This window comes from Falco punctatus (assembly GCF_963210335.1).
Source record: "Falco punctatus genome assembly, chromosome: 3".
Lineage (NCBI taxonomy): Eukaryota > Metazoa > Chordata > Aves > Falconiformes > Falconidae > Falco > Falco punctatus.
This window is the reverse complement of record NC_137582.1, coordinates 57,297,597-57,441,775: the sequence shown is the minus strand read 5'-3', so window position 1 is coordinate 57,441,775 and position 144,179 is coordinate 57,297,597. Positions and strand designations below refer to the sequence as shown.

Sequence of the window (144,179 nt, the reverse complement as noted above, 5' to 3'; positions counted from 1 at the left end):
TTTTTTTTTTTTTTTTTTTAAACAGATTCTTCTCCAGCTTTAACCAATAAGTGTTTGGGTATGGCTCCAAGAGGAAGCTGAATTTTAGATATTTCAGTGCATAGTTTCTCTAAATGATCATCAGCAAAACAGAAAAACCCAGGCACTTTCTTATGAAAGCTCTTCCCCAGCAGCAGTTTCTCCCTCTTGGCTCTCCTAGGAAAATGTTTCCATCTCCGAATCTCTAACCCAACAAACAAAAATGCAACAGAATCTTTTCTTAAGAGAAAGGGCCTGAGCCTGATGTTTAGGCATTGCTGTTAGCCGCCAGCCGAGGCAACAAACTGCAGCTGAGGGCTGCTATCTATATACTGCCGGATCCATACAGCTAAGCAACTAGGACAAGCATCCCAAGGTCCCAGATATCTGGGGTTAGGTAAGAGCTGTGTAAGCCATCCAGAGTGCAGGGGCACAAGGGAAAAGCCTGTATTTTAGCCTGCATACCTCCAAAATATTAATGATATCACTGAAACTTTTTCTCATGTTAGGAACATAGAAACATTGAATGGACAAATGATCCCCATCTGTGGAGCTATAGGACACTCAGATCTCACCGTTTCAATAAAATAATTTAATAATCTTTGCCACAGTCCTTGGTTGCTATCTCATGGCATCTATACTATACTTTCTCTTTAGCAGTACAATCTTATTGCAATGCTTTCTTACAAGTGTAAATTTCCATGACTTGAGACCTTGAGGAGATCAGATCCATCACGTAATTTATGGGAACATTAATGAGCAAAAAATAGACTGCAATTCCCCATCTGCCTGAAATGTTTATGTTAGAAAGAGCTGCATGTGTAAGGGCACAGTGCATTAGTAAGAGAGATTGCTATCATATAAGTAACAGGGGCCCTCTACTTTCCTTACAGGTCATTGTGTTATCAGAGGACTTTACCACTATTGAAACCACAGCTAACCTCTGTTCTCACTACACGTGACAAGTATTGTAGTGTTTAAGTTAGGCTTCAGTTCCCACATACACAGACAGATTTAGGATTTTTTGGTCACTGAAGAAGTGCACACAGTCACATGTAATTCAGAATGGAACAGCTACTGAAGAAATTATAATAAAAAGTCATTTCATGCTCTGTGGCACATAGCAGCATTAGAAAATAGTAGTAGTTTTAGTTGTCAGATTGTGTCCAAAACCCATTTCCAGTTTTCTTGAAGAACAGAAGTGGGTTCGGAAATGAAAGATATGTACTTCATTTTGCAACTCGTTCAGAGGTATGGACAGTATGAACATGTTCAGATGAAGTGCGCTCTTAGATATTTTCAGTGTTAAGGTGTAAAATTAAAATATTTTAATTTTTAAAAGTTTCATGCTTCTGTACCTACAATTGCTGTTGCTACTGTCTTTATTTACTTGTTCTTTTTATTTTTTATGGGGAAGCTATCCTTCCATTTCTTTCAGCTAAAGGAAGAGCTTCCTTCCTGTTCTAGATTCAGAGCTAATAGATGATATTTCTTTTTTGTTCAGAGAAATTAGTATAGAGTCGTTTTGACAGAAACTTCAACAAAATGCTTTTACTTCTGCCCAAAGACCATGATCAACTGGTATAAGTTTATCTTCTTTACCAGGAGAATCTTCAGGTGTGTAACCCCATCAGAAGGATGCTCTTCTGGCAGTCAAGCAAACATTATTTAGGACTGAAATAGTCATATAAATTGCTCACTTACCCTTCATGCATCTTGACTTATAACTATTGTCAGAGCAGGGAGCAGTTTAGAGAAAAAAGCCTTATAATCTACTTATTTCAACACTGGTCAATATTAAAGATAGATGTGTATCAACAGTCTTCCAAGTGGGAGCAGCCAAACAGTTGTATTCGTTCTATTACGTGCAGTTACAGCACTTGCCTTTTACACAAAACAAACCCCATGCAAACTCTACTCAAACTTACGTTTCTAATAGTTGCTTGCAATTAAGTAGCATTTGCAGCTAAGCCTAAGCCTTGGTGTTTGGACTTACTGCAAAAATAGAAAAGGGTTTTTTCATCTTGGGGATAAAACAGAAAAATTAAATTTTGTCAACAACTCATATCATTTATTGACATCATGTGAAAAGTCCACTTAAATGTGGACATTTGCCATAAATACCAAGTCTATATCCTTAGCACATAATTTTTCTATTTCTTACTTTTCAGCTGGGTCCTCTAAGGCCTTGCGCTTCCATGTCTTATTCATTGTGTTCCAAGTAGCCAAGAAACTGATGATAAAATGAAAGAAATCTACTGACAGACAGCTCCCATTTTGTGATTATATGAAAACTCTATCTGCATATGCAACTGGAGACAATTATATTAGGAATCCAGTTATGTGGCTCTGTATGCCACTGCGGACTTTGCAAGATATCCTCATAGCTTTGCCAGCCAAAAGTTTCCATCAAATGTTCTCTGTAAATCATCTTGCCATTTCACCGGCAGGATGATTCACACCATGAGCTACAGCTAATCTGTCCAAGCCAAAGGAAGCTGTGCTGATCATGTCTGTGTGGCAAAGATAGGACTGTCTGGAGAGGGGAGACTTCCCTGGAGAAATTCTGGGGCTAGGAGAAGTGCTGTTGAGATCTCCTGCCTTTTATAGCCCTTATAAAATGCTTCAGTTCAAGATGGCAGTACAATATTGAATGGTATCGGGCTGCAATAGCCATATTACCCACCAAGTGAGAGGCTGTGCTATGCATAGCTCCACCCATGGAGGAGCAGTCTGTCTTCACAAGGGATGAGGAGTTTCGGCTAAATGCCATTATACAAATAAATAGATCCTCCTTGCCTAGCCCTTCTGGTTTCGTTCATTTAAGAATGTGTTTTCTTCACCATCCTGCCTCTAAATGCTTTCATGGTGATGCTAGCATGTTGCAGTAGCTGCACATTAGCGATATGATTACAATAAGGTAAATGCTTTCTGTTCCTCAAAAGCACTTTGTATGTGGTGTATTATGTTGCATTTGATTTTTATTTAATCCTACACAAGCGAAATATCAATGACAAATCTGAATAAGGACTAGAGTAATTTATTCCACTAGTAAGTGCCTATTAAAAGTAAATGGCTTCTCCTATCTGATAACATACCAGCCTAAACTGGAGAAAAACAGACATTCACTGTATTGTCTAGTCTCTTGTTAGCTTTTCTTCAAGTAACCCAGATATTTGCAGAGAACTGGCCTGCTCTGCTTTGCCTGGAGCATTGGCCATAATACAGCAATAACTGCTTACTATACCCGGCTCGTACTTAATTTTAGCTTCTTGCTGGTTAGTCAGGACAGGAAAACTTATACTGCCTAACATGCCAGAGATGAAGGTATTTCTGCTCATTGTCACATTTTCCGTAACTCCAAGTTTAAGGCCACCTGCCTCACTGCTTTCTTCATCTTATTTTCTAAATGTGCTTTCTTTCTATCTGTTTGGATCATGAAGGTAATACATTTTGGCTGAAAACTTTTGAGCTGCTTTTCCAAAAAGCAAGCTCTGCTTTTCCATTTTTTCAGTGCATCGCTCTCTAACTAGAGCAACCTCTCAGGGTAGTCATAAGGGAGTTTAATCCTAATGCCTCTGTAAATAATTGTACGAAAGTATTTAGAGACGGAAAGTACCTATTCTCCAGGCTCAGGCTTGGATTTCAATATATTTACCAAAGAACATTGTCTGGGGAATCTTCTGCTGGAGACTTCTGTGGAAATCATCTGAAACCACAGGGTTGCACAACAGTAGTCCTGCTAGGAAAGGGCAGATGTTTGCAGAGGGATGGCTCACTTGCTGACAGGTAACTTGGTTTCTTAGGGGAAATAGCCCTCCTGCCCACTAAAGGTTCCTTGACAAATCAGAGGTGGCAAGTTCAGTCCTTGGATGGGTTGGGTGGTATTTCCACCGAGGAAAGCAAAGGCAGTCCCACGGACAAACCTCGGGGAGAAAATTTGGCTTGCAGAGTACATCCCACAGGAGTACCTGATCTCAAGTGGCCTCCCAAAGAAACCAGAGATGCTGCTCTTTGGTTTGGTCACAAAATAAACGGTGTTATTTCAGGATAGCTTTGCTTCTGGGTTTTTTCATTCTCTTCCTGAGAATTTTGTGGGGTTTTGCTAGTTCCTTGTTATCCACCGAATGCACGTCAAACCTGCTTGGTGTCTATTAGCTTTTCGTTCTGTACACGCGGATGGAAGTGAGCAAGATTGCTTTGCTGTTGTCCCACACAGTTCTTGCAAAAACAGCCGCTGTGATGTCAAAAGAAACAGTAGATCTCTGGCATAACAAAAGAGAATCAAAGTGACTTACAAAAAAATATTTAAGCGGTATTATTTTCCCAACACACACACTCCACAGTATTGTAGAAAATTCCTTAAGCAACAGAAATGGAAAGAGAAACAAAGTTTAACATTTCAGTGTCTTACTCAGCAGAGTTTTCTGAGGAAAACAGATCAGGTGAAAGAGTACACTTTGTTAGTTTTTCCATATTCTTTATTCAAATAAAGATATGTGAGCTACATATGTTCCTGTTTAATTTGAAGACTTTATTCTAAATGCTTTTGATGTACATTAACTTGATATTTTTATTTATTAGTTATTGAAAAGAGTGACACACCGGAATAATGTTGAACGTGCCATAAGTCAGCGCAGTATTTACTTTGTAGAGATTTAATCAGAAAAGAAAGTTTTGTAGAGGGAGGAATTCTCTTTTATTAGCCTAGCTGCCATAGTTGAAAAAAAGGACACAAATGTAAAAGCTTTGCCCATTTTTCCAATTAAGTCAGTCAGTCAGTCTAATAAAAAGATAGTACCCTCAAACCACAAAAGCTACAGCAACACTAGTGTGATGATACAAAAGATCAATCATTTGTGCAGACATGGCCGTGAAGATGTGTAACCTCATTGTCCACATCTTCTCCTCTGCCCATAATACAAAGTATGGTTATTGCACTTACAGGTAATGATTTTTTTAGAAAAGGAGGGGCTCTAGTTGATGTATTTCATGAGGGAAATGAGTTTAGGCAGACAAAACTAGCCTGTCTCAGCCTCATGTAGCAGGCAGGAGGATGGTGTGTGCAGGACAGCTGCAGTACAGCACAACACATACGACCGGGAGCAAACTCTCCATTTCAAACCCTGAGCACTCACAACAAAACAAAAATAAAGCCCAGCTCTGTGATCCTTGTTTAAAGTATTGCTCAGGCTCATGAAAAGACACAGGATTGAGTTTGAGTGACAAGCTTAGCCTCCTCTTAGGGCAAAGGTTTGAAATTCCTTTACCAAATGAGTAATTGTATCATACCACCCCTGCTGAGCTGCTAATAGCAAATGAGAGACATTTTGGGACAGAAGGAAACTAGGAGTCCTTTCTAATTAAGTGTGCCCCTCTCTGAGTCTCTGGATAAATTCCACAGTACTTTTTAGCCCATACTTGCATACCACACCTTTTTCTTCCTTCGCTGTTTTTCCTGCATGCTCTATCCACTGCTCTGCAGGCAGAAAATTCCACTTGAATTCCTTTTGTGTCTGGTCATTCCATAGATTAAATCAGAGCCCCTTGCTTTATTATTAGGAATGCAATCATCTCTGCTATTGACATGTCTCTAGACCCTTCCTATTTCTATTTCCACCCTTAAGGCTCCTTCGAGTCTTTTATTTTATAAAGTCAAAAGTCCTGTTTCTTTAATCTTCTTAAACTACGATCTGTGAATTTATGCATCATCTGGTTTATCTCCAGCGTTTCGTCTAGGCCAAGAAATACACAGAGTATCATGAAGTGTGCTTGGTTCTGCTCTCAACACATCGCCACTTCTCTCAGACTTCAGCTAGACGTGCGCGAGGTCACGCTGAGCCCAGGATCCCTGCAATGGCTGAGGTACTCTGTAAGGGATGGATGTGGCTCACCATAGCCTTACACCCCATAGCCTCTGTGCCTCTTGGTGAAGCACCCTGTTTCTTCTTTGTGTCTTCATGAACATGCTGTTCTGCCCCATGCCTTCAGTTCCTCCCACGTCCCCCATGTTCCCACCACCACAGTACAGACAATCCTCTCCAGTGTCCTTCAGTGCCCCTGCATCTTCTGGGCAGCACAAGCTGTGGCTGGCTGGGACATGCCTGCGTGCCAGCCAGCCAGCTAACGTGCACGTGGGGGACGGGTTGGGTGGCCACTTCCAGACTGAACAAAGGCTGAGCTCTGTCTGCATTCCCTTGAGGAACAGATGCTCCTCTGGCTCTTGTTTCTCTACACTGACAAATGGCTGAATCAAACGTTTGGAAACTGAACAACTTTGAGCTCTGTGCCCTTCTGCTGAATCTGATTTAAACAGGTGAATTGCATTACAAACTTTTTAAGGGAAGAGTGATAAAAGACACACAGATTGTCGTACAAAACAGGCTGCAAAAATCATGTATGAATCATTTTCTTAAGCAATAAGGTTAAAAATCGAACAGCCTGGTGGAGAATGACATCAGGGAAGCTGGATTTGGCTTCCTGATTCTGAGACACAGCCTGTGCATTGCCATAAATAATGTTGCTGACAGGCAGTTTTAAATTGCACAACAAATGGGCCAGGGCAGGGCTACTCGACGGAGCAGAGCAAAACACATCCCCTGTTCTTCCCTGCTTTCCTGCTCCTCGCTGCCAGATAGTACCTCCTTCCCCTTCCCTTACACAACTAAGTGCAAAGAAGAGTATCTGCACTAGCAGGCTTCTACTGTCCTGAAGGGAAAATAACTCTTGATGGTTATTTTGCCCCCAGGTCTCCTCATGCAAAATATAGCTGAAAGTATAGTATGAGGATATCTCAGGCAAGTTCCAGCTCATCCGCCCCCTCACCTACAGCCAGCTCTGGTGCTGGTCTGGGTCTGGTTCTTGTGGGTGGTTCAGTTCTGGTGCACCTAAAACTTCATGTGAAGGAGGGAGCATGGTCGTGAAGCAAGGTTCGTAGTGTATGAGCTTTTTGCAACAAGTTTAGCAGAAAGTACCAGAAATTTTCTGAGGTATTTGTTGTATTTCATCTTGCTGGCATCTCCTGCATGATGTGAAGTGGAGCTGTTTTGGCACTGAAATTTTGTCACTCTTCAGATATTCTAATTATCTGTCCTAACAGGAGCCTGGTTTCCTAGTTCACTGTTTCTTTTTCCTCCCTCGAGACTATTTCTGGCATCTGTTTCCACATCATTATGTGAACACTTGAGTGCAAAAATGTCTTTAATGTTTTAGCAGGACTCTACCTAGCTTATCAAGTAAATACAAATCTGTAAATCAGTAAGAAAATCCAGTGTCCTTTTTAGTGACCCTTTTTCCTGTTAGGATGAACTTGAATAACACCTTCTAACATGTATGAAAAACTTCTGATTTCCTTTCCTTTTTTTACCTCCTTAACTGACACACCTAATGTAAAGCATTGCTGGCTGATACTTCATTTATCTGCTGTCATCCATTTGGAGCCCAGCCCTTGCTGATGGTGATGGGTGTAGGAAGGGAGGGAATGTGACACCTCACAGAGCTAATCTCTAAGAGGTAAACCAGAAACACTGAGGAGATCTGGAAGTTAGATTTTAAGTCTCAGGCAAATTTTGGAAAGACCAGGTTAAACTTAATGGGATATTGTAAACAGACTTAAGGGATTTCAAGGATTATTTTTAATTACGCTGAAAAATAGAACCATAGAATCATTTAGGTTGGAAAAAACTTTATGATCAAGTCTACCTGTTAACCCAACACCGCCAAGTCCACCACTAAACCACGTCCCTAAGTGCCACATCTACATATTTTCTCAATACCTCCAGGGACGGTGACTCAACCACTTCCCTGGGCAGCCTGTTCCAATGTTTGACCACCCTTTTGGTGAAGACTCCCAGAATATTGATTATATTTGGAGCCTCTCATACAATGGATACAGACTCCTTATTCTGCAGAGGAAGTTAAAGAATGGGTAGATACACAGCATACTAGTTAAGTCATTTAAAACATTTTCTTTGATGACCTTTCCCTTCAAGCTTTGCATCCCTGTAAGGTTGCATACATCCCACAAAGACCTGTGGAGCCCCCACCTTGCTCATACAGACATTTCTTACCCGCACGTTTAGCTGTTTCATGCAAATATACCATGCCAAGCAGAGGCACTAAGGGCTTTGCAAGGCTGCCACAAAAAAAGAGGCCAGTCTGCTGCCTTGGAGGCTGTACCAGAAGCAGCAGTGAGTCTGTTCGTCCTGAGCTGTGGCCCAGGTGAGGGAGGCACCCAGGTCACTGCTATTTTGCCATGCAGATGCTCTGCCCCAGCAGCTGTTCACTTCGCTGCCTGCTGCATTCCGTGGCACAGGCAAAGAGCTGTTCCGTGTCTTTGCACTTGCTCTGTCAGGTTTCACTAAACCAAAAGCCAGCCCCTGAATGTGTGCATAAAAGATGTCCTAACACCCATTTTTGAACTCCCAAGTGGGGTTTGTAGCTTCTCTGCTGTCCCTGCCCTGCTTGAAAAGTATGTGCTGAACTACACTGTGTCCACAAAGAGAAACATGCCAATTTAGTAAAGAAGTTAATTAAGATTTTATTGAAAACATATACCAGGAAGAATGTCTACTTAAAAACTGCCTCCCTGCATGTTGTACAGGCTCTACCTTTTGCTTTCAGCTCAGGAACAAGCAAACCATGCAGCAAGGATTTACAAGGAATGCTTATTACAGCAGTTTCAAAGAAGAGTCCGAACTGCAGCATGCAGAAATACTAATGGTGTCATGAAGCACATTCGAGCTGCAAACAGACAACTGCTTTTTTGTGTTTGGAAATTTCACTCCTGGCAGATGCTACTAGCTGATTCCCTATTCTGCCCTGCCCAAGAGGTGTGTTTGTGTATATGTACACATATGTCAAAGGGAAAAAAAAAGAATGGAGAATATTTTGTTCTTAATGGGAAAGTGTCTACCTCACAAGGTTTAAAACAGAGACATCACTACTTGCTTTTTCCTCACAAAACAGAAACTCTCTAAAATGTAGGTACATGTAACACAGGCCCCCCAGAATACTTTACAGAAGAAATTAGCTGGTTCTGTGGCATCTCACCAGGCTGCGGAATTTATGAAAACTACATTCCTTGGATTCTAAAACACTGGCCATCCCGCTGCTCTTTCAAATAATGTTGATTTGCTGACTAGTCTCTCTGAGAGCCAGCACAGTTGTCTAATTGTAAGTAAATAATCTCGGAACAAATCCATGTTTGACATACTGTCATACTAACATTTACTGTTTTGCAAAAGGGATTTACTTCAAGGATATTGAAAAATTCCATTGGTGTTTAAGAGGAGTAGCAACTGTGACCCTCTATAAATTAAAATGCTTGACCCTGCTATATGATATTGATGATCTGAAGTACTTCACATGTTCAGATCAGTAAAGGCAGAAAAGAAACCCTCCTTATGAAGGTGCAGTATTATGTTCACACAAACATCCTCAAGGGATATGGAGGTTTACAAGGGTTAGCTATTTAAAGCTGAGACTCTTCAGCTTGCGTGTAGCCCCAATAGCTTCTTTAGGAATGTCTAAGGTTGATTATAAAGGTCTACCCTTGCAGATCATATTGCTAGAAAAGGACATGTGGGCCACATTCAGAGCTGCTATTGTAGCGCTTAAGAAGGACACCGGTGCCACAGTGATGTCAAAGTTCAAGAGCCCTTTGGACCACCTACAACCTGAGGCTGCTGAATCCTAGCATCCTATATATTCGAGGGAAGAAGGAGCCAAAGCTAAAAGCCTGGGGTGGACAGTCTGAACGTGGCCCAACACAGCTCTTCTGAGACCCTTGCAGGGCAGACTGGGATCACACAGGGACTCAAGGCCCACTGCTCTTGAATGTAAAGCCATAGTAGTGTAGCATCTAAGACAAGTGCCTGTAGCAAAGGGTTTGCTTGGCTGAGATGTCCCAGCTCTCACTCTGTCAATATAAAACAGGACCCAGCAATGTGGCATACCAGCAAGCTCTGAAGAGCTTGCTGTGCTCTGGAATGAGGATACCATGGTAGCAACACAGGCACAGCCATCTGCGTGGCCCATGTTGCCTGGGAGCCCTAACCTTGCAAACCTCTGAGCCTTGCAGAGGACCTACTAACATCCAGGGCAAGGCAGATGATGTGGTATAACTGAAGTGCAGGCTTCCGTCCAGGAATTACAAATCCATACACATCTATTGAATACCATGGCCAGTAACAGGAAGGGTGCTGGACTGGGGAATAGTGTACCTGAATTCCAACCTTTCTTTGAATGAATGGAAGAAGCTACTTTGGGTTTTGGTGGGGTTTTTTTCCACTGTTTTTTTCCATCACCGGCATGAAGGTACAGATCAATAATTCCCTTTGTGAAACTCTTTTAAGAGCTGAAATTTATGATGTCATCATCATAGCTGCTGTTTTAATTTACATTTTAATTTCCATTAGCATCTCTTACCATAGCTCTTGTTTAACATAGCCATGGAAAGAATACATCCAGCACAGTCACTATAACATCACAGTCACTGTACAACCTGCTTGAAAAGGCGTGCAGAGCTCATACAAGTTCCAGTGATGCAAAATGCAAACCTGTGAGCAGATCTGCCCCAGCAAGATGCGTCATTAAACCAGGTCACCTTATTCAAGCACAGACCCAATTCTGAGTGTGATGCAGAATTCCCGAAGTTGTGTGCTTTGGCAGGTTAGATGTAGGTTAATGTTTGGGGTTTTATAAGAAGAAAGCTTGTCGGGTTCTCTCAGGCTTAGCCGCAGTGCTGAGTCCAATGTGCTTCGTACCATTAAGTGTAAGAAGGCAAAAAGGTGACAGAAATTCGCTACTGACTCCAGACCAAGAATGGTTTAGGATATAAGTTTTCATATCATATTTTTATGTGGCTGAATACTTTTTTTCTTTTTACTGTGTGTTTATTGTATGCAGAGAGGAGAGTGACATATTTTAGTTCTAACCCCTTTATAATAGGAGTATCTATTATAAAGAAGTGGCAAAAATGTCTTATTGTGAACAAATTTAATAGAAATGTTCATAAGAAACAACAAAAATGTTCTGTGACTAATGAAAGCATTTAAATTAGCTATCCAGATGTCTAATACGTTCTGCTAATAACAAGTTTGCATGTGTCTGAAAACTCAAACGATTGAAGTACAGTCAGTGTGATGCAGGTGTACGAAGTTTTGGTTAAATTCTTGGCTCCTACAGGAAAAACTGTCTCTTTGGATTTGTGTACATCTGTTTCTATCTGAAACTAAAATCCAAAGAAACAGGAGCTGGAACGGTTTTTGGTATGGGTTCAAGTGGTGCATGAAAAATCAGGTCAGTTCTCACTGGATCAGTACCAACTTCGCTATTTCCAGTCAAAAACGTTATGATGCTTATTATTAAAATGTTCTTGAATGGAACTGTGTAAAAACCTCCAGTGTGTCAAGCCAGTTCTTTTGGACTTGTGTGCTACCCATGGAGAGATCACTCATAAATGCTGCTAACAAATTTGGCCTTTGCGACCTCATGCTGTGAAGTTACCACAATAATTAAAAGAGTTCCTATATCAAATAACAAAGCCCTTTTTTGACAGTGGAATGTGTAATGTTTGTAGATTTTCCTCTCCAGTAAGCTGTCAACATTTTCAAAGGAAAACAGGAAGACACCTAGTGAGGAGATCACAAGGTAGGGAGTCAGGAGGTGTAGGTTATTCCTGGCCCTGTCACTGTCACACTCAGTGATGCATGGCCATCCTCTGCTTCATTTTCATTGTCTGTCACCCAAAGTGCTGCTCCTTACAGACTTTGTCTGGGCTGTGCTCTGGGTGCTGCGGGCCATTGGGAAAGCGCCAGTAGCAGAAGATATCTGCAGTCATCCAGAGCTCCTGGGCACCTCCAGCAGTGTGAATTTTCAGAAAACATTGACGGCCTCTGAAAAAAACTATACCGCTTTTTGCCTTTCTGAAAAGTTCAGCTGCTTTGCAGGGGATATTAACCACTTTCCCATGAATGCATGTACTGGCCACGAAGGTGCCATTATAATAGCTGTCATTTAATCCAATGTTTGTCTTAAGCAATAAATTTTCAGCAACAATCCAATAATATTTCCATGGTATCCCAAATGGCTTCTTTTCCTTTTTTTTTCTTTTCTTTTTTGAGGCTGAATTAACAGTTACGTAATATAAGGAGACTTTTTTATTTTGCTTCATAAATGATTTTTTGTTAGGCACAGTGGAAAAAGAACACCATATAACAATTCAAAATGAAGCCATCTGGCTTTGTGTCCATCTAACAACGTTAGCAAATATCCCACATCTAAAAGAAATACAAAGCACTGTTTCTGTGGTGTGTTCATTTACTTTACTTTGAAGGAGCATAGCACATACATACATATTTTAAATGAAGCGCATATTTCTTTGTTTTATTCCATGGCATTTCATTGCTTCTTCGCCTGTGTTTCAGTGAACTTGCCCTCCACTGCAGTGAGCCTCAAAAAATCAGAAACAAACGCTCACATCCATGACCTTCCTGTGCAGTACCTCTGTGTGGGCTCCTACCTTGCAGCCAGCAGAAGGCAGGTTACCCAGTTGTGACTGCAGGTAAGCTACTTCATGTGAAGGAAAATGGAAGGGAACTGCAGCTATCACCAGGACGCAGCTATGCTGTAATTTCATGCCCTTAATTTACTTCAAAGCAACTTGTTGGCATGTCCAGTACCCTGACGGGTTTATGTTTCCAGCATGTGAGCACATTGGGTGATGCAAGATAAATACGCTCCCGTATGCAAGATGTGTCTCTGTCTGTTGGCATTTTGATATTGCTTGTGGGAAGAAAAAGAAAAAAGCAGAAGGGAATTCAAGCTTAAATTCATGGTACTAGGAAAGTCTTACAATTAGTCTACACCCAGTGTTCCTTAATGTGTGGTCTCCAAGACATCAGAAGGGAGACTCTGAAACAATTGCAAAAAAATTTTACAAACGCATGCACGCACACATATTTCCACAGATGCAAACAAGTAAGCAGGCAAAAGGGGAGAAAATAAAACTGATCAATATGATTTTGAAGCCTAACCTTAGTATTTGGTTGTAGTGAAAACTATCTGTGCAAGGATTGTGCAAGGTGATCCTTGGACTTCTTTTTTTCTCCCCCAACCCTTTAGGTGGTACTTCAGTAAGGAGGACTGATAAACACTGGCAAACACTTTTACTGAAGACACAACTCTCACCAATAAATGGAGTTTTGTGGTCACACAGTAAAAGGACTTCACAAAACAACATTGCAAATACACATGGATTTTGTGGTGATAAATCCGTCAGTTCAGAAGTGCTTATTTTTATGCTCCTTTCTGAGAAGACATGGGCCAACAGAACTTCACAGAATGACTCTGGCCTTCCACCAGGAGAAGGTAGACCACCTTTGGCTAGGAAGTGAAGATGGGCATCTCTGTAGCTGCAACTGTATTTCGGTTTAGGGGGGGAAATTACATCCTTCTTGAATTCTTTTCCAGGAGTTAGTACCTGCCTGGTATATTATGCAGTGAAATGCCCCTTGTGTGAGCACAGAAGAGATGGGCAATGTCCAAGGACTCGTGCTGCTGTAGCTCCCTCCATCCTTCTTCTCCCACCTCTGAAAGAAACTGCATGTGCTGGATAGCAGGAAATTCAAAAGAGCTTCTGCAGGGCAGCTGTCTCGCTTTCAGCACCTCTTCAGGCCCAGGACAGACACAGCTGAGCAAGCAGAAGTCTATAGGACAGCCAAGCTTTAAGGCAAATAAATTTATTAATTAATGAAATGTTTATATATCCAACTTCTAATTTATACATAGCGCCCACTTACAGCAACACTTTTGAAAATTATCATTTGAGCTACTTAAGGATGAGAACGGTTTGGCATATACATTAGCAATCGCAATTAGTTGTCCCTGTTCATAAAAAAAGTAGAAAGAGTCCAAGGAGCCTCTTGCCTTCAAAGGTGGGGCCCAGGAGCAGCCACCAGTAGTGGTGTGACTCCAGCAGATGTCAACGGGCTCTGTACTAGGCTACAGGCTCTGGATCTGGGGATCCTGATGTGTACATGCACACGCACACGTGCTTAGCTGATGCAACTCTGCTGTTACTATCCACAGCTTTGCTTCTTCTTTTTCATGACCATCTGCAATTTTGACTCATTTATTCCAGAACTTCACAGCTAACACTGCCCAGCTATCTAAAATTAAAGATCTTAGCTGATCTTAGCTGGCTTTTGCTTTTCCTTTTTTTTTTTTTCTTTTTTCTTTTTTTTCTCCTTACTGTGGTTTTATTAAATTCTGTCCTCCTTTCTGCCCTTGCGACTGAAAGGAGCTCATAGAGTGTCCTAAGACAGGCAAGAAGAGCCCAGAAACCCTGCATGGTGTCATCTCCATGTAGGCTAACATGGTTGACAGAGCATTGAAATCTTCTGTGTCTCTGCCTGAGACTTTCTTTTTTCCTCAACTGTGGTGACACGAGTGTTTTCTTTGCCATTATCTCACCATGTGGGAATCAGTGGCTTAACATGCATAACAGTGCAGCAGAAGTTTAAAGTACGCCACAAAGCTTAATGACAAAAATATGTGTAGAATCAAATAAATCAAAATCTTACTTTTGGACTGTTTTTTTGTGGGTGGAAGGTTGTTCTTGCATTTCATTTTAAAGCCTTCATTCATTCCTGCAATAGAAAGCTATCTGTTTTGTTTCTAATTTGGTCAGCTTCACACAGTTCTTCACATGCAACAGTCTATAAAAGGCAAAAACTACATTAACCATTAGACAACAGATTTAAGGTACATCTTTACTATCTTGTTCCTTTATCTGAGATCTTTTTCAAACGTATGTGATGTTTATGGTTTAAAAGAAGGTAATTTACTCATCTTAGACGGCTTAGCACAAGGGGGCCCCATCAAATGGGCGTCTTTTAATTACAGTCGGGCAGTTAAACTGAAAAAGTTGATTCTTTTTAACATAACCTCACAAAAATATGTCTTGTTGAGGTCTCCCAATATGACGTAATACAAAAAATATATATAAACATAGGAATTATTCAGTGAAGTTTTGCAGTCTTCACAAACTATCCATTACAAGCTGGATCTTTTTCCTGAGTGGGAAAATTAATCTTAGGATCAGAACAGAGTCACTTTCGAAGTAAAATAAGTGAAAAGGGGGCTGTATTTTTTCACAAGTAGCTCAGCTTTGCATAGACCCTGAAAAAGTTGCAAACAAAGAAAGTCTGTTGAGTTTTGCATCGACATGTACAGAACAGCAGTAGGAACATTAGGACTGGTACGAATGGAGCAGGGGTGGGAAGGTTGGGGTGGGCAACCAGGTGAAGAAGTAACAGTGGAATATTTGGAAACAGTGAATGAGGACAACAGCTGCTGACAGCACCTGGATTAGCAGCCCATGAAGACCCCAACTGATCTGTGTGTGGCTTCCCAGGACACCCGGACTGGGAGACACAGAGGTGGGCCAGGCTGGAGTAACTAATGACTCTCAACTTCTAGATGGTACAAAAGAGGCACATACAAAACCAGGTCATTGTCACCAACCTAAGAAGAAACCAGGAGCTGTGAGGAGGACTTCATAGGTGGCACCCCTTGTCCTGCCTACCAAGGGGTCTCAACCAGACCACTGGATACTCCCATCTGGATGCCCGAATGCAGTGATTTGGGTATATACCCCTCCTGGCACCTGTCAGCATCGCTGTATGGGCATGAGAGCGTAAGTATTGAGTGAAATTTGTTCCATTTTCCAAATAAACCCACCTTCTTCTCTATATAGCTTTGCCTCAGTCTTTGCTAGATCTTTGCTAGTGTTGCGACATTATTTCTTACGGATAGATATATGGGAAATTCTGGCTTTCAAACAACTTTATGTGTTATGAATCAGTGATAACTGCCACCTGCTTGCAATGAGCATGGGCAAGTTCCAGCGCAATTTGCCTTTAATATGCATACAAAGAGGAGTTACACATCCAAACATATCATATATTTGTTTAACTGTATTGGATTTGCACTGCTTTCCTTTCTGCCAATAAAATACAAAAAAAGGTAATCCTCTCAATACGCAATGAAATCCTGGCTCCACTGAAACCAGTGGCAGATATTCCATTGACTTCAGAAGGGCCAAGATTTCAGTGACAGCTTCTGGTCTTGCAAGCTGTTGAATATGAAAGTTTAAAGCAAAGGATTTCTGTAAAGATGCTGCCTTACCAGGCTCTCTACAGCTAGCACCATCAGAAAGAGCAAATGTAGTAAAACTGCTCTAAAAAGAGCATCTTCAAAGAGCAGATGAAGTTTAAGCAGATATTTAATAGCTTTTAAAGAACTAAACAATACCCACCCCTACAAGAGATGAAAAGTAAATAGGATCTTTTCCATTGACTAATGGCAACTCATTCAGCCTCTCAGGAAACAAGCAGCAGTATCTACATGCACGTCTGGGTATTTTCTTGGAATGTGTTCATTTCCTTCATACACAGGTTTTAGTAAACTGCCATCCTGCCTTAGAACAGTACCTAAAATACTGGATGACTTTTCCATCAAAATATTTTCCAACGCAATAGTGCTCTTTTCATCAAAATCTAAACATTTTAGAATATGTTGATACAAGTGAACTCCACCCCCAAAGGCTTTCAGCACAAACTTCAACTGTTGAAAATAAAATTCGTCATACATTATGTAAATTTATTTTGGCATTTTGAAATTATTTTCCTATTTTCTTGTATTCATTTTAAAATAATTTCTATAACTTATGGCAAGTTATTCACTACTGCAGTTGGTGTATGACAACATAGCATAATGTAATACAAACTAACATCGTAGCTGAAATATTTTATTCATTTACTGGGTGGTACTATCTTTTGAAATCATTACTGTGTGCTGGTTTCTATCACTGAATGAAACCTCTTTCCTTGATCTCAGTGTCTCCTGGTTTTTGCAAAGAACTGGTATGTCACTCCTGTCCAAGTATTTCCTGTTTGTATTGGAACTGAACAGCCTGATAAATTGTTTCAGCCCAACAGAAACAGGGGACAGTTACATAGAGAAGATAAAATGCTTTAATGAGTAGTAAACAGAAGCCAAACTTAACATTTTTTTAAAATAATAGAATAGAATAAAATATAGCCCCACTGACATCATAAACTGATTTCAAAAAACTAAAATCTGCATAAAGTAATATCAATTTAAACATGTAAAAACATAAACTAAGAAATATGGCAAACGTTTAAAAATTGTAAACCAAAATTTCAAACTCCAAACCAAAATTTACAGTTTTCTAAATAGTCTTTTTGAATTTCTGTACCATGGGCTGTAGGGGAAATAGGTTCAAATGTCATTTCTCTTTTGATTGAGAAGAAAATCAAATTTTCAATGGCAAAATTTTCTTAACACATAAATTCCTTGTTTTGATCAGGACTGGTATTTACACAGATAAGTTAGAAGAAAATCCCTCTTTCCAAAGAGCGCCACATGGCTATAAAACAGCATGAGTCTGAGCAAGCATTTAATCAAAACTGTTTAAATTCAGAATGGTATTAATAAACCATGAAGGAATTCAGTCATTGTTCCAATATCAATTCATATATCATCACCGTATACAGTGTAAGATTATATATAGATTTCTTAGGAGTCAAAAATGCTGTCCATCAGCATAATCGGGAAGCACAAGTCAAAGTAAAGCCGTGTAATTATATACAAACCATTTCAGTTCACTCTTGCCAAGAAAAACATGAACGAAAGTATTGGCTGCATGACCAATTAATTCCCGCAGAAAGCTCAGCGCATCAGACCATGAATGAGGCTCCTCACCTGCAATCCCCGAACTCCCCAGCTCTGCACTGGCTGCACGTCTGTCCAGGCTCGGGCGTAAATGAGATCAGACACCAGTTGCTGACAGTTTATAGGACATTTAAAGATGTTCAGTTACTAGAAAACCCACGATCACAGACCATCAGCAACAGCAGGAGGAGAGAGTAGCTCTGAAGTCGTTCAGCTGATTCGGTAACACCAGGTTATACAACCAAGTGAATACACCTGAATATATCAGTCCTAAAGGTGTTTTGCATGACCAGCATAAAGTTGCCATAAAACTAGCAAGAACAGAGGAGTTTAATGTACAATTTAAAATGTCAAAAAAAAAAAAAAAAAATCCATTCAATAGGGTTCACCTGGACACATATAGGTCATGGACTTTCAGCTTTCACATTCTTTCTTTGCAGTTACTAGCTGCAGTCTTGTTTTCAGAAGACCCTTCAGATTCAGAGTCACCTTTTGGTAAGAGCAACCCATTACAAGAACTACCACCCCTGAAAAAAGCTTCCAGTGGTATAAAATGCTGGAGCCTACTTGGTTAGCAGAGAAGATCATATCCCAGTGCTGCATTCTTCATATTTCAACCCCACCATATAAGAAATCCACTTCAAGATTTCTTGTCTGGTGATCAGATGCCCACATAGCTATAGCAGTGGATGAATTCACCTCCTGCACTATCATGTCCTAGAGCAGTTGTGTTTCTGGGGCAAGTACCAAAGTCAGCAAAGCAGCTCCAACACGCAGAAAACGGAGGGCTTACAGGAGCAGTCTGCTTCTAGCTGGATGAAGGAAGTTTGATCATGGCCATGCCACCTAACAGAGGACTATGTATTTACCTGTGTATCAGTGCAGAAAGGATTTTCATATTTCATGGATTTAAAGTTGCATCGGGACTGGAATCCATTCTGAGCGACATAAACAGGGTTACAGACTCCATATTTTTCCAAATAGCGTGTGAAAGCTCATGTTTGTGATTTAGTTTAGCTCCGATGGTGCCTCACAGGCACCTGGTATGCATAGCAAGTGCGTTGCAATCAGTGGAAATTGGGCTGTTGCTGACTTCAGTAGGACCAAGATTATATTATTGCTCTGCCATGTTTCTAAATGCATAACTCTCCTCACCCAAATTAATACCTCAAACACTACATCAAGATAATTTATTTTGAATAAACAGAAAAATGGGGGTTTATGGTAATTATTTCCTTTTTTTTTTAGGTGTTAAGGAAGTGGGTACATGGGCAAGCCCAGATGAACACGCAAGATGAGCAGGTAAAAGACTGGCATTAGGGTCCCGCTGTTACTTGGGACATTTATCAAGACAGGTAAGTACTGCTCTCCAAATGCTTGTACATGTTTAGAGCTTGGCCATCCATCAATTCATCACAGTTGTCACTTCTTCTGGGAGACATTGAACACTTTTTCCGAAATTGGAGGTTGCATGGAGGAGACATGGAGGATTTCCATGTCCCTTTCCTTCACTCCAAGGCTGTGAAAAGGTTCAAGGCATCACAAAGAGTTACCAGAAAGCATCGTTAGTCAGAAGGAGCTCGGTGCCTGCATGAGGGGGAAATGAGGGGTGGCTGCAGCTACGGCCAAGGCTCTGCTAGCTGACTCTGCTGGCAGCAGCTCCGTTCCTCTCAGGCAAGGTAATGTTTGTTCCTGTAGCCAGCAAATGCAGCCAGTTCTCACCCTCATCCCAGGAGGCACTGAGCTGCTGCTGAATCAGGGTTACACAAAGATGAATGAGCCCAACGGGAAGGGGCAGGGAAACGGAGACAGCTCACACTCATAAAATGAGAAACGCAGAGTTAGAAGAATTACAGAAACAATAAAATCCATCTGCACTTTGGAAGGTCCTTCTATCAGCAGGGCCTGGGAAGTCCTTTCCCCCCAGTAATTCCTCTTCTATATCATCCAAACCTCAAATTCTCTGGAATCGAATGTGGATGGGGCTATATTTCCCTGTGGTTATTGCTAAATGACTCAAAACTTTTCCCTCCCTTTTCCTGTGAGACCAAGGGGCTACATCAACCTCCAGCAAAATTTTGCATTTGTGTTTCAGTTCTGTGGAAGAAGTAGCATCTGGGCCAACAGGACATGAAAATGGCTCACAGGTTTCACCTTTCTGTAACTGCAAACACAAATTCCGCCAATATGTAAAAATAAAATACAATGACATAAAGTTAAGCTCTTTGGCTGGGTTGAGGGATGTTTGCAGGGGTAAACAGAAAGTGTACAGCTCCTTACCAGATTCACGCACACGTCCTGCCTTTACTACAACATATATTATTGCTTCTATGAGCTGGGCCAAGACAAACTGCCCCAAAGTATCCGTGCTGTATTGCCACAAATACCTAACACCTAACGCACACTAACTTGGGCATATCTCCAGCAGGTTCTCCTTAGGACTTGTCTGGTAAGGTCAAGGGAGACAACACCAGTCAGGAGCACCTCGTAATCTCCAAACTGGACCCACTGCTGAATGTAGCTAATGATTCTACAAATTTCACTATCCAAGTGATTTTTGCTCTCTGAGACTTCTGCATGCATTTGGATACCTGTTTCTTAGCAAGTACTTTGACAACATCCATGTAATAAATAGAAAAATGGATCTTTATTACGCAGTCAAGTATCTGAAGGGGGAAAAAAGAACATTACAAGCAGACCAGCTGCCTGTTACCAATTTTAAAGTATACTTTCTAAAGTCTAATGCAATGCAAAACCAGTAACACTCCTAAACTCAGAAAATTAAATGGCAACAGAAGAAACAAACCCTTCCATACTTAAATCTATAAACAGCCCCCAGAAACAGTAGTCAGGTGGTGCCTCTGGTGCCTTGTCTTATTTTCCTTCCCCTGGGGAATGGTTCTTGCTTGCATTGCATATAGCACATGGGCTGAACCTGGTGTCTGCTGCTGCTCTGTGCTTCACACTCCACCCTACTCTTGCAGTTCTCCGTTGCCCAAGAAACCCCAGAGATCTCCAGATCATAAGGGAAAAGTTTGAATGAACAGGTGTTCATATACTTGTTCTGCTAATTTTGACAGGTTTTGACCAAAAATTGTTCTGTCAACAAGCATACCTGGTGTCTTTCTATGAAGAAAACAATATTATAAATGACAGCATGAAAACTCTGCACTTCAAAGTGTTGTTTTATACCTGTGTAGCTGAATTCTTCCCTCTCCATCCCAATTGTCCCTGCAGTAACAACAGAGCCAGTGAGTAATGCAGCACTTTGCTCTTGGTCTCTGCTTTTGCCTCTCTGGGAGGCACAGAGCTGGCGGCCTCTCCGGGCTCTGTTAGCAGCAGCAGATGTGTTATTGCCAGAGCATGAGGGAGTTTTTTTAAAATCCAAACAGTCCACTGTAGCACCTGCATTGAAATGGGCTAGGAACAGTGCTTGTTTGCTGAACTTTATACTGAAATGCCTGGAATACTCCTTACACAAGACTCTGCAAGCCAGCTGCATGCTGAGCAGTCATTTTCCAAGCAGAGGAAAGGGTGGTCTATATTCTGCCTGGGGAGGTCTGAATGGCTGGAGGCACCAGCTGAAGGCTGTAACTCATTGCTCAGGTAGGCTTGTAAGTATTTTTACATGAACCTCAGGAAGATGCAGGTGCACGTATCTCATTTGTCATAAATTTCTCAAATAGAGAAAACTGACTTTTCTACTCATGGAGAAAGCTTTGTAGGGATTTTAGAAGACCTGACATCCTGGAGTAACAAAAGAAAGGTCAAAATCAACTTGTTCCCTTGTGTCCTCTCCATAGATATCTCTAGACACATTTTGGGTTGTATCTTCTCTTTACAGGGTTGCATGATAGATGGAAGATTAAAATCACTGGCCACCATGGTCATTCTTTCTTCATTCCTCAACTGGTTTTGGCCTTTTGCTAAAGTTACCCAATATTTTCCATTATAAGGACCTTTTAGCTTTGCCAAAGTTCAGTCATCCTAGCTGTAATTTCTTCTGCTGGCTGAATGCCTCTGGCTGATTTTGTTTGGACTTCTTTTGATAATTTTTTTGGAAAATTTTCCAAGAAAGAACCTAGGGGAAAATGTATATATTGTTGTCTGTGTCAAAAACTTGCAGGCTTTTCCTTTTAAAATCTCTCATTTCCCAGGCTTTGGAGCACAGTCCTGAAATGTGATGGGTAGATTTGCACCTGGAATGGCCTTTTCCCTTTCCCAGTGGAAATCTGCAGAGCGCAGAAGCAAGATGTCAACCACAGATTTGTATAGTGAAGAAAACCTTAAGTCTTTTAAGAGTTCTGCCTCACTTGTCATAAAGGTCAGAGAAGAGGCAGGGGAGAAAAAGAAATTCTTATTTTCAAAGCTGGTGGTTTCAGTGCTAGAGAAGGCTCTGACTCTGCCAGGCAGTGCCTATGTGATGTGAGCGACCGCACTGGCTCTGGCTGGGGTGGAGATCATCTGCTTCACAGCTGCCTATACAGGGCTGTACTTTAGATTTGTGACCAAAACAGTGTTGGTAACACATCAACATTTTTGCTGTTGCTGAGCAGAGCTTGCACATCATCAAGGCATTCTCTGTTTCTAACTCTGGTGCCCCAGTGAGTAGGCTGGGAATGGGCAAGAGACTGAGAGGGGGCAGCTGACCCAAACTGACCAGAGATATTCTACACTATATACATCATGCTCAGCAATAAAACAGGAACGTTTTTTGGTTTTTTTTTTCCAAAGTAGCTGCTGCTAGAGACTGGCTGGGCATCAGTCTGCTGGTGGGAGGTGATGAATGATCGCCTTTGCATCACTTGGGTTTTTATTTTTCTTCCACACCCCCCGCCGCCCATTCGCTTATTAAACTGCCTTCATCTGGAGCCATGAGTTTTTCTCACTTTTGCCCTCCCAGTTCTCTCCCCCATCCATCTAGGGGAAAGTCAGTGAGCAAGTGGGTGGGGGCTGAGCTGCCACTGGCTAACTTAACCCACCCCAAAACTCGTCAACATCCAGCTCATCCTAGCTTATCTCTACCCATGTGTTTCTCGACAGTCCTGACAGGAACCCTACAGTATCATTTGCAAAAGGGCTGAGTACTCACCCCTGCCATGGAAGTCAATGGGATCTAGACTTCAAAGCCTTCAAGTGTTTAAAATACTGTGCGTCATTGTAGCTGTATTGCTGGGTTTATGCTATCAGCAGCACACCTGATGTCCTGCTATCTCGATCATCCACATGTGGGATTTGGCTCAGAGTATGCCAGCATTGCTCCTTGCAGGCTTCATACGCATGGAAAGCAGGGAGAGGAAGGGCAGAGGCAGCATCATGTGCTGCCGAGTCTTGTGTGGCTGTGACTAGGACTTTTAGCCAGGCTTGCAAAGTGGGAAGTGGAAGGTGTCGTTGGGTGTACAGTGTAAACATTGACTGTAATGCTGGGTACCCTCAGAAATCATAGCACTTCAAGTGATCCACTTCTTATGAGAGGATAACTTTTAATTACTGTGGCTCCAGCCTATAAAATGGAGGTAATAATACTCCTTATTGCTTGCAAAGGTTAATTAACATTTGTGAAATATATAAATGCTACCCTGACAACAGACATAGAAGAAATCAATAATTTTATCTTCAGAGCAGAGCATGCATGTTGCAGTGAATGGGACCTAGAGGAACAAAGAAGAGAAGATAAAATATTGAATGGGTGCTCACTAAATGAGTTCAGTCCCTTCTCTGTACCGAATACTGGAGAAAAATTGATACACTGCTATAAACTAACATCCATATCAATACTTTTCATCAGTAGGAATGAATATGTCTTGTCAGTAATTCCAAACATGCTCAGGTCAGTTAAGGACCCATGGGAAATCGTTCTCCTGGCATTTCCTAGCTTGTGAGTGCTTGATTTCACAACCTTAGTAATGTTCTTTGACAACAATTATTTGTATGTGGTATTTATGAAGTCTGACAAAATGAAAAAGACGTGGGATCTCTCCAAAGCTTTCATTAATATTTTCAGTGAATATCTGATGCCCTGTAATCCGCCTGAAAGAAGATAGAAATACTGCATCAAAACCAACTGTTGACAATGTGATCTCACAAGTGGTATAGGAGGGACTATTTATCACTACCTATTTTTTGGTTCATTTGTTCCTTTTGAGGTCCATTTACTCTAAAAAGCAAGACCAATATAAACCTGGTACATACAACTCAAAATATTTATTAGAGTGGCTATCTTTTATTGCCATTGTGCCCAAACAAGCAAAACTTCAGATGTTCAACTTTCTCCATAAACAGTAATTTACATAAATTACAGATTTGTTATATATAGTGAGCAAAAATACTTTACAATTGCAATCTTGATGTTCCCTCATTTACAAAGTTTTTTTTCTGTACTTTTTGAGCCAAATACAGAGTTGAAGAGTTGTAATTTAATATTCCCCCAGACCTACTTACACCCACTTGTTGAAGCATCAGGGAGTCCTGGTGGGTGTAACTCACAAGCTGAAGAGCCAAAATATATTGCAATAATGTTAACTTAATGTAGGGAGAAATCACCGTCTTTTTTATTTGCTTTTCTTGCTGTGCTCCTCTCCTGTGGCCAAGCACTATACAAGCCATATTCACTTCTCCTCTGTTTGACTCTGAGGTGTGCACTGCAAGGCAAGAGGTCAGGAAGACCAAATATGATGCATTTGGACTTGCCGTGTGGACCTATATTGACACAAATGGCAAATGTGGGGAGGGGATGCAGTTGAACCAAGCTGTGTCGGTGCCTGTAAGTATATTACACCAGCTTCCACTCCCTCTAGTGCCAGATGGCCTTAGAGAGACACTTCTCTGCATCTCCTTACCTCTGTGAGAAGTTACACAGCTGAAGAGCAGCAGAACACATCCAGCCATCCCTGAACCCCAGCTGAAAAGTGTGACATGCAACAACAGCAGAAGGCTGCTCCTCCGGGCTGAAAGAGCCCAATTCTGGGTTCGTGCCTGTTGGCTCCCACTGAAGATAACTCGAAGCTGCATGTCATTGGCATTTGGACAGTCTCAAAACATGGCAAGATCTTTACCTCCTTCCACCAACATAAACCAAGCCCTGTGGCCAGTATTGTTTTGACATACTCCAGCCGAAGACCTGGTCTGGTTAGACCTCAGGCAATAAGAAACTACTTCTGAGGAAATCAGAATTATTTCACTCTGTGTGTTGAAAGAAACACACTATGAACAAACAAAATGTTATTACTAATATATAATAATCTACTTCTGCAAACATCCTAATAAAATCTGGCACTAATTATTTGGTCTTGGTTTTGCTGTCTTCAACATTTAAGCACTCTAACAGTGACAGAATTACTTTGCATTATGTGAAATTTTGGAACACAAAAGTAAAATATTTCATCAGTTTACATACTCAGTTGACACAACAGCTACAATTGTTTTAGGCAATTTTGACAAAATACTGTGCAAGGAAATTGGTCTATAATAAAATTTCCCAAACTTTCTGAACCAGAAATAATCTTAATTCAAATTATGAATAAAACCCATAATGATGTGTTTCATCAAATATAAAAAACATGAAACAGTGGTCCCTAAATATAATCTGTAGATAATCATAATAGCTGTACTTTTAATTGCATTTCACCATTTTGCTTCTCTTTAAGTTTAGGACAATGTGACTGTCCAGCCTATTCTAGAGTCATCTTGTGTCTTCCTTCCAAGAAATGAAGTTTCTAAAAGAAAAGGTCACAGCAATTGAAAGACAAGAGAGCTTGTGCATGGGCCTTTGCATGATCAACACTCAAAACATACTTAGAACAAGCCTGTATCTCTGAGTAATTCTGGCATACTGAAAAGATAGCCAGGTGTTTTGCTGCTTTCAGAATCTCTTCAGTTTCCCAGTTAATCAAAAAATAGGAAAGAAAAAAAATCACCCAACCTCACTTGTCAGAGAGAAGTCTAGATAACTAAATACTTTCAAATTATGATGCTAGTTACCCAGCTTAAGAAAAGGCTCATCTGCAGATTTAACAAAATTATTAGTAAATAACTTCACCATTTGTTCAGGATCATTTACAAACTCATTACCCAGATCCAAGGATAATGTCTTCACTCTGGGCACAGGTCCAAAATGGTCATTAACAATAGTATGAAACTGTTGTGGAGAAAAAGATTTATCATTAAAATATGTTATAATACTCAGCTCTTACTTTTCAAATGCACATTTTGTATTGAACCCAAATGGTACTTACTTCAGACAAATGATCTTCCACATATGGTTCCCGAGTCACATGCAGTTTTCCTCAATGATGCATGCAATTATTTTTCAGATATTTTATTTAATTATTTCCCTTTGTATTGCATTTGGGCTTGGACAATGAGAAGGCTTCCAATCAAAAAAGAATGCCATACGCACCTCCACGTGTATGGACCAAGGCTTCCAGCATCTCCAAGACTTGCCAAATAGCCAGTTTGTGGTTGGAGAAGAGAGGAGCAATGCTGAAAAAAATTTGTAGGTCAGGCTGTGGGAAAGAGCCAGGGGTGTGTAACAGTCTGTTGTGAAGTTGAATCAAAGTGAACAGGAACTGAGCACATTACCTCTGGTTTTAGATCACTTCAGCAACACAGCTCGCAGAGTGAAAGTGAGTGTGAATGGTTATAAATGAGCTTCCTTGATACACAAGTGAAGACTGTAGCAAGGAAAAAACGAGCAGTACACACATGGTTAGGAAGTGCTTAAAGTCACACTGTGCCACAGCAACTGCAAAGCACTCACTTGGGTACCTTATTTCAGCATTTGATGAAATAACTGTAATAGTTCTATATAAACAAGCCGTATTAAGCCTATACGTAAACACTTCTAAACAAGGATGATCTGTTTACATCCCCTAGCCCTTCTGCGAGTTTGGATCTGGCTGCAACGTGGGATCTCTGTGACAGGCAGTCCATTGTGGTAGTAAACTGTTGTTATGTTATCGTTATTATTGGAAGAAAAAACAGGCCTCGTAAATTACGTGCTGAACTAGAGTAACAGAAAAGTCCCTAAAATGAAGTATTTTTGTGAAATTGGATTTCCCTAGAACACAGTCTAAAGTTTCCTGAAAATAAAAGAATACGAAAATATGCTTGAAACTTTTTTTCTGAAATCAGTGGTTTTAACCAGAGAGACGGTGTAATTATGTTTGGCAAATTTCACTGTAGCTTTAAAAGAAACTTGAAGAGTATTAAACGGTGTATAAAAAGTTCAGGCTTGTGAAGGCTCAGGACTGGGCAATGCTAGTTACATACTGTACCCTGTACTGTGTACTGTGTTGCACTCCAAGCATGTACCTGTTCAGTGGTTTATCTAGCTAGGAGGACTAAGATTAGGATTAAGATTTCTTCTTAGAAACATACTCATGGGCTTTGGATCAGTCTAGATAGTTTTTAGTTTGATTCTTCGAAACAAAAATTGTAAGTTAATTTAGGATCCAAAATCAATCACACAACTGAGCAAGCATTAATCGGTGATACAAACACCGCAAGAACTGTTGTCCTAATCCAACACAACGCTAAGGACATCCATAATTTTCTGATGACTGTATTCAGATTTAAATGTTTTACTCGCGACTTGTACCAAAAATAGATATTCCAGACAACTACCAGAGCACAAACTAAAAGCTGAGTCAAGTCTCTTTGATATCTGAGCCCTGCTTTAAAGCAGCAAATGGCTACTGCAGCTGGTATTCAAGCACCTTCGACAACCCCAAGCTGAAGGTACTGCCTCCAAGTCAGCAAAACACGCTCAAGTAAGTGTCAACTCAAGTCATCAGACCCACTGAAGGAATTCAGATTTCTAAATCTGTTATTTAATTTTTGCTCTACAATGATTACTTTTCGAGGACTTAATCCTCCATTCCCTGCTCGGGCAAGATTGTACCTGAGAAGGTTTCCAGCGCTTTTTGACCTGGTGTTAAACTAATGCTGCTGTGATACTGTGCCGTGACCTTTCCGGTATGCTCCAGTCCTTCTTGGAGCCATCGGCCTCCCGAAAAGACCGTGCAGTATAATCACTTCTTGGGGCATCCCCACACTCAACACACCACGACACCCCTAAATGCCAAGGCAAAACCGTGTGCATCCCCCCTCTGCAATGGGCAAGGCTCGCTGGTGCCTCTGTTACGTTGTTCTGCCCCAGACGAAGCGGCGTACATCGCGCTGGCTCTGCTGCCTCAGCACCAGTGGTCACAGCCGAAGCTGGATCATAAATGCTCGTCACCGTCTTCCCGTTGCTAAAAACGGGCAGGTCTGCAGAAAATCAAACGGTGCCGTTCATGAAAACGGGAGCCTGGAGACGATCCATTATTGCTGGCAACATCCAGAACTAGAGAAGTAGAAGAGGCCTGGCCTGTATAACCCCAAACCCACAAATATTTACACGCATTCTTCAGCGCGTGCACCGCGCGCGATCCCAGGGCGCCCACCCGCCCCGCTGGCGGCGCCTCGCCCAGCGCCAGGGCCAACCCCGCGGGTCCCGCAGCCGCTCCCCGCCGGGGACACGCACCCGCCGCGCCGGGAGCCCTCGGGGGGCGCGGTGGGGGGCACACCGGCCTGCCACCCGCCTGGGGAGGGCAGGGACCGGCCGTTCTCCCGCCTGGCAACGCCGCATCCCACGCAAGCCCCCCGGTCACCGGTGGGTGCCCTGCGGGTCCTGTCCTCGGGCCGCTCCCCACGGGCAGACCCCGCTGCCTGCGGCCCCGCACCCCGGGAGCCCCGCGGGACGCGGCGGGGCGGGGTGCGACGCCCCCGGGCCCAGCCGCCGGCGGGGCCCGGAGCCCGCCCCCGCCGCCCGGCCCCGGCCGCGGCCCCTTCCCCGGGGCGGAGGGAGGGAGGCGGGGCCGGGCCGCGGCTCCGCGGGGCCGGGCCGCGCCGCGCGGGGCTGGCGGCGAGAGCGCGGTGCCGCCGGCGGCCGAGGAGCGACGGCGAGCGGCGGCGGCGGCAGCGGCAGCGGCAGGGGCTGCGCACCAGGGCCCGCGGCGGGGGCGCGCCCGGCCCCCGGCATGGCCCGGTAGTAGGCAGGGAGCGCCGCCCGCCCGCCCGCCCGCCCGCCGCGCCCGCCCGCCGCGCCCGGCGGCAGCCCCCGCCGCGCCCCGTCCGTCCTATGTGACCCGCCCAGGCGCCAAGATGAAAGGTAGGGACGGGAGCGGGGCGCCTGCTCAGCCGCCCGCACACGTGTACCGCGCACCGGGCACCGCGCACCGGGCACCGCGCAGCGGCAGGGCAGGGTGCTGGCGGGGCGTGAGCGGGCAGGTTGCGGGAGGAGCGTGCAGGCAGGGAGCAGACGGCGGGCAGGGTGCAGGCAGGAGCTGTAGGATGCGGGCAGGGCAGGGTGCGGGCAGGATGCAGGCAGGGCACGCTGTGGCCGGGCAGCGGCAAGGGCAGCGCTCGGGCAGGGCGCAGGCAGGGCGGTATGCGGGCAGGGCCGGCGGGGCAGGGCGCGGGTCGCGGTGCGGGCAGGGCCGGCGGGGCAGGGCGCGGGTCTCGGCGCGGCCGCGGTGCGGGCGGGGGCAGCCCCGGCCCCGCGCGGGGCTCTGGGCTCGCGGCTGCCGCTGGTCAGCCCCGGCCCGGGAGCGGGCGGCCGTGGGTCCACCCGGCGTGTGTGCTCTCGTCGCAGCGTCTTGTCCCGGCACCCAACTTTTAATCTTTTATCTCCCCCTTCCCCGGCGGCCCGAGGAGAAGACTTTTATGTCTCCCTGATTTCTGTGTTTATTTTTTGCCAGCGTTTTGCGATGTTCTTGGTGTTGGTTCTAAACATCTGGCAGTGATTAGGTGCCAGTAGAGGCTTAACCGGCTTGTGAAATGTATTTGGCATATTTCTCTTCAACATCCACCGACTGGAAAATATTTGGTCTTTGCTTTGCATCTGTTAAAACTGAAACTTTGTTTCTTTTCCTTTTTCTCTCCACCCCCCGCACACACACCCCCCCTACCCCCCCACCTTTTTTTTTTTTTTTTTTTTTTTTTTTAAATGGGTGAAACATGCCACTTCTGCCGGTGGATTCCGTCCTACGAAGTTGTGACTGAGAGGTATTAGATAATACACTTTTAAAATCAAGTACAGAAGCAGATTGCCAAATTGCTACACTCTAACCTAGTAAAGATGTATTGGGGGTGTGTGCAAGAAAGCCTTCTGTTTATGAAAATTGATAGCCTTACAGAAAAAGGCAGAGACTTTACACACTGGGGAATACTTACAATGAAAACATCAAAGGACGTTATGGAAAGTTTAGGAAGTAGTTGAAAGCTTGTGAGAGCTGAATCTAGTTTTTCTTCAGAGGCGAAAATAAACTTGAAGTGTGGAAGGAAAAAAACGTACGGATAAGAAAATTGCTTTTGGGCACCAGTGTTGTGCCTGTGCATGGATTGCAGAGTTTGATTCCAGATGCCAGGAGGCCAGTAAACATCATGATAGTTACACTTAGTTTCCAGAGTCTGGGACACCAAATGATGTGATTATTTATTCACTTGCCAGGGTAGCTGCCTGAAGGGAGGAGAAGCATTTTGGGGGGTTTATTTTTGCAAGCCCACACACGCTATGTTAAGTTACTTCTGGCACTGTGACATGGTGTTTCTACAGGTCCATGCAACATATTAAAAATAATGTATTTACAATGTTCTTTATTTATAGGGTACTTGTGCCAAAAGTTTTGTCATCGGCTTGTCATTATCAGCATAGAAGTAATGGCAGGAGCAAACCGAAACAACGGGGATCCAATAATATAAACCCATGTCTGTTATCACTGAAAGCCTTATGCTCTATTTTTGTCGGGGTTGAGGCTGCCTCAGTTTGGGGGGTGGGGGGGAAAGACTGGATGCAGAGGACTGAGGACAGCAATATTGTATACTGTGACTTGCATCTCATTCTTCTATTCTGCTTCCATCACTCTTCTTTGCAAAGCGCAGAAGTGGCATTTGGAGGGAAGATGTTACTCCTGCTGGGAGCACATGTTGGTGCCCCACACTCCAGCGAGAGGGAGATGCTTTACCCTGGCTGCTAGTCCTTACCATTCAGTTTCCTTAAGAGTGATCACAGCAATCTTATTTCTTTCCCCCACAGAGTTACAGAAATCAGTAATAAAGCATGCGAAGAAGAACACTTAAATGACTGTACTGGTGGAAAGAGAAAAAGAGAAACTTCAAACAAATCATCACATCACGTGCCATTGCCAGTGTTATGGAAGTCAGAGAGCCAAACCAAATTTTGACTCTGTGATTTCCTTTTCTGGATACAGACATGGTTTTTCATATTTTCTCTTTAAACTTGATGGTAATGATAATTATAGGACTGTAGAACTTGGTGTAGTTACACATTTTTCTCAATAACAACAAAATGATCTGTTGATTGCAGCTGTCTGTATATCTACCCTCTCTGGAGAACGGAGGAATATCTAAATAATTACATCACTAAATATCTGTAAGGAACAAATTATATTTTCCATTGCTGGTATTCATAGTGTGTTATGTTTTAAATCAGTAAAACAAATTGAAGTTTATGTTTAATATGCTGGCAGTTTTATTTCCAGCAAACTAGACTGAGCTCACAAACTTTGTGATCCATTTTAGTAATAATTCATGTGATTTATAAGGGGACTTGACTGCTTTAGGGTCAGATGTATCTTCATCAAGTGATACTTCTAAGTTGTAGTTAGTTATTGGGATACGAAGGAGTACTTGTTGCCTGGGAAACAAATGGAAACAGCTTCCTCATAGTCAAACACCACATGTTCAAAAGCCTCGGCTCTAATTTAAGACAGGGACAAGAGCTGTTAAAACTGAGAACTTCTTCCTATATATCTGTGATATATTTTGTAATTATTACTTTAAAGTGTATCTGTAACCACTGCTATCATGGCAGTGTTGATGATAAGTATTTGTGTGTGAAATGTGGGTCTTGTTTGGATAACAACTTGATAATGCTAATACTCAAAATTGGGCAATGACTATGCCAAGGTGGTCATTTTGGAACTGTTGCTCCAGGATGACAGAGAAGATCTTAATTACGATACCCACGGTAGCTCAGCTGCTTCTTTCCCCTCCTCTTCCTTTCTGCTGTCACAGGCACCTTGCTATGTACTGCTTGTGTAGCGATTGTGCTGGAGGACGAAACATCTGGTGTCTTCTTGTGCTTGAGGACTGGAATGTGACTGAATACCCCTGTGCAGTTCCTCTCATGTAATAGAAAAGATGCACAGAGTGAAACGGTGGGACAGGTTGTGCTGTGTTCCACCGAAACCAGTGAAGCCAGCGCTGCCTCAGGAATGCTCTGGTCAAACACCCAGCTTTCTTAGCATCAATCAGTTTGCCTCAAAGAAAGCTCTATGTGCTTTGTGCAGTTTTCAGTACGTACAGTACGTGGAGTTTTTACGGGATATACCAGTTTAGTTTACCTCCAGTTTGCCTTACACGCTGCACACTTAAACAGATCTTTAATGACGTGTCAGCCAGTGTTGCTAAAGTCATCCCTTCTGGGTTTGAACTTGGAGCCTTTGATGTAATCTGCAGGTAAAGCCTCCATTTGCAAAAGCTGAGTGTGCATGCAAATTCAGTTGTTCCTGCTTGGCTTCTTTGAAAGGTCTTAAAATAAATAATCTATTTAGATGATGTTTACCTTCTTTACAGGTTTTGTCTTTCCCTCTAACTGTTTTGATGCCACTACTATTTTTAAAGAATAAAGGAATAAATGTGCCAATTTTCTAATACTGAAGAAAAGTGTATATCTCTCTCTCTAATCTTTGTGTGCACAAAATCAAATGGACACTCATCTGTAAATAGGTCTTTTCTGGACAGAAGCTTCAAACTGCAGATTTCAAAAAAATCCAGTCCAGAGCACTTTGCAGAGGCCAGAAAGCATCTGAAAACCGAGGATTAGAAGTGGAGTGGTCCAGTAACCTTTACTTAGTCCAGTTATAACAGAGCTTATATGAATATAGTGACATAAACATGAAACATATGCAGGAGCTCTGAGTGGTGTGTGTTGGACATGTCACAGGACCCTACCGCAGAAGTTCAAAGGCATGAGCAGTTATAATAAATTCGTGATACAACGCAGAACAAATCCTGAGCGTGCTACTATACAGTCAGTACGTATCCTGAATTGTTTGGTAGCACAGAGGATTTTAAACATATGGATGAGAAAGATGATCATGCGAGCGTGTGTCAAAGGATATTCTTACTAACAATATAGAGGAAAGCAGAGTGTTAGAAGCTGTGAAAATACAAGAGAAATCAGTTATTGCACAGGTGGAAATATTACTGTACAACTGCAGTGGATATTGAGCAGAATTAGCGTATAAGCTATTTAAGCCAGAGGTATTTTTAGTAACAAGTTGTAATTGTTCATCTTCGCTTTCAATATTCTACTTTTCTCAGCCACGCTGGACTAAGAATAGCACCAGAGAACCTGTCCCTGTGAAGAATGCAGTTGTTTAAAATCTCCTGTAGCTCTTTCTCCTGCTACTTTGGATTACATGAATTTATTCTAGACTGATTTCGCGACAGCTGAGAGCAGAACAGAGCTCTTTTTTGTCACAACTGCTGAACGGTTTGCTTAGATCTGCACTCAAAGACCATTGTGCCCAGAGGTTCAAACACCTTTGCCCGCTAGGATAAGGAGGGAAGGCTAATCTTACAGAGAGAGCGAGCCGATCAGGCCTTGCAGAGGAAAACCAGAGTAAAATAAAGAAAGAGAGCTGGAAGAAATGTCAAGAATGAAAGCAGTTCAGTGCTGCGAAGGATGCGTGCCCAGTTATCTTCAGCTTCACAAAACATTCCTTATTCTGAGGTTCTGTGTGTCAGAACAGTGATTCTCTCCTTCCAGCCCTCCCTCTGGGAAAGCAAAATAAAGACACTTTTTACCAAGCACTGGAAGTGAACCTGATCCTCCTCATAATGTGAGTGTGGTCTGTATGACTGAGGGAGCAACCCAAGATGAATTGGCTTCAGAGTTTGACTGCTTCCACCTAAAACCACAGTCCCTTTCGGTGCATAAATTTGAGGTGAAGACTGGGACGTCGCTGGGGAACAAAGTGAATGAGTTATGGGATGTAATAAGAGACGTGTATTGTTAGGAATGTGTATGCCATTTTAATGCTGCTGTTAATTGCCTCCTCTGACATACAGACAGGGAGGCACAATTTTTCAGTGCACTAATGAGAACAGATCTGTTTGCTCTTAAATCATTACAACTGAAATATGTTTGCTCTTAAATCATTACAACTGAAATACGATATGATTTAAACTTTTAACTTCTGAGGTCAACCCTCTGCACCATGCAGCTGATCCTGACCCTAGTACCGTAGCAATGCTCTGTGGCACTTACTGGCTAACAAGTTTTGTTCAGGAAACATCTCTATTTGCTGTCTTCATTTCGTGCCTAAAAAGCAAAGCTAGATCATTGCTCTTACACTGCTGGATTTCTTTATCTTCTTTCTTTTCTTCACATTCTTAATGTGAGCTCTCACATTTTTTGGGCATAGCAGTGGGGGAGTAGATTGAGACCAGAATATTAAAATGCACCCATTTGTCATGATTCTTGGTTTTGTCTTATGCATGTGTTAGGTGATGAGAGTCTTCAGTTATGTGTCAAGAGAGAATCTCTGGTCTGGAACCTTGCCTCTTGCTTTCTTGAGATACTGAAAGTAGATAAATTCCCAGACCAGCAGCCTGAAGGACAGAGGTGGGGAAAAGCTTCAGTCTCATTGCCATAATCCAGGCTCAAACGACATCCCAAAGGATGCTTTGGGATGTGGGCAGGTGGGCTGTCTTCTAGGACTGCCTCAGCTGAACCTCTGCCGTGGCTCCCCTAAAGACCAGGTACTCTACAAATGCAGAATTCGTGTAACCCCTGTCCAAAGGAGATTACTTCATGACAAGTCAGACAAAGGACCGGGTGGAAAACATGAGCACAACACACACAGCCAGCAACAGTGACATTGTGAGTGTGACATGTCAGCTTGGGACCTCCTCAATAGAGAAGAGTTTTATATGAGGGAGGCCTTATCGAAACAGAAGCAGAGAGAAAGACTTGAATATGGAAAGGGGCTATAAGGAAAAAGTAGTGGAGAAAGGCAGAAGAGGAAGATGGGTGAAATGAGGTATTTTTGAAGAGAGAGGGGAAGGAGAGCCCATTAGCACAAGCAGGAGACTGTCCAGAATAAAAGCTGTGGAAACCAATTAGAATGATGAAGTCATCAACATCTGATGTCCGCAGCTGCTTGCTGTGCTTCTGCTGGCTCGGTTTCACCTCTAGGTCAGCAATTTGAATGTAGACCGTTAACAGTGACCAGAAATGCATGTAAATCTGGTGGCTGCTCAAAAAGCTTTTGAAATGCGATATGAGAAAGATACTGGTGTTCACTGTTCTCATCTGTCTGAACAGTCGTTAATATTACAGAAACATCACAAGTGGACAAGTTTTGCCTTTCTGTGAGAGGGCTGAGGGAGAGAGTGGGCAGAAGTAGCTTTTTGATGCTGCAAGCAGTCCCTCATGAAGGAGGTGTGCCTGCTACATGGTTCTGAGTGGGGTTCTGCATCCTTGCAGGTTTATGGGTTAAAGAGAGGAATATCATAATTTTTCAACTAATGGCCACAGCTTCTTTCCAAATGGTACAAGTAAAAATTTGTCCTTGATAATATTAAAACGAATTTTACAGAGTTGCACTGGGATATAAATACGTAGTTCCCATTCAGTCAGTGGGAAAGGCAGGGCCCTAACTATTAGTGCTTTTTGAGAGAGTGATTTGTTTTAAAGGAAACTCTTACACTGTATGTCATTGTTACTACAAATTAATCTTACAGTTCTGAGTTCCCAGTGTGGTACTTAGGGGTAAGTTCTAATGTACTGTAAATTGAGTTTTCAGGAGGATTATAGAGGAACTTCTAAAATCTGAGCTGAAACTCAGCATGACAATTTTCAGCCCGGATGCCTCATTCTCTCCTGAAATAGATTTCCCCAGATTTTGAAATGCAGTGTAGAATATTGGTGTCTTTTCTTAATTCAAGACTTCAAACAAAGTCTTTAAACAAGGACTTTAAACCCATGTTTACTGCACACAAAAGTTCTAGAAATGATTGGATACCACGTGCTTGCAGCCACCGTATGACCCGGCATCTCTAATGATGCTGAGTTCTAGTTTGCTTCATTAGTTAATTATGTTTGAACGGCTGAGCGGGGTGTACTGTTAAAAGGTGACAGCTGGACATGGACATTAGGAGCTTTCTGTAACACCTTCCGTATGCCAACAATGACACCCACAAAAGGAAGGGGATAAAATGGAAACAATTTCCCTAAAATCACCATGCACCGAAGGCTCCTCAAAGCTGGTGCTGTTCCAGAGAAGGTACCGAGTGGTGCAGTGGTTGTAGGCCCTGTGTAGCCCTGAGGCAGATTTGGCATCTCTTTTGGCTCCAGGCCAGCTCTTTCTTGCTTGACCTCAGAGTGACTCATAAGTGGTCCATGATTAATTTATTTAAGATTTAAGAACAAGAACTAGAAATTACACAGTTCTACTCCACAGATTTTTGCTTTGCCTCTAGCAAATTAATCAAATGAGAGTCTAATTTGTTTTAGATTAAATGAATTCCCTCTGTTCACTGTGTTAATACCCAGCTGAACTGCCTTTTTATAATTTCCAATCCCTTGAAGCATTGTACTGTAACTTATTTAACTCTACAACTGTATTTATTAGAGGTGTTGCAGTAATAATTTATAACTGGAGGGCAGGCAGAATTTGGCATTGCTTCTTGGTGAGGTGTGGATATTGCCAAAATATCTCAAAGCTTTGTTTTTGGACTAGAGCTCTGCTTTGTACTGACTCCCTAAAATATTTGATGTATTGCTGCTTTGCTACAGCGAGCCACTAATTTTTACCGTTTTGCCGCAAGCTCCACGTGACAATCTGCTGTAGCCTCCAAGGAGACTCTTGTAAACCTGATGAAACAGTTGATCTCTGGTGGTCCTTCCCCTACACGGTTAAATACAATTTGTTGCTCACATGTGTTTCTGTTCTGCCCAAAGTTCACCTTTTTTATGGTCCTGCCTTCTGCCAGAGCTCAATAGAAGTCAGTGGAATAAGAAATCACATTTTAACCAGCTCTTCGTGTTTCTTCATCTTTCTTATTCTGGATTCCTTATCTTTTGGCTCACAGCTGAGAGCTCGGTAGAACAGTTTGCAAACAGATTATGGCTGGGTTTTCCAGCGCTAAGGAGTTAATTCATCCGTCTGGCACATAACAACAGATTCTGCTTTATTGTCTGCTTCAAGGAGTCTGCCCCTTGTAATTTTTGCCCAGGAAAGTAAGCCTTGCCTATATAATCATGTATGTATGTATGTAATGGAAATATTGCATTCATTCCAGCCCTCTTTGTAAGTGAGAAAGGCTGGATTTAAACTAAATAAAAATATTTCCAACGTATGGCTTTCACGATGTCAACAAAATCTTCTTACACCGGTTGCAGCCCCATTCAAGTGTATGGTCACTGCTGACGTAAAAATGCAAAATTTCCTTTTGTAATATCAGCCACGAGTGCTCAAAACTCATTAATGTCTTCCACTGATTTCTGGTAGATACTGCCTGTAAAAGCATAAGGCATAAAAACATGCTGGAGATTTTCTTACTATTTGCTTTCCTACTTGGTGTGTATTTTCTTAACCTCTGTAATTCATCACAGATCACAATTTAATAGTTTTCTCTAGAAAAGCTGTTCCCTTTTCAATGAAAAATTGCAATCTCTTGTATTTTCCTGATTCAAAGAAACCATGAAGCTTTGAGATTTTTGTAAAACTTGTGACAAAATGTCAATATTTTCAGCACTGGAACAAGGAGCTGAGGGCCAAGTTTCTGCCACCTTCGGTGAGCGCAGTACTGCCTGAAAGAGCAGGCTGGGGCACATTGCCTTACCTTGGGACTTAAGTTTATAGGCCTGTTTGTCAACTTCATTTTTAATATTTCAAACACAGATTCCTTTTACAGTAGGTCTTTCAACCCATCCTAATCTTTTTTTTCCCAAGGACCCAGTGTTATTCACTTCTGAACATTTAGCTTAATCTTGTTTTATTCATTTCTTCCTTCCATATTTATTTTCCTTAAGCATTAAGGATAACTTAATGCTTAAGCATTAAGCATAACTTACATTACAGTTAATATTGTAAAATATTATATTTAGACATGATTTGAGCAAATTTCCTGGTGACAGTTGTAACCAAAAGACTGCTAAGGTTAGTCTGTTAAATAATTTTAATAGACTTCCCCTAAAATATGTTGCTGCTTGTTGCTAGATCAACTCACAGGGATTAAATAAAGTTTTAGCTGATGTTTTAGATTTTAGTGAGCAGGTGAGCCAGGTCACCAGTTGACAAAACTGTCCTTGCCCATCTCCACTTGTTTGTTTCAAATGCCATAAGTATTCTTCAAAATGAGGAGATTAATGAATAATTCTAAAGTATTCAAAGCTTTTTTTAAAAAAAATCATCCCTAGCAAGCACATCGTGCAGTGTTGCAAATATTAAAAGGTGTATATATATATAAAGTATGTAAGTGTGGATATAAATATATATTATGTATAATATATGTATATAAAGCATATATCTATACATATACACACACTGCAAATATAGAAAAGTCCAAAGAAACAAAAATATGATTATAAATGTGTGGCCAGTGGGCCATGTCATTGGGTTAAGCATGGAAAAACAACCAACTAGGGAAGAGGCCGGCAGCCCAGGAAGAAGATCTTGAAGATGTGGTGCAGGGTGAAGGCACAGGTTTTAGACACGGCCTGGCTGCATATGCCAGATAGGGATTGCCTAAGTCAGGTTACGCTCCTGAGAAACAAAAGAGGCAATTGTATTACAGCCCTGATAGCTGCGGAGGGCAGGAAGCTAAGGGCTCTGGAGCTGATACCTTTCTTTTGTGCAGCGTTTTATCTTTTGTGCAAAAGGGGAAGATTTTTCCTGAATAGTTCACTGCTGGGATAAGAAGCTTGGTTGTTGACTGCACGTGGTTTATTAGTATTTATCATGTTTTGTTGGGTGCCCTTGTCTTCAGATAACATTTGGCACAATTGTGAGGGTTTGTTGGGTTTGGGTTTTTTAGAGATTTCTTTCTGCCTTCAAAACCGGGATGTGTTTGTTTTGCCTAAGGAGTGCCTACTGGTTCTTCCATTTCTTAAATGCACATCTGAGTAGGAGATCTAGCTTAAGATATGGACAGAAGTGCCACTGGCAGTGAGCAAAATGTGTTGCCTGGTGAAGAATAAGAGTTTTGAGCTGTTCTATCAAAAGTGCTGTCAGAGTAAAGGGTGACATTCTGCAAAATGATGTGTTTAGTGTATTCCTTTGCTGCTTCAGGCAATGACTCCCTCAGACTTCTGTGCATGGCACATTGTAGGTCAGAAGAGGTGTAGGTCAGATTTCTTGCTGGACATACACTCAAATGATTTAGGCTTTGTTGGGTCTGGATGCAGACTGTATCTTTCCTTCACCTTTGAATTCATTCTCCCAAGGCTCTGTTGTGGCCCAAGTTAGCTGCAGCACCAGTTAGCAGAGCAGCCTGTTCCTGTGCAATAAGTCTGTGGACAACAAGGGTCTAACCAAGCACAGACCTCTCACTCCATCACATCTTTTTATCTGCTTTGAGCTTGCTTTTCCACCACCGCTCATTAAATGCTCCCTTCTGGTGAATCCCTTGACTGGCCTTTAACTTCTGTTTCCTTCTCCCCTCATGTCAGGGAAAGGTCTGGGTGGAGAGGTTGCAAGTGAGTCAGCTTCCTCAGTATCCCGTGCTGGAAGGGTGGCATGAGGTGGCAAGCAGCTGCTGAAGCTCCCTGGGGTGCCAAGCCTGCCGCCCCACCACTGCGATGCAAACCAACGCCCGGGAGTACTTGGGTTCTGGAGAGCAGGGGTTGCCGTCAGTCCTCGCAGTGGTTTTCGCAGCATGGAGCCAGGCTTGCCCGTGCGCCTCTGCTCGGGGGCGCAGCAAAGGCGATGTGGTTCCCCAGCGCAGCGGTGGGCTGCGAACCACTGGTCACCGCTTGGGAAGCTGTGTCCTAGGTCCTGCTTAAAGAGAGCTCTGTGGAGGCTTCCCCCAACATGAAGTCGTGCTTGTGGGAGGGGGAATGGTCTGCTTTGCTCCCCTGGGAAATAGGGAAGTGGGAGATGGGCAGCCTGGGCTGTGCTGCCCTCCCGGGCAGTCAGTCGCCTGGTGCAAAGGTGCTTAGGCAAGGCTCTTGCCTTCCTGACTCAGCAGAAAGAAGGGTTGCGTTGGTAGGAAGCTGAACACGCAAACACAAACATATAATTTTTTTTTAAGAAGCTGTGGGTGTATTTCTTCTGCTGATGCCAGCCTTTTCCTTTGCTGCTGGAAGGAAGTGGACAGAAATTAAGCTTCTGACAAAATAAAATTGTGGTTATTAGCATTTTACTACTTGCTAGCTGGTGAAGATGAGAACAAAAGGCCTTAAATGGTTTTTGTTTTTCTCATCGGTTTATCAGGTCTGTTTCCTATTTTTCATTGGATCGTGCTTCTCCAGGCCAAGCTAGGGCCCATGGGAGGTGCTGGATGGACAGCCAGCTGTCCCCTGTGACCCCTCTCTCATTACTGGGCATAGCTCTGTGTAGCACTTTTGTGCAAGTGGCCCAGCTGGTGCATGTATAACCTGAGCCCGACTGCCTGGATGGCGCCAGCCAGTGGGCTGGAGCGAGTACCGTGAGCTGGGCAAGCCTGCCTCGGTGGCACACCGGTGACAATTGTAGTTGTCATCATGATGAGGGACATGTCTGCTCTTGTATGTGCTTAGGTGGCCAAATAGACCTCAGGATAGCTGCCAGGTGATAAAGCCCTCCTAGTCTGGATTTCTGCTGGGGATACTGGTTGGAGGAAGGGCTCTGAACTGACATTTCTTCTCAGGGACGGAAGTGGGATATGGAGGGGAAGATCAGTAACATGCCTTACAAATCGATTAAACATTCAAGTCCATTAATTTATGATCATGCTTCTGTAAAAACTTCTTCCCATCTTTTTCCAGTGGTAGTAGTAATAATCTGTTGCTGTGTCTTTCTTTCTTTCTCCAGACGATTTTGCAGAGGAGGAAGAGGTGCAGTCCTTTGGCTACAAGAGGTTTGGTAAGTGGTAGCAGGTCTTTTAGCTCACTCTTGCATAGTACATAGGGTAAGTCAAATACTTGCCATGAAAACCTTGCTTGTCAGCAGCATCAAACATCCAGGTACAGTCCTGTTATCCACTTCAGTGGATATCTGCCCAGAGGAAGGTGTGATTTTTAGACTTGGTTGATTTTCTTGGCAAACATAATGCTTCAGAAATAGCCCTGATGAGAAGCAACAGGTGGTTGGTTTCATTATTTGATCATTAGCATTACGAAAACAAAGCCCACACCTGAACAGAAATGCATGTGCTGGCTGTAAAAAAGGTCCGTGCCTCTTACGTGTCCTCTGCCCAGTTGGGCTTTCCTTCAGCCCACAGACTGATGTGCAGCAGGGTTTGTAGGTGTTCTCAAGAGTGGTGGTATGGGTCCTCCTGCAGGCTTGCAGAAGTCGTACTGCCAGCTGAGCCAGGACATATGCTGTGCTGCTCATGAAAAAAAAAGAAGTAAAAGTATATGGTATGAATTCATTCTGATGTCCAAAATTATTAAAATGAGGGCAGTTGCTTTCTTTCCTTTTTCCACTTTCTTTCCTTTTATTTTGATGTTTGTTCACTGCTAATGGCCTTGTGGGAATAAGGCAGTACCATGCATCTCTGCACAGGGGTCGGCAGCCTTCGAGGCTCCTCTTTTCAAGGCTCTTGTGCTCTCTTTCCCTGAGGGAGATGTTTCAGTCTCTGCAGCCGACAGCTTTGCTTAGGCCAGGCTGACTCCTGTCCATGCAGCCACAGGGAGGTGATGCAGTGGCCTCTGAGCTCCCACAGCACCAACTCTGTCTTGGAGCCGCCAAAGTGGCTCATCATCCAAGTTGCTAAGCTGCCTTTTCAACTGTAAGCCATCAGGATGAAAGTTCACCTTATTTTTTCTCTCCTGGGAAAGTGGCTGCAACAGGAGTGACTTTCAACAATCCCACTTGGCAAGTGGATAGGAAAGACAGGCTGAAAATTAAAAATAAAAAATAAGTCAACAATTCCATCCGTCCCAAAAGGAGCAGGGGGAGGCAGCATAAGGAGAAACAGCGTTCGGGAGGTGGGGATCACATTCGCATGACCTCTGCTACCCCCTGAACTACTCCACCGCTCCCTGCTGTTGAGTTTTATTTTGGATAGGTCAGCCAACCACAGAGGCAGCATCTGTGGCTTGGAAAGTCCTGCCATAAGGCTGCACGCAGGGTTTTTTCCGACTTTTTTTTTCTTTGTTCTGGATTACACCCTGGAATAGCAAAAAAGGAAAAAAATCTAGAGAAATGGGAATAAATGTTAACTGTTCATTTCTGTCAACTCCAGCTGAGTAAAAAGTATTGCGATTCATTAACACATATAAAAATAACGTCCCTCTGTGTTGCCTGTTACCTAGCTATCCCTAGTCAGCATGCTCTTGCAGTGAACTGCAAAAGGTTTTAGCGAGCAGCAGGCACCCCACTATCCTTATTATCCCAATAGTAAGTGCATTGCTGTGACATAATGGGAATTTTGCGTCTTAACTTGCTTTCATTTCTTTCTTTCTCCTGAGTAATCTGGTGCTGCCAATGTGAGTTATTTCTCCCGTTAGAAATGCAAGGTTTATCTGAGCATTTCCAGAAATGCTTGTGCTGTTGCACTTGATTGGGCAGCAGAGAGGGGGAGAGAGAGGGTCAGCGGTCTGCCAGTGGCAGGAGGAGAAGGTTTCACCACAAAAGGAGGAGACAGGGCAGTTCCACCCTTGGGAAACAACCATAAGTCCCTTCTCTTTCATGAAAACAACATTGCTGTGGTCAGGGAGGTGTCCCAGATGTCTGCATTTCAGAAGAAGAGCTGAACTAAAGGGGGAATGGGATCGTGAAGCCATAGTATTGGCACTGGTGAGAGCTGTATAATTCAGTAGTGTCCTGATCCAAGAAGCCTTCTTTGTCCATACTATTTTTAAGCCCAAACTTCCTCCCATACCCTCTTCCTCATCTTTCCCAGCAACTAGGCTGACCTGGTTTCCATACGTCCCTGCACCAGCATGCACACTGTTTGCCTGCAAGTACTCATGCTTTTGTGGCCCCTAAAAGGGGTTATTTCCCCTTTGTCAGAAAACCTGACTTGGTGCCTTCCCATTTCTAGTCCCTGCTGCATTTCCAGGCAGCCTCTGAGCAACCTCTGGAGGGAGTGGGAAGGTGGCATGCACATCTTTTAAAACTCCAAATTCACTGGCCACTGTGTCAGCATTTTCAGTGAAGTGCCAGAGGTTGCTCTTGGGGCTGAAACATAGCTGAGTAGCTCAAGCTCCTGCCTGACCAGTAGGAAATGTTATGCCTGCTCTCCCAGCTGGTGTTCCCTCTTGACCCTGCATCCTCTTTTGTAGCAGCAGGCGCTATGGGGGAAGCCCAAGGCAAGAATCAAGTTTTGTATCCAAACCCTTGGTAACAGGTCATTTTGAAAGGAGTCCTGTCCTGTCAGCTGGCTGGCGCTGTAGAAATCCCAGCACTGTTTGTGTACAGCCTGCAGGAGTGGGCAGCGACAAAAGCAGCAGTGGGGTTTTTGTTTCAGGAGCCATGGTGTAAGAGCAGTTGTGTTAATATATTGTGTCTGGAGTAGTCCCTGTACGCCCCATGGGCATGAGACATAGTAGGGGGACTATTCCTCAACTGCCTTTGACTCCATCATTTTGAAGTGTGAGGACTTGTTTGGAGCAAAACGTGCTCTATGGCAGTGATGGCTAAAGCACGACTGGTTTGTAAAAAACGTGGCTTGTGGTGAGTCAGTGCTGGCAGCTGGGAACATGTGTTGGTCAGCACTTGGCACGCAAAGCCTTGACCAAACTGCTTTCCTAGAGTTCAGCTGAAGAGTTTATTATTAGCTTCCTTGTTGCTGGAGCCTGTAGTTTGGTTCAAGGAAGGAAGAGATCTTCGGAGGGAGGGAGAGAGGCATTCTCCAACAATTCTCATTTTGGGGAAGAAGCTTTTGAAAAGAGGACTGAATACGTGCTGTCCTGCACTGCTTCCCCTTTTTCTGAATCCTTCTGTCCCTCCTCCTCAGATAAGCTAATTTCAGAGAATTTATCATGCTACTTTATTTTTTAGCCAGGAGAACAGCAACTGCTCATATTAAGTATAACATACTAACATATTAAATAATAATAGATAGAGATGCAGACAACTCCAAGATACTAGGAAAATACATACTGGCATTTTTTCTCTTTTGAGCTTGAGACAAATTTGCTGCAGGGGGTCAGGGAGGTTGAGGAAAGTGCTTTTTCCAGCTGAATGATGCTGTTTACTTCTTCTCAATGGATGCTACAGATGTGCAGGGTTGCTGCTAGAAGTGTGATGCTCAGCTGCAACGCCTCCAGATCACTTCAGTGAAAAGGCAATGTGAGGAAGCATGTTTCTTATTACTGTTGCTTCATCATCGGTCACTGCTCAGTCTGCTTTGAAGTTATCTGCTCCAGATAACAAGCTATGCCTCTCCACTGGGTTTCCTCTACCAGATTGCCACTGATGTTAACTCTTTCGTCAGCCATTGTCATTGGTTTGCAGCACCACACACAAACACCACTTTGGGAAAGAATGAATGAGGAAAGGCAAAACTTGCTTTTCAATGTTGCACACTTTTGGGATGCTCAATCTCACGCTTGAGAGCTCAGACTCGTTTCTAAGTGGTTGATAGCAGGATGAGATCTCTTTGTGGCAGGGTTTTGACTCTTTTCTCTGAGATTCCAACTCCAGGCATAGCAACAGGCAAGGGAATTGAAGGGAACTAATGGACTCTGAGGTGGCAGATCTGATCTTCCTAACTTGTGGCATTCCCAAGTATTAGATACAGAGATCATTGTGAATTCCTGTCTTTATGTTAACATTCTAGAACTTAAAACCTGCACTTTACTGAATACAGTATTTAATGTAGAAATTTCAATGTGAAATTATCCATTGCACAGTTTGAAGTCACAGTACAATATGGAACAGCTGAAAGCAAAGGAGATGGTCTTTGAAATGTTGTGAAGCACATTTGTAATTTTTTTGAAAACAGGCTTTGAAGAAATGAGCTGAAAGCCCTGCTGATGAAGATAAGCCTCCCAAGGAATGAAAAGATAGGGCCAGTACACTATAGATAAGTAGAAGACTAAACAGCTTGTGTAAGATAATCAAGTACCCTTTGCCCTTGGCAAACACAGCCAGAATTGGAGGCTGTAAGCCTGTCCTCCACAGTAGGACCCATCTTGGTCACCCCCATGCTCTAGGTTGTGAGTCAGGATCCTCCTCACCTTCACCTTCCCTTTTCCCTGCCATGGGGCTGCACTATTGGTAGGGGACAGTCCCTCATGTCCCTGTGTATCTTCAGTGTGCACGGAGGCACTGGTCCTCTGGTTTTCCCCACTCCCTGTAGGTCAACAGCTGACAGCAAAGGAGGGATAAAAAGTACTTAGGGGCCTGCTCAAGTAAGATAGGTACTTTTTGAAGTATCTTCCATAGGGTACGCAAGCGATGACTGGGTCAGGATGTCCCTTCTATGTGGTTATGACAATCTAGCTCCTGAGCATCATTCCAGGTGTAAGAATTAAATCGAGGAATTTCTGGACCACAAATGGATGTATCGTCCTGCTACACAGCAGTGAAATCTACTATACTAAAAAGAGGTGAGAGGAAAAAAAGCCCTGGTTTAAAAACATTTGAAAAATATGATATTTTTTTCGCCCTGATGAGTGGCTTGGGAGCAGCTGAACTAGATCTATTTAATAGCTGTTTTCTCACTATATATTTTTGTTTGTTTCTCACTATATATTTTGTTTGTAGTATTTTATACAGTAAGAATCTATATATTATTTTTCCACCATTGATAGGATACAACTGGGCAGTTTTAGGAGTGTAACAATTGATAAAAATCTTATGGATGGTTTACAGTGAAAAATGAAAACTTTGAGATAGAAAACTTTTTCAGAAAAGGATTTAAAAAATACTTTTTTTTTCTGTCTATAAAAAACAGTTCAAACATGATCATGGTAAGCATAACTTATGGCTTGGAATTTTGTGATAGTTCAGTAACGGCATTTGTTCATTAACGCTGCACAGACAGAATAATTTTAGTCCTTATCTCTGGATAAATCCAGGCCATTGTTCATATCTATAATAACATGCGCACAAAAAATGTCTGGCATCAGTCTGGTGGTGTGCTATACCCACACAAACCTTAAGCCTCTAACAAAAACCAAAAAAATTCTAAGCTTTAGGAATTTGTCAGCTTTTCTTTATGGTTTGTAAACGACCAGTGAGGGAATTCAGGTGCCACAAGCCACATCCCTCCCTGGGCATTATATCACATGTATGCCTGCAGCGTGTAATCATATGGCTTAATAAAAAGTCATGGGGTCGCCGGTACTCACAAAGCCAGAGGAAAGTCAGGCGCATTGCTTCCAGTTCACTGATCTGGCCATATTTATCTGCTGAGGATTTTGCCTGCGTGCGTCCTGGGGTAATTAAATCCCCACTGAATGATGATGCCTGTATGGCTGTTCATTTTAGGCTGAGAAATTTCATTTAGAGTGATCCTTTTAATTGCCATGGCCAGTAAGGTGGGAGGAGGCCGAGCTTGCCCTCTCCTGGGGTGATCCCTGAGCAGCAGAGAGCCCAGTGCCCCCTGGGGGGACTGAGTTTGTGTTGGGACTTCAGTCTGGTGCCTCAGGGACTGCGTGCAGGGGACGACGACGACCACCTGTGTAAGGGTTTCTTTGTCTTTCTTTTCTTTTCTTTTCCAGTATGTACTCAGAGTACTGGAGCATTGGTAGGGAATTGAAGTCTCAATAAATAAATAAAGGCTGATGTGTGTGCAGTATTGCCATTGTAGAGGAATGTCAAGGTGTTCGTGAACTGTTAAGGTGGCTGCGTGCCACCAGCATGTCCCTCCTCAGCCAGCAGTTTCTGTTTCTTGCAACGTAAAAGGCATGGGGGATTAATGGATTATTGCTGATATATCCAAACCACAAATTGAAAACAACCAGTCTTCCTAAAGATGGATAATAGTTGGTGCATTCTGATAAATCCATCAGTGTCAGGCAGTAATAGTGAGATCCAAAAAGTTACCGAATCTGCATGTCCTGTGCTAACATATACAGGAGCTGTAAGAGCCATTCAGGTCTACAGGTTTGGAGCTGCCCCTCTCCAACTCATCCTGCTGTGCTTGGTTAAAGGCGCTTCTCCTTCTAATCCAGACCCATAAAGAGGCCTCTTAGCAGTGACATGGGGGCAAAGTAATTCCTGTGTGTTCTTAAGTAGGCAATCTATTTTCTCTTAGTTACGGGTTTCTTCTATCTAGTACAATTAAAATTCTTGACATGCTTCTTCATATATTGCATTTGCATGCTTGGAGCAATACCTGTTTGATCAATCTGTCTTTTACAGAGGTGCATTGAAAGGCAGCATGGTTACCATTATGTGTGGATTTTGCTCTCTATTTTTCATTAGAACTATAAAGTAGATGTGTGGCCTGAAGAGCAGGTTGTATTTATGAATGGAATGAAAAACATTGGCTACGCTGTAAGCAACACCTGGGGATTTTGTATTTATTTCCCTGTAAACTAGCTGGACAAGTAATGATGTTTGGCAACATCAGCTTGCTGCCAAAACACCTAGGCTGCATTATGGGCTGTTCAACTTCATAACAAAATTACCTGTGAAATTAGTGTTTTGGAAAGAAACTAAGCGTTATATTTTCAGTTCTTGGTACCGTTATGTTTCCATGCAACAGAGTAACACAGGAAAACTGTGAGAGAAATGAAAATTTCAGATAAGAAGCCAGCACAAGGAAGAAAAAATAGTTGGAAATAGCTGTTAGCGGACTCTCCCAGTGTTGCTGTGGGATTGTAGCACACACCAGCATTACTCCTGAGCTCCTCTTAAGTTTTTTTGAAAATACAAGTTTGCACATGTAGCCAGCTGCTACTATACTCTGTTCTTTACTAGTAGAGTGCCATTAACTATAAGGTTGCTAGTGCTCAGGTGTGTTTAATTCATCTATGGCTTTTCCATATCTACTTCAGAGTCATTCCCCATCAGAAAGCTGCTGTGCTGTGCTTACTGCCAGCGACACAGACACACTGGTGTCTCGTGAGAAAAGCTGTCATCCCTGGAGGATGTGTTGTTAGATATTGCTTACACACACAAATAAAATACATACCTATTGGTTGCTGCTTACATCAGTATCCTAGATTCCTTTTATTCCTTGGAAGCTTCTTCAAAATGTCATGGAGCTCTTAACACCCATGTTAAGTGACATGGCAGAGTTGACATACCTGCACCTGATTCTGCAGGGCACTGAGCCCTTTGGAAAGACTTCTCAGCATCCCATTGAGTCAGGCCTGGGGACGTGCAGTCTGCATGAAGCAGTGCTGCTGCCATTACTTTGCCAGCACTTTATGAACAAGTATGCTAACAGTGAAGAGCTGTGTGTTTTAATTAGCGGCTACCAGCAAAAATAGTTGGTACAAGTTATCTTGACAGACTGTTGATAGGCACATGCACTACCTCATATATACAATAACTCCTTAGCTGTCAGACCAGGAAGCCTCTCATGCCTTTGGCTGCCTTGCTGAAAAGCTCTTGTAGTCATTCCTGCTTGCTGTATTTAAAGGAGCAGTTGTGTCTCCTGCTGTCCACTTCATCAGCATCCCACGGAAGGGGAAAGATCAAGTTAAATTCTTAGTATAGCATTTTGTCTCCTGAACTCTCAGAACCATCAGGACAAAAGTGCCGTCATGTTTTGACATAAGATGTCATTTAATATTACATCAAGCTTCCCTGCCTCTGCGTGGCTGGTGCCTGGTTTCCCATGCTCCCGGGGGAGCTGCTGCAAGGAAGGTGTGAAACCTCACCAGCTTGGCCCAGACATGAACCCAGACCTGGACCTAGACATGGACCCAGACCCAGTGGTCTCTGCTGTCCCCCACCATCACACTCAGCAGCCCAGAGCGGGGCCAGTGTCCTGGGACAGGTGACACCACGAATGCAGTACATCATGTTGTTGTACTTGGCAAATTTATGCATGATTTTCAGGGAGAAAATGTTACATCTGAAGATTCACTTCCATGTGAAATCTGAATACAGGGCTTAGCATGGGAGTCATTTCACCTATTTTTAGTGACCCTAGACATCTACCTTAAAGACACCCATCCTTAAAATGGCAGTAGCCAGGAGAGGCTAATGCTGTTTGAAGGGACTTCCATACTGAGAAAGAGCGTTACGTTTCTGGTCATTTTGAGTTACTACATAGAGATCTTCAACTCCAGATCTCTTTATTACGTCCTATATAAATGCTGAGGAAAGCATATAAATGCCTAAAGAAGCCTGTGAGAGAGAACACTGACAGGGACAGTGCAGATAAAGAATCTGTAAGTATTTTAGGCTGGTTTTGCCTGTTGCAGACTCTTAACAAGGAACACTATGTTGCTTTGCTAAATCACAACCAATTCAAACTGCACTGTGTGGTAGTACAACAGAACAGCCAAAGGAAAGCAGGAATAAAATACTATCCAGTCTCTATTAACCTTCTGCAGATGGGTAAATCTAAGTGAAGCAGCCAAGAGCCAAGACATTTCCATTTGTCCTGATTCAGCCTGGGTTAAGTGAGTGGGCTGAGATTCTGGAAGGCAAAGAGGGGTTGGGAGGGATATGTGAGCGGGAAGGAGTCTTGCTCTGTGCCCAGAGCCGGCACGGACAAGTGTTGTGCAATGGGTGCATGAAGAGGTTTGTGTCCTGCAGCTACTCTTCTGCTCAGTCAGGAATGCATCTGGAAAATCCGCCCAGCCAGAGAGAGAGATACTGATGCCTTAAATAAATAAAACATGAATATGTATTTTTGTGGTTCAGCTTGTGACTCTTGATGGAGGTGTCTGAAAGTTTTGTAGGAGTTGGAGTGCAAGACACAGGGATCCATTTCTCTTGAGCCCAGGTAAGGCTCGTAAGGAGATTAAGTGTTAAAAGTATTGTGCAGACATTTAGGTCTAGCATAGCATGACTTCATAGCATCTTTGCCGACAGACATTTTGTAATGCTACAGAAGATGCAAGACAGATCTGTTTTCTTTTAAGGATGTCTGGGCACTAGGGTGTGCTTAACAGGGTTTTGCTGCATATCTTTCAAAACCTTAAATTTAAATAAAAATTTTGGGAAATGCTTATTGATTTGCTGTATGTTACATGTATCTGTGTGCTTGTTAGCGAGGTCTTGGCCAGGAACATGGAAAATTCTACCAAGTTTTCTATTTTTAATTAGCGCAGGAATGGGCACGGATGCTTATACCTGCCAGGCTTGTGGAGGTCAATATACCCTACATTCGGTAGTGCTCAATGGCAGCAAAAAGGCTTGCCTCTTATCTTTTGCTAATAGGTTAAGGTATGATTTCAGACCATCTGTGTGTGTAGTGACAACTAGTAACTGAAAGATTCCTTACATACTTTTCTGCTTTACCATATAATGGAGGACAATCTGGTTACAAAAAATAATAATACATAGAGCCAAGGGATATTTTAGTTCCTTCCTCCCTTCTCCCTTGAAGTTGATTGCTTCAGGTGGAAATACAACATACAATGGCCCATGTAACTGGTGATTTCACTTTAAATCTGACCTGTAAGACTTGAGTTTGGAGTGGAGAGCTATTGTCCTTAATTAACATTTGGAACAGTCTGGAGCCAGAATAATCTGAACACCCGCTGTCAAGTTTCAACATAGCATCTGTGCACAGCTAAAATCACTTGTCCCCAGAAGTTATTGCATGTCACTGCTTGTGTGTGCAGATGTTTGTATTTAAACCTATGTGCTCCATTTCATATGGATACATCCAAGCTGGATTTAGGTCAGTGTGCTGGACTACCTAACAGCACGACTTCAAGTATACAAAAACCAGAGCCATAGACTATATTGCATGTAGGTTCCATCTGGAAATTTGTGCTCCAAATGCATTCCTGGGCGTATTGTTCCCAGGTCTGGAAAGCCAAAAATCTGAGAGGTGGTTCTTGTCCTCACCCTGTTCCAAGTCCCCAGTCACAAGTCCTCTTGCTACCTCAAACATGCCAGCTGATCATTACTCCATAACTTACTTGACTCCTTAGGAAAACAGGTTTCTGCTTGATCAATGATACTACATGTTTAACCTCTTTTACAAATTTATTAAAGTAACCACATGCATATTTCAGCATCATGTAAAATTTCTTTTAAGTGCCTTGCAGAAAGCAGCAGATACAAGGACTGGAGAATGTGCCTCATGGCTCAGTTTTAAGGGGAAGCAAACAAACCAGCATCTGGTTCTTCTGCTCATTGCAGAGGAGCTGGAAAAGCTTTCCAAAATGTTGAAAACTTTAAAACTGGTGCTTTTTAAAATAGTTGGTCAAGGTTAACTAAAATTAGGAGAAAAATTTGGGGTGTCGAAGTAATGAGTTTGGTGTGTGTGAGAGTCTGGATCAGCTGAAATACTACAGGAGGAAGAGGAGGAGTAGATATGTCTTCATTGCCTCTCTCTTGGGTCATCAAATAGAACGAAAGTAAAGATCATTTTTCAGAGAGCTGTAATTCAACCTTTTCTTGCTTCATCCCTGCTGGTCCTGGATGGATCAAGACACAACCTTTCTGCAAGGTCCAAACCAGCACATGAAGCCAGATCTGTGGAATAACCCTCTGCTTTGTGTGGTACTCATAGTTCATGTTTTAGTTCACAGAGGTGCAGAAAACAGCATGCTTCGTGGAGATGCTGGTCTGAGGTACTCTAAGGGAACCCCATGTTCTGCTTTTTCTTTTCAAGAGGTGATGGAAGCAAAGCAAAGGTGGCTCCTATCCTTTTGCTGTTTTGCTGGCAGTCTGTCCCTTATTCCCCCATTCCCTCTGCCCGTATGGGTTAGGTCTGGATTAGTCCAGTACAAGGTGAAAAGCACGTCTCAGCCTCAGTACTGAGCCCACCAAGAGGACGTGGCTGGGAAATTTAGTAGCTGCAGGAAATGCTTGCCATTGTCAGAGGGCAGTCTGCACCCTGTAAACCTCATAAACTTCATAGCTCACCTCCTGCTTCAGCAAACCTTGACTCTGGGCCAGGAACACATGAAGAGACAGCATGAGTTTTAACCCCTTTGCCCAGCGTGTTACCACCATACTTGCTGACGCGCAGGATGGGAGGGTGTTAGCTGGGGCCCACCTTTGCAGGAATAGCCACATCTGCTCCTCTGCTGCAGCTTTGCATCCCAGCTCCTGAGAAACTCATATTCTTGGCAAGCTACTTTCTGAAATACAGCGTGGCGGGGCTGTTTTTATTCTCAGTCATCTATGCAAAAGGTTACTGTGAGTAGTTCTGTGCTTTAATAAAAAGAAATGAGGCTGTGTTCTCCACAACAAGCCCTTTTTATTACACTTGGTTTGAATAGCAATTGGTCTCTAACTGTGCCTCCAATGGAGAGAAGAGCCCTTGTGAAACCCTTTCATTTACTGCAGAGAATGAATTTTCACAGGCATGAAACCAGAATACCAAAACCAGTCTGCAAAATAACTGAAAGAGCTACCGAGAATATGTATATGTCCAGTGGGTGTTCAAGGTGGCCTAGAAAAGATTTCAGTGGAAGTGTCTTTGTAAAAGAAAGCAGAAGAGCTGACTGTGAAATTAAAAAGCGTCTTACGTCAAAGGAATATTTACATCACTGTAGTCCTCTTCATTTTGAGCTTGCCGATTGTGCTGATGTGGCACTATAATAATTTTATTTTACTTTTCTCCCTTCTGGGAGGTTTCTAAAACAGTATTTTAGAAAGAAAAATAAATAATGTCTACTGTCTTTTCAGTTGTTCTGGGAAGACTTGTGGTGAGTTAGAAGAAAATACTCTGTGAAGCTGTGAATGGTAGACATTTCCAGGGTGGATGTGTTTTGAGGTTTTTGGGGGTTTTTATAATACTCTACTCCTATGTATTTTCTTTCTTCTTTTTTTTAATAGTTTTCATGTGCTTTTAATACAGTGGAAACTGAATTAAGAAACTCTTCCTTACTCCACCAGTTACAGGAGCTTTGCAGGGTGATGTGTTACAGGACTATCACCACCTTTGCAGATGTGCCTTTCGGACAGCTCTGCTGGAAGAAAGCTGTGATCCCGCTCTAGTCCTGCACCCTGCACTCAGGCAGATTCCCAGCAATCATTTTTTGGCAGACTCTTGTTTCTCCTTTTGCTGTCGGATTTGTATATGAAATGGATTTGTAACCTCTAAGTGACTGTGTTTCACCTTTTGAGATTGCTTTTTCCAGAACATCAGAGTTCCCAGCAGGGACCAAGGATAGTGCTGTGCTCATTACAGTCTCATGAGGAATGTCCTCTTTTCCCCAAACACCTTCAGTTTGGAGGTCATGTAGTTGTCTCCCCTTCTCCCCCACGCTGAGCAACACTTCACGTCACAGGTAGGACTTGTTACTAAAGCCTTCTGGCACTAAGTGAGAAATGTTGAAGCAAAAGAAAAAAAAAAGTGCTTGGGGGAACTGGCGATGTGTTCACACAACTTCCTTTGAGCTATTTTAAACAAAATACAGTCCTGCAGAGCTGATGTGTTTTATGAAAGACGTTCCCTCTCCAATGGATACATTGCATTAACTCAGCCACCAAATCTAAGCAGTCGAGGGCATGGCTGGTTTTTTTGGCACTGGAGTTAATAACGCTGCATGAAGTCAGCCAGGGTTTTCCTCCTGCCCCGTGCTGGAAGTGCAGTGCTAAGAGCAGCAAAAAATGGAGAGCCAGGCTGCAGGGTGATGGAGGTACTCTGTAGCTTCAGGGAGGCTCAGGCCCTGCTGAAGCATGGCAAAACCAGGGAGAGGTCTGCCCCAAAGCTCAGCCGAGGGACTGTCGTGACAGTTTGGTTACTGTTACTTGGACACTGTTCAGCAGGATTCGTATTTCTGAGCCCATTCATAGGAAGCGATGTAAACCCCTTCGGACTGCTCCAACTGGCACCTGTTGGGGCTATTCCTGCACTGCCTTGAACTGCTTTTATTTTATAGAATCATAGAATCATTTGGGTTGGAAAAGACCTTTAAGACAAGTCCAGCCGTTAACCCAGGACTGCCAAGTTCACCACTAAACCACGTCCCTAAGCACCACATCTACGCATCCTCCAGGGATGGTGATTCCACCACCTCCCTGGGCAGCCTGTTCCAATGCTTGGCCATCCTTTCAGTGAGGATTTTCCTTATATCCAACCTAAACCTGCCCTGGCACAGCTTGAGGCTTTTTCCTCTTGTTCTGTCGCTTGTTGCCTGGGGGAAGAGACTGACCCGCACCTGCCCACAGCCTCCTGTCAGGGAGTTGTAGAGAGCGGTAAGGTCCCCCCTGAGGGGGCTCCGCTTCTGCAGAGCAGAGCATGTCACACGGGCCTGTTTCAGGACAGGGTTAAAACCATCAGCAGTGTGGAAATTGGCAGGGTCCCCAGGGAGGGTGTTAAACCCAGGCAGTGCTGACCTGTTTCCTGCCTTTGTTATGATTTCTGCCCTGCAACCCCATCTTGTCCGAGAACCAGCCTGCGCCCGGCCCAGCTGTGTCAGCAGGGCATGGCCGCCGCCGCACGCCTCGCCAAGGTGGGGGGCTCGTGGGCGCCGGGCCTGCCCAGGAATCGGCGGGATCCTGCTGCCTTCACCACCTGCCCAGGGGAGCAGGGTGGGGAGGAGGAGAGCGGGTGGTGAAGGGGGTGCAGTTGTGTGCCTCTCCAGAAGGGATATACAGGGCTACAAACTTAACTCATTGCTTTTTATATGGGTCCCAACACGGCCCTTTAGGAAAATCCCAAAGAAAATGAGTGTGGGATGTAAGACTCTGGGTGGGGACTCTTCTTCTGTGTTGATCTCCAAAGTGTTTAAAGAGGCCTCATGTTCTTAAAAAAGAGCACTCCCCTCACGCTTTCGCACTTTTTTAGCACAGCAAATGCCAATCAGTGAGATGGCCGGTGCTGCAGGGAGGCAGAGCCGTGCCATGACTGGCCATGGCTCGCAGTGGTCACAGACCCACGGTGTCTCACCAGCCATCCTTGGAGACAGCTGAGCCCCACGTGTGCTTCGGTCACCCGCCTGTGGGAAGGGCTGCTGTCACCCTGAACCCTATTGCTGTTCGACAGTCAAAGCAGCGCCCAGGCTTGTTTCCCCTCCGCAGGAGTGGCAGCCCAGTGAGGAGGAGCACTGGGGGGAAAAGCCTGGCTGCTGCCAGAATAGACACCGGTGCATTGTTGTGGGGAGAGGGATGGGGCAGCGGTGGTCGGCAAGGTCCCCCTCGGTGTGCGGGTCTGGGCCCCGTGGCAGAGATGCTGCGTGGTGCTGCCCGGGAGCCCTCACATGCAAGTGGTTAGTGTGGGGTGCTGCACAGGCAAGAAAAACTCATATTCTCATTTTGTTAATTTTCTCCTCTTTCTTGTGAGACTGGTGGGAGCTGGCCCTGCTGTCTGGTCCGCTTTTGATCTTTTTCTATCATGGCCTGTGTGTTTTTTAAAGCATTTTGCTGCCAGAGCTGACCACTACTAAGAGAGAGAAAAAGCACTCAGCAAACTTCCCCATTTAAAAATGCGCTAGTTTAAAGCTTTGCAGCTTACACTGCTTGTTTTTCAACCAACACATAAGGATGTTGCCAGCAGATTTCCAGTAAACTAGACATTTAAGTCAAAAAGTGGCTTTTTTTGAAATATTTGAGCAGTGTGGGGAAAGTTTTGGTGAAAGACAGAGGTGGGAGGAGGACAATCTGTAATTTATCTGCAGCTTTGCCTGGTGTGGATGAGATACCCACAGCCGACCATCGTGCTCTTCAGTTATGAGGATTTGGCATTTTCCATGCTGATTTCCCAGACCTTAAAATACTGATTACGCATTTCAGCTGTAGTACAGTAAGCAAAAAAAAGGTTTTTTTTCTGGGATTTCTTGCCTCATGCTCTTTTTGAAATTCATGTGAGCTGTCTGTAAAATAATTTTCTCATAATAATATTAAATGGCTTTTAGAAAGCTAAGGAGAGGTGAGTTTTCTCTCTCTAATGAATTACATTCTTAGATCACTGACAATTCTGTTGTAAATAGGTACAGTTCCACTGATTAAAGCAGCACTGTCCCTGTCCATGTTGAAGTGTGAAATTATTTGGCTAGATTAGTGTCATCCCACTATTGGAAGGCAGGGAGTTAAACAATACTTGTGCAGCCAGCTGAAAGGCCTAAATAAGTGCATGGCTTTAAATCACAGCAAGACCCATCATTTATTTTGATTTATTTAGTGAATTAGAGCCAGGCTCTCAGTGAGCAGGACTAGTTTCCTCTGTAATTGCACACACTGTGCAGTCTGTTAACACCTGACAGAGGAGCTTGGGGTGCCTCCTGCAGAAACTGAGGCATCGAAGTATGTTTTAAGAACCTAAGTACCTTTGTGTACCTGGGCATTTTAATTTTGCACCCTTATGTTTTGTTCTACATATTGTAAAAATGAGGATAGTTTACATTATTATGATATTTTATCTAGTGTATCTAGCTTCTCTCTCACCCCTCCCTAGTTCAGGAACATATTGCAAATACATAAGCCAGATTTTGCTAAGACCTGCGTAGCATCAAAATATTATTGCAACTCACTGTGAATGCTTTGCAATGGTAAAGTTAATCCTGTCATGTAGTTTTGCATCAGGTCAGTATAGGATGTATAAAAATAAATAATGTTTTGTTCAGTACTGGATCTTCTCAGTGATCAATAGTATTGAGAAGAGTCAGTTTCCTTTTACTTACCTAGTAAGTTGGCTTTTAATGCAAGCTGATTTGAGATTGACATTCCTGGGTTCTCATTGTTGTATTATTAATTTTTAATGAATAAGAGATGTTGAATGCGGTCCTAGATGACTAGGTGATAAAAGGGCTAACAGCTAAACTTGGTTTTATGATATTTTTTGTTTCAAAACAATATCCATCTCCATGTATATTTGATAATATATATTATTCTACTCTGTGTATTTCTGATATTTTCTTAGCTTTTATTGGGGAAAAGTTTGTAAGAAACCAGATGGATAACTCAGAGTTTGCCACCTTGAAACTCTGTTCTCCCAACTATCTTGCAGTATTTATTTCTCGCTGTATGTTGAGGAACCATATTAGTGACTTCTTGTTTACCCTCAACTGACTTGTGAATATATACCAAAGGAGAAATAGCAAGGACCAGCCTTATCTTACTTCCTCTGTTTTGCAAAAATGCGTCAATATTCACTCAGCTCCCTTGAGGCAGTCCTTTGTCCTCATCTTGATCTAAAAAAATGTTTGTTGCTGCTTTTATGTAACCTGTCTGCCAGGCTATGTGCACATCCCTGCTCAGTAGATGAGCTGCTGCAGCCATGTTCGTGCTCCCGTCTGAGCGGTAGTGCCCCTCTCTACTCTGCAAGGGTGGGTTGCGAGCAATGCATGGCAGAGGTGGGGTTTTTTGTTTGTAAGCTTACTTGGAGCGCAGACCAAAATACATATGCGGAAGAATGGATAGTTGAGCAAAACAGGAAGGCCAAGCCTTGCTTTTAACATGAAATGTGGTCATGAGTATCACCAGCCTCTGTGAATCATGAGCTTATACCCATTCCCTCAATGACATTTCCATTGCAAGCAGAGGGAGTGCACCGTGAAGAGACAGAGCACCTGCTTTGTCCCCTGTACTGCTCGTTGCGGGATCACCGTGCTCTAGGCTAATCAGAACTGACAGCAATTAAGAGTAATTGAGGTGGTCTTTCTAGCTCAGTGATTCCCCTGTAGCTTTTAATAGGGAGAAACCAGAAGGAAAACCAAATGCTGTTGTTCACTAAGCTCTCGCGAGCTGTTTCTGATTGTCTTGAGATTCAACAACTCATTAGATGAAGAATTGGCAGTGCTGGGTTTGAGTAACACCAGTTTTCTGCATGTTTGTGTGATGACATTTTTGTTTACATTCTTTAAACATGTGGAATGTTAATTTTTCAGTATTTTTTTGGTCTTGGTATGGGGTTCTTGGGTTATTTTGAGCCTGAGCTTGTTTTTCTCTATTATGTAAGAAGTCAAGATAATAGGAAGTGTGATGTACTTTCCTCTCGTGATACAGCAACTAAAGGAACTGTGGAGGCACGACTGGCCAAACAGGATCCTTGTCACAGACTTCTGGCCACAATAAATCACTGGCTTTGGAAAACATATTAATAATATGATTTTGTTAATATTGTCGGTGTCTAGCATGATGAGGACAAATAAGTACCAAAGAGATTGCAAAGGTGAAACATGTTTGTGGTGGTGGTGACAGCCCTGGCTGAGCAGCTGCCTCACCTGCAGCCTGTGCGCTGGGAGGTCTCCGAAGGGACCATGTCTGACATACCAAACCTATGAGCAGTGTCCGGTGGCTGCCAATGAAAAGAAAAAATATCTAAAGATATTTTTCACTCTTATCCCCCTTTCCCGAAATGTGGACATATTTTTTTCTCCCCATTTGTTTTGGCCTAAAGTCAGGACCGCAGAGCAAGAATTGCAAATCGTTGGTGAGAGAAGACAAAGAAGAATCCATGCCAGCTGCTCCTCCTGCTGCCTATATAGCAGAAGGCTCCTCATGCCCCCTTGCGACACCATACCTGTGGGGAGATCTTCATGCATATTGGGGTCCACAGTAGCCTCTATTCATAAAGCTGCTGAATTCATAAATTCATAAATGCTGAATCCTCTACTGAGTTCTCCTCTTAAACACCAAACATTTTTTACAGTCAAGCCATTCGAGCATAACTTCGGGTCAGTGATGAACTGTGGTAGGGGGTACTGTAACAAAGGGGAAAATTGTTGGGAAAATTGTACTAGTAAATGCTTAAGCTTTTCAGGCACAAGAAGGAGGCACCTGCTGATAAATTCTTCTAGTTTAGCACAGTTTCTCCTAGAAGATTGGCATTTTTCACTTCCTGGACATCAGAGCTTGACAAATAAAGGCTTATAGGCTGGTGTCTTCATCAGATACCAATCAGGCATCTCAGGTATTGTTCTGGTGGGTCCATATACTCTTGGTCTGTCTATAAACAGAATACGTATGTATATATCACATGTCCTAGAGAAAGCAGATAGAATCAAAGATCTTCACCTCTGATTAGCTACTACTTTGAAAATACTTTCTCAAAATGCAGTTTTCATGTTTAAATAATAAACTGTCATGTTTTTCCTTCTTATGCACTACCTGCCTCACCCAGATGTTGATGTGCGTTATTCCTGTCACCTGCACAGTAACACATATCTTTGTGTACACGTTCATTACATGCTCTGAGTTTGATTTTCCAAAGCCTAATTGAACCAGCCCTGTGGCTCCCTGTAAAACTGGAAAAATCAGTGATTCTCCTTGGTTGACATATTCAATACATGAGGAAGGCTTTAACTGGACAGTAATTGATGGTTTAAATCAAGTCTGTGCCCAAAAACTAAACCTGTAGCTGTGATGGCACAGAACATCCAAGTAGTGGGAACCCCATGGGATCCCTACTCTCTGAGTGCTTGGGTGCCTTTCTGGGTATCTAGAGTTGTAGAAACACAGAATCACAGAATGGCTTCATTTGGAAGGGACCTATAAAGGTCTCCTAGCCCAACACCTCTGCCACAGGTAGGGACATCTTTCACTAGATCAGGTTGCTCAAAGCCCCATCCAACCTGACTTTGAACACTTATAATGAGAAATCCACAACTTCTTTGGGCAACCTGTCCCAGTGCCTCACCACACTCATCATAAAAAATGGCTTCCTTATGTCCCATCTAAATCTACCCTCTTTCAGTTTAAAACCATTGCCCCTTGTCCTGTCACTACAGGCCCTGGTAAAAAGTCTGTCCTTATCTTTCTTATTAGCCCGCTTCAATTGTTGAAAGGCCACAATAAGATCTCCCCAGAGCCTTCTCTTCTCCAGGCTGAACAACCCCAGTTCTCTCAGTCTTTCTTCATAGGAGAGGTGTTCCAGCCCTCTGACTGTTTTTGTTGCCCTCCTCTGGACCTGATCCAACAGGTCCATATCTTTTTTGTACTGCGGACACTGGATGAACATCCAGAACTGGAGGAGATGGGGTTTCACAAAAGCACAGTACGCGGGGAGAATCACCTCCCTCGACCTGCTGGCCGTGCTTCTTTTGATGCAGCCCACGATATGGTTGGCTTTCTGGGCTGCAAGTGTACATTGCCAACTCATGTCCAGTTTTACATCTGCCGGTATCCCCAGGTCCTTATCTGCAGGGCTACTCTCAATGCCTTCATCCCCCAGCCTGTATTGATACTGGGGATTGCCACAACCCAGGTACAGGACCTTGCACTTGGCCTTGCTGAACTTTGTGATGTTCACCTGGGCCCACTCCTTAAGCCTGTCGAGGTCCCTCTGGATGGCGTCCCTTCCCTTAAGCATATCAACTGCACCACTCAGCTTGGTGTCCTCAATCCCACTGTGTCATTGATGAAGAAATTAAATAGTATTGGTCCCAGTACAGACCCCTGAGGGACACCACTCATTGTTGGTTTCCATTTGAACACTGAGCAGCTGACTGTAATTCTTTGAACGTGACTTTTCAATTCCTTATCTGTCTAACAGTTCATCCATGAAATCTGTATCTCTCCAATTTAGCGGCAAGAATGTTGAGGGGGACTGTATCAAAGGCCTTACAGAAGTCCAGGTAGATGACATCTTTAGCTCTTCCCTTGTCCACTGTTGCAGTGACTCCATTGTAGAAGGCCACTAGATTAGTCAGGCATGACCTGCCCTTGGTGAAGACATGTTGGCTGTCTCTATTCACCTCCCTGTCTTCCATATGTTTCAACTTAACTTCCAGGATGGTCTATTCCATGGTCTTCCCAGGCATGGAGGTGAGGCTGACTGGTCAGTAGTTCCCAGGGTCTTCCTTTCCACCCTTTTTAAAAAGGTGTGCAATATTCCCTTTTTCCACTCACTGAAGACTTTTGAATATGATGGAGAATGGCTTAGCGACTAAATCAGACAATTCCCTCAGGACCCTGGGATGCATCTCACCAGTCCCATGGACTTATATACGTTCAGGTCCTCAGGTGGTTTCAAACCTGATCTTGTTTTATGATGGGACAGGCTTCATTCCCCCAGTCCCTGTCTTGAGGTTCAGGGACTTGAGAGATGTGGGAAGAGTAGTTACCATTGAAAACTGAGGCAGCGTAATTGTTGAGTACCTTATCCTTCTCCATGTCTGTTGTCACTAGTTCTCCTGTTTTATTTACCTGGGCTGGATACATTTTCTTGTACAGTTCTTCCATGTCAACGCACAAAGTGCTGACGTGGGCTTCACTCTTGTGTGTGCCGCTGCCCTTGTTCAGCACAGTGCAAGCGTTACTGGAACAGACCAAAGCCTCTCCATCTAGGGCAGCATCCTTTCGCTGAGTGTTGCTGTCACCAAGTGACCAAATGTGATAAAGTATAAGATACTTTGCATCAGTGAAACATGAAATAACTTGCCCCTTCTTAGCACTGCTGTGACTTAGGTATTGGCCTCGATGCAAAAGGATGAAGATCCGCAGTTTCACACTGGTTGGTACAAGTAGGTGCTTCACCTGTAGACTTTTTTTTTTTTTTTTTGAGTACGTTATTACTTTTAGCAATGAATTCAGGAACTTAGTGAAAGACTGGGTGGAAAAGGTATTTTTTCAGTCTGTTTTCACCGTGATTGATGGCCCATGTATTTGTGGTATGGAAGTTCCCAAGCACCAGATACTTCTATCATTTAGATCTCATTTGGAGGATTACATACTGCAAATATGACTGCATTGCACAGGGCTGAATTTCATCTTAAATTCCAAGTATAATTGTTTGCTTTTATATGGAAATACCTCTGTTGAAATAGAATGCAATGCTAATGTATCGCTCTAATTTTAGAGCTTGTCAAAAACTTCTGACTGTTTTGTCCCAGAGAAAACTCTGGTATTTTAACCTTTTGTTTTGTTGCTCTGAATAAGGGCAACATATGATTTCCCCCTCGTTTCCCTCACTAGCAAGGGGCAGTTGTAGAAAGATCATCCTGGAAAAGCCTAGGCTGCTTTATTTTGAGGTCTTCAGTTGAAATGCAGTTTCAGAATTCCTGAACGACTTGAGTACTCCACTTTATTTTGGTTTGATTTTAAAATTTTGTTTCTTTGCTTCATGGTAAAAACAGATTAGATAAATTATGTCTTTTCACCAGGAGCCTGGGCTCCCTAGCCAGAGATGCATTGGGTATCAGAGTGATTTATTTAGAAATACTGCCCAGTTATTTCCTCTTTTTGTTACCTCAAAATAAACACGTCAATGAGTAACGCAATTTTTCGGTTTTACAGAATGTTTTGATGCTTGTTCATTACAATTTGTCCAGAATCTAAACATTATCCACACCTTATTTTAACTTTCCTTAAAGAAGAATCTGAAAATGTTTGTAAAATTAACTAATTCAAATGGAACTGCCTTATTCCGTAGACACAATACTCTGGTGAAAACTTCCACTGGGTTTAATTTCCAAAAAAAGTGTCACATTCTTTACTATAGTTTAATCAGCTGCACCCTGTGCTAAAAAATATTACAGACTGCCCCTCCATTGATAGAAACTATGTGTTTCATATGTGCAGGAAATCTGAGAAGTGGTGAAAATGTTTCACGGTTGCAGTGAAGAACTGTTCCTTTTCCAGTGCCTAAATGATGGGCTGTTGCCATTACTCATGGTACTTATTTGAGTAGCATCTGCTGCTAACCAGAATTCACGCTAAGAACTGTACAGGTTCCAGGGAGCTTGTGGTCTCAGCAGTTGAGATAAGCAAAGAGTGGGTAATAACCTGCAGCTAAGGGAAGGATGTGACAGCAGTAATTAGCATGTCTGCTCTGTTGGCTTCTAGGCTTGAGATCTAAACAGAATAGAAATAAAAGATAGTAGAGTTCAGTGAAAGTTGCGGTAGCATTTTAGGAGCATCTGTGTTTCCAGGAGAGCCTCCCCACTGAATGACTGAGTCCTCAAGTCTTTATGAGCTATAAATCAGTTAGTTCTTCTGTTGGCTGTCATACAAAAACTTATTTTCATCTATATTGCTTTCCACAAAAATTATTGTGAACAGGCAATTGCTTCTAGGCCTGTTTGTAAACAGCTAGTTAAACAGGAGGTTGAAGTATTATCCAAGGAAATTCATAAACATCTTTTTTACTTGAAATGTTTCATCTAACACATCTGTGTTAGTACAGGCCAAGGAGGGTCTTTATGTGTTGATCATCTTAATCTCATATAAACCTCATAATCTGGAACCAACACAGGGACATTTTACTGGGAGGTTTCCAGTTAGTTGTTTGGGGTGGGGTTTTTTTCAGTTTGAATATCAGAATACAATGTGAGTTCATCATGCGTAGTCAAAAAAGAGAATATGTACTAGAGCTCAAAGTATGGTTTCTAGGTGCATCCAGAATGCGCCTTGGAGAATAAAAACCTCTCTAAATCTTGAAGTACAGTGATGGGGAGGGATGTAGCATTGCTATTTCTTCTGATCAGTTCACCAAAGGTTTAGCACCAAGTTATGTGTTTGTGGCTGCAAAACTGTTCAGCTTCCCACACAGATTAGGGCTGTATTTTCCCGGCACGTTGTATGCTGCAAAGGAACTTGTTGACAGACCCCTTGCTGCAGCAGCATGACGGAAGGTATTACAGCTAATTCAGCATGTCTCTGGCAGGGGCTAGGCAAGTTTGAGGCTTCTGTGGTATCACTGTGCTTCCACATCAGTGTTTGTGAGAGCTAACTCGGCTCTTTATAAGCAAATATAAACAAACCAGGTTATACAAATTCCAGGGGTGGAACCAGCGCTCACAGCTGTGGCAGAGCAGGGGTGGGACCTGTCCAGAACAGAGGGATAGTGTTTTTCCTGCAAGGCTCTAAAGGCAGAGAAGATGGAACCTGCTGAAACCACGTTTTTGCTCTGATGTAAAAACAACTGTGAAGTTACCATGTTTTCTGATATTTAACTTAATCTGTTCATCATCTGAAATGATGGCATGGGCCACTTTCTATTAGTGTAGTATGTCTTTACATCAAAGAACCAAGTTTCATGTGGTTAGAGTGTTTTCAGCAGAAATAAACAAACAGAAATCTATTATGAATGAAGAGAGCAGCAAGTGAGATCTGACCCTCCTGCCATTCTTCGTGACAGAAATCCATGATATTCAATTATATCTTTGTTCTGTGACTGCAGAGATAGGCAAGGTGCCCACTGACCTTGATGAAAGTCTTCCCTTGGAATATTCAGGTAGCTGAGTCCACCAGCTCTGCCTGGTTTTTTTGTCTGAATTAGGTCGAATGTGACATAGCCAGGTGTGCTAGCTGGACAGATCATGCATCTGCATGATGCATAATTTATTATAGCAACATTCAGCAGTATTTTGGAGACTTGCAGCCCATCCTGCTGGGTGTTTGTAGGTGGATGCTGACTGCATTTGCTTTCTCGGAGAGGCTGCTGTGGGAGCTTCAGCTCCACGGTGGGTTATCAGCATTGAGGGCTCACGTGGCACATTACAGACCGGTCCAGGAATCATCTGCAAATCATTGGTGAGCAGCAGTGTTACAGCTGAGGTGTTGTGTGCTCAAGCTCCCAAAATATGTAGTGTGGACAGCGTAAGTATTTTGCTTTTTCTGGTGAAGTCTGGCTGACCTGTAGTGATCCTCTCATAAAGCTTTTGGATAACTTAAAGGAGCTAGGGAATTGCCAGGGGGGTCAGGGATTAAACTGTGAGGAAGGTTTTGAGGGTCAGTTTAGGGTGTCCTCACTGCTGAGGGCTAATGAAGTGTAGCTGTTCTTGGCTATGCATGTGGTAACGAAGGAGGTGGTTCACCCTGAGATAACTTGAGGGGATGGAGCTCTTCGGGGAAGAGCTACCTTGGGGTGACAGTGCTGCTCAAGCCTTTATGCCCTGGTTTCTGCGAGCAAATGTGCTGTGGGCTTGTGAGTAAGCGATCTCCCTACCCAGTGTGAGCGCTCGCAGCTTGCTCTGCACTCCAGGCTTGTTTCTCTCATTCTCTTCCATCTCCTCCCCAAGCCACAACAGGCTTTTTCATGGAAACTCAGTTTCTGGCTCTTGTGGCTGGCAGAGTGCCCCTCAGGCGACCCTGTGCCTGTGATGGCTCCCTCTTTTGTTGGAGGGGTAATACCAAATTATTTAGCCCGTGGGCCAATTCTATGTAAATTAAACTCTTGCCTCCCCATGGGATCAGTGTGTGTGTTGGCATCCACCATTTCCTTTTCTATTCAGAGCGCTTTTGGGGTGGTCAGGGCACTTCTGACACTTGCACACTGTATACCCCAGGCAGCGTTCAATGTGTGGGCCTCTCCTTCGGTCCCCTGCCTCCAGCTCCAGACAACGTGCTGGCAGAGTGGGTGGCAGATCGACTGCCTCCAGCTCAACCCCACACCTGCAGTCGGTGGCAGGGGTCTTGGAGTCATGCTTCTGAATCTGCTCCCACATTTGACCCCTAACCCTGTCAGGCTGGGGAATTTTCATTTGATCCATCTCACCAATCTAACTTCTCCAGCATCAGGCTCTTATGCCTATTGATGACTTTTGTCACAGCTAACTGGACTAAGGAGGTATTGATGAGGGACAATTTTGTGTCCTGGGTCCTCCATTGACTATTAAGTAATAAGGCTCACTGTGAGCTGCAGACTTTTTTCCGCTTTTCCCTAGTTTTCACAACAAAATGAGATTAAATAACCTTCCTTGGGATACAGGAAATGGAGTGAAGGAGACAGTAATTTGGAAGAAGGATAAAGCAGCCTGGAAAGATAAGTTAACTTGGGCACTGGAAGAAACTCTGGATTCTTGAAAATATTTCACAGGGGCTATCCCAAAGCCCATGTAGCTTCAGTAATCCGTGACCTCTTTCAGCTGTTAGCGTGAGCGCCATGTCATAATAATCACCTCTGTGTGCATTACTCATTCTCCATTTTATGGAATCTCTCTCTACGCATTAGATCATTGACAAAGGGAACAAGCCATTCGCTGAAGGAGACCTGAATGTAGTTATGCATAGTTCAACTGGATCCTCTTAGTGTTAAACGACAAAAGATGTTAAAGGTAATCCAGGTTAGTAAGATACATAGAGGAGTACAGCAGAGTCGGGAAGACAAGGACTGATGCTCAGCAGAGACTACTGCGTGCAGAGATGCAGTCCTGATGGCATATTAGCCATGATGCATGTTAACCATGGGCCATGAATTTTGGGTGAATGTTCTCTCTGAGTATGAGAGAGAAACACTGAGATTACACAGGAGCCAACTAGAGATAAATAAAAGTTGGCCTGGCACAGGAGGATAGAAGATTATTGTAGTCTATAGTGACCACATGCCCAAAATAAGAGAAGTCAGAAAATATTTCAGGTTGTTGCCTCTGCTTTGTCACAGGAATGGGTGTGAAGGTCCTGGGTAATCCTCTGGCCCTATGTAATAAAACAGTAGGAGTCAGCCAGACCACTATCAGCAGATCCCGACAGGAACTCCTCATCATGCACTCACAAGTCTGCTTGTGTAACTGTCCTGCGATGCAGGGATGTACAAACACGCGTTAATTAGTATCAACAGCATCCAAGGTAGTGCTGTTCAGTTTCTGGAGTAGTGTCTGAGGCAGGCTGGTTAATCCCCAACCCTATCAAGCACCAAGCTCATTTTCTGACTGACTTGCATCCTTTGCACCCAGGCTCAGATTGCTACTAAATTCAGTGCGCTGAGGTGCTTTTATAAGGGATCAGTTTTAGGCTCTGGCTAGATGCAAGTCTTGCTAGTGTAGCTGTGCTCAGGTACTTAATTTTGCACTGATTTCCTCTTAGCGCTTGGAGAACTATAAATGCACAAATTGAAAAGAAATGGGAGAAAATCCCTCAAAAGTGAAGCACTTGATTTGCCACTTAATGTTCTCGCTATCAGTGAAATACCATGGGCCACCCGTAGTAGTTTTATTCCACTGTAAAAATGATAAAAAGAATACAATTTTCAGTCAACAGTGCAAGATTTCCTTGTTGATATGGCTGTTAAAAGAAGCTTCCTGATCTTTTAATGAGCAAGAAACAAAACACCTGTGGAGTTTAGTTTATACCTGACATGTTCCAACACAGTGAAATAATGTAGGAGTTAAGGCAAACAGGCACAAGTATTGAGTGCAATGATGATGAAAACAATACTAGTAGAATTAGGGAAATATTCTGATTATTATTATTTTTGTTATTATTGTTTCATCAGAGGCCATTATGCTACAATTTTTCTTTTAGAACCGGATTTCAAAATTGATTAAGGGATTTTCTTTACCCAGCCGTATTTCAGAAAATAGTATTCTCACAGCATATGCTTCCGGAGGGAGATGCTCAGTTACATCTTGCACATCCATTCAACTTACTAAAGACATCTGAAGCCAAAGAAAAATTTTGCCAGCCAGTGTTTTATTAGAAAAAGAGAAATCACTCTGTCTTCAGCATAAATCTTTAGGTTTCTCACATCATGTCATTGATAAATTGCATATGCATCAACACGGTAAGGCGAGATTGAGTTTTTATGAAAATATTTTCCTCAACAACAGCAGGAATTCAGTGGTTGTCTCACAGTCATCATTGATCTTTTCAACATCCTTTTGGTACAGGAGAGGAGACTGAAACTGAGGCAAGGAATTTGTTTGTAGTCATGGTAGATCAGTGTTCCTGAGGAACCTGTGAAGCAATTACCAGTTAATCTGAGCTCTGATACAGGGTGTGAGGGGAGTCAGGACATCCTGATGGTCTTCTAGCTCTCGTGGGAATGCCTGTGTTGTGTTGGGAAATTCACTTACTCTCCATCTGAACAGGTAAGAAGGAGAAAATACTTTACAACATTTATGTGGTTCTTCACCTCTGAGAACAGCATACCACAGAGCTCAGGAGAAAGTGAGGGAGCTGGAGACAAAGCAAAACTGGTGGAAAGCATTTAATTAACTTTACCCAAATGTGTCTCGGCTCCATGATCCAAGCATGGTAATACAACATAAAACACATTGAACAAGTAATTTGTAACCCAAGAGATAAGTGCCAAAAGTTTTGGGACACTTACTGAAAGTTTAGGGATGATGTGAGAGGTTCTTAAATTGCAGCAATGGTGGGGAATGGCACTGTTAGAGCAATGTATAGATATTTCTAAAGCTTGTAAAATCCTTGGATGAAAAGTATTATAGCAGTGCAAATTATCTTTCATGTACATTATCTTCCAAAATATAGTTACAAGAAGTAAGAAAAGTAATTTTGCGGCGAGCTTGTGCTGTGGCTAAGAAAGTTTACAGGACTAAGCATATCATACAGGTCCTCCCAGCATATGAACCTTAGTAAGACTGCCCAAAGGGTCCTAGGCTCCAGAGCAGAGTTTCTTAGTTGTACTTTATACTGCAGAACAATGTAATTAAATATATAACAGCTTATTTGGAATACATCCTTTAGGAATTCTTCCCTCTTCACCATGTTGTATTTAATCCCTAAATCCAGTTCCATGCCTCAGCTGGTGGCACATTCAGAAGGAGCAGATGCCAGTGGTGCCAGTGCTAGAGATGAGTTGCGCCCAGCCAGAACCTGTAGGAATCCAGACTCCAGTGTGTTTCAGGAAGTAAAGATCAGAGCTCAATTTTAGATCAAATTTGACTGTGATCTTTGTTCTCAGGTGGTTTCATATCTGGTAGAAATCTATAGTTTGCAAAATGCTAAAACCTTTAAAATTATAATTGTTCTAGAGGGGTTTCTGCCATTCAGAATAAGCGACAATATTTTGTTGCATCCAAGTAAAAGCCTAGTTATTTGTCAATGTACTGACTTCTCCCATCACCTGTGGTAGCTGTGTCTATCTGAAGTGAAGGGAGTTTTCGACTGCAGGAAGTAAATGTAGCCCAGGTATTTTGTTTTTGTTTGTGTTTTTTTTTAATGAAACTGCAGAACAACTACACACTCTGTACCAACTAAAACAGTCTGTCAAGAAATCACATGAGAGGGGGTTGCTGTTATTTTCAGAAAATCCGTAATGCTCTTTTCAGATAAGCAGGTGGACTGTATGGAATAAACATAAACCTCCCAAGCCTTGTTTGAAAGATACCGTACAGATTGTAGGCCAGTCTGTTAGAAGACAATTTGGTCTGCCATGTAGACCCCAGACTTTGCGGTGTACCTGTGAGTTATTTCACATGTGGGTTGAGACAACTGGTGGTTCACAAACGGCTCCTGTTTTGTTTCCAAGCCACACTGTAGCAGGCCTGTAAGTGTTTGTGCGGACTGAGTTAGGAGCAGCTTTCAGCTGGTATTAGTACTGCTGGCAGGCAAAAAATTACATTTCCAAATGTTTTATCAGCATTATTTTACACAGAACTTTCTGTAATGATAACAGTATTGCATCTTCTTGTTTATTGCAGTACTGAGTTTTTGATACATCACTCTCTCTCCTAACCATCACATGATGCAGGAATTTGGAAAGACTGATGAGTTCACCTGGGTCAGGAAGGCTGTTTTGAACCATACGCTTACTGTAGCTATTGGTGAGGCAGAAATAATGTCTGGTAACCCACCTCCCATATTGCTAGTTTGGGCTGTTCCTGAGACCCTTCCTGGGATCGCTGGAGCTGCCTTATCCATAAGGTGGGAGTAGTCTAATGCATGGTCCTCATATCAGTGGGAAACCTCCCTGACCAGGTATATACAAGACCTAGGACAGAAAAGCCATTGCCTGAAGCAGCAAGGAAAGTGCAACTCTTCTGCCACTGGTTGCTGAGAGAATAAAGAGTAAAATCTATCTTTAGACTGGCAAGGATGAGATCCAAGCTCTTTGGCTCCTCTTTGACAAGGGTAGTCCCCCTGTTTGTTAGTGTTCACAGCTCTCCTTAACTTTGTAGGGGTGAAGATGACTTTAGAGGAGTGTTTCATCTGATGAAACGCTTGCTGAGCTGGCTGACCAATATTTCTTGCTTGTTGAACTCAAGATATATCTTAGCACTTCATGAACTGTTGAAAAAAATCCCTTACTGACACTCAGCCAAGGTGGCCATAGAAAAGCAGCATGGCTTGAAGGGCTGTTGTAATTCCTAAAATCATTTTAAGCACCCTGTGCTACTGTGGGAGAAGTAAGTCTTGAAACAATATGGGTCCTTCATGGTCGTGTAACCTGGGGAGTCTGTGCTGCAAGATGCTTTGGAGGTGGCACTTCAGCTGGAGAGGGCCCTACGGTCTGCCAAGGCTTGGCAAGGCCGTTAGCTAAACAGGGCTGTCACTGCCTGTGATGCCAACAAGGAGCCAAAGGGCTCTGTTTTCCTCTTTGAACTGAGGACCCCAGAACAGAGTTTCTTGGTTACACAATAAAATAATAAAAACGCTAGTTTAAATTTTTAATTAGTAAAGGACTATTTTTGGCTTTCTCAGAGACAGCATCTGTAAATAATCAGGCAGAAGCCTTTCCATAAAACAACACAGAAAAACCTCAAAGAGCATTTAGATTCTGCAACATTTAAACAAGATTTTTAACTCATGGGGAAGCCAACATCAACACAATGCTTCCTGCACATAAAAGCATGGAATTTCTTAGCAGTGTGGGGGCAATAAATGACTATCACATTTCCCTTCTTTCTAATAACTAAATATTTTTCAATGGAAATAGTAATATTGATGGAAAAAGAAAAGAGGACCATGAGTTATGTAAGAATTGATTTAAGCTCTGAACCCCCATACACTGCAGACTGGAGACTAATTAAAGAAAAACTTAAGCTGTTCAGTTTTGCTCTAATTGTCCTCCAAGCTCAAGAGATCAAATATGCTAGCTGAGATCCTTCTTGTAATCATCCACATTCATGACCCAGGTTTAGAGTTCATTCCTGCTGCTCTCAGCCAGGTCCATCAGTAATGCAAACAAAAGAGGTGAATGATATACTCTTAATTATGTCCTCTACAAAGATAGAAGAACATGATGACTAACAGCTATGCACATATACGCTACTAGCAACCTCTGACCACAGTGTTTGCCCACAGTGTGTGTGAAATCAGAAATTCATCCATAACCAAGTACATATGGATGGTTAGTCACTAAGGAAAAATGTGAACATTGTCCAGTGTAAAAAAATTACTTTTTTCAAGATGGTCTTACGTTGGTTTCTTGGTTGATGCAGGAGGAGTGCTGTTGCCTTAAGGAGCTGCCAAATCAGGCTTTTGTGCATTTGGGTGGAAAATTGTTTATGAACAACTGACTACATTTCTGGTCATTAGGTTGACCTGACTGAAACCTATAGACCTCCAAGCTGTGGATGAAAGAACCAGTAAATACCAGATCTGAGAGGGGATGATCAGTGCAAACAGAACTGAGAAATGTTATGATTTAGTATGGCTCCATGAGCAAGCTGTGTGGTTTCATGAACCACCCCTGGTTTGTGAACTGCTGCTAGAGAAGGGCTGAATTAAGCGTTTGTGTCATCTGTGTGAAACTCTGGGTAAAGAAGCAAGAATCACAGTCTTGCAATTCCTGTTTACCAGTCTGGTTAGTTTTTAGCTGTAGTTCATAAGTTGTTATTTAGAGTGACTAATTATCTAGCTTCCCACAAACAACGGATTTGTGTCATTTCTCAGATAAGGCACAGTTATGAAAAGTTATATAGTAAAGGAGTCAAGATAATGGCATGCCAAATTGTGCCTAAATCTGTTTTTTTCTGCTAAATGATTTACTCATTTTGATATTCTGAGAAATGCCAAGGCAATTTTCCGAAAGCCTGGTGTTTGCTTCATCAGCAGCTTTCAGAGAAAACAAAATGCCACTGTTCAGACATAGGAAAAGATTGTCACAGAGATACTGGGCTTACCGAAGTGCATCCATTGTAATGAATTTCTAGAACCCTCAGTAATGAGCTAGTCAGTGTTGGTGGGATCTGGGAGCCTGGCACAGCTGTAGCTTTTGCCTGAACCGTGTTTCCTGGACACCTCCTGCTTTCTGGCTGCCCCAGGCAGGTAGTGCTGGTGTGCAGGCGCATAGAGCTCTGCCCCTTCCCAGACCGTGCATGGTCTCTCTGGAGCTCAGCATTGACATTTCCAAAGGACAAAGGACATCTAAGCTGGTTTGCACCTTTGAAACTCCTGGTTGGGTCTACCATGACACAAAAAGGCTCTGATGAAAGTAAAACATGAATGAAGAGAAACTCCGTCTACTGGGGCTGGAAAGGTTTTATTCTGTCCCACAGTAAGAATTTCTTTCTGGTCTTTTTTTAACTCCGTCAACTCTGTCAAGCTTGGGAGCACCACAGATTGGCACACTTTTATCATGGCACCATGTGGAAACCAAAAGTTTATGCTGTAATTACGTTCTCAGCATATTTTGCATTTCAAATCAATCTAAGCTGCCATCAGAAGAACAAAAAGCAAGCGTGGAGTTTGTTATCACGAGACTGACAGACCTGCAGTGATGAAAATGTGCGTCATCCCCTATGTGTTGTCCACACATCAGTTTATTTGTTGCTGTGACTTATAGCTTTTAACATTTTTTTTAATGATTTAAAAAAGATGTACCGGGAAATTTTCTTAAGAAAGATTGCCCTGTAAGCAGGAGTGATGCTGAGCAGAGGAACTCACACAGGAGAAAATTGTCAAAGTAAGGTAATCCTGCAACTCTTCAGAGTAGAGTAAGAAGGTGTCACTTAGCTGCAATGCGATTGACAGAAAGGTTTATTAATTTGGTTAGCACATGTATCTTCAATATACAAATTCTCAGGTAGTGTAAGCCGGTGACAATACATATTTAGTACTTACATTGAAAATGTAAAGAGCAGGCATATTTCCTCTAGTTGCTTGACTGTATGTGTCTTACGCTGCTGCACTTTCATACAGATACTCGAACTTTCACATTGAACACAGTGCCCATGCAAGGCACAACTTCTTACGGTACTTCTTCTGAGTACAGAAAGGCAAGGTAGAAACAGGTTTGATGTGGTCTCGTAGATTAAAAAAAAAAAAAAATAAAAAAATTAACAAGATCATGCTGTTCAAGTATTACAAAACGTTTTCCATCATCTTATTTCAATAGGTAATGAGTGCAGCATGATCAACACAGAAGTAATAGTATACAATATGGTTTTGCATTTTTTGTTCATATCTTACCCATTCACTCTCTTCATACCATGTGGGTAGCAAACAGATGTATTGCATTATACTACATTAAATCCTGTGGAGGCAATAGTCTTAAGTGCTGCATCAAATATTTATAATGTGGAATTATTTTAGGACAGGAGCCAAGTGCAATATGGCATCCTTCATAATGTCTCTCTTATTTTTGTAAGAAGCGGAAGCTCAGCTACTGCCTTACAATTATGCTTCTTCTCTAACCTTCAACATCCCTTTTCATTTGTCACCATCTGAATATGTTTTAATTATTATAATTTATTAAAGACTCTGTTGCTTTCTTTATTAACTTTCTTATTTAAACTGGGAAGGACCAAGTTTTCAAGAGCCCCTTTCTAGCCCTACCGCTCCTCTAGGTGGGCAAGACCCCATTTTCTGGTGCCCGTGAGGCACAGCATGTGTGCAGGGAGCATATGCACAACCCTGTGCCCTCCAGCATGCCCACAGCTATGAACCCGGAGCTGGTAGTGTTCGGCCTGTAAATCATCAGTGCAGGCTGGCTGCAACATGATGCTATAGTTTTGGCCATGATGGGGATCCCAGGACTCAGCTTAATGCTGCTTCTGGCCCATGGGTGAGGGTGTGGGGTGGGGAGTCCAGGGGAGACAGGTCAGGGCAAATAAGCCTGGAACATCCTGCCAGCTGTTTTACACTTTGTGCATTGCAGGGAGGTTATGCTTTTCGAGACTATATTCTCTGTGGTGCACAAGACATAATTTCAGTAGCAAGAACTTCCACTTTTAATTCTGCTTTATCTGCATAATGTTGTGTTTCTAGACAATGTCTTGTTTTTCTTTTACTTTTCAAAAATAAAGACCCTAACCATAGCAGGCTGTTCTGAAAACATCCAAGGTATCTGCAGCTATTTTCAGAAAATCACCACGTTAAAGGAATTTGTTGTTCATCTATGGCCACGTGTCTTCTATTTATGAGTCTGTTTAAATACCAAACTTCTGCATGCTTCTTTTGCTTCCTTTGACTTCCAAGCTTATCCAAGTCACTAAGTGACTTTTTTTTAATGGAATTAATTTACAGGTCAAGTTAGTAATTAAAAATCCTTCACTCAGAAATATTGGCAATATTTTTACTCTTAATTCACAAATATTTAACTCTGAATGCGTTCATTACTCAACCAGCTGTATGACTAACTTCATAATTGTTCAGTTCATTTTAATAATTTACCCACACAGGCAGAGTCCCAACTTCACCATTCAGTGTTCAACAGTAGAACACCCTTTTGTTTGTAGATGATTTTCTGAAGATGTAGACTATCATCTTTTTCATGTAGATGAAAGTTTTGGAGCATCATCTTTGCCTACAGTAATTCATAGGGTTTGAGTTTGATTGAGGCCAGAGTCCATTGCAGCATCTCAGTTTGTGGAGCCAACTAGATGCTGACTAACACACTTTTCACGTAGAGCCTACAAGCAACCCACAGACTGCCCATGTGGGCGCAAGTTCAGCCTGCCTTATTCTCACCCATTTTTCTTTGCTGTAAAGATGCAGCCTTGAATAACCTAGGTGTCGTTTGTCTTCCTCTTACCTCCCTATTGTAGTTATGCATTTCAATATTTAACATGTTGGCAGATGCGTGGAAGCTCGTGGGTCCCAGCTTCCAGAGTAAGACCACCATTGTTCATAGCGTGCTGCCCTAAGCCTGATGGAGAGATTGATCCTTCCCAGTGTGCATGGCTAATGTAGCATGGAGGATGCCCAGACATTTCCCCAGGGTTGTAGTGAACCACCTCAGTCTCAGGTGGGGACACATAAACGGGATGGTTGGCTATCACTGTTGCTTGAAGTAAAACTTCACACTGATAAGCATTGGTATGGCTGTAGCTGAAATACAAGGGAAGATGAGATGAGATGAGATTAGATGAGATTGAGATGAGATGGAGAGAGTGCAGAGCTGGGTGATGAGATATGGCTTTATTTTGTACAACAAATGCCGTTTTCTGAGTGATGCCAGTCCTTACCTCTGCAGAAGAGGGCAGGCATTCATTGCAGTGCTGTCACTTCATTAGAAATTTATCTCCACATTTAGGAATTTGGATAATATATTCAACTACATCTTGGTATTTTATGGATATTTGCTTGGCTCAGAGCTGATTTCCAAATGAAAATCAACAGCTTCTCTATTCTGATGGTTATTGAAGTATGAAGGGAGGCAATTTTGAGCAGTGTGTAGCAGGGAAAATGAGGACAGGCCTCCAAGTTTCTTTGTAAGGGCGCTCTTTCAATACTTCCAATACTGAATCCTAATGTGAAAGTACCATAATTCCTCTCATTCCAAATGAGGACAGCCTCCAAGTTTCTCTGTAAAGGTACTCTTTCAATACTTCCAGTCCAAATCCTAGTGTGAAAGTACCATAATTCCTATCATAGTAGCTTGACAACCTTAATTCTCCCTGCAGGCACAGGCTGTAACTCACTCTTCAGACCCTTTCTCCTGTTTGAAAATGGCTTCAAGGAAAATGGAAACTACTATCTGCTGTTACTTTAAAAAGGCAATTGAAACATAAATATCTTGGCACAGAAGCCCGAGTCAATCTATTTTTTAGTTTCTCAAATTCAGTGCAGCATTTTCTCATTCTGTAGCAAAGGAACACTGTCTGTGGTTTCCAGCTTCTCTGGGTGGGCTCATGAGGCAGTGGAATGGAGGGGTAGTTTCTACCAGACTTGGCTTGGGTCTTGTGTAGCAGCTCATAAACGCTGTGATTTGCATAACCTCTCCAGCATCTGAGGGAAGGAGACTGTCAGTCAACACTTCTGACATGTCAGGGTTGTGCTTAACGCATTCAATCTAAAAGGGCACCACTAGGGTGAACTTAGTCTCCTTCCACTGGTGTGACCCACATACCATCCAAGAAAAGGAATGATGTTTTCGGTCAAGTCAAAATGAAGATGACTACAAGTTGAGACCATTCAGCCTCTGAGAGTTTTATCAGTCAAACTTCATATGTGATATTCTTGAAACTACCTAAATTTGCAGGTCTCATTGAGACATAAAATACCCAGACTGTCAGTCTGGTTTTCATTTTCACTCATTCTAGCTCTGCTGTAATTGAGAGCAGGCCTCATACAGTCTATCTATAGCTTCCATACACCCCTTTTAGGCCTGTGTGCTTCTTGGTTTCACACAGGGTACATTAGAACGGCAATGAGAAACAACTCCGGGGAAAAAATAGAAACTCTGCAGAAAATATATTGCTTTGACAGACTGTTTGACTAGATGATCCTGAAGAAATTTTGCATTTTTAATTCATGCTTGCTGTCAATGGCGCCAGGTGATGTTTTTTGCTTGTCTTTTGATGCTTCTTTGATTTCTGCAGCATTTAGTCATTAAGGCACTTTTTAAAGGCACAGAAGGTTTGCATCTGCATCTTTAGATGATATAGTACTTCTAAGAGGCTTTATAACTTGCTCTGAGCCCCAGTAGAAGCCGATGGAAGGACATTGTCCATTGTAAGCCAACATCCTGGCTCTTTGTAGCAAGGAAAGTGTGTAAGGTACAAGAGAGTAATGGGGAAATTTAAATTAAACTATTAAAAAAACCTTAATGAGGTAAATAACTTTGTGAAAATTGTCACATCTGGGTCTGAATCCTTCCTTAAGCCACCTGACATTTCTTAGGGCGATTGAGAGTCATTGCAGTCCCTAACTAACTGGAAGTCCTGCTTTCGTGCTGAGCATGTTGTTAAGTGCTATCCTTCTCCTCCTCACAGCAGGCTTGAAGAAGGGAATTCTTACAAGTAAGGCCTTCTGAGCATTTATTCACTGCCCTATTCAATGCCTGTTATGGCAAACAAATCAGCTTCATTCTTTAAATATTTCCTCACTGTTTGCCTGTCATTGTCCATTAGAGTGTTTTTCTAGTTCTCTCTAGACATAACGAGTTGTTGGATGCTCTGATGCAACTTGGTATATGTTATCCCTGAGGTCCATTTAGTACCTAGTATTTTTCCAAACTGTTTATTTTCAAAAGCATTCAGACTCTTGCCAATGTTTTTGATAGATTTCCATTGTTCACATCCACATATGATGACAAAAGTAATAACTGAGTTGGAGATTTGTACTTCAGTCTTTTAGCAATAGATGTTTGCTGACCCTATATTATTCAAGGTGGTAAATGCAGCTGTTGTCCTGCAAATATGTGGCCTCATGTCCTTTTCTCCATCTCCAGGGGGACAATATGTTGTTTCCAAGGTATGGAAATTATTCAATTTCTGGTATTCATTCATATTTCCAAGTAACGTTTGTACTAAGACGTCACCAAGGTTCTTATTAGATTTTTTTTATAACAAACTATTAACTCTTTGTTTTTGTGATGCTGAATGCTACTTAGATATTTGTGTGTTGGCGGGGATGTCACTTAGAAGAGCAGGACTATCAGCAAAACCAAGCTTACTGTTGATGAACATTGTGATAACTGCATTATATGGCAATAACTGCATATGTAATGACCACACTTCTATTTTTCCAAGAGTGAAATGCAAGCAAAATAATGGAGTTGGATATGAGGGTATTGCTGGGGAAAGGCCCACAGTGCTGGGCATGGGAAGGCTGGGGAGGGTGTGGACCTTCAGGGGAGTGCCCCATGCTCCTGCACAAGTTTGCATTGGCTTTACTGGGGAAACAGTGTTACCCCAAAACATTTAGTATGATTAATAACAAACGTTGGATCGGATGCAAGGAGAAGTATGTGCTTGTAAAATGAAAGCCAGATCCAACTTTGGTTGGATATGGTCTATGATAATGCCTGCCTTTTGCAGACCTGATTGTATTAATCAATTTAAAAGAGACCGAAAAGCCATGATGTTGAATATCATTTGAAGAGAAACAGTTAAAGGAGAAGGGAGTTCAAATGCACAACCTTCCTATTCGTCGTTTTAAAGAACTTATTTTGAATAAGGTCCAAATTACAAAATCAGATTAATTTTCTCGTGCTTTTTGTCAATTGATTTTACCTCTTTTTGACAGCTGCATCCCTGTGCAAACGTAAAATCTGAGCTCCCCACTGAGCCCTGAATTTGGAATAATTCAAACCTCATCTGAAACTTTTTCCAAGCTTCAGTACTGCCATTCTTTGTATATATATGTATGAAGTGCAAGCCTTTTTGTTACATGAAAATGATTGAAAGAAAATTTTTCTTAGCTAAGACTGGTTGAGTAGTGTTTAATGTATTTAATTCCAAACAATCAGTTCCATGTGTGATTATAAAATGCTTTGCTTTGCAAAAAAGTTGGTATCTCTCTATTACAATTTTATAATGCAAATACACCTTTCTCTCTCCTAAGTCTTGAAGACTATACGCAGTTAGTAAGAGTACTAAAAAAGGTCCATTTATACAACATGTGTGTGTGTGTGTTTTGTGTACATACACATAAAAAATAAATGAGTGTTACATATATCTATGTGAAGTAGTATCCTGTAGAGTTCTAGGTACGTTTGCCACAATTACATTGTTCAAGATGATGGTTCGTTTCCAATCATATTCTTCATATGTCACACTGAGAAACGATGAGAGCTTTCCAAAATACTTTAGATTCTGTATAATTATTTTAGCAGCTGTGGTTTCAGTTACCTTTAATTAGTTCCCCCTGCATCTCTACATAAAGAGAGGCTTCTGTTAAATGCAGTTATTTTCTTCTGCAGATGGTGTGGTAAAGTGCAGCTTCTCATAAAGGGAGGCTACTGCATGGCAAACTTGGGGCTCTAAAGAAATGTGATTATTAATTAAGGACAGTTTCTCCATGGATTATTCATGATTTCCAGCCATGATGGGTTTATATCAGAATAGTCAGCCCTAAATTTTATGCCAGCTGACACTGCTAAAGCATTTGGCTGATGTGCTTGAGAGCTGGTGAGATAACCCTCCACCATGAAAGCAAATGGTGTTTTGACGTCACCCTGTATTGTCCTTACTTGGTTCAGTGACCCCAGCACTCCTAGTATGGCTCGATGTCTATGAACACGTGTGAAGCAGACGAAAAAGTCTTCTAAAGAGTATTTCTTTCTCTTATATATAGGTCAATTTCTCAGAGGCCATTAAGGCAAATACAGTTTTAAAACATTTCAGATGGAAACTGTGGGACCCTGTTCTGTTTCCATGGGGTTCAGTAGTATGTGCCTACTGCCATCCATAGGAGCAAACATAGGCATTACTTCATTCCAATAGAGATTTCATGTCATCATTTCTTCCAGAATCCTTCAGATATTTCAAGTCTATCAACTTTGTGACTTTTCAGTCATATAAACAAAAGCCATGTATGTGAAGCTAAGGGTTCACAACAAAACAACTTGAGTTTTAAGGATTAATTTTTTAAACTTATTTTTAAAGGTAAAAATAAATACACATAAATAAATATGTCTGACTTGCATTGCTACTGACTGACAAGGAGGGATGATGGTATCCGAGTCGTGACTTTACCCACTGAGAGTGAGCTTCCACCTGGAAGGTGCTGTAAGATGCAGCATAGCAGGTCTCAGCAGAAGAGCTCTTCTGGCTTCATTCTGCAACTTCTGGATCATTTAATTAATTAAAGAATTGTTTCTGTTGCAACCACAAATGTGCCAATCTGCAGTTACCCAAGGTCAGAGCTCGCCTGACCTCCCTGGCAGAGGACGAGTAAGGAAATTGGAGGGAAAAAAAAAAAAAAAAAAAAAGAGTAAGCAAATCACTTCAAGGAAGCCTTGTTTCCTTTACCCCCAAACCCAGCAGAGCAAAAAGGCTGAATTGAAAGGGAAAAGGGCTAAGACTGAGATTGATTAAGAGAGGTCTGGCCTGAAGAACAGGCAAAGAATGAAACAAGTAAGACAGAGAAAAATAAACTACATTAAGAGTGAGCTTGGATGAGAGAGTCGGCTGCTGGCCAGGAAGGAGCAGCTGCGGCAGGAAGGTCCGGATCCCACTGAAACAGAAAAGGGGCCATCTCTCTGCTGGAATGAAAGGGAAACAAAAAAATAATTCACCTTTAAAGGCACAGAAGTGGGATTCGAGGCTAGGGGAAAGGCAGAGAGGAATAAGAATTTGTGAATGAGAAGAGTTATTTTTCTCTGAGAGCAAGGCAATGGCTGTTGATACCCTCCCAGAGAGCTGTGTGATGGCACAGATAAATTAGGCTGGCCAGAGTGGGTAAGCTGTTCTGAGCAGCTTCGTGTTCCATTAGGACTTGAATGAATGCTGAGCATCGAGCAAATTTCCTCATTTTTACCAGGGGAGATGAGGCAGATGTCATACCATGCTGATGACATCATGCCTTGCTCCAGATGTGAAGAAAGAGGAAGGAAAGTGTAAGATGGATGTTTCACCATGAGCCAGAATAATCCTGAATACTGAGGGGGAACATGAGGCTGCAAATCTCAACACACTGAGGTTCAACAAAATAAAGGACAAAAGGAAGCAAAGCGAAACCCTGGCCAATTCTGAGCAAAATTTTCAGTTTCAGGCAACAGAGAATGGACATCTTAATTAAATACTCATGCCTTCTAGAAAATTCACCATGCACAGTACGTGAACATCATCAGGTGTCACAACAAAAAGTTATACTGCACTGTGTAAATCTGGTAATTTAAGCATAGGCTGGAGGAGAAGCAAAGGGTATGGAGAGAGTGTTTCACCTGAAGCTGTCCACAAGGAGGATGGTTAGGAAGCTCCTGTGGGTTTGGATACATAAAAGCATTTAACTGCTGTTAAAAGAAAGAAGGCTCTTGATGTCCCACTTTAAGAACTGTTTGAGTCTCATGGTACCAGAACTACAGGTTTTAGGGCGCTGCATGGGAAGGCAAGGAAAATTTTCAAATTACCTATCTAATGAATGTAGTAGAAGCAAAATATCGTCTTTAAGTCTGCTGGACTGCAGCTCCTAACTATCATAGAGCTCTTCAAACTTCCCTGAACTGTCCCATTGACTCTTGCTGAATAAGATGCCAGACCTTTGCTTCTTCAGGTGAACTCCAACCAGACTATGGGAAGATTAAGACTCCAGCTTTATCAGTAGAGATCGACAAATCCTGGGAAAAGGGACGATTTTGGAATATATATACTAAAGTTTGGGAAATTCAGCATACAAAGTCAGCTCAGGACATCTTCAGAAAGCCCTTTTGAGTCTGGGGGAAAAAAGAAAATAAGTTATTCTGCTGTAAATCTTCAGTGATGCAAATACTATATGGGAATATAACAGGAGGGTGGAGCCACCTTTCTTTTTCTCGATCTCAGAACTTCTTACACATTTTTTTCATGATGGTAGAAGTTAATTGATAACAAACTTGTTTGAATCTCTTGGTAGTGTTTCCATCATCTTTGGATAGGTGATCTGTCTTGTGTGCATGATACTCCAAGAGCTTACAACTGTACCAGAAATAGCCGTTTCTCAGCACTGCATAAATTGTCACCAGTTTTATACTGATTAGCTATGCAAAGACGTCCTGGAGTTTTGCAATATTGTAATATATGTTAAAGCCCTCCTATAAACTATAAACATTAGGTTAAAGAGTGACCACTATTTTTGCTATTTGAATCTTTTGCAACATTTTCCCAGACTCCCGAGTACTGTTGTAAACAAACAAACAAAGCCACAGGAATGACTACAATTAGGCAGTATAAACAGGCTGCCTCCAGATCAAAACAAGGGCTAGCTAAATTCAAACAGTTATGTTTGCAAAACCGTATCTTATGCAAAAGAGGTTGATTTGTAGTCTCAAAGATCCTATCCCTGCTTAGTTATGCCAGGCTTTCCATTATGGTGTTTACTGTCAGGAGCTGCAGTTAGGTGGAGGTTAGAGTACAGCCCTGGGAAGCTGTGCCTCAGCTTTGGCTGTCCAGGGTCCAGCACATCTCCCAGATAAGCACCACCTCGTACAGACCTCCCACCTTTTAAGGTGGTAATAATGCAATCACACCTGCATCCCTGCTCAGCCTGATACCTGCTCTGAGTCGTATCATGATTTCCCAAAGTGAGCAACATACATACATCCTGCATTCCAGATCACCAGCTCCTGCTCAGTCCAACGAGACCCAACACAGAGCAGAGTGCAGCACAGGGGCGTTAGCTTGCATTTCATCCTCATGTAGCAGGGGCCCGGCAAGGAGAGACAGCAGGAAGGCAGGGGCACACCAGAGGAGCCTGCCAATGAGGTCCGTGCAGAAGGCGGCACCAGGGTGATCCTGGAGTAGAGAAGCAGCAAAGGAGAGAGCAGAAGCAGGGAGGTCCAGCTCTAAGAGCTTGGGAATACACTGTACCCAAAAGTGAGATGCTGCCTGAGCTTTGTGTGGCTGAAGCCCTTGGTTTTCTAACCTCAGCAAGTGAGCACAAAGGTGCCGGCATCCCTGCCTCTTGGCTAGTCTAGATGAATGCAACTTGAAGCATGAGAGATGCAAATCTGTACGGTGTGTTGAAAGAGTTGTTGTGACATGTCGCCTGTGGTGAGCAATTCCTCGCAAGTGGGAAGCCACAGTGTGTGTCAGCTGTTGCCTCGGAGTGATCTTCATGGGTAGCTCCAAGCTTGAGTGCATCGCAGTAATTATATTTTGAAGGAAAATTAAACAGGAGTGGACAGCTTTTGTGAACTATGGCAGGACCTGGGCCTGACGAAAAGGTTGTAAAGCCTTCAGTGAAGCAAATATTATGTGAGGACCTAACCAGGAGGCTGGTGTCACTTCAAAATCATGAGCTCTTCGCGTGAGAGGAGAATGACAGTCTCCAACAGCAGCAGAAACAAGCCTTTCCAGTGCATCACTATCTTTCCCTCCTGTATGCCAGTGATGTACACCTCTGGAGTTTCATCCCAGGTCAAGCCAAGCTTCAGCAAAAAGAATCAGTCCAGTCCAAGTCCCTGTGTGAGCCACAGGGTGTGTGTGTGCAGCCCTGCACTGCTTTAAGGAAGGCAGACTTGAAAGATGTTTCACCTCTGAGTAATGTAGCAGCTCCCTAGCGCTCACTGAACTGCGCCAGTGACACTAGGATGTGCAAAATAAATTGCATACACATTTTTCATTTCTAATCTGATTTCTTCAAAATCTATTCTGTCAAACCACTGCGGAATGTTAACTAAACTTCTAATATCTATTTACTTGGCAGAACAGATAGACTTTTTTTCCAGCATTACACTGCAATGCAGTTGAAGCATTCTTTTAATCCAACCCCAAGCTTCCATGGTTTTCTCAAGATAAAACCAGAAATGTTAACTGTAGTCAAATTTTCTACTGGCTTAGTAATAGGAACATGAGAATTGAGGCATAGTTTAGTTACTTAGCTTTGGTTTTGTCCTGTCTGTACCCAAGTGCTTTCACTTTAAGCTTTTCCAGTTCTCTGTATTATGTTATTAAAAAACATAATGCATGTGAATGGATATATAAACATCCCCCCCCACCCCAGTGTGAAACAAGGAAGCATGCAGAACGTGTGGTTGAAGTTGTCAGCTACAGAGACTTCTCCACATAAAGAAATTGAAAACCAAATGACATTCAGCTGTTTTCAGTCTGCTGAAGTATTTTGGTTTGGGTTTTGGGTTTTTTTAATTCTTTTTGGTCTTTAATTAAGAAGATGACAGACACCTTATAACTTCTCTATAGAATATAGAATTTATAGTAGATGGCTGTGTCTGTAATTGGTACATCACACAGCTTCAAATGAATTGCCACATGCGTACTGTAAGACTTGGGAGTCTGGCATTGTGGGTCCCTTGTCTATATGTCCCCTCACAGAGACATTCTCTGAAGGCAGTGAAAACTGCAACACCCCTGTCTGATGCTGTTACCTTTTCAAAATATTCTTTAGCAAAATGAGATGATGAGGCAGTCTTGGAATTCTCGCTGTTTCTTGAAGTCTCACTAAGACTTTAGAAAAACTCTCACTTGTTGAAACATTTCCAGGTTAAAAAAAAAAAAACAAAAACAAAACAAACTAGAGATGGGTCATTGCTGCAAGTATTCATTGGAAAGAAAAAACCAAAGGGCTCTGTTTTGACTCAAAATCATGAAAAATTAAATATGAGTCTAGCCCTGCAGTGATTTTCAAGAGGGTTAAGAAGAATAATATGAAGACATTCCCACTCTTGTGCAAGGAGAAACCAATATCCTTAGTCTTTTGCTCCAGAATGGCAAAAGTCTGGATTTGATACTGGGAATTTTGTCTATGGTATAGTCAGGAGCAGTTGCAAGCTGGATACTGGCTGTAAAATCAGACCTTTAAATGGTTTTCACAAATACTGAAAACACTGAGCAAAGCTGCTGACTCTGTACAGTCAGTGGAAGCGTAGATGTGCATCAAACTTCATGTCCCACAAAAAGCAGGCTTATTTTGAGCATCTTGTAGTGATCCAGTTGTTTATCCTTGTACTAAGAGGAATATAAGACTTTTCTGGCCATCTAGGCTTGGAGGAGTTTGTGTGCACAGTGTTTTGTGAGAAGCAGACTTTGGTCTCAGAAGGACTTACCATCCTTCCACATTAGTAACCAATCAGTATTTTGCATTTTTGGATGTGAATGCATTTGCCCAAGACCACTGGCATCTCTTCCTGGCCTCTCATTGCTTTTCAATACACATTACAATCGTAAAATGGTGCAGCTTTAAAGTTGTCTACACAGGAAAGTGAAAGCCTTTTTATTCTCCTGAATAAGAGTAACCACATGAGGACTTAACTTGCTTTAAGTCACATGCAACATGCTTCATATGTCTAATTGATTTATCTTAGTTTTCCCACATGTCCTCACACAGGCATGCCTCAATGCAGCTTGAAAGGAGGGAGTGCAGCCGTATGGCTGAGAAGCTGATGGTAAGTAATTAAACCTAGCAGCAGTAAGAACCCCTGAGACAAAATCTTTGGCAGTTTTCTACACCGTGTAGTGAGCTTGGGTCACCAAGGGCCTGTAAATAGCATCATAATGACTGGATCCTCAGCAGGGATAAACATGTGCTTTGAGTTTTCTAAATGATTCAGAGGCATGCTGTGAGATAACTACTGATAACAAGCAGATGTGAAGTTTGCTTTTCAAGACAGGGAGGCTGAGGGGGAAAGTCAAGTAGATTTTGGCTTATGGTCCTCTCAGAAAGGCTGATACTTGAAGATCATTAAAGCTTTTTAATTATTTTTTTTGCAGGGGAGGAACTCAGTTGTATCTGATGAAAGTAATGCTGTTTTAAACCAGTTCTTGTGAGGGCTAGTGAGATACTGTAGATGAAGTTTTCTGTGAGTTTGAACCTGAAGACAAAAACAGGACTTTGCAAGATTAGGAGTGTTGTATGATTTCAAGATCCATTTTACATTATGCTAGTGTCTTTCCAAAAGCTTTCTTAAAACTTGCATATGTGTAAGTCCTTTTGTTATTTAAATGGTGCCTAAGTGTTGAAGGATGTTTGATCATACCAGGCAGCAGGACACAAACCAAAGGTGCTGAGCTAATGTGCCCATACTGTTGCAGCAGTGCTGCTCAGCGGTATAGGAGCAGTAATGCTGTGGTGCTCCTGAGTCCAGGGACACGGTCAGCATTAACTTGGGGCTCTCAGCACTGTGTTTTGCATTAGCAGGATAGATATGCAAGCAGTCTTGTAGGGTGGTGTGTCTGTGAGGTCTCAAAGAAAACCTGTTAGTCTCCCAAGTCAAAGGCTCCTACCAAGAGGTCACTCGTTCTTCATCAGGGAGGTTTGGAGTTTTGCTATACTGCACAAGTGAAGTAAAATAAAGAAATTTCATCTTTTGGTATTATTTAAAAACCCAAAGAGCATGTCAATATTTTTCTCAATTACAAGAGTTCTCAGCAAACCGAAAGGTGAGGTGAAAGCTGTTTTGATGTTCAAGGAGAAAGTGAACTATTTTATTAAGAGAAGTGACTGCAGACATCACTTATCCCCAGTGACTGGCTGAAAGACTCTGGAATAGTTGTGGGGATGGATTATTTTTTTTTAAGCAATTTTTCTGTATGTTTTTTAGGAGTTCCCTTTTAAATGGCTTACCCTGATGCCTCACAATATTTTAAAAGATCTTTTTCCTAAAACAGCAGAGGAAAAGTTTCTCCCTGCCCTTTTTTGAGGGGCTGGAGGGGAAGAGAAGTGAAAAGACATCACCAAACCATACTGGGGCTCATCAGTTGCCATATGTGTGTGGTGCCTTTTCAGTTTCTGCCTTTTCCTACATTTCCCAACAAAAAAGCACTGACTTCTGAGCAATGCCTGCCAGTCTGTACTGTGACATTAGCTCTGTATTTGAAGGCTGAAACCCACCACGACAGCACCATGGTGATATACACCTGCCTGCGTGGGAGCTCACCCCTGGTTTGAGGGTGGAAGGAGCCAGCTAGGTCTTCAGGCTGGGAGACTCCAGCACAGTGGGGCTCTGGCAACTCTTGAGTCCTGTGTGCCCAGCCAATCTGAATGCGACCAGCCTGACCCACCTGGCTTTGCAAACACGAGTCCCAACTCAAGCGTGGCTATTAGATGCAAGAGGTAGCCAGGGTGACTACTGGTGCAACAGGAAAGCTGACTTCAGGTAAAAATCTCTTCAAATGCAAAGGGAACAAGCATGGTATATTATTAATATTTTCCTTTCTGATCTTCTACCCAAAGAAGAACCCAGCATAGCTCAGGCAGCCTCTGTGTCCTCAGGGAGTCTTTTGCACAGACATCCACGTGGTATCTCTGTGTTCACTTTTTGCAGATTGAGTTCGTTCCTATAAGCATAGCAGCTGGTTACAAGCTGTTGTGAGATACCCTCTTCAGCCTGTCTATCTAGACAGTGACTCATTTTTATAATCATATAGTTTGGTGCAATTAACTGTTTTCAAGAGCTTAGAATGCTTTACAAATGCAAGGCTCATAACTTTACGATGAGAGGGAACCATTATGATCGTGCAATCTGACCTTTTGCATAATACAAGACAGAGTAAATGCTGAATGATGCCCATAAATTCTTTTCTGGAGCTAAGGCATATCTTTTAAAAAGACATCCAGTCTTAATTTTAAAACTTCATGTGACAGAAAATCCATTAAATGTCTTTTCCACTGTTTCTTGTTGTTGACCACCTTCTCTGATAAAAATCATCAGCTTGTGTCTACTTGGAGTATGTTTAACTTCACTATCCACTACATTGGCTCTTATCATGACTTTGTTTACTAGAAAGCCCTGTATTATCAGAAAGAGTTTCATATACGAACAAAGCATGAGTAAGTCAGCTTAACCTCGTCTTCGATAAACTCAGTAAAATGATAGCCCCTCATTTTAAGGCAGATTTTTATCATCTTTTCATCTGTACTGTCCAAACCATTGCTGAATTTCAGTTTTTCAATGAGTAAATGCAAAAATGGCATACACCATTCCAGTAGCTTCCCCAGACAAGTTGTACCACATCTCTAATCTTGCTCATACACCCAGCCATTGCGTTTACTCTCTCTTCAGTTACAGGGTTTCCTACTTGTCAGACTGGTGGTTACCCACACTGCCTTCACTGCTTCATCAAACACAGTCACCTATCCCTTCTATGTGACTGGGGTCTTGCATTTTATATTTACTTGGCAATATTTAAAAAACAAGACAATATTGGCTGAGTGAAGTCAAGTGTCTCACAATTAAGCTGCTTTGTAGACCTGACTCATCTGTATTTTCCAAAGTTTGTGTCCTCTGGTGGGATTTTCAACCATGACCCACAGACTGTGGTGAACCCTGCTTGCTACGTACCCACCACAGCTGCCAGATAGTTTATGCTGTACAGACACATTCTCCATATCCTCATGCATCTTGCTGGAGATTATATTGCCATTTGAAAGGATGCAGTTCTGAAAACAGGTTTCACATCAGGCTGTTTCTGGCTTGGCAGCTCTTTGATATGTCTTCTTTCAACAGCCAGGTGGGCTTGAGGTCTGTACAAAAGCCCTTCTGACAACTGCAGCCTTCAGATAACAAGTTTATCAGCACAGTGGTAACTGTCTTTTGATATACAGTCAACATCTGTTTCTGTCGCGGCCTCCTTACATGGCATGCTGTGATTTGGGGAAAGCAGATACTCCTCTGAGCCTTTGTTGAAGTGGTATTGCCATGGAAACAGGTGGAGTACTGTGTCTCCTGCTCTTTCAGGGACTGGGAGGGATGTTAGAGAGGCTTTTCTTAACAGATTTTGTTCTGTACTGTTTCAAAAGCCCCCACTGTCAGACTCCAGGTGGAGCAGCTATAATACTATATTCCCTAAGAACAGGGACATACGTGACATGAGCAAACCCAGAAGGTGACCAGGTGGCAGATGCATGTGCAATGCAGACTCTGAATCTTGAGGGCACCAGGGATTTCTGCAGAAGAGTAGGAGGGAGGAGAATGTGGTAGAGCAGGATTGGAGCTCTGTGCACAAAGGCTGGGTGCTGCTCAGCCCATGGGAGATGGAGAGCAGACCCAGCTTCCCTTGTGTGTCAGAAGTTATACGAGTGAAAGGAGAGGGGGATGGTACAGGGTGTGAGAAGAGAGACACTAGGAGTGTGAGGATGGCTCCAAAAGACCTCTGGAGTGACCAGCAGGCTCCTGTGTGTGTTGCAGGGGTGGGGAAGGGGGATGTAGCAGAGGGATGCACGAAATACAACGGAGTTGAATTGGAGGAAGGGAGGTAGCAGCTGTCTTGGAGCTCTCCTGGAGGAGGTAAGGAATCTAGTGGCATTGAGTCGAGGGGTGGCCAACCTAGGGTCCAAAATTTTAGCAGAAAAAACTCGGAGAAAGCTTGCTGTAGAAACTTTCACAGAAAGAACCTGTGTGACTTAATGACAGCTTCAGCCTCAGTTAAAAAACCTGACATTTATTCATAAAATAGCAAGGAATGAACTGTTGGTATGCACCCCTTTGAAACAACATGGAAAATTAACACATTGTTGTAAATACCTATAGGGAGGCTTTCTGGCAGTTTTAATCCCACGTTGCACAAGGCTTTAGCTATCACCAGGAGAGCTGGAATTGCTTAGCAGGTGAGAAACATCCTGCACAGGCAGGCCAGATACCAACAGAAGTGGTGTGTAATACCTAGCTGTATTTATGTTCATACAAGTGAGGTTAGCTGTGTGATAGGACTGCAGAAAAGGGTCAGAGACCTGCAAAGCTCTCAGGGTGTTTATGAGGGGGGAGATAGGGACATGTGAAGAAGACTGAGACTAATTGAATAGTGAGTTATTGCACCACATGCGAGTCACTCAATTTTTACTTCATCTAGCTAAAATTCAAAGTGTGGTTTCAGAGAGTTAATTTATCCCAGACTGGTTCCTATGTCTCTGGTATCTACCAAACTGACTAGCTAAATTGGAAGAGAGGCTTGGGACTGGAGTAGCAGGGAAACCAGGTCAGGATGGAAGCATGTGAACCGGGATCACATTATTCTTCAGCTTCACACTTTGATAACTACTCACTTGGCTAAATGGTGGGGTGTTAATTACAAGGCAGATCACTTGCTAAAACTGTTAAGTGAGCCTTTAGATTTTTCTCATGTTCCATCGAATAAAGGAGGAGAATAATTTAGGTACATGAGACATTACAGTCATCCATAGTGATCTTGCAGAGAGACTCTACTTTGCATTAATTTCTCCTAATGATATTATTCCCTACATCCCAGACTTCATATTGCATGTTTTCAGAGTCTCTGAGGGTGTTCCTGGAAGTACTGCTTTGACAGGGAACAAGGAAGGGCTACAGAAAGATTAGGTTCTGGGAAGATGTAAGCTGGTTTTGAGCATAGTTTTCCTTCTGAATTGATGACCCCCCTTTTGAAGTCCTTTTGGATATCCCACAAAATATCTTAAAAAAAACCAACACCAAAGCCAGAGCTTTTAGACATGCCTTCTACAGTTTATTACAAGTTTTATTTTAAATGCTTCAGGTGCTGTTCTGTTTTCACTTGTACCAATTTAGATCTAGAGTTTTACTACATTGGATTTGCATTGATATAAGAGTTGAGGATTTGGTTCAGAACAAAAAAATTGCTCAAGAAGGCAGCAAATTCCATGGAAAACCTGCAATTATGACTTTGCTCAGTATATCTCAGCAGTAGAGGGACCAGATATTTCAAACTACTACCTGCTAGGAGTCAAATTTTGTTCCTGTGCTATTTAAGGTGGACAGCATGACTGGAAGTCTGTATTTAAAGGACAAAGGTGTAAACAGAGAAAAGCATAGTCAAAATTTCTCCAGCAAACCTAACTGTAGAACTAGTGAATATGGCATATTTTAGGGTTGAAAATTGGGTTACACTAAAAATCTACATTTGAGACAAAATTTTTGTGAATAAAGAATTTTCTGTTGGAAGAATGTCAAAAGTATTGAAAAAATAGTTTCTTCTGTTTTCTCTTCTGTGGTTGCTGAATCATAGATTTTTGTCACAATAATTCAGTGTTTGTCCTAAACATGTAGGTTTCTTTTTCTAGACCTTTTCTTTCACTCTGTCTGCTCAGCCAAAATCAGGAACTCTGGACACTTTTTGATTGACAAAAATAAGTGAGGAAGTGGGATTAGTCCAGAGTCTTCAAAACAGGGACCTTGGCTATGGAAACACTTGCTAAATAGTAATAATAGACCAAATTTCAAAAGAGCTGAACCACGAGCAACTTCAGTTAACCTCCTACTCATGTATTTAATGTTAAACTATTTCTTTGATGAATGGTCCCAATTTCAATAGGAGTTGCCAGGTAATTTTGAAATGTAGGCTGTTTATTTAGTAACTACCCCGAACCTGGAAGTGCTTTACATTCTTGTGGCATGAAAGCATCTCTTTTTCATATCCCACATAGAGCTGAATGGCATATCAATACTGAAGAAATGCTTGCTCTGCTGACCAGCATGTCAGAGGCAGAGGAAGATAGATTTGAAAAACTGAAGTGAGGGCAGAACTAGAAAAAAACACTAATTTCCACTTTCTCTTCATTTTTACCAGCAGTGTTCTGTGCTAGATATCCTGAAACTCTGTATTATAAAGCATCTTCATATGATCCATTCACTTGGAAGTCGTAATACATTAAGTATGTCATCAAACAATTACAGACATTGTCATCAAACAATTACAGACATAGGGACAAATTCTGCTGGTTTCTGAGTACCTACAGCTGCCAGTGACTTGCACATCTGCACAGCCATATGAATACCAGATTTGATTTATTAGGTGAATTTACACTACAGAAAATTATCTTAATTCATTTAGAGCTGAGTTTCAGTCTGTAATAGCTGCTAAGCAAATTCAGCCTGTTTAAATAAAAGTACATTCACCAGAGAGTCTTGATCATGTAAAGTAAAAATAGAAGTTTTAGAAGTGGTGTCTTGGGTAGACAACTGAAGTATAACGTGTCCTCTTTTTGAAAAATAAAAGCTGAAAAGCAAGGAATGGGCAGCATTCAGCACACAAAATTATGGTGTGTGTTTTATCTGTGTGATGACATTAATTCTGTGAGGCTCCACTGGAGCAGGTACAAAGATAATTTGGCCTCTCTACTGTAAGAAAGTAAATCTGCAACTTATCTTGAAGACAGAGCGAGCCAATGGGAACTGGCACTGAATCCAAACACTGAGCCTTAATGAAAATTCAAGGCAATGTTTTTCCCTTTGTAAGATTGCCCAGTACTATTCAGATGAGTTAGGGAGACACAGGCCTTCAGTCTTTCTTTTTGCAACACATTAAACATCTTTGTTGAAACGCAACACTGTTAATTTAAGAAGCACCCTCAGTACTACAGTGGCATTTTATCTGTTAAGAGGTGTCCGACTGGATAATACACTATGTCTGGGCGCTCAGCCTTCCACATTTTTTGCTGCTTACTAGATGCAAAACGTGAAAAAACAGTAATAGACCTACAGGTTGCACAAAACCTCAGCATGAGTGTGAACATCCTTCAGGCGTGTCACCCTGAAGTGGAGGTGGCCACACGCTCTCTGCAGTGAGTGTCCCCCATGGATAATGGAGTCATTGATTCTGCAGATTCCCAAAAGTGCCCTTACCCTTTCTCCTGGTGTCATGGCTGGAAGCAAAGCACAGCCACCCCCAGCTGTGACAAACATGGTGAATGATTCAGGTTACAGCTCACAGGGAGGCAGGTTTCTTGGCTGTAAAAGACTGATGAGTTAATTACCCATTATGCCGTGAAAAACTGACAAAACCCATTTCTGTCTCTGTTGTCCTGCAAGTTGCAGGAACCTTCCCAACAGATGCGGATGAAGGAGAGTTTGCAAGAAAACAGGTTTTAATGCTTAAGCCTTCATGCATCATTGTCCAGTACTTCTAGCAATATTCCAGTATTTGATTTATTATATCATCCGTTATACTTTCTTGGTTGTAACCAAATTGTCCTGAAATGCAGCATTTAATTTTATTGCCGTAAGTAAGGGGTGCAAATACAACAGAAAGTATGCTCTGAAAAGTGACTGCAGGGACTAGTTGGATCTCAGAAGTTTTCTGTGAATGTCAAGTAAGCACCATCTTAAATCGTACTTAAGTAAACAGCTTCTACAAGCCTGTCAAAGTTATCCCTTTACAGTTTTCTAGAGGATGATCTTGTTTCACATCCTGGTCCTAAATCCTTACTTTCCATACTGTGCCTTTTAGTAGTCACCAGCATTATCAGCAAATTTTTATTAATTTGTGTAGTCATGATAGATGTGGTTTAGTGCTATTATCTTTTTCAAATCTGAAACATTGTTCTTTCCTCATACTTTCACATACACTTTGCGTACTCTTCAAGGAAAAAGTTGCTCTTTGGCAAAAAGAGTTCCCCTCCAGAATTTGGTGGGCAGCTCTGAAGAAGGTCCTGCAGGCTGGAAGAGCTGGCTTTAGGACTTTGATTCAGTATGTTCGTTTAGAGAAAAAAAAAGGACCAAGATAAGAAACGTGCCCTTTCACCCCTAGGTAAACGACATGTATTTGCCTTGGTTCTTGTCTTTCTAGGTGGATACTCAAACACTAGAGATGGTACCCACTCTCAGGGAAAGCAACAGAGTGATTTCTCAGCCATCACATTTAGCAAACAGGACCAAAGATAACTCATCAAAGCTGTTTGCATTTTCTGGCAGTATTACAGGGCCATGATTCAACATAATGGACTGTCTCTGAGCAGTTTCTCCCTTTATATTAATAGAAACAGGCTTTTAATTAGCCTCCGTCCTTTATTCCTTTAATTCACTCTGTTTTGTTTCTTGAACAAACACGCTTTACAAGAAAAAAACCCACCCTCTTGTGTTCCAGCATCCAGAGCTACACTGACCCTTATCATCTGCTGTCTCCATCCAGTGCCATAAAACATCTGGGAGGGTTATCTGCTCACTCCCTGTTTTAATTCTGAGCTCAGCTGGATCCAAAAGGCACATCCCCCTCGGGGCAGTGAGACACCTTGTCATCACTGTTAATTTCCCCTAAAGACATATATTTTCTGTGCAACAGGCCAGAGCAGAGACACACGTATTTCCATTTGTAGGGATTAGAGCCAAAGTGCTGAACTACTCTGACCTCTTGTGTATGATAGGCCATACAATTACATCCAGTTACTTCTGTACAAAGTCCAATGACTTTGTTTTTGGCTAAAGCATATCTTTTAAATGAGGAGTCAGGCTTGATCTAAAGACTTTAAAATACAGGGAATCCCCTGTGATGGTAATTTGTTCCAGTTGTAATCACTTCTACTGCTTGAATTTTTGCTTCTTTTCCAAGAGGCATCTTTCTACCTCCAACTCGCAGCCAGGGGTGTATGCTACTCCTTTTGCCTCTTGATAAAAGTGCCCTTTAGTGCCAGTGCTCCATTAAAGCACCCAGGGTCTGCAGCCAAGTCTTTTGTTGTTGTTTTGGGTGGTTTTTGAATGTTTTCTTTCAAGCAAGAAAAGCATTTAGTTCAATTGAAGCCTCCCACTGTAAACCCCAGTCCCCTGGTAAGACTCGTAGCAGGGGAAATGCCTGGTAAGACTTGCAGTCTTCCCACTATGGACATGAGGATCGTTAGCTCATAGCAGCTCCCTTCTGTATGTGCTACCTCAGAGTCAGTGGCCCTCAAGGCTCCTGACCCCACCAGGAGCTGCCCTTGGTCACCAGCCCCAGGAGACCTTTTCTCTTGGTCTTTGCATGACTGGCCTGGCCCTGAGCTGCTGAGCTTGTCCAAGGTTATCCAGGCTCCAGGTACTGTCTCCAGCATGAGAAGGCTAGAGAGCCGCAGCAGTGGGTTGGGCTTTTGGGGTCCCTGTGTTGTGCCAAGTGCTCTCAATGCCTCAGTGCCCAGCACCTGTCCAACTGCCAGCTCTTTGCAGCAAGCCAAGAAGCTGGATCTGCCCTTTTGGCCCTAACATCATGGTGGGAACTCTTTGGTAGCCTTAGTCATCTCAACCCTGTTATCCATTTTGGAGCCGCCGGTCTCCAAGCACAGCACACAGGGTTTATGCTTCTTGTTCCCACTGTACTCTTAGCTACACTTACGTTCATTTTCTGTACATGGTCCCAGCTTACCCTGTGATTCAGCTTACTTGAATGGCTGCCCTGTACTTATGATTAGTTATGCGTTAAGTTTTGTGTTCCTTTGGAAACCTTATAAGGTTTGTGGCCATGGCTGAGAGAAGCCAAAGAAGGATCTCCCACAAAGCTGGATGCCATTTTCAGACAATCCAAAATATTATGAAGCAGCTAAGCAGTTTAGTAACTAATGAAATAATGATTAAACATAAAGTGCTCTTCTGTTCTCTGGCTTCTTTCCATGTACAGCAAAATTTTGTCCTGAGTTTGCTCATGCACCTTGGCAGAACACTTAGAGGAAATTTCTGTAAGTGCCTTTAACTTTTCTTTAACAAAGCTCTTGGCAAAACAAGGAGTGGAAGAGAGAAGAACCTGCACAGCGAATTATACTACTCTTACAATTTCTACAGGAGTGTTGGATTTCTACATTTTGCTGGGCATATCCTCTCTCGTCTTTTGACGCAAGAGCTACCAGGACATTTATCAAGCAATTTAATCTATTTTAGGCTCATGTGTACAACTGCGCAACACGGTTCATCTTCTAAAATTGTACAGACGTTGGTCTCACCACTAAAAAGTAGTATTTGTATGAGAACAGTAGGAAGAGCTCTGCTGAAGGAACTGAATCCATTAATTCACCTTAAAAATACTTCTGCAAGTTTTTGCTTTTGCAGTATTAAAGTATGTCTTATCTAAGCTGTATTTAAATAGAGTAATGCATTGTCCAGATGAGCAAACAGGACACCATCTTTTCTTGTAGATCAGGCAAGAACTGCAGAATAGGAGGAGCATGGAAAGTAGTGAAAACCATTAGTCTTTTATGTGAAAACGCTACATCTTACATGTCCAAACATTTCTTCCTTGTGGAGGCTTGAGTGAGATTCGGTCAGAGTACAAGGAGGTGATGTATGAAGTATGTTTAACAAACAAAATACATCTTTCATTAAAAAAGATGATTCTGCTCACGCTGAAAGCTCTGCTTTTCATGGTCTTGTTTCTGATGTGTACCTTTAGCTGTAGTTTATGGTTTTCAACATTTGTAGCTCTGCTTTTCAGGAGTATATAGTTCAGCCATGGAAAAATTCATACTGGGCTGAAATTTGGCCTACAAGGAACCAGCCAAGAAATAAATGCTCTAAGTCAAATAAAACTGCTGAGAAAAAGACATTTTTAGAAAATATTTTTACTCTTAATACATGAAAATTATTTTTCAGCCTATTATTTATAAATCTTAGAGCAGTACAGGGACTCAGTGCCTGTGGAGTCTGAAGACACAAATCATTATTATTTTGAAGTTCAATGGAATTTTCCTTAAATAGGTTATAGTGTTATGTGTTAATTTTTTTAGTCCAAAGTTTCCACTGAGCTGCCAGTTTGGCTGCTTCACCTGCTCTTCTATGCTTGTAGCTTGACATGGAATAAAAGACATTTTCCAGCTCCTTGGATGAGTGATACACCTGCACTGATATTAATTGCATGTAACTCTGTGGAAGCCAGAGAGGTTACACTTGTGTAACTGAAATTGTGATAAGGAACAACAGTGTTTAGTGCACTATAGTGCTAAAAACATTTGACACTCGCATTGAGCAAATAAATTATGTCTCCACATTTAGATTGAAAGACTGTGGGTCAAGGGTGTGATATATTTCTCTGCTGGAGTTCAAAAGAGCAGCTGCAGATTATGGCATAAATAACAGCAGATATTGACTTCATTGGGAGTGAAAACACAAGATGTATTGACCCTGAAGTTAAATATTGACCCCAGATTTGTTTCAATCATTATTTTTTTTTTGCTTCAAGGACCAATAAATCTTGGTATTTGACAAAAAATAAGAGTTGAAAAGCAAATTCAGGCTAGGCACAAATATGTGCAATTCTGTTAACTTTCTAAGTGCTTGCCACCTTTTGCAATAAGTACAGAAAGGGACCATTTTCCTTGTATTTTCAGTGGTATCTCATACCAAAATAGGTAAACCAAATTATTACAGCCATTAATGGAGGACTTCAACATTCTTCAAAAAGTTAAAGTTATGATAAAGTTCCAAGTCTGGAAGGACATTGGAAACCAATGAAAAAGTTGTAAGGTAGATACTTAGGTTTGTAGTCCGAAAGTCTTTGGCATTACCTTCAGGAAGAATAATTTTTCCAAATAAAAAAATGTACACCTCTTGATTCACTGTGTTCACTCAACTCCCTTCTTTCTTTCCTGAACTGTTGCCCTCCAATTAAGTGAACTTTATTTTCAGTTACCTTGGGATTGCTTTCACTGAAACACAAGCTAAGATTTTGAGGGGGTTTTATTACATAAGATTGTACCTTTCTCAAGAAATTTTAATAATAAATTTATGTATCAACTAGAGAAGAAGCCCACGGGTCTCCCTTACAAATTCTTGTCTAAATTGAAATGTGAAAATTCCCACTTGTAGCTACAGATTTATATTATGCCTTCTGCCTCTTAATTAATATGTCCTTTAGTACCTGGGAATTTATTTCCATAAATTTTATACTGACGACTTCTAATAGTCTTCTGGATAAGAAAAGCATTTGGTTCAATTTAAGCCTCTCACTGTCAAACTCAATCCCCTAATAAGACTTGTAGCAATGAGCCTGAAACACCTGGCAAGACTTGAGTCCTCTGCAGATGTAGAATCACAGGAGCCCCATACTCGTGACAGCTCCCTCCCCTTTGTGCTGCTCTGGAGCCGGACACCCCAGAACTCCCTGGCTCCATTAAAAAAATATTTTGCAAGTACTTGGTTTGCCATGTGTTTGTAAGCTATCAAGAAAAAGATAGCAAGGAGTATATGTTTCAGGAAGATTATTACTGTTGCAGGTATTTTTACTATTATTACCGTAACTGTAGCAACATGTTTAGTGCTTTGTTAGGGGGTGGTCTCATAAATTTCTCAAGATATAAAAAGATGTCAAGTTGTTACAAGGCATACGCACCCCCTAAGATTTAGTAAATTAATGCTCTTAATGGATTTATCGACTCCTGTATTTCCATGATTGCGTTAGAGTTTTCACCTGCTTGACATGGTGATTGTGTTGACATGAGGAAGGCAGTGGGTAGGTGCTAAGGAGGTAGGTAGTATGTTTGTTGTACTCCCAGCTAGTGGCTTATCTTGTCTGTGACTACAGTGCTCTGGATGCCCCTTGCATAGCTTTTCCTCACTTGTAACAAGTAGATTTTATTAATCACTTTCTAGTGTTTGTCAAGAGAGTGTAAGTTTGCTTATTGCTTTATTAGGAGGGAAAACGTGAATTGCTTTTATCAACCACACTTCCACCTCTGTACAGGAAACTTCTTGTGGTCATTTATGGAATAAAAATTTCCTCTTTAGGCACAGGTGAATATTAAGCAGGAAAAACTCACAGAAATTGTGATGGTATTAGGTGGAAAAAGTCCATTTATCAGGGCCGTTTGCTTCTTACATTGTTACAGCCATTGCACATTGGCTTAGCTGTGTGAAAAATGTTCTGATAGCCTAAGGAATTAATTCTGTTTTTTATCCAGGAAATTGGGTGCTAGTGAGGTATGGGGAGAACTCAGGAGTCAGAGATACTGCAGGACACAGAGAAGACAGGAGAGAGGGAAAAAAGGAGAACAGAACGAGCAAACTGAAAGGTGGTAGCTGTGTTGGGTCACAGTCTTTTCGCTTAGCCTGGAGGTCCAGCTTCACAGAGGAAGACATCCGTTTTGAAAAGATAAGATTCAGGAAAAGGAGGCAGAGGCTGAGGTGGGTTGGGGGGGGCTGGTTAGGGTGAAGGATGGAAACAGGATTTATTGTCTCTGCCATCAAGCCTGCAATATTTCTGAGGAAAAAGCCCTACCTTTAGAAAATGGTTTTAGAAGGATAGCAAGGTGAAAAATAAATCCTAGCCCTGCCAGCCCCTCTCCTTTGGAGGTGATTTAATGCTGTGTCTCAGGTTGGCCAAGGGGAGTAGTAAGGCAGCACACTTCCAGAGGAGCAGTGTTTATGCCTTGACGTAATTTCTCTCCTGCAGTTGAACATGTAGCCTCAGGAGATTAGGAATGCATTTACAACTGGTGGATTTGTGGCCATGAGCTACATTCGGTGCAGTGCCTGTGGGCATCCTTTCTTCTCTGTTCAGTGTTGGTATCTCAGCCAGGCAGTATTGATATCATCATGGAACAGGCTAGTCACAAGTGTCAGCTTGCACCGGCAGCCATAATTAAATGAGTAGAGCAGATTTTCGTATACGTACTGTGTTTTCTGCACTCACTCCTGTGAGGTCCTACTGCGTTCTTCCTCATGGCCCTCTCCGGTTTTTGGGTCACATTCCAAGTAAGGAGCCTACGTAACTTCTAAGTATCCAGCACAAATAGAAACACCTTCACCTCTAATTATACATGTGCATAAGTCTTTTAAAGACCAAATAATGACCTCAGATAGACTTTTCAGTTGGAAAAGAGGCATTTTTTGTATTAGAATGCTTCTTAGTAAAGGCAACAAAAGCTTTGCCATAAATCCAGTGAAGTGTGGATAAAGGTCTTTATATTAATTTGAGTCATCAAATGCTGGTTAACTTTTTTCAGTTCTGTTAATACCAGCATTTCATTGCAACATTCCAGCTGGAACATGTGACAAAACTTGTAGATACAGATACATCTGCATTTTAATGCTAACAAATCACAGCCTTTATAACTTCCTCAAAGTTTTTCTTTTCCGCATGAAGTTGGGCATACTTGTTCATAGCCTGCAGGCAATTATTTTTGCCTGCTGAAAGCTTCATCAAAAGTAGCTCTGTATTTTTTCCTAATGCAAAAAGGCAAATGTGATTGAAACTATTTTGTTTCACTCCACTAGGTGGTGAAGGAGAGAAAAAACCCTGATTAATGAGAAGGTCATGCAGCATGCTTCAGACTACCTAGTGAAAATTATTTTATATTCGTATGAGTTACAAGAGTTTAAAAGCACACTTTGAAGAGACACATGGGGTTTTGTAATGCGCTTAAACGAATGACCTGCCTTGACCATGTTAGGGGTACATCTGTGCACATATGTACCCCCACAGAAACTTATATGAAACAGATGGTTGCCGAGCATTCCCATTTAACTTGTGCAGGCACATTAAAAAAAAATATCTGTAGATAGCTAGAATAGCATTTGTGGTAGCATCAGTGGATACAGAAACGTTGCCTCGTTGTGCGTGGCTAGAGTCTTCATAGGGCAAAGATGAACTTTTCTTGTTCTGTAAAACAGTGATCCAGTGTTTTTGGCACTGTCCTTAATATAATGTTAAAAGTTGCAGAAGAAGTTAGTAAAACAAAGGGTGAAAGCATCCTGCAAAGAGAATGGGTTTTCCACCTGTGGTCCAGATGACTTCACCGTATCCTGGTCAGTTGCTCGCAAGCAGTTTCGGCACCTACCACACTCACAGCCCCAGAAAAGATCATGCGCCTCTGTTAAAGAAATGTATCTCAAAAGCCACAAAGCACAGAATTGCTATGTTTTCTACCTACCAGTTAACGTAACACCCTTAGTAGGGCCACTAATATCTAAATACTGTGTTACAAAAATAGAGAATGTTAGGGGAAATACACACTTTGAATGTGTTACCTTTTTTCCTCCTTTCAGTCAAATCTAGCTTGAATTAAGGCCAAAAAGTATGTACATTATTCATGAAATTATACCATCTTAATTAGGAGCTATGTTTCATTAGGAAGCTTGTTTATTTCAGAATGGAGGGCCTGGACAGAAATGGCATTACTTTGCCATGTGGCATAACTCTGAAGGACAGATCCCTTCTGTGACTTTGCTAATGCTTTGTTCTCTCTAGTTTTAATTAACTCATTGGATGGAATATCCTCAGGTTGTCATAGGAGGCGGTTGCACAAACCAAAGATCTGTCTTTGATCTCCCTATAGATCTGTCTATGTATCATCTTGTGAGTCAGTCTGGATTCTTCTCTATTGGGATACAGTTTGAGAGAGGATCTTTGCTATGATGTATTGTGGCTATCTTGCCTGTCATTGAACAGGTCTTTAATTCATACATAGTTTTTATCTTCCTTGAACTGTTCTAGTTTTTCTCTTATGTTCTGAACAGCCTGATTAGATTTTTGCATTTAGTTCCAGAGATGTGCACTGAGTGATCCTGTGCTTGATTTTCAGTAACGGAGGACAGGCACATCTCACTTGTCCCAGGCAGTTATTTAAAAGCACCAACACTACTGGTTTATGTTCTGGTTTGAGTTAAGCTCTAGACACATCTTTAATATTCTATGGGATGTCGGACCCTCTGGTGGTGTGGTATTCTTACCACATTGCTATGGCTGGACATAAAAGTGTTGCACATCCATGATTTTTCTTAAGATTTATTGCACTGGTCTTCAGTTCTTTCATATTTGCCTAACATACAGTTCAGATACTCAGCAGTCTTTGCTTAGCCTATGTTGTGGTTGGGCTTTTTGTATCCTTTCAATTAAGGTATTTAGTGTTTAATCACAGTAGGACATTGTTTGGTAATACTATGTAATTAAATGGTCATGGTTATTGAAGTATATAATTAGGATTTCTGACAATTCATTGTGAATCTCAGGTCTACTGTGAAGAAGAACAAAACCAGAGAGAAAATGCTGTCTGGGTTATATAAATAAGTGAGAGATGATGGTCAGGATGAAAATGAGGGTTCTCCTCTCCTTTAATGAAAGGGTTTGTGTACATTACATAGAATAAAGTATTTCTTAGGCTGAAAGCTTTCCAGAGATAATAGTGCTGGCCCTCTGAGGCTCTTTATTATGTCAGATGTGGGGTTTGGATTTATGGGAAGCTGCCACTGCCTCCAACAGACTCAGTCTTGTGGAGGAGAATTTGCCTGGCCTCCCCTGCATGCAAAGTTTCAAGCTGCAACCTGCACATCATCAAGGGTGGGGTTTTTCCAAGGTGCCCCAGGGAAGGAAACCCTCCATTTCCACTGAAATAGCCTGGATTCTTGGCACGAAGTGCCCCCCTCCAGCTTCAGGGGATGAGGGACATGGTGATTCCTGCCCTGCCAGCCCCAGCCCCAGCTTTGCCCCCTCAGTGGTGAGAGTGACTCTGTAGGCGCAGGATTATGAAAAATACTGTGAGTGGTGGATTATGCTATTGTCTTAAGCCTTTAGGAACAACTCCTCCCCACTTTTCTTTTTTTAACAGTCTGGGAATATGCTGTTTGCCTAAAATGCAAGCTGAAAGTCCCATGTAATTATAGAGCTGCAAGAATCATAGAATCAGAGCAGTTCGGTTGGAGGGCATCTTCAAAGATCATCTAGTCCAACCCCCCTGCAATGAGCAGGGCCATCTTCAACTCCATCAGGTTGCTCAGAGGCCCGTCCAGCCTGACCCTGAATGCTTCCAGGGATGGGGCACCACCCCTCTGGGAAACCTCTTCCAGTGTTCCACCACCCTTATTTAAAAAATGTATTCCTTATATTGTCTAAATCTACCCTGTTTTAGTTTAAACCCATAATCCCTTGTGCTATCGCAACAGGCCCTACTGAAGGGCCTGTCCCCATCTCCCTTACAAGCCCCCTTTAGGCACTGGAAGGCCACAATAAGGTCTCCCCGGAGCCTTCCCTTCTCCAGGCTGAGCAGCCTCAGCTGCCCCAGCTTTCCCTCACAGGAGAGGTGTTCCAGCCCTCTGACCAGGTTTGTGTCCCTCCTCCGGACCCGCCCCAGCAGGTCCCTGTCCCTTCCAGTGCCGAGGCCCCAGAGCTGGAACAGCGCTGCGGTGGGGTCTCACCAGAGCGGGGCAGAGGGGCCGAACCGCCTCCCTCGACCCGCTGGCCACGCTTCTTCTGGTGCAGCCCAGGGTACGTTTGGCTGCCTGGGCTGCGAGCGCACGCCGCCGGCTCATGTCCAGCCTTTCATCCACCAGCGCTCCCATGTCCATCTCCACAGGGCTGCCCTCAATCCCTTCATCCCCCAGCCTGTATTAATGCTGGGGGTTGCCCCAAGCCATGTGCAGGATCTTGCACTTGGAAAGAAAGGGGCACCAGCTTGAAAATCCCACAGTGTAAAGGTCAGGATAAAATCACAGGAACTGGCACCACTGGCACCTGCAGGAGTTGTGCAGCTCTTTTAAGACACAAATTCTCAGAACGGGCTTTTGAGGTGTGTTTTTTCCTCTCCAGAGGGTATTTGTGCAGGCCACCAGCTATGTAACAGGACAGTCAGGTTATGGAGGACACTGTAGAAACCTGTGGTGTTGGAGTGGTTTGGAGTTGGTCCATTTATTTGTTAATTTATGAATAAAGGAGCTCTGTGTCTTGCAGTATTTACTTGAAATATCGCATGGCTGTTTTGGCGTCTGTCTTGATGCCATGTTTCATGATTTTCCACCTGGCATAGGAAACCTGGCACAAGTTAGGTGAGTACATATCCACCACTTAGATTCCAAGTTTCACTGCTTTAATTGCTTCCTAGTAAATAACCAGAAACCTTTTCAAAACAAGCATAGCTTGCATTTGTTTCTATTTGATTACAAAACCAGAAGCAAAACTAGCAAATCCTGGAACAAATGACAGCATTTTGTGCTAAATAATTTTTCCAGTGGCATTGTAAAAATCTGACAATGAAGTTAGGCAGGCTGTTGCAATCTGCCTACCTACAAGCCAGCACTGCACCACTGGGGCAAGCAGGATCGTGGCCGTTGTGGAGACAGGGCTTGGGGAGGGAGGCACTGCATGTGGGAGGAAGGCTGGCACTCACACTCCCCCTAGACCCAAGTGGAAATGAACTTGTGGCAAGAGACTAAGCAAGAAGGTGGAGGGGCGGGCAGCAGACACAATTTGACGGTATCACCCCTGTTTTACAATATATAGCAAAAGTCCTTGGTGTGGCATGAGGAACAGCTCAGTTTGAATGAAGGCAGCAGCGTGGCTCTCCCAAACCAGGCACTTCCCAACTGCAACCTAAGGGTTTGGTGCTCCCCTGCAGACCAGTCATGCAATAACCATGAAGTTTGCTCTTTTAGCCACACATACCCCCCCGAAGGTATTTAGGTCACATTTAGGTCCAGCAGCATTTAGGTCACAGAGCCAGAGAGGGGCTGGGGCACCATGCAGTGGCTGAAGCAGCATCTGCTCAGAGAAGCCTCAGCAACCTCACACTAACGCCATCCAATAACTTGAGGATGGGCTTGCACCTTTACACGTTAGCTAGGAAAAATGTAGGGCATCTATTTACACTTAGCTCAAGTTATAGCCTTTATAGTGTAAGAATATACTCTAAACTGAGGAAAGATTTGTCTCAAAATAATAATTACAAAAATCATGAACCAGCCTCAGTTTATACCATTTATAACCATTATAAAGAATGACTACTTTTTGAGGTAGGTTAGTCATGTGGAGCCATTGAAGCATCACTTTTGCTGACTGCAATGAAACCATTCATGGAAGACCACCGGAACTGTTTTCTTGAAGGGTAGGTTAATAACCGGTAACACCACCCAGAAGAGAAGACAAAAATCTCGCTGTGAATTTTGTGACTGGCTGGATCCAATAATCTCAATGCTATACAAAATTTAATGTTGGCAAAGATGCGACTGCTTTTTAATTGAGTGTGCTAATGTAATATGCTGGGTTTGTGTTAGTGCAAAAGCATATATTTTTCTGCATATTTGAACATAAGTATGTGTTGTGTGCATATGCATGTATATATATATACCAGCTTATATGCCTGAATTTTAAAATCCTCCCTGTCCTAAGAGATAGGCTTACTTTCCTAATGGCTATCATGCATATTAGTGAAAACCTACCATTTTACGCTTGGGTGCCTGAATTTGAGCACTTACAGCCAGGTTTTTCAAGGCATTTAGTTATTTAAACCTAGAGATGGATTTCTTATGGGATCATCTACTTTCGCTAGTGAGATAGGCACCCATTGGGAGCTTGTTGCAACTCTGCATGGCTAAGTACCTCTCAGTATTTGATTCCTACCTACACGCTGAATCATAGAGTCATAGAATAGTTTGGGTTGGAAGGGATCTTAAAGTTCATCTAGTTCCAACCCCCCTGCCATGGGCAGGGAACTAGATGTATGTAGTTTTCTCAGTCCTCTTTAAATGTAGCTATTAGAATCATAGAATCATTTATATTGGAAAAGACCTTTTAAGGTCATTGAGTCCAGCCATTAACCTAGTGCTGCCAAGTCTGCCACTAAACCATGTTCATAAGTGCCACATCTACATGTCTTTTAAATACCTCCAGGGGTGGTGACTCAGCCACTTCCCTGAGCAGCCTGTTCCAATGCTTAACAACACTTTTGGTGAAGAAATTTTTCCTAAAACCCAATGTAAACCTCCGGTGGTGCAACTTGAGGCCATTTCCTCTTGTCCTGTCACTTGTTACTTAGGAAAAGAGACCCAACACTCACCTCACTACAACCTCCTTCCAGGTGGTTGTAGAGAGCAGTAAGGTCTCTCCTGGGAGGCCCTTTCTCCAGGCTACAGTTCCCCTCATCCACTCCTCAGTTTTGAAAACAATAGCTTTGAGAAATTTATCATTTGAAGGCTGCAAACTAGGCTTGCAGTCTTCCTTCCAAAATTCAAGGGATGTTACCCCTTTTCAATTAATCACAGTGGGGAAACCCCCTCCTAACATATGTATTCTCATTTCCTTAGTTACATTTCTTCAGTCATCAGTACATTTTTTTTTTTTTGTCAGGGTTAAAAAGGGAACTTTGAATCTTTGTCAAAACTGATCTGCTAACAGAAATACTGCAGCTACCTATGATCCTCCAGCAAAAGCCAAGAAGAGAATACAGAGGCAAATGCTTCTAAAAGTGTTACTCAGCAAAAAAATGCATGTGCGTATCCTATTTGAATGTTCAGAGATCTGGTGAAGACTAATATAGTTGAGGAGTCAGGCATTTTGTAAGGTGGTTACTCTGTGTCAAAAAGCAAAGGTATTTAGTCTCCCATTAAAAAACACAGAATAGCAACAACAACAAAAAAAAACCCAAACCAAAAACCAAAAAAACCAGCTCCTCCTCCAGCAAAACCTCTGCTTATCTGGAGCCCAAAAGGAATCTGCAGATGTATACCCCCTGCGTGAGAACAAAGTCTTCAGTCACTGGAATGCAATGCTATAAAAACAAATACTACAAAGCCTAGTAACAGGGGGATGTCTCACTTGCATATTTTTTTGTGACCATCTTGGTTTGCAGAGAAGGGGGTCCCCAAAGCATGTGAGCCAGCAGGATCTCTTTGTACTAGGTCACTCTCTGTTTGGCCAGATGTCTTCCCAACAGTGAGACAGAAAAACCAGAGCTCTTATTAAAATAAGGCAGGCAAAGGAATGGGAAAAAGCATGTGTCCAGCAAAATGAGGCACATTGTGTCCCATCTGATATTTATTAGATGTTGATCAAATCAGCAGTGAGAAATTCGCATCGTGTGGAAGTGACCCTGGGTCCCTGGGCTTGGAAGTTAGTGACAAATGTCTGGGAGCAGACCAACATTGAAAACATGTGTACAGGACACAGAGAGGAGTGTGCTGCCCTGGGAGCAACAATAACAAATGCAGAAGAGTTGACTTCAGCCGAGAACCCCTTTTTGCAGGTTTTACATATGTTCTATCAATGGAATGAGCATGTAGGGTCTTCCCCTGTACATTTACCCTACAGCTTTCTAAATGAGTGGTTACACATCTCCTGGAAGAGCATGGCATTTTATGTAAACCATGAAAGCAAGTAGTCAAGTGGATAAAACTGGGAAAGTTTTGTCAAGTCAAATCCCAAGCATGTGCTCCTTCAAGCCTTGACTCTCAGCTCTTGCGACAAACCTGTATGATTTTATGTCAACCTGCTGGGTTTTGTGTGATCATAGTGAGCATTTGAAACCATCTCCCATCTGTTGTTGTGTAATGTTTTGAGTATTACATCTTTTCAGAGCAATCCTTCAATAAAAATAAAGGCCCTCACCCTGCAGACAAAATGTGTCTCCTGTATCAGAACAATCTTGTTTGGCCTTGGTCCTTGAACAGGGTAGTGAGGGAAGGGCAGTTTGAAGCTGTGCTGCATGCTTGGAGAGGTCCTGAAGCCCTGATTACACTGTAATTCATCCCCGTACAGAGAGGATTGCATTCCTGGCTTTTACCTTTGCTCTTAGCCTGGTTTATTTAACTGCACAGAAAGACATCAGAATGAGCCTTCCAAATCTTTTCTTCAAGAAACCTTTATCTTTAGTAATTTCTATATGTTTTGTAAACTAAAAGATCAGCTGTTACTAGCAGCAGAGTTAAGAACTATGTATTTGCAGTAAAGAGTAAATTTAGTAGCTCTGAAAGACTTTACTGTGTCTGTCTCTGTTAGAGCTCCCTGGCTTTTTACTCCATCCCTGGACCCGGGACATGTCATATGAGGGTAGCAGGGGTTCGGTGGCAGCCAGGTGCAATTTTAAGCTGACAGACAGAAAGCACCAGCAGGCAATTCAATACACAGTTCCAGCCTAGCTTAGTTAATGGAGTCACTCTAGCCTGTATGGTCTCTTTAGTACACTGTGTTTATGTTATTGATACCAATAGTGGTGGGCTGTTAAAGGATGGAAAGGTCTGGCTTTTGTTGGGGTGCTATTCTGATGTCAGTTTGAAAAGTAAAAGTTCCAAAAAGCCAAAGCGCTGTTTTATTGAACCAGCGATAGCAAGGACTGAGAGAAGTGAAACAAGATCCTTACGAAGCACTGGAACATAGGTGTTGCTAGATGCCAGACTGCAATATATCCAGTGACATCAGCACAGTTTCAGCTCATTACGCTACACAGGAAGCTGGAGTACAGTGATGGAAAGCAGATCATGTAATAAAATAAGTAATCTTAATATGAGACTGTAATCAAATGAAACTTTTCTCTGTGCAGTTGCTGTCAAAGGTTTTGGTTTTATTTCTGCCTTTCTCTGTGCTTTGTACCTCTGCAGTCTATCAGTCTTCCCAGTTACGGATCTGGTCCTGCTTCCATTAACATCAGTACAGGGAGGATCAAGCTTTCTATTAACTGTGTATTTAGAAGGTGAATGTGATGTGCTTTTTGCCCCAAGCGTCTCATGCTTTTTGATATGTGGGATGTTCAGAGACTTACAGGATTGGAATCCGAATTTAAAATCCTTCAGAGGAGGAACCTTGCATTCAGCGCACAGGGGCTCAATGAACCCATTAGTATACCAGCTAAGAGCAGCAAAATGGTGCTCCAGATACCATGAGTTCCCGCTGTGAAATAATTTCAGTCTCTGAATACCTACTGCAAACCTTTAGAAAACTGCACTCTCCCTTTCTGGCTTGCTCAGCAAACAGAGCTTCCCCACTAGCGAACTCCTTGAGACTGTCAACCAAACAAAGAAAAACAGCCCACACATCAGGACCCATAAGCAAACTTGGCTATGGAATTATGGACACTTGCATCTTTTCTTTAGTGGTGCAGGAGTTTTCGGCCTTCCAAATCCAGGCCATCAATAAGTGGGCTATGCAACTGCCTGTCTGTGCCAGCTCCCTTCCTTCCCACCTACTCAGGCAGGAGAGAAGCCTTTCCCCTTTGGAGTTTCTGTTCCTGGGTTTATGCTTACAAGTCTTTGTCTCATTTTCCCCTAATGTTCCTGAAAAAATAACCATATGTTCCCAACTAATCTTATGCTTAAATGCCAAAGAACCCAAATCTATGACATCTCTTTCACCACATGACAACAGAAGGTGATGTCATAGCTGAAAAGTTTAGAAAAAACATGTAAGACGTAAGGGTGGAAAGTGGGCTGACCTGTGAGAGATGCGTTTCTGCCTTAGCCACAGCTACTATAAGTGCAGAGGGAATTGAGGAAAATGCCTTGTCAAATAAACTTCGTATAAATCCTCTTCCTGAGTTGTTCCAATATGGTAATCCCTGCTTCAAGTACCATGAGCTTAGGGAAGTCACTGGAAAATACTGTTATTTGTGAGAGAAGTACAGTCGACTTAACTTGGTATGTCCATCATCCATCCTCTGTGAACCCAGGACAAGTGGCCCGTGTTTTTCTCTGAAAAAACAGAAAATAAAAAACTACTCTGAAGAAGGTCGTGAGTTGGGAAAAGTAAAATCAGCTGTGGGTTAGGCCTTAGGGGAAATACAAGCTACTCATAAAAAGCTACGGAACAAGTTTTGATTAGTTAAGTAATCTGGTACCTAGAATTTATTAGAGCTTAAAGGTTTCCTGTGGGACTCCCCTAATAGTATACAAATAGTGTAAATTATCAAAGAAATGTGTTTTCTGACATACACAGAAAGCTACATTAATCCTGGCCTGCTTAACGTATATCAGAAGGAGGGATAAATCCCTCCCATTCATCCCAGCGCAGTGGTCCAGTTTTCATTTTTTTACATGCTTCTGTTTCTGATTAATTTCTTGGTAATTTAATCAATGCTTCCAACACTTTCAAGCTGTTCCTGAGGAGCACGTAGGGAGAAGAGGAATATTGGCTTCCCCAATAGACTTAAAGATACCAAACCATTCTGCAGAAAGCTCAAATATAAAATAGTAAAGGCCTGTTTTCTCTCATCAGCTTGAGGACCTTTCTTCTTAAACTTGTCCACAAGGGAAAATTCACCAGCATTTTTCTGTTGGTATAGATGTACCGCTGGCTTTACCAGTATAGCACCCCTTCTTTTCTGTGGAAATAGTATTCTCCAACCCCTCCCCGCCTCAAATAAGAAAAAAGGTCTCTCTCATTATGGAAAGCAAGTGTTCACATGGTAATCATTTGTGGTAATGGTTACAAAGCAGGACCAGTACTCCTACCAGGTTTTCACAATGCTATTTTATTTCTGTAATTTCCTCCTGCCAGAGCATTTGCTGTCTTCTATTGCCCCTATAGGGAGACTGGCTGCTAAGAAGGAGCTGCTGCAGTGTGATGCCTGACAGAGGAGGTGCTAATAAACATTTGACTTCCAAAGCTCACCATAGTCTTGTTAGCATAATCAGAAAATAGTCCTGTCTCTCAGGAAAGCCACAGGTTTTCCAGTGAAGCAGAATCTGCTTCTCTTCCACACACTAAAATCCCAAAGTGATTGTATCACTAAGCTGATGCTTTAACGGCTGTGGAGGCTCTCCTGGTAGAATTGGCAGATAGGCACCCATATATCATCTGCTTACATAAATAATGTGTTCTTTAGAAAATGGAGGAGAGGAAATGGGGAGATAAAATCAGCAATGTGTTCTTTGCCATTGTTTTAAAAATCTGTAAATCTTCTTTTGCAGGTATTCAGGAGGGGACTCAATGTACCAAATGTAAAAATAACTGGGCACTGAAGTTTTCCATCATCTTATTATATATTTTATGTGCCCTGTTAACAATCACAGTAGCCATTCTGGGATACAAAGGTATGTATGTGTCAAGCCCAACTTTTCACTTTCAGCCAGGCATCCAAGTGCATTTCCTTATACTAGATAGACAGGCAATTTATCACATTTCACTTCCAATATCAATACCGTGGCAATGCTGGCTTTTTGTACGCACATAACAACAAACTGCAACCGTTGGTTTTCACTTTCAAACAATTAAGTTTTGAAACTAGATTAGACATTTGAAAGAAAAGAAAGAAGTTAGAACAAACTGATCATTCTTCTACCATGAAGGAGTACTAACTGGAAGACTCAAAGCTCTGTAACGTGTGCTATACCTTGCACACCTTTCCAGAATGTCCTTCTTAATGGGAGAGCCAGGAAGCCAGGAATAGTCTTACTAATATAATACTTGTCGCAGGAACAAAGTGCAGGATCAATATTACTTTGGACTACCTGGAAAAAAGATTGAACCAGGGGGTGCCAACGTATTATCTAGAATTATTTTGATGAACAAAGTTGCTTAGACACTTTTGACAGTAATTTCAAAGATTCTGGTAGTTGGGCAACCCAGTAATGGAGAAAATTTCTTTTGTGCAAGTCATGGGCACATTGGAAAGCACAGCCTAAAATCCCCATACATCCTCAGCACCAATTAACTGTGGTCACTTAGGCATTCTTATGAATGTTTTAAGGTAAATGCCTGCTTGTTGTGCAGTCACAGCTATAGTAAGTTAAATAAGACGTGAGTTTCTGGTAAGAAAAAGAAAGTGAATAACATCATTGTGACTATTATAACAGGACATCGCAGCATGTTGTGGAGAAAACCAAGCTAGCTTTAAACTAGCTGCTCAAGTATGGCTTTGAGAGTAGCATCAAAACCTCTCCAAGAAGCTGGGTAAATACTCATGTGATTAGCATGCAGTGCATCCTGTGGCGCCAACAGCTGCACTTGTAGCAGAGCTGACATCACCTCTGGTCCTTTGCCAGCGAAAGAAAAGGAAATTGTAGAAATAGAAAGGGATAAATACTTATTTAAGATGTTTTCTTACAGTTTTGAGTGGGAAGAAAATTAAAACTGCTTGGTTTACATGGAAGATTTAGCCAGGGAATTGAAAGAATATGAAGGACAGATAGAGACATATAGGTATTCCTTTTCCATGATAAAGCAGGTGGAATGTGGCAAATTAAAATCAAATTTAAAGAAATGCAATACATATGTAATTGGTCGGACATTCTCCTGAAGGATGTGTAACTGGTCTTTGCAAGGCAGATTTTGATGAAAAAAACACTTTCCAGGATTCAAAAACTTTTTCTTGATCTATAAAGATAAGATCGTTTGGTTATGTGGACTAGGGGAGGACAAACTTAGGCCCTTTGCAGATATAAATCTGCAGAGATCTGCTTACAGCAGATGAAGATGGGATCCTTCCAGGCTATAACCTGGCCACTAAATGCCTGGGATTTAGCGGAATTTTCCTCAAGAGAGTTTTATACAAGGCTGTCACTTCTGGGGCTCACCAGAAGACTCAGACCCCACTTGGCATCAGAAACAGTGTATCAGGTTGGGGGGACCATTGTTCTATGTCTTGCTTTGGCAAGTATTTGTTTATGTGTGTGTAGGAAACAATAGTAATAAGGAAACTGTCCAAGAGATCTCTCTGGGAGAGAGGGTTTCTCTTCCTCATTTCAATCCACAGTTTGCAAGCTTCTCTCTGCATGGGAGCCTCTAGCACCGTCTTTTCCCCAGGCTTTGCTCTTGAGGCCCCGTTTTTGCTACACTCATTTCTAAATCTCCTTCTTGTACTGAGTAGTCTTCAGTGCCTGACCAGGATCTAGTCTTTCTGTCATAGCAATATGAAGCCACATCTATCCAGGGCAAGGACAAAAGAATTTCCTCTCCCACAAAAAAAATGGGAAGAAGATTATGGGAAGGTAGATAATGCACATCTTGCTGACAGACCTTAAGACATCTTGGTGACCACGGCTCCACCACCCACTGACTTGGTGACTCCTCCACTTGAATGCCAAGGGGAAGAGGCATACACTAGAGTAAAGTTCTGTATAGTCCAGGGTATCCGTTTTGTAACACCAAGCAGCAAATAGTCGTATGTCAGGTATTAGTTTTGCTCTTTGTACCTGCAGCTTAAAAGCTTTGTCTCCACGGTGCCTAAGCTCTAATTTGTAAGGAAAACATGAGTAAGACAAAACCCCAGCTGACGGTCCATATTCAAAGGAATTATCGCAGTATTTTTTATCATTGGGAAGGAGCTGGACCTTAAAGGAAGAACAAAACTCAATATTTTATAGACCCCTTGAACTCTTCTCTCTACGTCAGAGTTTGGCTTGTATTTTTGATTGCAGCATGACACTAAAAGAAGGCATTCTGCTGGCATTGGGGATTCTTTCAGTCTCTTAGCTAAGTTTCCATTAGATTTGCCTCCCACACTTAGGTTTATAAAGCCCAAAACTACTTTTAAAACTTTCACTTCTTACATGGTATTTTGATATCCTTTGTGATTTAAAATGTTAAAACTACTAATCAGTGGATTAAATATGGCACGCAAAAAAATAACTCAATGGGAGGCAAAGTCAACATAGAACAAACCTCCAAACTGGTGGTAAAAATTGCATAGTAGGTTGAAGAAACCTGAAACCAAAACATGAATTAAACATCAAGGTCACGAAGGAATAACAAGCCAGGTTTACTATTAGTTTGCTTTGAGAAAACATTAAATTATTGTTAAAGACATTTATAAAGCAATCTGTAATTTTTTACACATACTTTCTTAAACTAAATGCAATATGCAAAGCTGTAGTTTTTCTTATACCAAGCAGTGTTGAATTATCCTATTGAAGGTGAATGCTTTTCCTGTGACTCACTCCAGTGAGGGAAGCATGTTCTCAGCTTGAATTTCTGGTAGTTCTCATTATCTGGTCAGTCCTTGTTTATAAGTTTCTTCACTAATGCCCACCATGACATTCGTCTACTTCTTTTATCTGTCTCCCAGACAGAGTTTGCCTGACATTGCCTAGGGCCAACATCTCCTGGTGAGATGGCACATTTTGTCCCTGCTTCTGAAATAGTGGCTGAGACGCAGACAGTCCTCACTGTTCCAGTCAGCAACTGCTTGAAAATTTGACCTCTTTTGGACTGTCATTACCACATTTTCCACAGTGACCTTGTCAGAAAGTGAGATGACAATATAGAGAGATCTGACCAAGCTGAGAATTAAGGTGAAGCTATCCCACAAGCAAGCTTAAGGCAAAGACAGACTTTGCATTTTTGAGAGCAGCAGAGTGGCCTTCATAAGGGATATTACAGCTAATCTGCCTGTTTTACCTTTGCCTTTTCCTGGAGAAGATTGGAAGCAGCTGTTCAAGCCTGAGACACTCCCCAGAGGTTGACTGCTGAGAGTGCTCCACATGCTCACCTACCGCTGAAGGCTCCATCTAGAGATGGTGGTGGGAGCTACTGCCAGGGAAGGAAAGGCGTTCACAGTAACAGGACATCCATCTATATAACCCATTTTGACCTCAAGAGCAGCAAAAACTACTTTGGCCACAGCTCTCTACTTATTCTTCCTAGAGTTCATCCTTTCCACTTGCGGGGCAGTAGCAAGAAAGTAAATAAGCTACAGCTAGCTTGTGGAAGGAGTTTGGGCAGGACATCAAGTCCCCCAGGCCCACAGTTTGTTTGACTGTGGAGGCTGAGATCCTGCCCTTGTATAAAGCTAATGTATGTATTGATTTGTCTATGAGATGACAAAGTTCAATTTAACCTGCATCGCTGGGAATCCTTAAGCTAACCCTGTATTCACGTTTGCAAAGACCTTTACTGTTTCTGCTGCTGGATCTGGGTGGTTTGAACTTGACTCTGGTTCTCTCTCCTCTCCTCTACACTTCACACACAACAGGACTGACTTGCCCTCTGAGGGGAAACAGAATTAAAATAAAGGAAATAGCTTGCCTGATATAGCTAATTCTGCACTTCACATCAGTTAATCTGGGTAAGTCGTTGTCAGTTTAGTGTCAAATAGCCAAAAGTATATACCTTCTATATTTGAAAGCAGACTTCTCTTTCCAGCTTCTCTAAAACAGCATCTTCCAGCTAAGTGTTTGGCTTCCAGTTACGCACTGAAATGAAAAACTGTTACTCTCTGTAGGAGACAAGCTGCTGGGGACTGAAAGACCTTTTAACAGTGCTCATTAGTGATCTTTCAGACACAGTCCGGGCACAGTCTTCCCCACATATCATGGCCAATTGTCAATAATACCATTAAGGCTTCTGATTAAAGTCCTGCTTCAATAAGTTTTTGGGGTGTTGCACATAAAGAATGTCCATAGCTACTGTCCAGCTTTGGTCTTTTTATTGTGGGGTGGTGTTTGGTTTTGTTTTTTTACTTTTGGCAATGAAAATACCATACACTGTGTATCTTTAATTCCACCCAATCTCATCTAACTGCCAGTACAGGCTACTACGTATTGATAGGATTTCTACTGTTTTCATTTGCTTTGGACTTTTCAGGGGAATATTTTAGCCCAAGTTTCCAGTGTTAGATTTCATTCAACCATGAAAATATTCTTGTTGTTATAGGACAGTATAAAATCTCAGTTTTACAAAATTCAGATCTGAAGTACAAACTGGCATTCATTTGAACAGCAAAAGGAAGAAACTACATTTTCCTTTCATTATTGATAATATATATTCATTTGCCGACTCCAAGTGTATTTGTATAACTGGAGAAAACAGGTGAATATTACACTAAATCTGAATTAACAAGACCCATAGGTGATGTGACATTGCCAGTCAAGGCAAATGTCCAGCTCTAACACTTGAAGTGGGCCTGCTTTTTAAATCCAGATGCTTTCACAAGGTCCTCTCTAAGTGCCCAGAGTGAGCCAAGTCCTTCACAGTGACCATCCAGAAACAAATCAGACCACAGACTGAACAAGGAGCTACCTAGAGCTAGCCAGAAGGAAAAGCCGGGTATGGCCCCCACACTCACTGCATGTGATGTGTAGGTGTATACATTCATCAGTGGAGTGTCAAAAGTAACTGAAGGACCTTTGCTGATCTGGGCTCCAGCCTGGAAGCCAATTGGGCAGGACAAACAGAGTCAACTGGATTCATTTAGGAAAAATGGCATACAGCATTCTGACAAGTAATGTTAATGAGCAGAAGAACCAGTGAAAAATTAGTACTATACTGGGGGGAGAAATGCTTTCTAAAGCAGAAGGTATTGGGCAATGGTTACCCTGAAAAAGCAAAGCTATTATTGTAGCCTGGATCTGGTGTTGAGCAAGCAGTTTGCCATCATCTGAAATACAGAAAGCCATACTCTGACTCCATCTGTGCACACACAGTAAAGTCCCTGTTTTGCTGGCTTGTTAGCAGTATAGAAAGGAGCAGACAGGTAATTCACCAAAGGATGTCTGGTCTCTCTGAAAACCTTGAGACTTTTTCCCTGTTGTAACTCCATTCACCTCAGTGCAGCTGCACCAGAGATAATCTTGGTCTGCTTTTTCTCCTGTTGGTTTTTAGGAAGCAATAGAGGCCTGCTGTGCAGCTGTGGTACCCAGAGTCAGAAAAACAAGGGCAAAAGTTAATAAAAAAGGAGCACTTGGTGGACTACACTTCAAAGGTCTGGGATTCCTGTAGTTGCTCATGAGCAGCAAAAGATCCCCTGAATTTCCACTTCTAGTAAAAACCCAAATCTTTACATAGCAACAACTTCTATGAGGCTATTTCCTAGCTGCAGATTATCTCACAGACAGAAAGAGTAGCAGTCTCAAGACAGGGGAAGCACCTTGTTTCTTCTGTTTGAAAGCAGAATCTGGCACAACAAGTTGTGTAGCCTGTCTTATGGTTTGTTCAGATCCATTCTGTTCCCAGTGTAGCAAAAGGGCTAAACAATCTCGTGATGAAAAGAACTTTCTGCCCCTGGTTGTGGCTTGAATGCAAAAGCCTATTAGACAAGGTTTGGTATGGAACTTGGAGGCTGCCTCTAACTTTGCAAACATTTCATTTTTTGACACTGGAAACCACCTCAGGTACTTTATTTATTGCTCTGCTTTTTCTGTCTCCGTATTGCATCAAACAATCAGATCGTCTCAGTGACAAGAAAACTACCCAGACATCACAACATACAGACCACATCAGCCATAAATCTGACCTTGCTAAATGACCATTCTTTCAATGTTAATGAGGCAGAATGGTTTCAGGACTGTTTTGAGTGATCTGAACCATTATCAAGATGTTTAAAAGTCGATCCTCAAAACATCTAGTAATTATATCTTCAAACTGCTATCTCAGCCCAAAGTTTGCTGTCCAGGTGGCAATTGCTAATGATCAAAAGGCACATGAAAAAGAAGTGTTCTTTTTAAGGGTAAGTGACTCATAGCAAAATAAGGGGAAGTCTTCTCTCATGCCTCTGAGCATTTAGCAATCAGTCTGCCTTTGCCACACAGCACTGTGCTTGGAGCATGGAAATACTGTTAAAAGGACTTGGTTCATGAGGAAAACCCACAGAGAGGGGTTTCCTTATTCAGGTGAGAGATTCCTCGTGAGCAAAGAAATGTTTGTCGACTGTTGGCAGACTGAAGAACTGGAAGAATGCTGGGTCCCACCAGCAGATAAGAGCTCATCCTTCCAACATTCCACAGAGCAACAGCAGAGTGCAGTGGCAAATGAAGCAATTTTAAGGTGGTTTCTTTTTTTGATGGTAATGGTGCTGGTTTTATTTGCTTTCTTGTTTACTAGACTTTTTTCATAATTTCACTTTTCTTCTTACCATAACATACTGTTCTCTTTCCCCTAGTTGTAGAAAAAATGGACAACGTGACAGGTGGTCTGGAAACATCCCACAGAAGATACACAGAAAAGCTTACAGAGGTGGAGAGTGATCTGAAGAAATTAGGTAATCTACACACAAGCAAAGCCCCTTTGTATTATGGCTTTAGAGTGTTCTACTGGCAGATAGTAGCAGGAAATTTGTCTGAAAAATCTGTGGCTGTGACAAGGTACAGCATTTCTATTCCAGTTTTTCAAGTACTTGGGAAAGCTCTTAAAAATAGTTAAGATCATCTCTACTCAGGTCAGCATTTTAAGCATACTTCAATATTTATGGTTCCCACTGAAGTCACTCTGAAATCATTTATACTAAAACAGACACTTAAAGGTTGTCTTCAGGAGTAGTCTTCCCTGAGGTAGAGATGTAAAACATAGCAGAAGCTGTTGCACAGCACAAGAGGTTCTACATAAAATGGTATCTTGTCACCCAGTCATCTTGATGCTGTTTTAGCAATTAAGACTCAAAACTGAAGGCCATCTGAAGGGGCTCACAAACAATCAGATGTTCAAAACTCATGTCTGAGGCAAGTTGATTCCTTCCATAAAATGTTTCCTAATCATCTGAGGGAATACAGGACACAAGGTTGTTACGAGTTCGGGTCTCCCAAGTGCTATCACAGGTTTCAATTTGCAGGAAGATGGACAAAAATCATAGATAAGGATTCTACTCACTATGTGTACAGTTTTACCTTTCTTCCTTGTCTGCAAAGGAAACAGCCTTTATTTCCAATTTATGTATGCATAGACATAGTTTATAGAATTTGTATTTTTATATATATTAATATACACATACATGCATGTGCTTCTTGAAATAAGTGGTTTGGCTTCATAAAACATACATTGAGATGTGTAATTCTAGGAAAAATTGCTTGCAGCTTGATCATAATTTTTTACAACTTTTTCCCCTCAAAAAATAGCTGGATTCTGAAGTAATTGCGCACTGCATTTAGTTCAAAGACAGGGTAATTCAGTAGCATGTACTTTTACTGGTACATGTACAGAAGTAAATGTTACACCTTAAAGTGCATGCAACCTTTTGGGTTGTATTTGGGTTATTATATTATGCTGATTAAATTTTCACAACTTGGAGCACCTTTGATTCATTCACACCCACACATTTTTACATGCTGCTGGATGGATGGCCAGTGAGATGCTCAGGACCATCAGTTCCCATTTAAGTGGACTTGCCATGGAGGAGGTTAAGAAAGTTATGAGGCAATGTGTGGGAAGCGTAAAGGTAAGAGAACTGCTGTAGGACCAGAAAGAAAACAATCTGTGAGGAATGAAAGACAGACTTTCAGAGATTAGCTGTATGTGGACTGGCAGTTGTCAGAGCTGGGTAAGAAGAGTTTGAGCTATAACCAAGAGGTAAACATACGAGTCAGAACTGAGAAGATACTGGAGTGAGATAAGTGGCGGTGAGAGGAACTGTGCTTGGGAAGATGTCCATCCCTGAAAGAGTCCATAAACATTTCAGACTGAAGTCTCGCAAGCCACCATTTGATGTTTGCCATCATGACTCATTCAGACACACCAGAAGAAAGCTCCATACATAGCTGTATTCACTGTAGTTTATGAAAAGCATCCTGCTCTCTCTTGGAGTCATCGGAAATGATGGACTTCAGACTGCATAATTCATAAATTTAGCTACACTTAGATGAGGACAAAAATATATGGGCTATGTGTAGGAGAGGGAAGTGACTGAGATCAAGAAGGGGAGTCTTCCCTGAAAGCGAGTGTTGACTGCTTATTTCCTTGGTTTCTATGTCCTGACTGATGACTGTGCAGCCTCAAAAGCTTAATCATACACAGACAAGCTTCCAGAAGTATTCTGTGGGGCAGTATATGCAAGAGCAGAGATGCTCATTGTTAGAAGAATGAAGGCAGTGGGTTGATTGGCACTTGATGGTATGCAGCTGTGGCCTTGCCGCAGAGGGTTGATTGACATGGATGATGTGCAGCTGTAGCTTGTTCTGCTAAGTGGTTAAATAGCCTTGAGGAGCGTGGGGGTGTTGGATGGAGGAGGAGTGGTGTGGTCTGACTTCTGGAGGATGGAAGTGCAGCACAGACAGTAGAATCTGACTGAAGATGGTAAAAGCCTTGTTGCAGCCTACTAGTTTGTTTGTGCTGCAACAGCTCCTCAAAGAGTAAAGGTTTTGCTTTTCTCAAACTCAGAACATGAGGAAGCAATAACAGCAAAATAAATGTAATTAAAAGCAATTGTAATATAGCGGAGAGAAAACCAGAAATATATCATATCCTGTCATATCTGGAGTAGCCTGCTGGCAAAGCTTGTGTCTCTAACCCAGATTGATTGAAAATAGGTATTAGAACTTTTTCAAAACTAAACTTTAAAAAACTGGAACTATATGTACTAAATCATAATGAAGATATCCCACCTACTAGGAAAGCAGCAAGAAAGTATGAACAGCTAAAATTTACTTCTGAGCTTTCAGCAAAATCCAGTTGTAACTTCAAAACTTACATTTACTGATATCTCTTTAATATTTTGGATTCTGTTTACCATCCAGTTTTTATTCAGAGTATAGCACTACTTGACTGTGTATATTCATCCATTTCTAATGATAGTTTTTTCTGTATATGATGACAGAATCACCATTTTGTTGTTCTCAGCAGGACACAAGGTTATAATTGATTTCTCTTTGATTTTTTTTTCTCAGTCTAGTAGCAGAATTTGCTTAGTAGTTTCTTTTTTCTGGAACAGATAGCATAGAAGTATATTGATAAAACATTTTGACAGTCTGACTGTACTTAAAATACACTGTGCTTTTTTATACTGTGTTTTAAAAAACTCATCCTAAATACTTTCAATTTTTTTCTGTACAACAGATGACCAAGCTGGACAAAAAGCCATGAATACTAACACTGAACTCTCCAGCTTCAGATCTGACATTCTAGCTCTTCGTCAGCAGCTTCATGACATTGCAGAGAAAACTACCAGAAATAAAGATACACTGGAGAAGCTGCAAGAGTCTGAAAATGTATTAGATGATAGACAGAGCCAAATGAGAAGTGCCTTAGATAGTAACTCTTTCATGATCATCAGTGTCAATAAGACTCTTCAAGCATATACTGGCTATATCAACAATCTTCAACAAGACACGACTAATATCCAAACAAACTTGCAAAACCAAGTGCACTCTCATAATGTGGTCATCATGAACCTGAACAACTTAAACCTGACACAAATACAGCAAAGAAATCTTATCAGTGTCCTGCAGAAGTCAATGGAAGATACAAGCTTGGCTATTCTAAGAATCAAGAATGACTTTCAAAATCTGCAGCAGGTTGTCCTTCAAGCCCGGAAGGACACTGACTGGCTTAAGGAGAAAGTACAAAATTTACAGACTTTGGCCGCCAACAACTCAGCATTGGCAAAAGCTAACAATGATACACTTGAAGACATGAACAACCAGCTCAGCTCCTTCAGTGGACAAGTGGAAAACATCACCACAATTGCCCAAGCCAACGAACAAAATCTGAAGGATCTCCAGGAACAGCATAAAGAATATGAAAACAGAACTTCTGCCAAATTCAACCAGCTAGAAGAGAGGTTCCAGGTCTTCGAAACTGATATAGTCAATATCATTAGCAACATCAGCTACACTGCTCATCATCTACGGACACTGACTAGCAATCTCAATGAGGTCAGGACAACTTGTACAGACACCTTAAGTAAACATTCAGATGAGCTTATTTTTATGAACAGCACACTAGCCAATGTTCGCTTAGATTCTGCATCTCTCAAGATGCAACAGGATTTGATGAGGTCAAGGTTAGACGTTGAAGTTGCTAATTTGTCGGTAATCATGGAAGAAATGAAGCTGGTAGATTCCAAACATGGCCAGCTCATCAAGAACTTCACTATCCTACAAGGTATGCAGCTTCCATAATGATGCCTATAATAGTCTATTTTTTAAAAAATATACATATATATAATATGATATAATATAATATGATTAATATATAATATAATATAATATGATATAATAGAATAGAATTAATGTAATATATTTAATTAATATATGTAATTTAATACATATATTAAATGCCAAATTCCTGCTTGCGTTACTTCTTTAGTTCTATGGAGCTTAGTGCATGCTGGTACAGAGTCCTGGGGTTTCCCGCTATCTAATCCTAAACTTTGGAAATGTAAACGTAGCTGGAATTTTCCTTACTAATTATCCTATGCCTTCTTTACATAGCTAGAATTGGGATATTATGAAAGAAGGTTCTGACTTAGCAAAATTTTATTCTGACTGACTGACTAGATCTGCTTTTGATTTAGTTTCTAAAATAAGCTGGTGAAGGTGTGGAACCTCAAGAAACCAATCCCTGCTAAAGAGGAAATGGCTAAAAAATATACGTTGGACTATTCCCAGAAAGGTCCACCCTTACTGAAAAACAAGTTGCTATTTCACTTTAAGCCAGTTGTTAGTCTGCCAGAAAACATCCCACTTTGCTTAATTTTTAATCCTGGGATACTTTATTTTCTCCAGAAACAAATAGCATCAAGTTTAGGAAGTTTGTCCCAGCCAAGTATTATCCCAAATGAGAACACTCATATTTCCAACCTGATGTGAACCAGTTAGGTCTAAAACTCTAATCACAAATATAAATCCATTGCTCCAAATAAACTAAGGCTGAATTAGAGGCAAGATTACATGTCAGTTACATTGACCTTTCTCATTTCAACCAGGCCTAAATGACACCAGTTTAGGTATTTATCTCTGGAGGAGTTTAAATGATGTAGATTGGTAGAAGGGGTGGGGGTGCGTGGTATTGGCAAAGCATTTGCTCATCTGTGATCAAAAACCAGAATTATTTTGTTGTTTATTGCTGTCAAAATATTGCCATTTCCTATCATGGGTATTGTTCTCTTTCTTGTTATGGCCAGCCAGTTAGCAACTAGTACTTCTGTTCTTTTTCACAGTCGGCCTATTGCTCGCTAGCCATCATTTTGTCTCCTTTTTGACAATCCATTATTGACAGAGCAGCAAACAGGGTCATTGCAGGAGAGAGTCCAGTAGTCTAAGAGCAGAGGGATGTGGCTAGAAGGAAAAGGGAGCATAGCAGCGTAAGGGAATGGGAGCATCAACATGCAGGATCGGTGCATCAACAGTATGGAGTGTGTCTTGCAGGGACTGGCGCCTTGGCTGGTCACCTGGGACACGGTATCACTGTCCAGTTCACAAGACAAGGTGCATTGGATTATTTTCTTCTGTATCCTGTATTTCATGAAGACTGAGGAAAGAGCAATGGTGTATAACACCTGAGAAGAAAACGTACTTTTACACACACTGCTCAAAGTAGCTGTTAGCCCGGTTTTCACAGTGCTGAATATCCAGTGTTGCTGGTCTGAGATATATTAAACAGGACCCCACGTGGGCTTTTTGTTTTGTGTTCTGTCCATATTCCCACTTTGCATGCTTGCCTTGTTTCAGGCCCTCCTGGTCCAAGGGGACCTAAAGGTGACAGAGGCCCTCAAGGCCCTCTTGGCCCTGCTGGCCTAAAAGGACAAAAAGGAGAGAAAGGGGAGCCCGGACCACCAGGACCTGCAGGTGAGAAGGGCCCACCTGGGCCAGCTGGGCCACCAGGAGAAAAAGGAGGGAAAGGTTCAAGAGGATCGCCTGGCTCCAAAGGTCAGAGAGGTTCTCCTGGCAAGACGGGTCTGCCTGGACCAAGTGGAGACCCAGGGCCACCAGGTCCACAAGGCAAAGATGGTCCACCTGGGCTACAAGGCCCACCAGGATTTCAAGGCCTGCAAGGAACTGTGGGAGAGCCAGGGGTACCAGGACCTCGAGGACTACCTGGGCTACCCGGAGTCCCTGGGCTGCCTGGCCCAAAGGGCCCACCTGGCCCGCCAGGGCCTCCAGGGCCGGGGATGCCGATGGCACTACAAAGTGAACCTACGTCGGTGCCGGAGGCTAATGGTAAGCTATCAACACACCGCATGCATCATTTACCGAGATACAAATGTATGTAGTGGAGGGTGCTCACCACTTAGTTACTGGTTCAGATAAACCTCTGCTACCTTAGACTAAATCTCTGTGATTTATCACAAAGAGCCCTGTTAAGTGAAGCCATGCCTGTTGGTCTTCCTCCTGATGCCTGAAGCTGATTTAAGTTAATGTTTACAGCTAAAGTAAAGGCAGCATTAGTATAATAAGTAATCCCCTTGACTACCCAGTTTAGCCTTGATATCACAGAGTCAGGATCCTAATAAGTAAATTCCTGAACTGTATGTAAATACTTTAGGTGGAAGCATGTATGGGATCATCCGCTTATTATTGGCCCTACGCAGAAAGGTATCACTGGCCTGTTGAGTTATCAGTAACTGGCTTAACACAAAAAATTCACATCACAGGTTGTTCTCCTCATTGGAAGAACTATACAGAAAAGTGCTACTACTTTTCAATTGAAAGAGAAATTTTTGAAGAGGCAAAGTTATTCTGTGAAGAGAAGGCATCACGCTTGGTCATCATAAACAACAAAGAGGAGCAGGTAATTACCTTGTCTTTCTGTTTTTCAAGGAGAGTGTTTAAAGTTATGTGACATGTAGAAGCCACAAAGCAAGTGGGAAGCTGAGAGCATCATGGTTTTGTCTAGTGAAGTAGACATAGTGTTTGATTCCAGTTAGCATGTTGTCACCCTCTGCCTGCACAGCAACTTCTCCATGTGCAGAAGGGCAGTGTGAGCAGAGCTGGTGCTGTCCCTGGAGGTGGTGGGCACAGAGCAGCCAGAAAGGCTGGTGAGAATTACAAGAGTTTAAAACCTTTAAAGAGTCCATTATGCCTTGAATACTGTCTAAAATGTATTTTTTGCAGTGGTTAATTTAATTTAATTTTAAATTGTCTGATTTCATACATGCAGCCTAAGACTACTGCAACCCAAAAATATTTTTATTCTATACTTTTACTACTGCTCAATGCAATTATTCGGTGGCTACAGTAGCAGTGGGGATGTCAAGATACAGCTGCTTACTCTGGGGTCTTTTCAGTTTGTATCTATAAGACATTGGTTGTGACTTTATGTCACCCTAATTTTCATGCCTAGCTCACTCTACCTACCTCACATGCAAACACTGTGATGGATTCTAGTGTGGATGAAAGGTCACAAGGCCAACTCCTGAAACATGTCTTCAGCTTAGAAAAATTTCTCTGGCCCTTGCTATTCTGATAACAAAGATGCTCATGAAACCAGAGTAGCTTATTGGCTCCAAAGATGGTTGTGTTTGTTATGGACTAAGATCTTTCCTCCACAGCAATGGATAAAAAGACAGATTTTGGGGAAAGGCAGCTTCTGGATTGGACTAACGGATTCAGAGAAGGAAAATGAATGGAGATGGCTGGATGGATCCTTACCAGTTTACACGTATGTAAATAAAAAACAATTATGTTTATTTTCTGCAGATGCTGACACTCTTGCTGACACTTCTAAAAACAGCATCTAGAAATTATCCAATGGATCCAGGAGGTTGTAGATGCCAATGAAATCATTTGTTACTGAGGGTGCTGTTGAACTGTTTTTTTCTCTTCTCCTTCTCTATGCACAAGGCTTTCTCTCCTTGCCAGGAAGAAAACTGAATGCTGAATGAAAGAATCGCATAACTGCACAGCACAGTGTTTCTTGCCAAAACATTTGCTCCTGACTTTTATTACAAAGTTGAGATGGAAAGCACAGACAGTTTTGCTGTCTTGGTTTGAATTTTCCTTATTTGCATTACAACTGGCTATAAATAGAGTGCTCGTTCTGATAAAAAATGACCAGCCATTAGATAAAGCCCAAATCTGAGTGGAAAACATTAAACGTAAGGAAAATGCATGAAATGAGGGTGTCTACACTTTGGCCAGTTGAGAACTGAATTGGCAGCTTTCCAGGAATCCTGGGGCTACACCTAATTTGTCCTAAATGGAACAGATTGCAACCACCCAATTTTTTAATACTGAGGAGTGGACTAAAGAGTTTATAGAGCTGAGCATGCTGTACTCCAGAAAAACAGGCGTCAGTCAGTCAGATGTTACGAAATGGTTATCGATGATCTCATTGGCGTTCATTTTGATGAGAAACATGGGAAAAGTCCATGGCATTTCAAATGAGCTGTAATATTTTTCCTGTTTTGTCCTTCCCTATTTTCATCTTTCTTTCTCTTTACGGCAGCACTGTGACTGATTCTCACTTCAGTCACTGCTTTCAATAGGTTTCCACTACACTGGTTTTAGGTGCCCTGTTGTAACCTCAGAGCTGTCAGTTACTGGTTTTCTAAGTATTTCATTACTTCTGGAAAGCTGTGTGTCCTCCAGGTGCCTTGTCAGATGTTCTCTGTCAGGCAGGCGAGTTTTTTAGCTGAGCATAGACTGTGTCAGCCAGCAATCACAAGCTCCCTTCAATAACCTGTGTCTTCAGCAAAATGGAGCTTTTAAATCCTGAGGTTGGAAGCATTTCTTACTTGTTAAACAAAAACAGGATGAGGAAGCACTTGCTGCAGGCTTTTTACATGCTGTGTTAAGTTTCACCATCAAAGCTAACGATCTCAAAAGATCGTTTTATATATATATACACTTCATACTTTCCTTCTAAGTCCAAAAATTCACTTCCCATCCAAGCATGGGTCCATAAATCACACAAATCTTTGCAGTTCCTCCCAAGAGGCCTGCCTCAGTGCAGTCGGAGGGCTGAGCACCTTTGCGGTGGGTAGCGGCAGGGTACTGCTGCCTTGGCAGCACTTGTGAGCCTGTGGGCTCTTCTCAGTCCCATCTGCCGGCAGGAATGCAGTGTACAGGCTTTGCAGGCTTCGGGCAACGCATGTGGAGCATGAAGCACTCCCACTGTATGCGCATGTACATTCAGAAACTAAACATTGGTCTAATTTTAGGTCTCTGAGTTTTGGCAGCCCAAGGCCGAATAGATTCCCTTCTCTGTAATACATCTGTTTTCCATTTTCAGCAAGTCATGTATTGTTTGTTTCAATGTGTGTTTCCCGTTCAGAACAGATCTCATGATGTTTTTGTTAATTTCTTGTGGTGAAAAGCTGTCACGTGTGCTGTGTTGTGCAATCATATCTCTTGCTTTTTGGTTGAAAGAAACTGGAAAACCGGGCAACCTGATAACTGGAGTCATGGGCATGGGCCAGGGGAAGATTGCGCTGGGCTGATCTATGCTGGGCTCTGGAATGACTTCTACTGTGAAGATGTTAACAATTTCATTTGTGAAAAAGACATGGACAAAGGTAAGCAATGTGTTTGGTTTGATTATTTCACCCTACCCATAGTAAATATTCCACAGCTAGGGGGGAGGACATCCAGGCTAGATGATATGGCAGTGCCTTTTTGAGGAAGAGGGGGAATCATGCAGAGCACTTCTACCCAGACCCAGCCCAATATGCGCTTTTCTAATACTCTGCATGATACAGATGCAGGTTTACTGCACTCAGAAAGAGCAGCTTCTTAGCTGGCTGTAGTCGTGGCATGCTCTGCATCTTGACCACCTCCTGTAGACTTTAAACATGCCTAAAATTTCAGGCATGATTTGGTATGTGCTCCATGCCCTGGCCACACGGGAAGCTATTTTTATAGACTCAGTGGCCACACAAGGGGAAAAAGCTGGCCTCGGGATGGCTCAGGGACCAGCCTTCAAAAACCAAGACAACTCTCTTTTGAGAGTTTGTGCAACAGGAGGAACTTGGTGACTGCTAAGGAGGTCTTAAAATTCCCACTGCTGCCAGATGTCCCATAGGGCTGAGAGGCCAGGTTCACAGGCCGTAAGCAACTCATCTGTTGCAGTTGGAGTGAAGGACTCATAAACTGCCAATGTGGCCCAGCAGTCACCCAGATGATTGCCTTGGGGCATATCTTTCTGGTTATACAGGAATTTCTGCAATGGCAGAGGGCAGGTGGTTCACATAGCTGCTTAGAGCCCAGGCCCACCATCACAGAGCTAGGTGGTTGTGTTCATGGTGGGGTTCTGCCTAAAACATTACCTCCTCCATACAACCTGTTTAAACGTTGCTTTGCCAAGAGTGCCTGGCTGCTCCAGTGGCAAACCTGTAAGCTGAATTTCAGTGAAGGCAGATGAAAATATCAGCTAGAGCAAAAGTAAATCCCATCCACAGAAATGCCCCCTAAACCAAAACAAAACAAAGTGCTGAACAAGCTTTCTGTGTGTAGAACTCTGTCTGGATGTCCAGAGTAAAGGACCGTGTGTAAGTAGCAAAGTAATTTGCCCTTGTTTTCCTGCATACATTTTTTATTTTAGGAAAACTGCATGGTTTACAAATATTTATCCTCCAGGATCAGAATATGAGTCCACTTAATTTTTTTCCATACCTTGATCTCTGTATGTTTTCTTTTTGGAAATGCATTTAATCTTCACAGGCTCTTTGTTTTTCTTTTCTTTTATACTGTAGGGCAAATATTTGGAGTGTAATAGGCTGTGACTTTACAGATACCTACATATTACGGAAATTTACTTAAAGAAGAAGAAAATCCTGGGAGAGAGCAACATTGCCTACCAAAATTGAAAAAAACAAACAACAACAACAAAAAAACAACCAACAGAAGCAAGCACTGAAAACTGGTTTAAATGCATAAAGTAATTCAGCAGCAACTCCTCTCCAGCATCATGCAATTATTCAAGGCCTTTCAACCCACAGCATCAGGAAATACCGTTGGACTAAATCTGTTACAAAATTTTCTTTCCAACCGTAACCACATACATAAGCAACTTGTGTCTTCTGAGAAAAGACATTCTGTCAATCTGAGTAAGACTGTTGGTCACCCATATAGAAAAACATATAAAGTAACTGTGTAAACAGTATGTTTCATCTGTTAAAATCCCAAATGTAGGAAAATTATACAGATACACGAATATATAGATTTATATAAATATATATATATAGTCCAACTCTTATCAATAATATGGAATATACTTTTAAGAGCTTTTAAAACTTTGTATTTTTGTACAAAATATTTGCTTTTTACAATTGTTCTCTTTTTTACTGACTTTTTTTTACAAATATAGTGCACAGGGGCCAAAGAAAACAATAAAGGTACTAATAATTCATTAAGGTTTGCTGTCAGGCCTAGCTCAGCTATAGAGAAATATTTTCCCAGTTAGAAATGTTTGTACTTTCCCAGATGATTTTTCTGGTAAATAACTTTTTAAGCAGATTTTAGATAGTGTTTGCCTTATTATATGCAGTCTGGTCTGCATGTATAACAATTGACTAAGGACTAGATACTCAGAGCTCTGATCACAGCCAGTGTTCCATCAGGGTACTATGCAAAGACCATGTTAATAAAAACTTTTCCTTCCTTCCTTCCTTCCTTCCTTCCTTCCTTCTTTGCTGCCTGCCTGCCTGCTTTTTCTGCCTGCCTGCTTTTTCCACCTGCCTGCCTTCTTTCCTGTCTGCCTGCCATCCTGCCTGCCTTCGTGCCTGCCTTCTGCTCATGAGAAAATGCCACAGAAGTAAATCACCAGCTTTTAAGAATGACTTTGAAATGTTTTCATTCTTTCTTCCTTCTCACAGGGAATTCTACCCCAGTAGGTGCTAGCCATATTGCAAGTCAAGCCCAGATGAAATATTTTATGAAAACTGAAACAAAGGAGCTGCACACACTAAAATGTTTCTTTTTAAGACATTTCAAAATTTGGTGAGAAAAAATAGGCCATACTTGGAAATGTCTAATCAATTTGCATTCTCCAAAGTTCTTTGTAAATTGGTATCTCTGTTTTCTTGGACCGGTACTTCTCTCCCAAACATACTAGAAAATAAAATGTGCTGCAAAACAGAAGGCAGTGTGGCTAATGAGATGATATCATCATCCAGCCAGTTTCCTCCATGGTCCCATGAGCCGTTGTCTAGGCAGCAGTGCTGCTTATCAGGAATTTAAAAAATTAGCAACCAGTTAAAGTTCATTAGCAGAAACCCTTGTTTCAGTTCCCAGGTTTTGTACTCTGCATGGCCACATGCTATACCACAAAGGAAGTTGTTTTGGCTTCTTGGGAAGGAGAGTTGTTTTTCCATTGCCTTCTGACCTGCCGTTTACCTTGGCCGATGCAGATAAGTTTGCTGAAATACTCCAGCTCTGTTGGAAAGAGACAAGATTTTGTACTTCAGATGTTCAAGTATTGCTCCTAATACCAACTAATAAAAGACTGCTGCTTTCCTATATCCTACATTCCCTCCAGTGTTCATTCAGGGGGGATGGCTTTTTGATTTAAACTAATTTTCTTACTGAAAATGTGCAAAATGATGCATTTGGGAATCTTTCCTGTGGAGCATATTAGATATGAGACAGGAAAAACATGAAAATTGCATGTTTGATTAAAATTGAAAGGTTTGTGTATTGCAGCTGCAGAAACTACGTGTTAAAGGCAGGGCTTTTCTTCAGTCTGGATTTCCTGACACTTTTCTTTTGGCTTTTTCATCAGGTTTTGAATACAGTATGATTCTGCCATACATGCTGTCATGCTGTACCTAGAAGTTGTGTGTAGATACATGCTGTAGTGTTTACATATATATTTGCACAGTGCCCATGGAGATAATGTTAAACTGCTATTTCTGGATAACGGGGTGCAAAACTGTTACTTTGTACACCCAGAGACCCTCACAAATCCTGGTGAGTGGAGCTTCACAGAGCCACACTGAATTAGAAACACTGTTTTGAATGTTTGCTTATTTAGGTGAAATAAGCCCATTCTGAGCATCTGCCACGTTAAATGATGTTCTTCCTGCTTTTTACTGATGTGATAGACTTCTGTTGACAAAAGAAGTTAATGAGAAACCTCTGTGTAAGCCCTTAGCTGTACTGCTTCCTTACCCCACTTTCATCCTCCTCTTACTTCAGCAGTAGCAGTGGTGGTACGTATCAAGATGAGATGATCCAAAGTCATCTAGTGTCCTCCAGTCGCTCTAAAGAGATTTTCTGCACAGTGGTGATCAAGAGCTATAGCTGTGCTTACACCTGCACAAGGTTACAGAAATGGCTGTTTAGCAGGGGTAGCTGCTTAGTTCGTTGAAAACTAGCACAGCAGCCATGCTAAACTACAAGCAGTCGGATGGCCTTAGCATGGAAATAACTACTGAACTAGCACAGTTTACAGACGCAACATGTTTATGGATTAAATACTCATTTCAAAGTGAATTTCTGTAGTAGATTGTAATTATCTATAATAATACTCTAATTATCCACCTTTAACAGAGAAACAAAATGTGCCTGGGCTCAAACTCTGTTCACATTTGAAGCAAAGCATGTCGCATTAGGCAAAGCTAGCTGGAGAAGGATGCTGCAGTTGTGTTCCTGGCGTGTCCAGTCATCCTTAAAATCTGGCCTGTCTGGGCTGAGATAGACCTTCCTTGTGACCCAGTATTCCCGCAGGAGGGAAACGGAGGTGTCAAATGGCAACAAAGACAGACATCGCTGGAAGGACCAGAGGAGCATTACAGAGCTCAGGAGCATGTCACAGAAAGGAGAGATTGGCAGGGGTGCAAGCAGGACACCAGGAAGGGCCAAGAAACTGTCATGAAAGTCAAGAGTTGCCACACAGGGTCTGGAAAACATCCCCTTTAAATCTGCTTTCTGTATAGTTTGAGCGATAATGCAGGTTGTATGGAAAGCTTTAAGCGATAGGAAATTATTTTGTCCCAGCTCGAGTTTTGGCTTTCCTTCTTATGCACAAATACTGTAACTTGGCATACTGCGTGCACATTTCCATTGTCCTTTTTTTTGCTTCCCATCAAACTAAATGCAAGTTCTTATACCCTGGCAAGCACTGGGACTGTGGCAAGAAGGGGAGGGGAAGGCAGAGAGGGTGCAAAGGCATTGTGATTTACATCCAGTGCTGGATTTCTTAATGGCATTTCTGACTTGTTTCATTAATTTATTTGGAAACACCTTCAGCTGATTAGAGCTTATAAATCTCAGACTCTCATCCCTTTTGATGTCTATAAATAATACCTGCAAATGTTCCAATAAAGGAAGCACTAAGTGGAGACATGGAAGTGAATGTTGTTTACTTTGTGCATGTTAGTGTAACCAAGAGAGATGTGGAGCCAGAAGCACTTGTAGGTATTAAAAATCAAACCGTTGAAACTTATTTTCATTAAAGCCTTCCTTCTCACTTACATCATCCTAGTTCTAAGCGTGACTGTAACCATTTTATCCCTTAATTGCAGTTTTAGTGCATTGTTCTTGCAACACCTAGGTGCTAGAAACTTGGTTTTAAAGGTGTGAGCTGAACAAGATCTTTAAGGTCTTAAGAAGCAAGGACTCCCTCTTGCAATTCACTGTCCTAGCACGCAAAGCACCTCAGATGGGCCCCCAAGTGAAGGATGCTTTGAGCAGAGCAGGATCAGTCCCTAGATTAGCCGTTATTGTATCTAGCTTAAATCGGCTGTTTATATGGCTAATCTGATCTTGCTGATTCTCTCATATGGCTGACCTCCTCTTTTAATTTTCTGTTCCTGGCAAGTAGCTCCTGTTTTTACCAAGTAGCAGGAACTAGAACTCTGATCACTGGCTGTCAGAGGAAACCACTCAGCGATGCGATGCGTAGGGGAAAGGCAGCCGAGTCGATTCACGTGTGAGAAAACAAAACCACTTTTCCCCAGTGTAGCTTCCTTGGTTAAAAGCACAGAGGTTCACACAGATGTAGCATCCAAAGGGAACAAAATGTCTCCAGCCCCAGCGTCCAGACTTGCTTTGCTTTTTCCCTCACACTTCTGCGGATGTCTCTGTGTGCCCTGGAGGTGTTTGCTCCTCTGTGAACACCCTGCCCCTGGAGCAGGCTCTGCGCTGCTGCATGCGGGCGTCAGAGCTCACAGGGGTGCAGGAAGGCAGTGGGACAGCCGCCCATGCCTGGCACTCCCCAACACTGGGACACCCTGCTTCTCCCAGGGCCTGGGCAGGAGTGGGAGAAGGAGGCTCCCGGTGCTTACCCACACTCACTCAGAGGTAGTTTGTGTATCTATAGGTAGGAAAGCACACTGCCTTATGGACAAAACCCTTGTTCCCCAGAAACCGGGCCTTCCTAAAACCAAAATCAATTTGTTCATTCACTGTCTCCGCATCATTTTTTCCATGCTGTTTAGTGAAAAGGAAAGAAAATCAAAACACTTGGCTAAAACATTTTTGAAAGTTCTCATGTGTTTTCTTTCTTACGATGGAATACGTTTGTTTTTTCTTTCCATCTGGCTCAGAGATGAAAAAAACATTCTTTGATTTCTTTTTCAAAATAAACTCAGTGTAATGCTCCAAAATTTGCGTAATTTTTTTTTTTTATCATACCAGTACAATAAAAGCAAATCACTAGGTAAATAATGCTCTTTTTAGAGAAGACCATGCGTGCCGTGAGGATTTTCTTACCCAAAGGGCTTCCCAGAGGCATGTAAGTATTGTAAGCCCCATCTTGTGACTGGAGAAAAAAGGAAATTTTCAAGAATATAATTAATTTTGATGTCTCAGTTTGGCAGATTTTGGTTTTATATGTTAGGAAGGAAATTTTTAGAGGTCATTTTTTTGAATGAAACCAACGTCGACATAAAGCAAATTAGTTTTCATAAACCTCAGCGAAGGGAGCAGACTTCTCAATGCCAAATTAAACAGAATGGTGTCTCCCCCACATCACCATGCATATGGGAGGCGGCCCCTTCTGCTGCTGTTTTGAAGAGCAGAGCTCAGTGTGATCACAGCACAGCAACATCAGCCTGGTAGAGAGCAATGTCTTCTGTGGGTAAGAGTTAACAAATGACACTAAATTACCAAGAGGCTCCTTGATCAGAGGGAAGAAGGGTAAAGGACTAAGACCATTGACTCCTCTGCAGCCCAACTTCAATATGTCTTCCAAAAAAGTACCAAGTTCTACTTCAGAAATAATTAGGGGGTTCTTTGCCCCTTTATTAATTTTGGCTGCTCTTCAAAAACTTTATTAAGAATCATCTTTTAATAACCAGCGTGAATGCAATTATGTCCAGTTTAGACACATTTGTTCTCATTCCAGTGCTGCCCTTTAATTTAAATAGCATCTCTCCTGGGACTGTCAAGCAATTGTAGTGGTCAGTGTGGAGCCATTCATCTGGAGATGCAGTAAGGGATGGTTGGGAACAAACAACGGGGAGCCCTTACAACAGCGCCTGGCTTTGGTCCCATCATCCAGCCCCACAAGGGATTATCTGAGGACATGCTGGGCTTCTTGCTGAATGGTGGAAGTTTCTGTACTCTTGTTAGTACTGCTAGAGGATAGGGAGCAAAAAAATGGGTATAGAGGATGGTTTCCTGCTGAATTAAGAGTAGGTTACAAGTGCTTAGCTTTTTATAAGGTAGTGCCACTTTTTTTAAGGTATTTCAGAAATCAGTCTGTAGGTCTGAGTTTAAGCACACTTATTCTGGCTTTACACCAGAGCAGAATCTAACTGCAGGTCAGACCTCGGCCCTTTATCTTCATGAGATTAAAATCTCCCATTCAGAGATTAGCATGTGACTTCTTCTTTTTCTGATCTATCTGTCCTGCCAAGACACAATTCCACAGCTCAGGCATTGGTGTGGTTCCAGGCTCAGAAAATTGCTTCCAAACTCCCCGCATTTGCAGTTGTACTCCTGCCAGCTTTGCCAGAGGTCCTGCTGGTGGAAGCTGCGAGTCTGAAATGTGACTTTGGAAGAAGTTTGTTCGGGAATCCCTCTCATTCAGAAGTCTGGGCATATTGCAAAGATGACATTTTCTTAATTCCAGCTCTATTACCCGCACTCATATAAAACAGATGATGAATTATTTTTCTGAATGGCAACAATGTATTTTTGTCCACCTTTTTTTAATGTCAAAATAAAAGTCTAGAAGTGGAAATCAGACAAAACATCCCTTGGCATTGCAGTATCCCACTGCAGCAGGCAAATAATATTCCTGGATTAATGCCTGTGAGAACGGCATGAACTGATATTCGAACAGCAGACAGTTTGTCATCTGCTTGTGGAAGCAAACAACTGCAGGTACAGCCTTTTTGCTGATCCTTCTTCTGATGGGCAGGTGGAACCCTGCAGTGTTTCAAAGAAACTGGGAGACAAAGAGAGAGGAAAGGTAAAGAGAGAAGAGCTGAGGACAGAAAGGGAGCAGAGAGAAAGGGAAAGGGATAGGGAAGAGAAAAGAAATAGATGGAGAATGACTGAGGAGGAAAATCAACACTGATGTTCTCATCGTGGTTTCTAGTAAGATCAGCCACAGAGGAGCTCTTTTCTCAGAAACAATATAACAGGGCACTGTCGTGGTTCTCATAATTCCCATTCTTGGTTGTGAAAAGACTACCTCCTTGCCTTGTGAGAAAAGCATGCCGTTCAGTTGGTGCCTGAAGTCATGTACTACTTTCCCAGCACAAACAAAAGTTCCTGGTGGCTCCAGGTCTCCAGGGAGCTGGGTTGGGGCTTTTGTTTTGGTGGTTAGTTGGTTTTCCCTACGTGTCCTTTTCTTCCTACACAAGTTTTGAAACACGGAATGTTTTCTACTTTTATTAGAAGTACAGAGCTGTATCAGAAGTACAGAGCTCAACTCTGGAAGAAAGATTAAAGCAAGAACATACAGCAGGATCTCCAAGCAATGAAACAATGTCTGCAGTGGGAAATAGGTCCACACCAGTATTTGGACTCGTAACTCCTATTTCCATACTAAACTGTCATTGGTATCTGCATTGAACAGGTGCACTTTATGAACAGTCAAACATGCATCTTTAATAATTGTAATAAACAGCAGAAATGTACAGATGTTGAAAAAGACGAATTATTAAAACAAAAAGGAGGTAGTTCAGTTTTTAAAAAAGAGATAGAATTTGAAAAAAGATTGTTGAATTTGAACACCAGAGACTGTTCAATGTCAAATACCCAAGTGCTTGAATTGGTTTTAAAGGTGGCATTTTTGAATGAGCGCTCACTGGCTTTCCCCAGTTTTTAACTTTAAGGGGCAAAACTTGGAGCCTCCGGTGGACTCTCAACAGTCACCACTTGGTGATTTCAAGAAAAAAAAAATAATTTCAAAGGTAGATCAGATCTCTGTACCTGTTTTATCCAGATTAGCCATGTTAGGAGTGGGAAACTGGTCCAAAGCCCGGGTCAGGGCTCTTTACTAGCTGAAAACAACTCTCTCCTCCTGTGTTTTGCAACGTTAGATAAGGAAGAACACTTCTAAACATAGTTTCACTGAAGTATTACTGACAGCACTTTATTTCTTTAGCAGACATCACCACGAGGTCTCCCAGTCTGCGTCTATCTCCTGGCACTTTACATATGAGAGAAGTCTAAAAATTAAATAAAACAAGAAAAAACACAGGCAGAACAGCTGATGTTCTACCCAGACAAAGCTTTGAATGAAAGCCATTATGATGGGGCAGACTGCAATTGAAACTCCATTTACATTTTCAAGTCTGATTCCAACTGTAAATCTCAGGTTATATATATGACAGATTAAAAGACTCTGGCCCCACTACACTTCTCCCTGGCAAGAGAAAAACCATCTGCACAGCATCACTCATGGTTGCTTCAACCCTGTAGGTACACATTTTTAAAGGACAGAGTGGAATGTTTTTTCATTTCCTTTCCCTTCATTTTCACATGCAGCAAAATCACATGCATGGCATTTTCCCCAACTCTATGGTAGTTGGCACACTGGCTAAGGAGATCAGTGTGTGTTTTGATTTGCTATTTTCCCTCGATTTGAGGAGCTACTGCACTATTTCCTTTGTAATCACACTAGCCAGGGTAAAAAACCTGTACGAATATATGGCTGTGAAACCAGGCAATAAAGCCAGGAACACTGCTCTTTTTCCAAGCACAGAAAGAGTCAAAAAGAGCTTACACCATGTAACAGGCTGCACAAACTCATCTGCAGCTGTCTCCCCCAGCACTCTGGGCCCCGTGCTCCTCACACCATGGGTAAGAGATGAGGGATGACAGTCCTTCCATGTGGAGAGCCAAGAACAAGCTTCCTGGAGTCCCAGCAAGCCTTGTTTTGACAGTTTAACCTCCGGCTGAGAAGTACATGGCTCTTGCACCACAGCTATTGAGGAGGAGCTCCCCCACCATGGCTGGTGCTGCAGCCACAGGTATTTCCATACCCAGAGACCCCAGAGAGCACTGGGCCAGCTATTACCCAGTTTGCACGGTTCAGCCCTAATTTTTTAAGGTATTAAAAGGAAGATGGAGAAACCAGGTAAAGGATCTGAAGTTCTGCTGCAAAAAAAACCCAACAAGACCTAGAACAGGTTAATTCTTAGATCATCAGGTAAAATATGTGACAAGTAGAACTTAAGGAAAATATATTATTTGCTGTTATTTATTATTGGTGTGATCAGGACTGTACAGGCACTAGAAAGGAGCACACACCATGCACTTCTCCGCCATGTGAGAGGACATATTTGAGGGGTCACAAAGTGCAGTACCCATGGGAAGGCAGAATCAGACCAATTGCTTTTGTTCAAAAGAGATCACTGCCTAAGAAAACAAACCCAGAGAGTAAGGGATTTATTTAGGGACTTACTCATAGGTGCTTTGTGCTCAGGGCCATCTTCTTCCACTGCCAAGGGTATGGTCTCAGGCTGTGTCATGTATGCCACCCTTGTGTGAACATGTCAGCTACCCCACAGCATGCAGTACCTGTGGTTAGGTGACATCAGAGAGTGCTTGGCAAACATACCACTAATGCCACACAGCACCACAGAGAACCTTGGCCTGATTTAGTTTGGTTCATATGATAATAAGAGTATAATGGCATAAACAGATTAAATTCTAGAGCATGAAGAGAGTGTACTTGAAAAGTATTAATTGAAACATCAGCTGAAGGACTTTCAAGTTGGCTTCTAACTCTGCAATTTATATAGCAGGCCAAATTATGTCATTTACATACCAACCAGAGAAGGAAGAAAAAAACTTATTTAAGTTTCCTATTTAGGAAAGAGCACCGTGATGAGTGTAACACTTCAGCTCTTGAGTTTAATGGAGAAGCAGTTGGTTTTAGTCGTGCTTATACTGTGGTTGTGAGTGACTGTGAGTGTCACCATGCAGCAGTACCAGAAAAATGACTGGTAAAAAGTGCTCCAGAGTCTTAAAAAGTGCTATGGGGTGAGGAGGGAAAGCTTCTTTCTTCTTTTGGGGAAGAAGAAAAAAGAGAGGATTTAGAATTATATTAATTTCACTAGCAAATTGAAAGACCACATTACTGTTGTAACTAGAGGGATGTACATGGAAGGAAAAGCAACCAGACTTACACTCAACAGACCCACTCCTAGGCCATCCTTTCTTGACAAACCAACCTAACAGTGAGGACAGGGCATCCTGAACAGGCAAGAGTCACATTCGAAAAATTAAAGGCACTTGTGGTATTTAAGGGTATTACTAAGGCCAATTCAGACTGAGCTCGCTGAAGGCAGTATGGCCACTCTGAAGCCTACATTGCACTTTGTAGGTCAAACAGCCATGACTGCCATGGGAAACAAAATTTGCCAAGAATATTGGCTTATTTTGTCTTGTTTAGTGACCTTTTACTTTCTTCCAAACTAGTGTAGAATAAACTTGCACTAAACCATATGCTTTAATAAAACAAAGTATTGATTTTAAAATAGACTGTACCATGCCTAACCAGGAATTACTGAATGCCGTTGCAGTTTAAGCAGCAGAAGCTAGAGATATGTTGTTCACCTTTCAGGAAATCAGGTGGAATTTGTGTATTTTAAAAACTCTGTAGTCTGACAACAGAAGATTTATCCAGAAGATGTCCATCCCTCTACTGCACAGATTCTCTGCAAACAGAGTCTCTAGGGTCCTTTCTCTAGGGGAATCAACCAGATTGAGTCCCATCTTGTTCTGCTGTCATGCAAGATTTCCATGTGCTGCAGTCTATCACAAAACCAGTTCATTTTTCTTCCCAGCTTATCAGATATTTTATATTTTTTTTACTAAATTAAACAGCAGTTTGCTGTCATAATTAAAGCCTAAGCCTGTCAGAGCTGTAGGAGACACAGTACTACTATCAATTTTCTGGATGACATTTGGCAAAGATTTGAAGGCCCAGTGTGGTAAATCACTTAAATTTGTGCTTGGCTTTAAACAGATCACTGGTGTCATTGTTCAGTATCTAAATGACTCTTCACCCCTGCTTCTCTCACTATTCATCACAGATGCTGATGAAATTTGTCAGCCAAAGAAAGGTTTTGTGAGTATTCTCACACCTGCAAAATACTTTGAGAAGTTGGCAGTAAGATGGACTAGAAATATAAACACCCAGAAAATTCCACTAGTTCACCAGATATTTGTAATCAACTAACTCAAACTACCCCTTGCCTCATTTATCAAACCGACAACAGCTGACCAAACCAATTACAGCTTCTCCTTAAATAAGGTAATGAATAAAAAGCCTATCCTGAGCAGGCAGACAGAAGTTACAGGGCTGGGTTGAGGAGATGGATCTGTGAAAACAGGGGCACAGGAGCAGTGAGGCATGGCAATGTTGACTGGCTGCAAACAGTATCACTGCTACTCCAGGAAGGATGATCTCCTCACCAGCATCTCTTGAGTTTCCCTGGGCCAAGTGCTCCCTGCTCAAAAAGCTGGGGTAAGATTTGTGTGTACTGATTGCTCTGCTTCAGATGGCCTTTCTTGCCATGTGCCTCTCCTTGATTTACGCTTTTCTTACGTGAAGGAGACAAAGGCTTTAAAAAAAATCTTTAGATCCAGACCTGTGGCAAGAAGGTGGCCCTTGTGGCTGCTGCTTACTAATCCTGCTTTAAAGAAATTAGTGAGAAAGATATTTTTCACTTTTTTTCAGTGGGCTGACTTTGTGTGTTTGGCAGCTCTTTGCATGTATTTCTCTATGTAATGAGCTCCCCATTTTCTTTCCATCCCTGGAAGTGTTCGAGGCCAGGTTGGATAGGGCTTTGAGCAACCTAGTCTAGTGGAAGGTGTCCCTGCCCATGGCAGGGGGGTTGGAACTAGATGGTCCAAAAAAACCTTAAGGTCCCTTCCAACCCAAACCATTCTATGCTTTTCCTACCTACTTTTCCTACCTACTCTAATGTGAGAGAAAACCAGCTTGAATACAAGGAGACAGTGTGCCACAAAGTGATTTACATTGGCAGTTAGAGTCAAAGGCAAGTAAGAAAGTAAAATTACTGCCAGTCACCCCCAAACTTGTTCTTCCCCCTCAGGAGCCAGGAGAACTCCTGTGTGTGGTGATGAATGCTCTCCTTGAGCTACTTAACCAGTTCCCAGGTCCAGCAAAGCACAGGAACTTGTCTAGGCATTTTTCTTTGGAGCGACCTGCATGTTTCAGATGGCACTTGAATGTTTGCTGGTTTGCTTCAGACTTCTAGTTGCAGACTTTAACTTTTCAGCTTCCTCAACCTATTTCTGAGCAAAGCAAAAACTTCAGACTGTATTATTTAGTGGCCTGGTGAAACCTTGTTCCTGAATTGCTTTTACAAATTTGTTGCTACCACAGCCCTGAGCACAAGCTCAGACAACTGGTTTAAAATCTGAAACTATAGCTCAGTGTCAGAGATACTTGTGCTGCATACAAACACTCTCATTTTAATTACACAATCATGAAATTCCTCAACAATAAAAAATCTAGTGTCTAGTAACTATGCCAAAACATTAGAGTAGTTAATTTAAGTCTCATTATGAAGTAAAGTAAGACCCCAGTACCAAATGTTGTGAGGAAACTGAAATTGTGAATAATATGATTGTGAACACACAAAGAATCCAGACTTGTGAGAGTCTGGGGAACCACCCACCCAAAGAGAGGAATTATGGTGACACTCCAGGTACTACAGTGCTAGCTGTATCTCCTGATGCATGCAGTTTGCCCTCTGTTTATAGGAGAAATTCTCTGTCTCGAGACCATGTCCATGTCCCAGAAAAAGTGAGTAGGCTGATCAGATTTTTTAGTCTTGTAAGAAGCATCTAAAGCGAGCAGGCATCTGGAAGAGCGGCAGATCTGAGATTATCTTGAGCAGGTCAGTTCAGCCATTATTCCTGGGGTGCAGCCTGAAGGAAGGGTGAGTGTGTGCAATGAATGAAAACAGCACCCTGACAGTACACTGGCCTGCTCTTGGGAACATGGCACGTGAGAAATAGGGGAGATCATTAAGTTATAGCTGTCATTCACATCCATTCCACTTAAATTATGGGACTTAATTGAGTGCCTAAGAGAAGTCTACTTGCTTTAAGCTCTCTATAAGGACAACACAGCACTGCAGCATCACTCATCCTACCTAAAACCTGAATCGCCCTTGGTTTTATCAGAAGAGCTGCTCAGGAAGGCTGTGCTCCTCACCTAGGCTTCACAGACAGCCGGGATCTGGGCTTGCTGAAGGAACAGAGCTTACTATGAGATATGTAAGTGAATACAAATTAGTAGGTCCTTACCGCTCGCCTTCTTTCTTCTCAGTGTGTCTGAGCCTGCCATTCCCACATCTTTCGTAGGAGTGGTGCTCAAGTGCTTCAAGGCTTTTCTTCTAGGAGGGACCCCAGAAGAAAACAGCCTGTTGGCCACGGCCCCCAGTGATGATTAGGGAGATCTTTCAAGCAGTCTTGCAGACAGAGGGAGCTCTGCTATCAACCAATGCCATTTGTGCTATCAACCACAATTTTGCCATTGTAGGTATTAGTGCTCTCTTTGGTCATTTATTGTCACGTAGCCCGATTCACCTGCTGGGAGACTGGGGAAGACTTGCCATAACAGAGTCCCGGGAACCTGCTCACCACATCTCGTGGTCATATGGAGTATGAGGAGCTGGGTTCCATCATCATAGTGAGTTACACCATGGTGATAACACTTGTCGTTCTGGGCCTGTACTGTCGTCTTACAGCTAGAGAAACAGCTCACTTTGGTGAAGCTCAGGAAATAATACATGAATGCATGTGAGAGTAAACAGCTTTGTTTGCTACTAATGCAGTGTTAAAGACAGCAGGTCTCTTCATGAGCTTTTTCCAGTACTGTATGACATGTGAGGCTGCCTGGAAAAAGACTGCTTCTGCTAGCAACAAGCATTTGGAGATAACTGACAAAAATGTAAACACTGTGCTGATTCCAAGTCTGTTCAGATGTTTTGATTGAACAATACTTCCAGATGCTTTTCCATACTTCAGTAGGTGAACTGTGCTTTAGTAGTTAGACAGTTGCATTAAGACAATGTTCAAAACCAGAAATCCTCTGGGGCATTTATTTCATGGGGAGGCATATTGATGTTGCAGGGATTTTAAAGTGATTGAATTCTCTAAAGCAGTAAGAGTGACTAATTTCCCTTTCAATGAATCCACATATGCTCAGCTTTCACGTTTTGAAATGCAGCCAAAGTGACATTCTTTCAGATTTTAACTTGATATAAATAAAGTATAACAGAGCACCCCAATAGCAAAGTTTATCAATGACACATGCCTTAGTTAGAATTTACACATGGACACAGCTGGATTTTCCACTTTGTCTTCAGCTGGCTCTTAAAGAATGTCATCAGTTGTCGTAAGCTGGCAGTTTCCAGCCACAATCCATCTGAGAGGGTGACACAAGACCCCCATGCACAAATGATCTAGAATGACGTTTAGAGAGCAGCAGACAGAGGTGAAACACAGGTCCACAAAGTGCAAGGTACTTTACAAACCTCCATTTGGGCATGGAGAACTTATGCTTTTTTACAATATCAAAAAAACCCAGATAAAGTAGAAAGGGATATACTAGTGAAGTGAGCCAGGAGATGTGACAGTTTGCTAATTCCCCTTCTGGCCCTCCCTGTGGGATTTTTTTTTTGTATCTTAAAATTTTAACCTGTAGACCTTGTAAGCTATTTTAACATATTTAACTGAATTCCACTACAGTTTTTAAAATCATGTTTTTCCATTCCTCCTTTTCTTCATTCTTTGTTGAGGAAAATCAATGATGCAGCACTTAAACTACAAGATCCTAAACTGTGTCTTGTGCTGCAGCACAGGAGAGGTCAGCAGCTGACAGAGCAACAACTTCTGATCTAAAGAATTTGCCCAGATAGTTTTCCTTGGTTTTGGGAGATTTTTGGATTAATTCCTGCTATACAGCCTCAGCAGGGCTTTTCCAGATTGTATTTCTGTAGCTTGAACTACAGGAGTTGATTCCTTCTTTTTTTCTTGCCTATGCATGTAGCAGTGAGAGGTTATTTGGACTGGACTAAACACCAGTTAGGGATCATTTCCTGATTAACCAAGCCTACCCCCACCCCTCCCCAAGCTATTTGACAGCCAAAGGATAAAAGTTTCCAGCATGGTGGATTTCTTCCATTTCAGGGCAAAGCAGGCTGAATGTCTGAGCTAAGATGGGCTCTCCCTGCCTTGAGCTTCTCTTTTATTCCTCCAAGGGTTCCTTCTCTCCCTCTTCACTGAGGCCAGGCTCACCATCCAGGTCTTCATGGCTCTGACTCTGACTCCTTGCGTCTTACTACTCCCACTCCCTTTGCCAATATCTTTAAGGGTTTCTCACTTTCCTGTCTTCTTCCATCCCACCCCAAGCCTGGAGTGCTGAGCAGCTGTGTTCTCTCACTTCAAATTCATCCTCAAAGAAAAGCTAATTTGCAAAAGCTTATGATGGGCATTAGTTGCCTACCTCTGCCATCTGGTTTTGTATTTTTTTATGTGTATGTTTGAACTAGACTTCAAGTCGTTTGGGGCAGAGCTATATTTTACTTGAATATTGACAAGGAAGGTCAAAAAAAGGATGACAAGGAGGAAGGAATGAGCTTTGGTAGTGCAATCTACAGGAACTGAATCTGCAAAAATTGTATCATTTTTCAGCAGCATAATCACAAAACGACAGCATACTTCAGAATTCATACCAATGGCAGATGTCCCAGGCACTTGGGGGATAGAAACATAGGTACATGGTACAGAAAATGCCTTCCTGCATTCTTTAATAACTAAGCCTGACATTATAAAGCACTCATGAATAAATTAAAGGGGTTTCATATCAGAGTATGCTCAAAATGAGAGGTGTGTTGCAAGGAAATTCTAGATTAAAAAATGTCATAGAATCATAGAATGGTTTGGGTTGGAAGGGACCTTAAAGATCATCTAGTTCCAACTCCCCTGCCATGGGCGGGGACACCTTCCACTAGACCAGGTTGCTCAAAGCCCCATCCAGCCTGGCCTTGGAACGCTTCCAGGGATGGGGCATCCACAGCTTCTCTGGGCAGCCTGGTCCAGTGTCTCACCACCCTCACAGTAAAGAATTTCTTTCTAATACCTAATCTAAACCTACCATCTTTCAGTTTAAAGCCATTTCCTCCTGTCCTATCACTACATGCCCAGGATACAGGTGGCTTTCTGGGCTGCAAACACAGTGCCAGCTCATGTTGAGCTTCTCGTCAACTAATCCAAGCTTTCTGCTGAACTCACAGTAGTGTTATTAAGTTATAATCCAAGAAATATTACTGACTGAGGGAAGGAGCTGCTGGTAGCATGATTATTGTGAATAGCAGACAGATGTGTGACACCCTGCTTTTGAAAAAAAGCCAGATTTCTGTAATGGCACATTAATAGGAATTTTAGTAAATTCTTTTGGCAACAAAAATGGCACATGTTCTTTGCACTGGGATAAAACAATATATGGTAACTGATTTCACAAACTGATACTAATGACACCCAGATCTTGATGATAAATACAAAAGAGTAATTTGAAGGTAGCTAATAATACTATTTGAAAACACTTAATGGACTTTTATTTCTGTGGAATATTAATATTTATGTACAAAAATTGCGTATGTTGATAACTATGATGACAATAAACCATATAGAAATAGTACAAAATTTTAGACACAGGCCAAAAAAATAGTCCTTTTTCCTAGCTTGCCATGTAGAATTAATGATGAAAAAGGGAGTAATTCAGCTCCTGGGTTTTGGGCCATTGCAGGTATCTAGCCACAGTGTGTTGTCTGATAATCTCTTGTTAGAATAGTACAGTTTGTTTGGCTCAATGTAGATGACGACAATGGATTCTAGTCTGGGCAGAATCAGCCCATGAGTGCCTTTAGCATGCTGCAAAAGCATACTCCATGCTCTCAGCTTCCACTGACTCAGATTTTTATTCTACTCTGTCAAAACCCTGGTCTTGATCATCAAAGTCATTAGTGGGTGATGCTGATTGCCATTTGTGACCATATATCCATCTATATGTAGTGTGGCAGAATTCTAGGACAACTGTGATAATAAGTCCCATGTCCTAGATGAAAGATGAGAAGTAGAAAACCCAATCATTCTCACATTCACTTGTGGAGCAGTCTTCCATGTGAATCCAGGGGAATGAACCCTTTCTAGGTACCCTTACCAAGTTATTTGAAAAATGCCACCAAAATATATTGGTGAAATATTTCTGCTGTAACTGGCATGACAGAATGGGATCATATAATATAATTCCCCAGCCATTTATTCAGGAAATTGAGAAGAAACCCAGAGAGCATTACATGCAGCAGAACATCATCATGAGAGTTAACAAATATAAAAGTTATAGGTATGTTCTGGTGAAAAGTGTAACA

At 42.1% G+C, this 144,179-nt stretch overlaps 1 protein-coding gene and 1 long non-coding RNA gene across 2 annotated transcripts; both read left to right on the top strand.

Annotated features, from left to right (window-relative positions):
• Nucleotides 1–28,614: 28,614 nt before the first annotated feature.
• COLEC12 (collectin subfamily member 12) lies at nt 28,615–130,646 on the top strand. The gene is made up of 10 exons (XM_080378831.1): nt 28,615–28,930; nt 40,869–40,919; nt 109,696–109,818; nt 116,601–116,699; nt 119,483–120,529; nt 122,098–122,586; nt 123,021–123,157; nt 123,918–124,027; nt 125,737–125,882; nt 127,059–130,646. The coding sequence occupies exons 1-10, from the start codon at nt 28,924–28,926 to the stop codon at nt 127,076–127,078; spliced, it is 2,229 nt and encodes a 742-aa protein (XP_080234957.1). The 5' UTR covers nt 28,615–28,923; the 3' UTR covers nt 127,079–130,646.
• On the top strand, nt 31,010–32,401 carry LOC308060308. The gene is made up of 2 exons (XR_013926667.1): nt 31,010–31,213; nt 31,858–32,401. It is a non-coding gene; the product is annotated as an uncharacterized lncRNA (long non-coding RNA).
• Nucleotides 130,647–144,179: the final 13,533 nt, after the last annotated feature.

What these genes read in the sequence shown, in the direction of transcription:
- COLEC12 (XM_080378831.1), top strand. An exon ending in CTTTGGCTACAAGAGGTTTG is followed by an intron (nt 40,920 to 109,695) that starts GTAAGTGGTAGC and finishes CTTCTTTTGCAG; the next exon opens with GTATTCAGGAGGGGACTCAA. An exon ending in GAGTGATCTGAAGAAATTAG is followed by an intron (nt 116,700 to 119,482) that starts GTAATCTACACA and finishes TCTGTACAACAG; the next exon opens with ATGACCAAGCTGGACAAAAA.